General features: G+C 42.2%; 1 protein-coding gene across 1 annotated transcript; it reads left to right on the top strand.

The window, feature by feature from the left end:
- Window positions 1-70,059: 70,059 nt before the first annotated feature.
- Window positions 70,060-136,114, top strand: THEMIS (thymocyte selection associated). Its single transcript, XM_075863714.1, has 6 exons — window positions 70,060-70,153; window positions 92,129-92,275; window positions 93,150-93,611; window positions 99,061-100,073; window positions 107,121-107,235; window positions 136,092-136,114. Exons 1-6 carry the CDS (start codon window positions 70,060-70,062, stop codon window positions 136,112-136,114), a joined length of 1,854 nt encoding a protein of 617 aa, XP_075719829.1.
- The last annotated feature ends 8,065 nt before the right edge of the window (window positions 136,115-144,179 follow it).

Raw genomic sequence — 144,179 nt, 5'->3', positions numbered from 1 at the left:
AAAACGGCCATGTCCGTAATTACGAGCCTTACACAGCTTTTTTGACTGAAAAATAAAAATGTTTTGCCTCTCAGAATATGACCACACAAACAATAAATAATTTTATAAAAAATTTGATTTTATTGAGCAATTGCTGCAAAACATAAAAAAAAACTATATACATATGGTATTGCCGTAATCGTACTGACTTGCAGAATAAAGTAAAACATAATTTATTTCGCACGGTGAATGCCGTAATAAAGAATTTAAAACGCCAAAATCGCTTTTGGTCAGCCTAGCTCTAAAAATAAGCCCTTACACCGCTCAATCGACCAAAAAATGTAAAAGTTATGGCTCTCAGAATGTGATGATATAAAACAATTTATTTTTTTTAACAAATAGTCTTTTCTTTGTAAAAGTAGTAAAATATAAAAAAAAAACAATATAAATTTGGTATCACCGTAATCGTATTGAGACGCAGAATAAAATTAAGTTGTCGTTTTTACCGCACGGTGAAAGACGTAAAAACAAAACCCCAAAAACAATGGAAGAATCCGTTTTTTTCCATTTTCAGGCCGCAAATAATTTTCCCAGTACATTATATGTTTAAATGGTGTCAATAGAAACTACAACTCCTCCCGCAAAAAAATAAGCCCTCACACTGCTCTATTGATGGAAAAATTAAAAAGTTATGGCTCTTGGAAGGCGGGGAGTGAAAAATGTAAATAAAAAAAGGATCAGTCCTGAAAGGGTTAATTAATTTCTAATTAAAAAAAAAACCCATTTATGACCACTTGTGGGGTATTGCCGTACTCGGGAGAAATTGCTTTTCAAATGTTGGTGTGGTTTTTCTCTTTTATCCCTTGTGAAAATGAAAAAATTCAACATTTTACTGGACAAAAATTATATTAAGTTTCACGGTCTAAATCCACTAAATTCTACAAAAAACCTGTAGGGTCAAAATGCTGACTATACCCCTAGAAAAATTCCTTGAAGGGTGGTTTCCAAAATGGGGACACTTTTGGGGGTTTCTCCTGTTTTGGTACCTCCTGGGCGTTGCAAACGCGACATGGCACCGAAAACCATTCCAGCAAAATCTGCGCTCCAAAATCCAAAAGGCGCTCCTTCCATTCTGAGCCCTGCTGTGAGTCCAAACATCAGTTCATGACCACATATGGGGTATTGCTGTAATCGGGAGAAATTGCTTTAAAAAAATGTTGAGGTGCTTTTTCTCCTTTATTTCTTGTAAAAATTCTATGTTTTAGCAGAAAGAAAGTATATTTACATCTTCACAGACTAATTCCACTAAATTCTGCAAAAAAAACTGTGGGGTCAAAATGCTAACTATACCCTTAGAAAAACGCCTTGAGGCATGCAGTTTCCAAAATAGGGTCACTTTGGGGGTTTCGTCTGTTCAGGCACCACAAGACCTCTTCAAACCAGGACATGGGGCCTAAAATATAGTCCTAAAAAAAGGAGGCCCCAAAATCCTCTAGGTGCTCCTTTGCTTCTGAGGCCTGGGCTTCAGTCCATTACCACACTAGAGCCACACGTGGGATATTTATAAAAACTTCAGAATCTGGGCAATAAATATTGAGTTGCGCTTCTCTGGTAAAACCTTCTGTGTTACAGAATTTTTTTTATTACAAAAGAATTTCAGCAAAAAAAAATGTAATTTGTAAATTTCACCTCTACTTTGCTTTAATTCCTTTGAAACGCCTAAAGGGTTAAAATACTTTTTGAATACTGTTTTGAATACTTTGAGGGGTGCAGTTTTCAAAATGGGGTGATTTATGGGGACTTTCTAATATATAAGGCCCTCAAAGCCACTTCACAACTGAACTGGTCCCTGAAAAAATAGCCTTTTGAAATTTTCTTGAAAATGTGAGAAATTGCTGCTAAAGTTCTAAGCCTTGTACCGTCCTAGAAAAATAAAAGGACGTGAAAAAAAAATGCAAACATAAAGTAGACATATGGGAAATGTTAACTACCAACTATTTTGTGTGTTATTACTATCTGCTTTAGGCCTGATTTACACGAGCGTGTGCGTTTTGCGCGCGCAAAAAACGCTGCGTTTTTGCCCGCGTTGGTCCTGCGTATGCACTGCGTATACGCAGCGTTGGTGCGTTTTAAACGCGCGCACGCCTAGCGTTTGTATCGCGCGTAAAAAACGCAGAGGGGATTAGTGGGACGGCCGCCTACAAATAGGCCAGCTGGCCCAACCCCTGCTTGCTGGTAGAAGTCTGTATCGAACCTTATTTCCGCCTCTGCAGAAACCACAGTGTGTGTTTTTCCCTTAATGTTGGAATCGCCTTAACACCCAACTATTATGGCTTCGCCAGCGCTGGCGCATGTGCTTCTTCTCTGGATGATCTCACGTCGGTTTGGCGAGCGCCGACACATGCTGCAGCACCAGACGCCTGGAAGAAGTCGCATTTGGGTTCATCCACTTGTGGCCCAACGTACAATAAAAGGCCATTTCCATACCCTGTATGAGGACTTACGCCGGCATCCAGACAAATTTCGAGCCTTCTGCCGCATGTCTGTGGCCACATTTGACCTTCTGCTTGAGCAAACTCGCTCTGGCCTCACCTACCAGAATACCAACATGAGACGCTGCATTTCGGCCGAGGTATGGCTGCTTGTGACCTTGAGGTATGTGTGAAGCTGCTAGAACTTAGTCCATGCCGCTGTCTGCTTCACCAGCCCCCCACTAACATGTGTTCTGCCTTTCTTTTTCTTTCTCGTTCTTTTCTAGATTTCTGGCCACAGGCAATAGTTATCATTCGTTGCATTTTGAATTTCTTTTGGGAGTCACCACCATTTCCTTAATTGTCATATCCACCTGTGTCGTGTTGTGGCAGAGGTTAAAGAGCACGGTCATGCCTCAGCCCACGACAGAACAGTGGCTAAGTATTTCAGAGGGATTTCTTAGAGCTACTGAATTTCCAAATTGCATTGGTGCCCTTGACGGCAAACACATTCATGTGAGAAAGCCTCCACGCAGTGGCTCGCAATACTATAACTACAAGCAGTATTTTTCTATGGTATTGTTAGCCTTGGCGGACACTAATTATTGTTTCACTATTGTTGACATTGGCTCGTATGGAAGCTCGGCAGATGCGCGCATATTCCATACATCAAGAATGGGGAAGCGACTCGTGAATAGGTGACTGGCGGTGCCGGAACCCTCCATCCTCCCGGGCTCCAGCGGGCCCCCAATCCCGTATGTAATCGTGGCGGATGAGGGGTTTGCACTCACAAGGCAAGTCATGCGTCCCTTTGCAAGAAGGGTTTGGATGACCGTCGGCGCATGTTCAATCTCCGCCTGGGCCGAGCTCGGCAATGTGTGGAATGTGCCTTTGGCATTATGTCGAACAGGTGGCGTGTCTTTCTGTCAACAATGCAATTGTCCATGCAGAATGTCACACGTGTTATACAAGCGGGTGTAGTTCTGCATAACTTCTGCCGCATTAATGATGCTAACTTTGATGCAGAATATATCCTAACACATGCAGGCACCACTGACAATGTCCCGGTGATTCCTCTCGGCTGATCTGTCTCCTCCGGCCTTCGAGTGCGTGATACTTTGGCGGCATATTTTGAGTGCCCATCTGGACCAGCACCGTGGGGGGCTGATGACCTTTGAAGGGGTGTATGTTGTTTGGCGGCTTCCCTACCCACGTCACATGTGACCATTTTTTAATTTTGTGTTTTTTTGGGGTTGGTGTTGGGTTAGGGACTCGCAAAACATGAGGACCCTTGACGCGGGTTGCGAGCTTACATCTCTCGGGGTTTGAGCAGGACTTTAGACAGTTGCCGACTTACTTTCCCCAGATATCCTGTTGTGCCGACTACAGTTAGGAAAGTCCAATTGGAAGTGTACTTAGTTTGCTTCGGGGCCCATGGCAGGACCTAAACTTTGCCATCGCTTGCAAGCCATGTCAAACCCCGAGAGATTAACTAAAACCTCATATCATGTGGGCATGCATTGGCCCAAAAGGCCAGAAGTGTGTGAGAGTGTAGGCAAAGGAAATGTGTTGCAAACCTTGTGTTGTGTGGTATAAATGAATAACAACACGAATTCAAACCATTAACCATGAAACAGTTTATTTATGTCTTAGGACCAAACACAAACTTTTAGTAGCAAAGCATAGACACCAACATGGTGTAAAGTAATCCAAATCAAAAACATGAGCCCACAACAAACGTGGCCAGGCCTGCACCACACATAACTGTGGCGTCCAAATCTATTGGCACCAACACACTCAGAGGTGTTGATATTGTTGTCCTGGGGAGGCATACGCCTGCATTTCAGCACCACTATGCTGGACCTGGAGCTGGGTAGGTTGTTCCTTGCCAGCATAGTGGTGCTGATGTTGGGGGTGCAATGTTGGCCCTGCGAAGTGGGGAGCCATAGGGCGCATGTACGGATGCGGCCGGCCCATCTGGGGGACAGGGTGGAATTGGGCAGGCACCTGGGGCATGGATGGCGGCATGTATGCACTGCGCCATTGCTCTATCGCCGTGAAACAGATGTTTGGATTGTGGGGCGGTCTGCAAGCGTCGATCAATGTGACTATCGACGCCTGCAGACGGCCCATACGATCCATGGGCACCAGGCGTAGGAGGGTGACTATGCTGCGGCCGAAGGCATCATTCCCGTCCTCTTCTGCTGCTCGCCTAAGATAGTCGAGGACCCGAGTATCGACCTGGGCAGCTGTGGAGGGCTGTGGTGCACGAACACGGTGACTGCGGGCACGCACGGGGCGCTCCTGTGCTGGAGAGGTGACGGGCCCTGCAGACTGGCCAGGTGCGGGCTCCTGGGGTGTCGGCTCGGGGCTGGGCGGCAGGACATTGGGAGCAGGAGGTTCGCGCAGAGACTCCCCCACGTCAGTCTCCTCTGCGGTGTCCTCCAAATTGTCGGTGGTTCTACAAGGAGAAAAAAACGTAAGAATACAATATAGAACATTGCCCACACCAACACGTTGGCAAACAGGACATTGCCAAACACACATTAGACACATGCAAAGGCATAAACTCTTACGTGCGCATATCCATGATGTCCTTCAAGAACATGAGCTGCTTGGTGTAAATGTATGGGCGTTTGCGAGATGCCCCATCTCCGCTGCGACCCTTGTCACCCATCTCTCGCCTAAATTAATCGCGGCAGCTCCGCCACCGTGTCTTGATATCTTGGACTGTTGGATGTAACAAAAACATAACACTCCATCAGAACTATCACCTCTCACTTCTAAATGAAGGGCCCTGCAGTGGCAATGACGTGGGACACGGGGATGCACCTGCTCCACCTAAGTTTCTCGTGCTAATGAGCGGACTACACATACAGGGCCCCAGGCTTCTATAGGGATGACAGGCATTGACAGAAAATGCGTGGTACTCACCCAACCGAGTGCGGTCCCGGGTTCGGCCAGTCTCCCACTCTTGCTCAAACAGGTTCTGGGCGACCAACTCCCATGCGTCCTCCTTTACCGTCCTGTTGTGGTACTCCTCTGATCGGGTGTCCCATATTGCAGGATGGTCCTGGACAAACAGGATGAGGCGCTCGACATCCATCCCGCGCGGCATGGCAGTAGAATCGATGACACGCTGAAAGCAACCTTGACAGAGTCTCCAGGCACTGGCTAGGCTTGCCCCCTCGCACTGGAAACGCAGGCACTTCCTGGTTTGGGTTTGCTTTGTCTAGCTTTATAGACTCTTTTGCATGGACATAACAGCTCTTGCGTGATTTTCGCGCATGCAACGCAGAAGCGTCCGTGTGTCATGCGTTGTTTTCACGCACCCATTGACTTCAATGGGTGCGTGTTGCGTGAAAAACGCACGATTATAGAACATGTCGTGAGTTTTACGCAACGCACTCACGCTGCGCAAAATTCACGCATCGTCTAAACTGCCCCATAGAGTAATATAGGTGCGTACGACACGCGTGAAAAGCACGCGCGGCGCACGCGCGTATATTACGCTCGTGTAAATGAGGCCTTACAAGTAGATATATTTAAATTTAGAAAAATGCTAACTTTTGCAAATTTTCTCAAAAAGTTTTTCACAAATAAATATTGAATTTATTGACCAAATTCTTTCACTAACAAAGTACGATATGTCATGAGAAAACAATCTCTGAATCGCTTAGATAGGTTAAAGCATTCCAAAGTTATTACCACATAAAGCGACACATGTCAGATTTGAAAAAAAATCATCTGTGTCCACAAGGGCAAAACAGGCTGTGTCCTAAAGGGGTTAAGTAACACTAAGGGTATGTTCACACGCAGAGTCAAAAATGTCTCAAAATACGGAGCTGTTTTCAAGAGAAAACAGCTCCTGATTTTCAGATGTTTTTTGTGCCATTCGCGATTTTTGCTGCGTTTTTCGAGCTTTTTTCAAAAGAGTCTATGGAAAACGGCTCCAAAAATGTCCCAAGAAGTGTCCTGCACTTCTTTTTCGGAAAAAACACTCCGTTTTCCCATTGAAATCAATGGGCAGATGTTTGAAGGCGTTCTGCTTCCGATTTTTCGGGTGTTTACGGCATGAAAAATGGCCAAAAATAGGCCATGTGAATATACCCTAACAATGACAGTTAGTACGTTCATGTCGCTTCAATACTCTGCAAGCAACAAAAGGGAGCGTTAAATTCCAATAAAGTGTAAAGAAAATAATAGTGTGGCAGACCAGTTGTTTTAAGGCTTTTACACAGGCCAATGAACGCTCTTTCGCGATCATTGCCCTGTGTAAACATTGTCTAGTTTATGCAGCATGAAATATCGTTGTCGGCAGCACATCTCTCTCGCGCACTGCCGACATGATAATGTATGGGGACGAGTAATCGGACTACTGAGCGCTCATCCCCATACTAGATCATAAGAGCTGTCTTGTTGATCGGCACTCATTTACACGGCCCAGGACATGCCGTGTAAGAGGACCTTTACTCTTAAGGGCCTTTCTACACCTGCCGATATTCGGCCGGTCCATGGAGTCCCGATCAACGAGACATCGTTTGCTACTGTCACACGGAGCTATGTATGGAGACGAACGGTCGTTACTCCGATCACTCGTCCCCATACGTTATTATCATGTTGGCAGCGTGTCTCCCTGTTTAAACTGGGAGATGTGCTGCCAACAACGATAATATTTAACTTTTTAAAACGATACAATCAGCAATTGATCTAGTGTTTGCTCGTTCATCTGCTGATCGCTGCCCTGTTTACACAGGGAAAGTACTGATATTTTCAATATGTAAGGATGCACTCCTAAAATTAGCGCTGTGTTGGTGCTATAAAGGTTCGGGCTGGAAACCCACGATGAAGAATCAAAATAACCTGAAAGCACTCCAATGATCCTTTAGGAATGGTTTTCAAAATAATTTTATTATGTATACTTCTTGAAATCGTCATATAAATTTGAAGCGATTTTTGAAGCGATTTTTTGTTAACGTTTCGACCTAACCTAGGTCTTTATCACAATCGCTATAAATAGAAAATAATAATCATATAATGTATGCATCATATACAGTAACACGAAACACAGTAGATCGCAGAAAATAACGAAAATAAACATAAAATAAAATTCCATGTCTAGAAATGATATAGGATATGCAAATCGAACATTATCGATAATAAACATGCATACAATTCTGTAATATGTCATATAAAGTTAAAGTAATAATGCAGTGCGTCCACCTCCAAGTATTATAACAATGCATATGTCATTATGGGTAGGAATCTATATGTCACGTAATATGTTAATACTGTCGCTAAATAATGAAAATAGACGAAGTGGGACTTCCTCCAAAGGAGTAAAGGTATCAAGGCACTCAAGAAAACATTAAGTCATGATGGTAAGTAATCAAAGAAAATAGTTAGTTATAAAAAAGGGGGGGAGGGGGGGGAATTTGCTACGATGTCCCCTCTGACCATACCATAAAGACCGGTAATTGAATGCTGTGCACAGAATAAAGCAAAGAGAAAAAGTACCATTGAAATGAATCTAAGGGTATGTGCACACACACTAATTACGTCCGTAATTGACGGACGTATTTCGGCCGCAAGTACCGGACCGAACACAGTGCAGGGAGCCGGGCTCCTAGCATCATACTTATGTACGGACCTAGGAGTCCCTGCCTCGCTGCCGGACAACTCTCCCGTACTGAAAACATGATTACAGTACGGGACAGTTGTCCTGCAGCGAGGCAGGGACTCCTAGCATCGTACATAACTATGATGCTAGGAGCCCGGCTCCCTGCACTGTGTTCGGTCCGGGACTTGCGGCCGAAATACGTCCGTCAATTACGGACGTAATTAGTGTGTGTGCACATACCCTAAGAATCAGCTTACCTGCTGGTAGTGTACATGTAAAAACGTAACGGCGTCTGCCAGACGCTCTAGTCCCGATTATGGTCTGAAATACATGTCCCCGAGAAGATGTTTAAATATAGCGCGCCAACACCGGATATCCGGCGCGTGGAACGCACACGGCATCCGGCGCAGGCGCACTATGCACAGCAACGCTGTGTTTGGAACGAAAGCGGAAACGAATCAAGGTATCGCCGTGGACGTGATCCCGAGTACACACAAGAAAAGAACGATAATGCTAAAATAATATTACTGTATTGGTAAGTAGCTACTCAATTCCAGGAGTAAAGACTATCACTAATAAATGGACTAAGTATGATCTGTCGTTTATAAAAAATTTTTATAACTAACTATTTTCTTTGATTACTTACCATCATGACTTAATGTTTTCTTGAGTGCCTTGATACCTTTACTCCTTTGGAGGAAGTCCCACTTCGTCTATTTTCATTATTTAGCGACAGTATTAACATATTACGTGACATATAGATTCCTACCCATAATGACATATGCATTGTTATAATACTTGGAGGTGGACGTACTGCATTATTACTTTAACTTTATATGACATATTACAGAATTGTATGCATGTTTATTATCGATAATGTTCGATTTGCATATCCTATATCATTTCTAGACATGGAATTTTATTTTATGTTTATTTTCGTTATTTTCTGCGATCTACTGTGTTTCATGTTACTGTATATGATGCATACATTATATGATTATTATTTTCTATTTATAGCGATTGTGATAAAGACCTAGGTTAGGTCGAAACGTTAACAAAAAATCGCTTCAAATTTATATGACGATTTCAAGAAGTATACATAATAAAATTATTTTGAAAACCATTCCTAAAGGATCATTGGAGTGCTTTCAGGTTACACAGGGAAAGTATCGGGAACGAGCGTTCTATGTTCGATAATTGCGCACGTGAATCGGGTCTGTGTGTGTTGCATTATGCATCAGGTTGCTTTGTGAGGGGCGTATGTTATTCACGCACTTGCAAAGCACATTTTTTTAAATAATTTTCAACTGAATTGAAGCGCTAATCACGCACCGCACACGCATGTGCACGCATGTGCGGTGCGTGGTTTTCACGCACCCATGATAACGCACCAAAATAGGACATGCAGTGAGTTTCACGCATGCGTGAACGGCACCATTGAAATCAATGGGTCCGTGTGCTGTACGTTGGTCAACGCAAGGCACACGGACGTGATTCACGCTCGTGTGAATGGGGCCTAAAAGGGCCTTTATGCACTGTGCACATTGTGAATATCCTTTTCATTTGTGTACCATATCTTTGAGTCCTGAATTAAAATGTTTACTTTCATATTGAACAATACACTTTGCTTAGTTGTGTTCTCATTAGTGCTGGGAACAGTTTGCAGTGTTCTACATAAGATAAGATTAAAGTGCCAGTAAAATCCCATCTGTTAGTTCAGTTATTCTGGGAACTCTGGAAAAAGCCACAGACTTCATCATGGGTAAGTTTTCTTCCTGAATTGTGAAACTAGTTGTTCATACATACTTTTACCAAACTTCTGCCCAGAACATTTCTCATGTTTGTCATTGGCGCCGCAGCTATTTTTTGTTTCATTTCTTTTCTCCCTGCCTTCTAAAAGCCATAACTTTATTTTTTGATCGACAAAGCCATATGAGGGCTTGTTTTTTGCCAGACTAGATTTAGTTTTTATTGGCACCATTTAATGTATCATATAATGTACTGGGAAACTGAAATAAAAATGTTTTGTGAGGTGGAATGGGAAAAAACAGCGATTTCTCCATTGTTTTTTTGGGTTCTGTTTGTTATGGTGTTTACGGTGCAGTAAAAAAAATTATATGTTAACCTAATTTTATTTGTTAGAAAAAAAATTCGTTTTTTGTCGCCATATTCTGGGAGCCATACATTTTTTTTCCTGTTAATTGATTGGGGGCCAATGGGCTGTTGGAGGGGACCAGCGCCTCTTTCTAACAGCTGAGATGCCCCAATCTCATGGGTCTGCTTCATACTCCCCCCTTCGTGGCTGTTACTTACAGATACGTTGCATGTCGCCAAGGAGTTAAAGTTGCCTAACAAGTAACCCATGATAACAGTGACACACAGTGAATCCTTTATGATTCCTCCGTATAGTCCTGCATTACAGAGGTATTCTCCTTAGAAGCAATGCTTCTAGAGTAGTATATCTCCATAATACGTCATCCAATGATGCCTCTATTTTTTTGTCAGATCCTGTAGGAATCTGAGTGGAAAAACCTACATGTGAAATTAGGGGCCTGCAGAGGTATTGGCCTATAGACTTATATTGTATGGTGTTGCATTACAACTCAATATAACTAGGCACTTGTGCGAAGTTGTGTGGATCTGTAATACTACTTTTTGGTAGTGTATATAAACATTGAACTTTTCTTGATTCCTTTATAAAGGAACGTATGTTTTTTTTTGTTCTAGCATATTCTTTTATTACATAAACTACCTAGGTTATAGCATACTGTATGTATGTCTCAGTTGTGTCTTAGTTGTGTGGGGACTTTTGTAAAGCAGCGTGTTGTTGCCACAGAGGTCCTACCTCCTGTTCTGTGTTTTTTATTTCATTTTGCTCCTTACAATATTTTGAGCTGGTTTTAGAAGAAAAAAAAAATTCACCCTTGACAGAAATCAAGGTGGGTCCTTTAATTTGAAGACTTTACTGCAGAGTCCATTATATTTTTTTCATATATTTTTTAGACGCAAAATACCATACAAAAATATTGGGACACACCACTTAATCTTCTAATTCAGGCGTTTCATTCAGTCCGACAGGTGTATATACTCAAGCACCTAGCCATGCAGTCTGCCTTTACAAACATTTGTGGAAAAAATGAGTCATTCTAAATAGCTCACTGAATTCCAGCGTAGTACTGTAATAGGATGCCACCATTGTAACAAGGCAGTTTGCGAAATGTCTTCACTCCTAGATATTCCACGATCAACTGTGGGGTATTATTGGAAAGTGGAAACATTTAGGAACCACAGTAGCCACATAAACTTATAGAGCAGGGTTATTGAATGCTGCGGCGCATAGTGCATCAAAAGTAGCCAACACTCTGCTGACTCAAAAACTGCAGAGTTCCAAACCTCCTCTGGCCTTAACATCAGCACAACATATGTGCTCTGGGAGCTTCCTGGCATGGATTTCCATGATTGAGCACAAAGTAAGGTCCATAAAGGTATGGTTGGATGAGGTTGGTGTTAAAGAACTTATAATGTGGTGACAGAGTCTCTTTAAGTGCCCTATCTCCTAAATAATGTGACCGTTGCTGTTATGCACAATTTTAGATTTATGCTAATTAGTTTCTTAATAGACAACTGGGCGTGTTTTTACTTTTTTACCAACTGGGCATTGTAAAGAGAAGTGTATGACGCTGAGCAATGAGCGTCATACACTTCTCTCCATTCATTTTTAGCAACACAGCGTGATCTCGCAAGAGCACGCTGTTCTGTCACATACTCCCATATTAACTTTACCGAGGTGTCTTGAGAGTGAATAGACATTGCCTCCAGCCAGGTCGCGATGTCTATTCACACTCCCGACACTTCAATAAAGTTTCTTGGGGACTTACTCACACAGCACAGTGTGATCTCGCGAGATCACGTGTGCTGTCTTTCACAGAAACTTTACCGAAGTGTCTGGAGTGATGAATAGACATCGCATCCTGGCTGGAGGTGATGTCTATTCACTCCCAAGACACTTTGGTAAAGTTAATATGGGAGTATGTGACTGCACAGCGTGATCTCGCGAGATGTTGCCTCTGTGTTGCGAGTACTGTTAAAAATGAACGGAGAGAAGTGTATAACGCTGATTGGTCAGCGTCATACACTTCTCTTTACAATGCCCAGTTGGTAAAAATTTAAAAACACGCCGGGAAGGTTGGCTAAAGTAATCTCTACTGTAGTACATAGTGATCAGCAGGGATTTATTTCTGGTAGAACGGTCAACCAGTGTGTCCGTCGGGTATTTGGGAATATTCAAGTTACACCAGGAGAGGCCCCCTGCTTCATTCTGTCTCTCGATGCAGTTAAAGCATTTGACAGAGTGGAATGGGGCTATTTATGGGCAGTCATGAGAAAACAAGGTTTTGGAGAATCTTTTATAGGAATGGTTAAATTATTATATAATGGTCCTAGAGTAAACATTAACATAAATGGTGAGAACTCAGAATTTTTCAATTTAAGTAGGGGCACAAGACAGGGTTTTCCTCTCCCCTACTCTTTGCATTGGCAATGGAACCTCTCACCTGTTTGATCAGAGAGGATGGAAATATTGTGGGTTTTGGAGCTAGGGGGGAAGAGGATAAAATTATTTTATATGCTGACGACCTTTTATTTTTTTTTACGAACCCGGAAGAAAAATTGGATTATGTTATATCTATTATTCAAAGATTTGGATTCTATTCTGGTCTAAATATCAATTGCGTAAAATCCATATTAATGCCACTAGATAAAAGTGATTTAGTATTACAAACAAAAATTCTAATCATATATCCAGGAGAAAGCTTTAGATATTTGGGTATAGAAATTTCAAATAATATAAAAGAATTTTTGGATTATAATTTGTTCCCCCTTATAAAAGAAATGGAAAAAAAAATAAGAATATGGAACGAATTGCCAATATCAAAAGCCGATAAAATTGTCTTGATTAAAACAGTGTTGATCCCCAAACTTTTATGTGTTTTTGGGGTTACCCCGGTGTGGATACAAGATAAATATTTTAAGAAAACCATAACTATCTTTATTAACCTGATTTGGGGACGGTAGAGAGTTCGGATTAAGCTAGATTACTTATGTCCTTCAAGAGAACAAGGAGGACTAGCATTTCCAGATATTAGAGTATAATACCTAGCAGCACAATTACAATACATATAAGAATGGGATAAGGTCGAGTTCTTACAATTGTTGATCACTAACATTAAAGGCCGCTTTTCAGATATTTATGAGGTGTTAGAATCTGGTCAATTAAAATCTGGAGTTATGGAAAACGTGTTGACGGCACAACTCCTGCATGACTGCTGGAACAGTTTCACAAATATGACTGGTCGAAATGGTTTTTTATCCTTTTCCCCGTTATGGCATAATCTTAATATAGAAGAATGTAAGGCTATCCCAGTGTTATTATTGTTAAAACTTAGAGGGATTAGATATGTACTAGATATAATGGAAGAAGGAAAAATCAAAACATGGGAAAAATTATCAGTTGATTTTGACTTGACGGAGAATGAAAGATTCCCCTATATTCAATTAAAGCACGCCTTTGATCAATTTAAAGATAGCAATTCTCTCAATAAAGACCATATGGATGACTTTTACAAAAAACGGAGAAAATACAAATGTGAAAAAAACCTCTCTCTAGGTTATATAAATCCCTGATGGAAATAAAGTCAAGGAAAATAAAATTCAATTGTGTTATAAAATGGGAGAAGGAATTGAATAACGATTGTGTTCTTGATTGGAACATAATATTTAAAAATAATTGTAATGTATCAATAAGCATGAACCATCAGCTTATTCAGTTCAATTTGAAACATAGGCTTTACTATACGCCAGCCATTTTGAGTAAGTTCTCTATTAATAAAGCTTCTAACTGCCCCAGATGTGGTGCAGCGGAAGCAAACTATTTGCACATGCTATTGGAATTAAGATTGCTGATTACTGGGATAGAATTTTTAAAAACATTTTGGAAAAAAATAGATCCAGATATAGTGTTTCAACCTCAACTGGTATTGCTGGGTGATGATTCCGAATTAAATATTTCTAAGAAAAAAAATGTGGATTAATAAAACTATTATTTATTGCAAAATTACTAATAGATAGTAAGTGGATATCTAGCTCCCCACCGGAGGTTAATGCTTGGGTAAATAATGTGAAAATTATAATGAAATATGAGAAAATCTATAATCAAGGCAAACACTGTAAAACCTATTGGGGGGGACTGGTAAGAATTTTTGTTCTTTTTGTTTTTCTCTTTAACCAAGATCGGTCTTGAGTGGGTGGGGGATGGGAGTAGGAGGAAAATGTAAAAATATGTGTATAGTTTTATTTTCTTTATTCCTTACTTGTATGGAATTTTATATTGTATTGAATAAACATAAATAAATAAAAATAAAAAAACAAACACGCCCAGTTGTCTATTAACCCCTTAAGGACACGGCCAATTTTAGCCTTGAGGACAGAGCAATTTTTTTTAAATTTCCCTCTTTGCATCCCGACGCTCATAACGCTTTTATTTTTTGTACGACGTAGTTGTTTGAGACTTTGTTTTTTGCGGGACGAGTTGTACTTTATGTACGTACCATTTTTTGGTACAAATACATTATCGTTTAATTTCTATAAATTTTTAATTAGATTAAAATGCAGAAAAAAAGCAGTTGTGCAGCAGTTTTAATATTTTTTTTTTTACACCATACACCGATCATCATAAATAATGTTATACATTTGTTGTACAGGCTGTTACGGTTGTGGCGATACCAAATATGTCTATATTATTTTATGTTTTGGGACTTGTATTTTAAAAAGTTGATTTATTATAAAAAATGTATGTTTCTCTGTATTTTATTTACTTTTTATTTATTTATTTACCATTATTTTTTTTTTACATTCATTTAACTTTTTTTTTTAATCCCATGAAGGGATTTATCATTTTTATTTTTATTTTGTAACTGCAATGTACTGGCATAGATCTATATGCCAGTACATTAGCCTGTTACTGATCGTACACAGGCAGTTGTTAGGGCATACCTCAGTATGCCCTAACAACAGGAAATATGTTCAGACAGCCCTGGGGTCCTTCACTGGACCCTGGGCTGTCTGGCCATACGAGTTGTGGGCTTTGATCGCGTCACAGTTATTTTCTGTGACGCGATCAATGTGCAGTCCCCTCTCCTTGAACGCCGCGATCAGCTGTCATCGCGGCGTTCAAAGGGTTAACAGCGGAGAGAAGATGTTTCTCTCCTCTCCGCTGTCAGAGCGGGGCCGTGGCTGTGTATTACAGCCGTTGCCCCGCTCTCGATCGCACACACAGAGACGGCACAGACGGCTGTCACACAGGACGAGTATGCTCGTCCTAATGCGCGAAGTGCTCGCTGCTCAGGACGAGCATACTCGTCCTGTGTCGGCAACCAGTTAAGAAACAAATTAGCATACATCTAAAATTGCACATAACTTGCTCAAAATTGATCGTTTTTCAAAATAAAAAACACTGTTGTTATTTACATTACAGCGCCGATCACATTATGTAGGAGACAGGGCACTTATAATCTGGTGACAGAGCCTCTTTAAGTTCTTTAACACCAAACTCATCCAACCATACCTTTATCGACCTTACTTTGTGCTCAGTCATGGAATCCCATGGCATGAAGCTCCCGATGCACATATTTTGTGCTGATGTTATGGCCAGAGGAGGTTTGGAACTCTGCAGTTATTGAGTCAGCAGAGTGTTGGCTACTTTTGATGCACTATGCGCCGCAGCATTCAATAACCCTGCTCTATAAGTTTATGTGGCTACTGTGGTTCCTAAATGCTTCCACTTTACAATAATACCACTTATAATCTGGTGACAGAGCCTCTTTAACTGGCACGCATAGAGCAATGACCTCAAACCCCATCAAATACCTTCGGGATGAACTAGAACAGAGATTGCGAGCCATGCCCTCTTGTCCAACATCAGTGTCTGACCTCACAAATTCTCTTCTGGATGAATGGACAAAAATTCCATCAGAGACGCTCCAAAATCTTGTAGAAAGCCCTCCCAGAAGAGTGGAACCTGACTTAGTTGCAAAGGGACGACTGTCTCCATATTAATGCCTATAGATTTAGAATGGGATATCATAAAATCTTCTTCTATAGGTGTAATGGGTTGGTGTCCCGACATTTTTGTCCATATAAGTGTATATTAACCCCTGCAGGACTGAACCATTTTTTTTAAATTTCACTTTCGTTTTCCACTCCCCGCGAAGAGTTGTAGTTTCTATTGGTAGCATTTAAAGAGGCTCTATCACCACATTATAAGTGCCCTATTATCTACATGATGTGATTGACACTGTAATGTAGATTACAGTTTTTATTTTTTGACCAAGTTATCACCTATTTTAGATTTATGCTAATGACTTTCTTAATGCCCAACTGGGCATTTTTTAGGTTTTGACTAAGTGGGCGTTGTAAAGAGAAGTGTATGACGCTGACAAATCAGCATCATACACTTCTCTCCATTCATGTACTCAGCACATAGTGATCTTGCGTTATTCATGATGTACTGTCGCTTACTCAAACATTAACGTTACTGAAGTGTTTTAAGAGTGAATAGTCATCGCCTCCAGCCAGGACGCAATGTCTATTCACAATCCCGACACTTCGGTAACGTTTGTGTTTGATTTACAGCACAGCAAGGGTAATCTCGCGGCATCACGCTGTAAGCTGTCATTTACAGCATTATCTCGCGAGATCACGCTTGCTGTCATTAAGTCCCACACAAACGTTACCGAAGTGTCGGGATTGTGAACAGACATCGCGTCCTGGCTGGAGGCAATGTCTATTCACTGTCAAGACACTTCAGTAACGTTAATGTGTAAGTAAGTGACAGCACATCATGATCTAGCAAGATCACTATGCGCTGGGTACATGAATGGAGAGAAGTGTAGGACGCTGATTGGTCAGCGTCATACACTTCTCTTTACAATGCCCACTTGGTCAAAAGCTAAAAAACGCCCAGTTGGGCATTAAGAAAGTCATTAGCATAAAACTAAAATAGGTCATAACTTGGTCAAAATTGATTGTTTTTTCTAAATAAAAAACACTGCTGTAATCTACATTACAGCACCGATCACATTATGTAGAAGATAGGGCACGTGCGGTAGAAAAGACAACTTAATTTTATTCTGTGGCTCAATACGATTACGGTGATACGACATTTTAGTTTTTTTTAATATTTTACTATTTTTAAAGTATAAAAAGTTTGTTAAAAAAAATTTGTGTCGCCACATTCTGAGTGTCATAGCTTTTTTTTTCATCAATCGTGGGCTTAGTTTTTGCGGGACGAGCGGTACTTTTTTATTGGTACCATTTTTTGGTACATACAACTTTTTGATCACTTCATTTGTTTAAAAGTGAAGTTTACCAAAAAACAGCGGTTATGGCGGTTTTATTTTTTTACGGTGTTCACCATGTGCATTAACCCTTTCAAGACCGAGCTCATTTTGACCTTCATGACCAGCCCCATTTTCTCAAATCTGACATGTGTCAATTTATGTGTTAATAACTCTGGAATGCTTTTGCTTATCCAAGCGATTCTGAGATTGTTTTCTCGTGACATATTGTACTTTATGTTAGTGGAAAAATTTGGTCAATAAATTCATTGCTTATTTGTGAAAAACACCAAAATTTAGAGAAAATTTGCAAAAATTATGATTTTTCTCATTTTAAATGTATCTGCTTGTAAAACAGATAGTAATACCACACAAAATAGTTACTATTTTATATATTACATATGTCTACTTTATATTTGCATAGTTTTTTGAACATTATTTTATTTTTCTAGGACGTTACAACGTTTAGAACTTTAGCAGCAATTTCTCAAATTTTCAAGAAAATTTCAAAAGGCTATTTTTACAGGGACCAGTTCAGTTCTGAAGTGGCTTTGAGGGCCTTATGTACAGATAGACCCCATAAATCACCCCATATTAAAAACTGCACCCCTCAAAGTATTCAAAATAGCATTCAGAAAGTTTCTTAACCCATTAGGCGCTTCACAGGAATTAAAGCAAAGTAGAGGTGAAATTGACAAATTTTTTTTTTTTTGCTGAAATTCATTTGTAATACATTTTTTTCTGTAACACAGAAGATTTTACCCGAGAAACGCAACTCAATATTTATTGCCCAGATTCTGCAATTTTTAGAAATATCCCACACGTGGCTCTAGTGTGATAATGGACTGAAATACCGGCCTCAGAAGCAAAGTAGCACCTAGTGGATTTTGGGGCCTCCTTTTTTTTGAATATATTTTAGGCACCATGTCAGGTTTGAAGAGGTGTTGTGGTACCTAAACAGTGGAAATCCCCCAAAAGTGAGACTGTTTTGGAAACTACACACCTCAAGGAATTTATCTAGGGGTACAGTTAGCATCTTGACCCCACAGGTCTTCTGCTATATTTATTGGAGTTTGTCTGTGAAAGTGAAAATCTACTTTTTTTCTGAAAAAATATTTAAAAAAAATAATATTTGCAAGGAATAAAGATTAAAAAGCACCCCAGAACTTGTAAAGCTACTTCTCCCGATTACGCCAATACCCCATATGTGGTACTAAACTGCTGTTTGGACCCACGGCAGAGCTCAGAAGGGTTGGAGCGCCATTTGGATTTTGAAGCGCAGATTTTGCTGGATTGGTTTTCAGTGCCATGTCGCATTTGCAACGCCCTGGAGTAAGCAAAACAGTGGAATCCCCCCAAAACTGACCCTATTTTGAAGACTACACCCGTCAAGGAATTGTTCTAGGGGTATAGTTAGCATTTTGACCCCAAAGTTTTTTTGCTGAATTTAGTGGAATTAGGCCGTGAAAATGAAAATCTACTTTTTTCTGAAAAAACATAGAAATGTTTAATTTTTACAATGAATAAAGAAGAAAAATTACCCCAAAATTTGTAAAGCAATTTGTCCTGATTACAGCAATACCCCATATGTGGTAATAAACTGCTGTTTGGACCCACGGCAGGACTCAGGAGGGAAGGAACAATATTTGGCTTTTGGAGCTCAAATTTAGCTGGACTGGTTTTCGGGTGTCATGTCGCATATGCAAAGCCCCTGAGGTACCAAAACAGTGGAAACCTCCCAAAAGACCCTTTAGGGGACTGGAACGAGCGATCATTAGGTCGCTGGTACAATACACTGCAATACTAATGTATTGCAGTATAATGTCATTTTACAGGCTCCTGTAACAGAGCGATCGCTGTTCCTGTCCGTTAGTCCCGGGTGTCAGATGTAATACACAGCTGCAGAATATGGAGCGGGCGCAGCGCATGAGCCCGCTCCATAAATAACCCCTCGCACCACGACATGCTATTAAGTCGTGGTGCGCCAAGGCGTTAATGCGCAGCGGATGGTGCAAAGTGAAAATTAAAATTTTCCACTGATATGCCATTTTAATGCACAATATATTGTGCCCAGTTTGTGCCACTGAAGACAAATACCTCATACAATGTTGAGTGGGTTCTCCCGGATATAAAATGTCATATATGTGGACGTAAGCTGGTGTTTGGGCACGCTGTGGGGCTCAGAAGGGAGGGAACACCATTTGGCTTTTGGAGCGCAGATTTTGCTTGGTAACTGTTCTGTTTGGGGTTTTGCTGGTATTTCAGTTTATGATGTGGGGGCATATGTAATCTGTGCGGGGTACATCAGGGCATAATAAGAGGGTATAATAATGGGGTACATAAATAATAATTCGCAGATATGTGGCCGGTGTCACACTGATAAATGGTCGCCCGATCTCATCTGCTTTTGGAACACTCTGCACATTTTGCATCGCCATATTCTGAGAGCCAGAACTTTTTTATTTTTTCTCCAACGGAGCTGTGTGAGGGCTTATTTGTTGCGGGACAATCTGTACTTTTCATTAGTATCATTTTAGGGTACATGTGATTTTTTTTTATCACTTTTTATTAGATTTTTTTGGAAGCAAAGTGACAAAGAAACATAAATTCTGACAATGTTTTTTGTATTTTTTTTTTACAGTATTCACCGTGCGGTATAAATGACATTTTACTTTATTCTGCGGGTCGGTACGATTACGGCGATACCATATGTATATATGTTTTTTATGTTTCGCTGCGTTTGCGCAATAAAATCACTTTGATAAAATTATTTTATTTTTTGTGTCACCATATTCTGAGAGCCATCATTTTATATTTTTCCGTCAAAAAAGCGGTGTAAGGGCTTGTTTTTTGCGGGACGGGTTGTAGTTTTTATTGGTACTATTTTGGGGTACATGCGACTTTTTGATCACTTTTTATTCTATATTTTGGGAGGGTTGATGACCAAAAAAAAGTGATTCTGACATAGTTTTTTAATTATTTTTTTTGCGGTGTTCACCGTGCGGGAAAAATAATATTATAGTTTTATAGTTTGGGTCGTTACGAACGCGGTGATACCAAATATGTGTACTTTTTTTTAACATTTTCATTTTTTTCCTATAATAAAAGACTTATTATTGTTTTTGTAACTTTCATAATTTGTTTTTACACTTTTCTAAAACTTTTTTATTACTTTATTTTTTACTTTTTACTTGTTTTACTTGAAGCCTGGCAGCACTGATCGCTGCTATAATACATTACACTACCTAGGTAGTGTAACGTATTATAAACTGTCAGTGTGACGCTGAGAGTCACACTGACAGGAAGCTTATGAGGACCGGCCTCCGGCTGGTTCTCATAGGCTGCTGTGCATGGCAGACCCGGGGGCTGTTGTATGGCCTCTGGTTCTGCCTTGTAACCGACTGCAGCACCAGCAATCGGTCCCCGGGAAAGTTTGTTGTAGCAACAAACTTTCCAGTTTGTTATAGCAACAAACTTTCCAGTTCGTTGCTACAACACACTTTCCCTGCGATCACATGACCGGGACCTGAACTAATCAGGTCCCGATCATATCTCCGGGAACAGAGGTAGGTGATAACAGCGCGATCCGGGTGTCAGCGCTACTCTGAGACACCCGGATCGCGCTTTTAACACCCACCGTGAATTCACGTCGGCACTTCACAGAGCCCAGCAAGTGCCGACGTGAATATACAGTGGGCGGTCGGGAAGCGGTTAAATAACGCTATATTGTAATAGTTCAGACTTTTATGGATGCAGCGATACTAATTTTGTTTTTATTTTTTACATTGGAGGAAAAATGGGAAAAGGGGGTTTTTGAACTTCTAATATATATATATATTTTTTTTTCATCGATCGTTGGTATATTGTCGTTAGTATATTGTCATTTTTACAGGCTTCTGTTAAGCCACAGGCAGGACTTAGAGGCAGAGTGAAGGCAGTCCTGGTGACCTTCATTAGGCCCCTGGGCTGCCATGACCATGACAACCATCATCACCCCCTGATCTCATTGCAGGGGGGCGATGAGCTGTCGGACGGGACTGCCCCCCTCTTTTCAACGCCTCAGATGCTGCGATTGTGATTGATCGCAGCATTTGAGGGGTTAAACCGCCAGGAACAGTGCGATTACTATTCCTGGCTGTTACTCCCAGGTGACAGCTGTAAAACACAGCTGACACCCGCAGCATCACCCGCAACGCTCAGTGCGTGGACATGCTCCATATATCACCCTCTGCGCCAGGACGTAATAGCACGTCAGGGTGCGCGAAGAGGTTAAGCTCTTTAAGGAGGCTATGTCACCACATTACAAGTGGCCTATATTGTACATGATGTGATCGGCGCTGAAATGTAGATCACAGCCGTGTTTTTATTTAGAAAAACGATCATTTTTGACGGAGTTATAACCTATATTAGCTTTATGCTAATGAGTTTTTCAATGGACAACTGGGCGTGTTTTACTATATGACCAAGTGGGCATTGTGGAGAGAAGTGTATGACGCTGACCAATTAGTGTCCAATCAGCGTCATACACTTCCCTCCATTCATTTACTCTGCAGATAGCGATATAGCTATATCGACACACACACACACGCCCATGCGCACGCACACGCACACTCCTGACAATGAATATACATTACCTCCAGCCAGGACGTGATGTGTATTCAGAATCCTGACCACTTCTGTAGCGTCTCTGTGATTTACAGCATAGCAGGCGTAGTCTCGCGAGATCGCGCTTGCATTATGTTTTTCGTTAACAGAAACCACAACCCATTGCCAGATCCGTTGTGCAACAGAAATCCAACCTGCCCCATTAATTTATAATGGGTTTTGTCATGGTGTCTGTAGTTTTGACAAGAAGAAAAGCACAGTTTGCAGTGCTATTTTTTTCGTCAAATATGACGGAGTTTCCAATGCAGATGGGAGCAGAGCCTTCTTTTTTTATTTTATATAGTATTATATTATTTTACATAAGAAAATATAGAATTACAGCTCACATTGTCAAGTCCGTATTTCACACCGAATAACCACCTCTGTAAATTGAAAGCTGAAGGCATGCCTGGAAAGAAGTACACCACACAGACAAATGTCGGTAGACATCTTTCCCTCTGTCAGCCAGGAGGAAGACTGAAAAACTTTTATTCACAAAGAAACACAGAAAAAGACACATGCCTCCAGAGAGATGTGGGAGTGCCCAAGCCCCCACCGGTTTCTCAGCTGTAAGTTCTCAGACTTACTCTTCTTGCATTCCAGGGGGCGGTGTCTTCCATAGGTGTGTCCGACATGAACAAAGAACTTATTATATATCAGTATATTACACAAAGAACTGAAATGTATATACATATGTGTGAGGATAATATTTTTCAAACAATATACATAGTAATGATCCCTGACAGTCCCCCCTAAAAATTTTATTACTCTATCCCTGAGTCTTGCCTAGCAACCTACCACTGACCACTCGAACCCGGTGGGTAGGGGTTTTGGATTTGTTCACCAGCTTGAGACGAGCTACTCCTGATGAGTAACCCCCCTTTGTTCCTGGACTTCCAAGTTGTCGGAGTGGTCCTAACTTTCCCTATTCTCCTCTGGATACAGGATGGTTGTCTTGATATAATCTATAAACCGCTGCTGGTTGTAATATATATATAATTAATCCGGTCTACATTTTATTAACAGTAATAATTGTCACACTGTCACTTACTGTCCTAATGGGACTTTACCCCTGCAGATATGACAGGTCATGGGCAGCACAGTGACCTTCACCTCACACCTTCACATAAAACTCCTCAGATTGTAATTTGCAGCACCGTGTCATATTTACACACATTATAATTATAAACCTCAGACATTATAAATAATAGGGCCTCAACTAATAACATAATGCTATCACCAATCTCATGCTATCACCCTCAGGTTTCGGGTCCCATCAGTTCATTGCCAGTCCTGTACACCATCGTCCCCTTCTTCTCCTGTCTTCTGCTCTTCACTGACTGTCACCCTCAGGGTAACCCACACAATTGTGGAGTCAGACTACGTTGGTGTCCAGTGGGGGAGTTATTATTACCCCCTCCTAGCCACTTACTTATCAAAACACTTGATCCTGCTGACGGATTCACTCAGGTCTTTGGTCTTTACTTTGATCTTTGCTGATGTCATCAGGACTTGGTTTGGTCCTTCTCATCTGTCAGACACCGTCTCCTTTAGTTTACGTCACCGGGCTGTACATAGCACCTCATGCTGTGAGCCTGGGGTGAGATCCCACGTAGGCGTATTAGTTGAGTTGTATTGTGACTATCACAAACCCTCTGCATCTGTACTCTTCCTCTGGCAAGTTACTTGTCTGGGCAGCTGCTTAGAATTGTGACAGTGCCGTCAGTTCATGATAAACGCGTTGTAGTGGCTCAGGCTGTGCCTGCCGCATCTCAGTGATGGAGTTCATCGTGTTAAAAGTCTTTTAGTTCATATTTACTGGCACTTGCTGGGGACCCCCAACCCTTGTCAATTGTTAAAATAAATACTAATCTTGTGATAACATCATCCGCATACATTATAAACGTTGTTCTAAGTACATACAATAATGTCAGGCCCTTAAATGACATCAAACACCTTTATATAAGGAAAAACAACTCCTTTGTTACAATGGACAGGGCACCTAGAAGATGTGTAATTATTGGGTACATTTCATTTGCACTTTGTGATACTCTTTCAGCAGGATTTGTACCTTGATCTCAGCTGATTGCCTAGAACATCTCCACCTCACAGAAATATACACAGATTCCACATGTTTATCTGACAAGTGTCTTAAACCAATTTTTCTTACTCTAATCTGGTTCGTTCTACCTGGGAAGGCCTCTCAAGGTCTGTTCTCTTTGTGGGAGGCGGGTATGATAAGGTTGGCACCGGTCTGCCAGGACTGTTCTGTAGGCAAATCAAACAGCTCTAACAGAATTTAGCAGCAACAGCTGTAAAGCCTGGGACATACCAATTAGATCTTACCACATCGATCCTTGCAGTCTTGGGGATTATGTGAGGTCATACACCATCAATACAAGTGCTATCAAGAATGCATTGGGCGCTACCGGTTTACCTTCCTTTATCCGTCCACATTCTGTTAGAATCTGGTTCTCACGCCTTCCGCTCCCAGTTGGACTCTTCCTGTGAAGAACAAGCTTTTCATAGCCTAATCAGTAATTGATCTTAATCAGATAATTAACTTGAAGAAAAACATTAAGGCTGGGTTCACACGAGCACATTAACGTCCGTAATGGACGGACGTATTTCGGCCGGAAGTCCCGGACCGAACTCAGTGCAGGGAGCCGGGCTCCTAGCATCATAGTTATATACGACGCTAGGAGTCCCTGCCTCTCCGTGGAACTACTCTCCCGTACTGAAAACATGATAACAGTCTATATTATACACATAATTTATATAACAATTTTCGATCTGCAACTCTTTGTCTGGCCAGAAATATTATAATTTCACAGTCTGCAACGCTAAGTCTCGCCGAAATATTACAATTCCTAGTCTGCAATGTATTTATTACATCTCGCTAGGATATAACAAACTTATTTAGACTCTCTGGCTTCGCTGGAAATACTAAAATTCCGCAGTCTGCAGCTCTCCGGTCTGTTTATAATTTCTAGACTCTCCGGTCTGTTATATAATCTTTATCTAGTCCCTAATTACCCAGAGGATGGTTAGTCGGGCGCGACTAAGGTCTCACAGGTTTGCGACCTCACAGCGGAAAATATCGCCTCTGTTGCCTGAGATAATCCAGAAAATCAACAAAAGGGTTCTACAGATCGCCACAAGACTGTCCACTAACACAGATAAGACGAAGATTTATAAAATCAATTCGCTTACCGTGTTGCGGAGGTGATCAAATTCCTTATCAGTGGGCAATCTCGGGTCCTCTGTTTCACCCTGTGATTGTCGGTTATCCGGATTTCAATATTACCTCGAGTGAGGCCCCACGTTCGGGCGCCAAAAATGTCAAGTCCGTATTTCACACCGAATAACCACCTCTGTAAATTGAAAGCTGAAGGCATGATGGAAAGAATTACACCACACAGACAAATGTCGGTAGACATCTTTCCCTCTGTCAGCCAGGAGGAAGACTGAAAAACTTTTATTCAGAACAAAGAAACACAGAAAAAGACACATGCCTCCAGAGAGATGTGGGAGTGCCCAAGCCCCCACCGGTTTCTCAGCTCTAAGTTCTCAGACTCACTCTTCTTGCATTCCAGGGGGCGGTGTCTTCCATAGGTGTGTCCGACATGAACAAAGAACTTATTATATATCAGTATATTACACAAAGAACTGAAATGTATATACATATGTGTGAGGATAATATTTTTCAAACAATATAGTAATGATCCCTGACAACATGACGTTTCAGCTATGGTTTGCAAACAGGCATATGGGAGGCTATGCAATCAAGCTTAGAAAGGCTTTATAGTCTGAGGCCAAAAAGACGCAAAAGAAAATTTCTTTAGTGCAAGCTAACGCTGCCCACCATAAACACACTATTCCCACAGAAAAGTGTGGTAGAAGCCCCATGTAAGCTGTGGAGAAGCTTCCCCGCAGCAGTCTCTGTAAGGCGTATGAAGGTAGAAGATAAAATGAATTCATCAAAATGTAGATGGAAAACTGCTCCGTCTGTGACTTGGGTGAAGATAAAATATAAAGCATTGGCAAATGCACATAATTGGCTTAACACTATGTTAAAGGGGTTTTCCAGTCACTAAGAATTGATGGCCTATCCTCAGGATCAATAGCTTATGGGTCGGGGTCCGACTTTCAGGACCGCTGCCGATCATCTATTTAGAAGGGGCCACAGCGCTCGTCCGAGTGCTGCTTCCCCTTTATTTCTTCTTTCTCACTGTGAGTCGTCGACATGCATTTAGCGGCAGGTATTGCAGCCTTTTCTCACATCGAAGTGAAATGGGGAAAGAAGGCTGTACCTCAAAAAGTAGTTTTTAAAAGGTGTACGTAGCCTCTAACACATCAAATAAAAAATGTTAACGCCTGTCTTTGTGTATGGTCTCAATAAAAGGTTTATGAGTTGACTACGCTATTGATTCCGCTAAAAAAATGGAGACCTCACGTAATGGAGACATTACCATTAAAGTCAATGATAATGCAAATGGTAGCTATGGTTTCCGTTTGCGTTTTTGTTGATGAGTTCCTCCAACGGAAAGGTCTGACGGAACCCATCGATAGAACCCTGACGCAGATGTGAACTTACTGTATCATCAATGCAGTCAATTCAGAAGGCAGTGTGCAGAGAACTGCATCACTGATTTCTAGCGATCCAGGAGTGTTACAAGTCCCAAAGCATATGTCCCCCCTGACTGAATAATATCCCCATACTGTTACTGAATAATACCGCCACACAATAACCACATAGTGACTGAATAATACCACCACACTGTTACTGAATAAAAGCCATTATACAAAGACCAATACTACAAACAGTGACCATATAGTGGAAGCTGCCAGTTATACACAGGAGTTTTGCAGATGATATAAGTGATTACAGCACATTTATATCTAGTGGCTCACAGGTGCTGTCGTCTCTGATTAGTCATTCACTTTCCCTTTTTTTCTCCATCTGGCCAAGACCACTGTGACGACTTGTTCCAGCCACAACTCGTCTCTACAGAATTAGACACACAGACATGTTGTTTTTTTTTCTTTTCCAGCACCGCCCACACCTATACCCTATCCTCTAAACAAACATGTAATCGACGATGCCCCATATGGTAATAATGATCCCTCAGTGCTTTACATAACAAAAGTGCCCCATGAGTTACCATGCCCGTTTTGTGCCCCCACGCCACACACAGCCCCCCTGCAGATAGCTCCTTAGTAGAGTGCCACACAGCCCCCCTTGTATATAGTGCCACACAGCTCCCTCCTTGTGTATAGTGCCACACAGCCCCCTCCCTTGTATACAGTGTCACGTAGCCCCTCCTCCCTTGTATATAGTGCCACACAGCCCTCCCTCCCTTGTATATAGTGCCACACAGCCCTACCTCACTTGTATTTAGTGCCACACAGTGCTCCTCTACTTGTATATAGTGCTACACAGTGCTTCCCCCTTGTATATAGTGCAACACAGCACTTCCCCCCTTGTATATTGTGCCACACAGCGCTCCCCCACCTTGCATATAGTGCTACACAGCGCTCCCCTCTTTATATTGCCACACAGCCCGCCCCCAAAAAAATATTGGACTTACCTTACCCCTTTTTCCTCGATGGCCGCTTGGAGCGCTGTACAGGCTCCGGTCGGGACACATGTGCAGACCAGCATGATGCAGTGAAGTCATCACGCCGGCCTGCGCAGGGAACCTAACGTGGCCTGCAGTCTATAGTATTCATTTGTATCTACATCCTGGGGATGCAGATACAAGTGAATGTGGCTGTCGCTAGCACCGGGGCCCCCTTCGGTGCTAGCGATGCCACAGGTGCGGTTCGGGTGGTCATGGGCCCTGCCTGAACCGCCCTAATAATAATCCGCCACTGAACAAGTATTGTGCATATTGGATATTTCAATGCTCAATCCTTTGTTATTCCAGGAGATAAAGCACTGCTTGAGCAATGCATTTATAAAGTGGATGGGAGAGATAGCTATAGGCCAAACAAGTGATGCAGATAATAACTGATGCCTTAAGATGACAGATATAGCTTAAACGTCCTATTAACAGCAAGGAAAATCGTTGTACCTACATTGTGGATCGTTTTACAGGCTGATCTGGTAATTAATTTTCAGGCTATATACAATTATTCTTTACGTTACTTGCTATTTAATGGAACTAAAAGATGAGTAAAAATGTTGGCACATTTCTAGAATATTTACATTTATTCTATATAGTCGGATTATGTTAAAATGCAAAAACAATGCAAATATTATTTTTTATGCTTGTTTTATTCTCACAATGATGTTTAATTTTCTAGTCCATTAAATTGTTTTCTATGTTTAAGAAAAACTTGTTTAGTGTATGCCTACAATTTAAGCTAGTGCAGAAAGGTAATCAGTGTGAAGCAAAGATTACTCTGTTAGTCTGTAAACAAATGGATAAATCCTCGGGGATAATCTATATAGCATTACTTGCTGTCATTTCCAGAACATAGCTACAATATTTACTGTCAGAAAACTTTTTCCACCTAACTGCAATGTTTCTATCTCTTAGATGAAGAGAATATAAACCAGCGTTGTTACCGTCCTGTGCAGAAATCACAAAATGTTCTCAAACGTCAAACACATGTTGATGGGATATGTTGAAATAGAGACGGATCTTAGTGCTAAACCTCCCTGCTAAAGGAAAGCTTTTGCTGTCCTTATTATATGTCACATAGATATTGCAGAAAATGTCACGGATTACTTTTTAGGATGGAATATACATAATCCAACCAAAGAAGGAGGACAAGGGATGCAGTTGCCCTAACAGGCAATATGTCATAATGTGTAACGCGAGCCGTTTAAGAAAACCTACAGTAGCACCACTGAAACATTAGGTCTCAGCTACAGGCACTGTTCTTAAAAACACCAAGAAAATATAATAAAATCTGACTCTACTGCAGACCATGAAGATACAAAGATATTTCCGACTTTTAAAAGCGGACCTATCGTGTTCCCTGTCAACGCTCTATTACAAAGCAGTCACACAGAGAAGTACAGTGTGAGCTCTTCTGGTGCTGTTGGATTGTAGGGATGACTATGCCTATTCTTTTCATTGTGCTAATTGCCACCATTTTGTGCACACAACTGACCGCTTGTATTGGGGTTTTAGGCTGTTTGCTTATATAAGAGTGTGGCCTAATAATCTAATATCTAATAATACCTCAATATTGCTTTATACAGCAATAACACTTATATTGAAGTTTTAGGCTGTTGTCAATGGCGGATCATCATTGGGCGTTTTGGGCGGCCACCCGGGTCTGTATTTAGGTGGTAGGGTCTGGGGTCTGTATTAGTTTAATGGGTCTGTATTTAGGGGGTCTGTACTAGTTTAAGGAGTCTGGGGGTCTGTATTTAGGGGGTCTGTATTTTAGGAGCTCTGTATTAGTTTACTGGTTCTGGTCTGGGATTTGTATTAGTTTTAAGGGTCTGTATTTAGGGGGTTTGTATTAGTTTAAGTGGTCTGGGGTCTGTATTTATGGGGTCTGGTCTGGGGTCTGTTACCTTTAGGGGGTCTGTATTTATGGGGTCTGTGGTTCTGTATTAGTTTTAAGGGGTCTGGGGTCTGTATTTAGGGGGTCTGGTCTAGGGTCTGTATTAGTTTAGGGGGTCTGTATTAGTTTAAGGAGTCAAGTCTGGGGTCATTAGTTTAGGAGGTCAGGTCTAGGGTCTGTATTAGTTTATGGGGTCTGTATTTAGGGGTCTGGTCTGGGGTCTGTATTAGTTTATGGGGTCTGTATTGAAGGGGCCTGGTCTGGGGTCTGTATAAGTTTAGGCGGTCGGGTCTGGGGTCTCTATTTAGGGGTCTGGTCCGACGTCTGTATTTAGGGTGCTTGTTCTGGGGTCTGTATTTGTTTAGGGTGCGTGTTCTAGGGTCTGTATTTGCTTAGGGGCTCTGGTCTGGGGACAGCAATAGTTTAGAAGGTCTGGGGTCTGTATGCATTCTAATTTATTAGTCTGAGTAAAAGGGGTTGTCCGGGCACATTGATAGGTCATCAGTATAAAAAAAAAACCTTTAATGTATGGTCCTGGGCCTTGGTGTCTGAATTTTTGTGTTTCTATAGAGGCTGGTAATGACTGCAGAAGCGAGGAGCAAAGATGTCTCATCAGGAGAAGTCACCATACTGGTCTGTCAGATGGAGAAGAAAAGAGGACGACTCCCATCAGAGAAGACGTCACTTGTGAGTCACTGGGTCTGTAGAGGATCTGTCCCTTCTCCTGACATGTCTGTTGTAGGAAATCCTTTTATTCCACATAAAGTCTTTGTGTACCCAGGACTAATAGACAAATGCGTTTTACCATTCCCATTGTCAGGAGGATGTGTCCCTACACAGTGTTATACTGTCAGCAATGCAATGGTTGGAGACTGTAAGTATGTAGGGACACAGCCCTTTGACAAGAGGGATCATAACACCCATTTGTCAATGCTCGCACACAAAGGTGGTGTTTACTATAGACAAGGCTGAGCGGCAGTGGGGCCCAAGTTTGTAGAACAGCCCAGGGCCTATGGTTTACTTAATCCGCCACTGGCTGTTGTCATGGTGAAAGGTTTCTCTGAAGACGTGTAGATATATTGTATTTGTATGAAGACTTTAATAGCAACTGAAGACAACTCAAGGACTTATATTTGCAGGGGAGTTTTTGATTTTAGATGGAAATGTGAACATTTGTTCAGCACCCTGGAGGATAACGATGATCACATGATCAATCCGGTGACATAAACAGTCACTTCTACTTTTAGTCCTTTCGGTTATATTCAGCCCTCATTGCGCACTACATATGAGAAACTGAAAAGGCAGAAGTAATAATAATCTTCATTTAGCATCAACGTATACCGCAGCATTTTACAATTTAGAGGGTTCATGTACAGACAATATCAGTCACGACATAGTGATAAAACAAATTAACAATTCATATAAGAGAAGTGAGGACCCTGCTCACAAGAGCTTACAATCTATGAGGAAATAGGGGTGACACAAAATGTAAAATGTGCTTGTTTTGAACAATGGTTCAGTCATTTATTATAAACATAGGGTAGTACACATAAAGCTGAATCAGCAGGTATCTTTGTATGGCGGACATAAAGTGCATTAGGGTGCAAGGAGTGGGGAATACTGCTGAATGAATGAGATCAGGTTCTGATGACTAATGTAATAGAGGAGCAAAGGAAAGAGGTCAAAATACGGAATTTCATAGCCCTGTCTAAAACAATGTGTTTTTCAGGTCACGCTTAAAACTGTGAATGTTGGGAACTAATAGAATTGTCCTGGGTGGCGCATTCCAGAGGACTGGTGCAGTACGAGAAAAATCTTGGAGACGGGAAAAGAAAGTTCAGATTATGGAGCATGTTAATCTAAGGTCGTAGGAAGGAACGTAGAGCACGGGTAGGGTGGTAGACAAAGATGAGGGAGGAAATTTAAAAAGGTGCAGCACTGTGGAGATCTTTGTGGGTGAGAGTAATAAGTTTGAATTGTATTCTAAATTAAATGAGCAACCAGTGTAGTGAAGGGCACAGGGTAGAGGCGTTGGTGTTGCGGTTGGTTAGAAAGATGAGCCTGGCTGCTGAATTAAGGATAGATTGGAGAGGGGAGTGTTTAGTGAGGGGAAGACCGATTAGTAATGAGTTATAGTAATCAAGACGAGAATGAATCAGAGCAACAATGAGAGCTTTGACTGTTTCCAGAGCAAGAAAAGGGCGGATTCAGGAGATGGTTTTGAGGTGAAGGTGACAGGAGCGTGCAAGTGATTGAATATAAGTACTAAAGAAAACATCGGAGTCAAACATAACCCCATGATAGCGAGCGTGCTGGCTAGGAGTTATGGTAATGCCACACACTGAGATGGGGACATAAGGTTTAGGTAGGTTAGTAGATGAAGGAAGCACAAGGAGCTTTGTTTTTGAAAGATTTCATTTTAGATAGAGAGGACATGATGTTAGGGACAGCTGACAAACTATCACTGGTGTTTTGTATTAGAATGGGGGAGATGCAGGGCTGGCCTTAGGATAGATGGCGCCCCGTGCGAAATGATCTTTCGGCGACCCACCCCATCATTAAAAAAAATGCCCCATCAAAAAAGTATAATGCCCCTTTAGTGCCCCCATACAGTATAATAATAATATTTAATAATATAATATATTACAACCCTTTCAAGGACACAGTATTTTGTCCTCTATTTGTGCCCACAGTATTATGCCCCCTGTAGTACCCTGTTAGGGTATGTTCACTCGTAAGGCAAAAAAAATCTGCCTCAAATTTCCTTCAGGAATTTTGAAGCAGATTTTAAATTTACAGCATTGTTTGACCTTTTTTTTTTTTTGCGTTTTTTCTTAAGCTGTTGAAGCTAATGTAAAAGACGCAGGCAAAAAAGCTCCAAACGGGCGCCACATGTATTTTCAGCCTCCTATTAATTTCAATTGGAGCTCATTGCTGGAAACCACTGGAAGACCATCAGCCACTCACTCACAGTAAAATGACCGTCAGCCCCCCACTTTCAGTAATATGACCATCAGCCCCCTACTCACAGTAAAATGACCATCAGACCCCCACTCACAGATTACCCCTGTAGATAGTGCCACACAGCCCCCTTGTAGATAGTGCCACACAGCCCCCTTGTAGGTAGTGCCACACAGCCCCCTGGTAGGTAGTGCCACACAGCACCTTGTAGGTAGTGCCTCACAGCCCCTTGTAGGTAGGGCCATACAGCCCCTTGTAGATAGTGCCACACAGCCCCCTTGTAGATAGTGCCACACAGTCCCCATGTAGATAGCGCCACACAGCCCCCTTGTAGATGGCGCCACACAGCCTCCTTGTAGTTAGCGCCACACAGCCCCCTTGTAGTTAGCGCCACACAGCCCCCTTGTAGACAGCGCCACACAGCAACCTTGTAGATAGCGCCACACAGCCCCCTTGCAGATAGCACCATACAGCCCACTGTAGAGAGTGCCACACAGCCCCCTGTAGGGAGTGCCACACAGCCCCCTGTTAGGGAGTGCCACACAGCCCCCTGGTAGGGAGTGCCACACAGCCCCTAGGTAGGGAGTGCCACACAGCCCCCAGGCAGGTAGTGCCACACAGCCCCCTGGCAGGTAGTGCCACACAGCCCCTTTCTAGGTAGTGCTACACAGCCCACAGCTCCCTTTTTGGTATTGCCACACAGCCCACACCCCCCTTGTAGGTAGTGCCACACAGCCCACAGCCCCCTTGTAGATAGCACCCTCCCCCTTCCTGTAGATAGTGCCACTGTAGCAGAATGAAGGAGCGGAAACCTGGTGTGGCCAGGGATTCCACTCTTGGAGCGCTCCGCTTGATTTCTCTGTCCATATATGGACAGTGACATCAGGGGAAACTGCTGAAGTGGAATCCCCATCCACAGCGTTGCCGGCGCTGTGACCAGGGATTCCACTCCAGGAGAAGCTCCTGTCCATTTATGGACAGTGACATCACTGGCTTATCTATGAGTGGAATCCCTGGTCACAGTGTTGGCAATGCTGTGGACGGGGATTCCGCTTCAGGAGTTTCCCCTGATGTCACTGTCCATATATGGACAGAGAAATCAAGCGGAGCGCTCCAGGAGCGGAATCCCCGGCCACTCAGGGAGCTACAGTGGCGCTAGTAAATAGCAGAGCAGGGAGATACCTCCCTGCTCTGCTATAGTGCCGTTGCTACCGCTGTAGCAGCCGCAGCGGCTTCTAGCGGCACTGCCGCCAATGGGGGGGCCAGGCGTGGGCGCCCCCATGCCCGGTGCCGCCGCTAGCAGCTGCTATAGCTGCTACAGCGGTAGTGACGCCACTAAGTGAAGAAGTGCCCAGCCGGAAAGGCGACTGCTGAGTCGCCGGACCCGGGCGCTTCTGAAACAAGCAAGGGAAGGGAGCCAGCGCAGCGCCCCCTTCCACCTGCTGGAGTGATGTGCCCTTTGCGAAAGCGCAGGTTGCACACCCCTAAGGCCGGCTCTGGGGAGATATCATGGGAAGAGGTTTATAAGTGATTAAACACCACATTGCTTCTCTTTAGGATTCACGGTTCTCATAACTCTGATTGCGCACTTTTTTTTTTGCGGGGAGGGGGGGGGTGTTTTGTGCGCCATACCAACACTCTAGTCAAAAATTAAATATCAGCCATCATTATGTTTTATATGTGTTCCTTACCTATGTTGTTTATGCTTTGTGATTCTTGTTGTTTGCCTATTTTATTTTTATCATGTGATTTTTCCAGACCAATAATTAGGTCAGTCATATGTTAGTTACCTCTATCCATAAAGATGTCAGTTGGCCGGTGCACACAGTTAAGCTACTGTATTACACAGTGGTAAAAATATCAGTTAAGAATGTCACAGACTGAGTCAATACAAAAAAATCGAAAGTATTTATAGATCTTAACATTTCATAAGCCACACCACTGGTATCTTGCAAGGCTTTGGTAAAAAAAAAAAAAAAAAAACAACCCAACATACAGTATTAAGCACATAAATGTATAGAATTGACATCCTTCCACCAATCTAAAGTAAAGGTGTTGCTAGCATAACTTTTGCAGAATAGACTTTTGGATTTTTTTTTTTTATGGTCTGAAAACTGTACAGTATATTCATATCTTCTACGTTCTAAAAATAATCCAATCTAGGAAATGTGGTGCTTGACAAGTATCAACTGCATAAAGTTTACACAGTAGAAAATTCTGAACCATGAAAATATATCCATGTAGCTGTAATTTTCTGTTTATTAGTTTATCATCAAAGGTAAAATACTGTTTAAGAAAAAAAAAATGGAAACCCATAAATTCAAAGTCAAGCTACCTAAAATGTAGAAATAAGGTTTCTTTATACAACTTAGGCCCTATTCATATCACTGTTTTTCCATACATTTAGCATACTGTATATGCCGGGAAAAGCTCCTTAAGTTTACTTTACATGGAGGATGTCACCTAACAGTTGCATCCGTCAACCATAAGCAATTATAGCATCAGTTTAACATCTACACCATGAGCTTTTCATGACATATTAAACTGATGCCATAATAGCCTATTGGTGATGAATGTCACTGAAACGTATACAAAAACGGTGACAGTAGTTGCGAACATTAATGGCACCTAAACACTATAAATAAATATGCATTGCTGCTGAATCTACTTACAATAGTGAAGTTCTTAGTGCATATTTTGATCAAATTGTGTGAGTCCACCTGCCATGACAAGGCGACCTTTATAAGGTGGGTCCCTACACTGAACATACGCCCAGAACTGCCTACATATACTTGGGGATGGTAAGAACCGGCATTAAACTAATTTAAATCACCCAGGGCAGAATGGGGGGAGATCAAAAAATGGAGGCAGTCAACCCCACATATATGCAATACATAAGGGACAACAAAGTTTGATCAGCACATTCCAACAAAATGAAACAAAACTTATGGCATCTGTTTAACGTATGTGACAAAAAAAATCTCATGATACATATATTAAATGGATGTGTTTGATGGATGACATGGTGGCATTCGTCATCCAAAGGCTCCTATGTTGAAAAAAATACTGCACTGTATTTTTTACTTTGCTGGATTCAATTGTATGGAATGCTTTTTTTTTTCCGGTATACTGTCCCGATGGATGCCAAGAAGATACTCCTTTGGCCTCTGTTGGGCTAATGTAACCCTATGGACATGCTTAGCATGTATGTTGGTAGTTTTCCCTCATGCACATGCTAAGGGTATTTTCATACGCACTGTTATCAGGCGTAATTCGGGCGTTTTACGCCTTGAATTACACCTGAAAAAACGGCTTCATTACGCCTACAAACATCTGCCCATTGCTTGTTCTGTTCAGATGAGGTGTAATTTTACTCGTCGCTGTCAAAAGACGGCACGTAAAAAGACGCCCGTTTCAAATAGGTGCATGTCACTTCTTGGGACGTTTTTGGAGGCGTTTTTCATTGACTTCATTGAAAAACAGCTCCAAAAACGTCCGTAAAAGACGCCGCGACAAACGCGAGTACTTGCAAAAACGTCTGAAATTCAGGAAATGTTTTCGCCTGAAAACAGCTCCGTAATTTCAGACGTATTTTGCTACTGCATGTGAACATACCTTAAATGTACATTGTGATGTGAACAGGGCCTTACACTGTCATATTATTATCATTGTTATTATATTGCTCCAAAATGTGAATGTATGATACACTTTGAATGTATGGGTAGCATGACATTGTTCCCCTAAATTGAATAGGAGGACTTGTATTGTATACAGTACATCGGACAAATAGAACAGGCAGAGCTTGTTTATTATCATCTCTGCCTTTTAGATCGCTACTGTAACGTCCACAGCCGCGGTCCGTCGTTCCAACTTACCCCCCGACGGCCGCGGCCATGGACGAGTGAGTGGTGGGTGGCATCTCCCACCTGAGAGACACCGGCACTCACTTCCGCATCACTGTACTGGCTCCCATAGGGTGCGCGCGCACGCTCGCGCCTGGCCTTAAAGGACCAGTACACGCACATGTCAGAAATCTATAATTAACCCATAATTCCCCTGTACTATAAAAAGGGCACTGTCCTTTCACTAATTGCCTGAGCATTGTTGTGTTTACCCGTGTTAGTCTTGCAAATGGTCCCTTAGTGTTTTCCTGTTCCCAATGTTCCTGTGCCCTGCTACCTATGTCCTGTATCCCGTGCTATACCTGGTTTCCTGTCTTTGAAGAGTTGTAGCCGTGTGCTGCTTGCTGCTGTGTTGCACTGTGCCTGGTGTATGCTGCCAAGGTCCCATCTGAGCCTAGCCGTTACTACTGTCTGAACTACCAAAGGTACCCTTGTGCTCGGACTATAGCCTTTGTCGTGGTACCCAGTTTGGCCAGCTGCTATCCCGCTGGTATGGCCCAGTGGGTCCACAAACCCACAGATCATGACAGCTAGATACATACATCTGGGTACTAATGTGTCTGCAGCTCGAATGTGTCGTAAATTGCACCAAAATCTGGTGCAGTTTGGCACATTTCTTGTTATACCAGATGTTTGCACCCTACTAGGGGATGTTGCTGTAGATGGGTCCTTTTACGCCAAAAAACTGGCACAAAAATCTGTTGAAAACTAAGCCACATCATAGGTACAGTCCTGTCCAAAAGTTTTGAGACTGACACAAATTTTGGTTTTCACAAAGTTTCCTGCTTTTATATTGCCAATTTGCATTAAATCTAGATTATTATGAAGAGTGATAAGATGAATTGCAATTAATTGCAATGTCATTCCTTGCCATTGAAATTAACTTAATCACAAAAAAAAACATTTCCACAGAATTCAGCCCTGCCACAAAATGACCTGCTAACATCATTTCAGTGATCTTCTCAGACAATTGTGTTAACAAAGACAATGCAGCTGATATCACTCTGTTTGAATTATAAGAGCAGACTGACTGCTTTAAAAGGGGGATGATGTGTGAAATCATTGTCTTCTTCTGTTAACTATGATTACTTCCAAAGAAACACATGCAGTCATCATTGCTTTGCATCAAAAGGGCTTTACAGGCAAGGACATTGCTGCTTGTGGGATTGCTCCTAAATTAGCCATTTATCAGATCATCAAATACTTCAAGGAGTGAGGTTCAATTGCTGTGAAGAAGGCTTCAGGGTGCCCAAGAAAGTCCAGCAAGTGCTAGGACTATTCAGCTACAGGACCAATACAACACCAGTGCAGAGCTTTCTCAGGAATGGCAGAAGGCAGGTGTCAGTGAATCTGCACACACATTGAAGGCTTTTGAAAACTGGCCTTGTTTCAAGAAGGGCAGCAAAGAAGCCACTTCTCTCCAAGAAAAACATCAAGGACTGACTGAGATACTGAAGGAAGTATGGGGATTGGACTGGAGAGGACTGGGGTAAGCATCCTCAGACCATTTATGTGTGAGGTTGTTTTTCATCCAAGGGAGTGGGCTCACTCAAAATTTTGCCAAAGAGCATTTCCTCCAAAAGCAACTTTTCCCAACGATCCAGGAGCAATTTGGTGAAGAACAATGCTTTTTCCAGCATGATCGAGCACCATGTCACAAGGAAAAAGTCATAACTAAGTGACTCGTTGAACAAAACATTGAAATATTGCGTCCATGGCCAGGAGACTCCCCAAATCTCAATTCCATTGAGAACCTGTGGCCAATGCTCAAAAAACGGTTGGACAAATAAAAACACAGAAATTGTGATAAACTTGATACATGATAATTGATACGTGATAAAAGTGTCTAGGAGGTGAAGTAAAATGTGCCAAATTTATCATACAGCATTCACCACTGTGTTTAGTTTATTTCATCTTCTGACTGCCTGGTCAAAGTTTACACTGTCTAAATCTTTAACTGCATTAGTACATCTGCACCATTGTTTTTTCAAGACAAGCTTCTAACCTGCCAATAGGAGTACCAGACAAAGCTACCAGCAGAGAGAGGAATTGATGGTCTTCCTTATGGAACATCACCCAACTTCACTTTATCTGACTACGGTAGATAAACCTTCTTCTGCATGGGTGTCCCATCTCAGCACCTCCAAAGACGCATGCTTAACATGGAGCGCACCCAAGGCTTTGGCAAGTTAAGGTCCTGTAAATGAGATAGTATACAGACATTTCCATTACCCTCCCGTGATATGTCCTGCATGTGCAACAGTGAGTGCAAAGTTTATAACGCAATTAAAAGTATATATGTGTGTGTATATATATTTATATATATATATACACATATATATACATATATATACACATGTATATACAAATATATGTGTGTGTGTATACAGTGAAGGAAATAAGTATTTGATCCCTTGCTGATTTTGTAAGTTTGCCCACTGTCAAAGACATGAACAGTCTAGAATTTTTAGGCTAGGTTAATTTTACCAGTGAGAGATAGATTATATATATAAAAAAAAATAAAAAATCACGTTGTCAAAATTATATATATTTATTTGCATTGTGCCCAGAGAAATAAGTATTTGATCCCCTACCAAGTATTAAGAGTTCAGCCTCCTCCAGACCAGTTACACGCTCCAAATCAACTTGGTGCCTGCATTAAAGACAGGTGTCTTAAATGCTCACCTGTATAAAAGACTCCTGTCCACAGACTCAATTAATCAGTCTGACTCTAACCTCTACAACATGGGCAAGACCAAAGAGCTCTCTAAGGATGTCAGGGACAAGATCATGGACCTGCACAAGGCTGGAATGGGCTACAAAACCATAAGTAAGACGCTGGGTGAAAAGGAGACAACTGTTGGTGCAATAGTAAGAAAATGGAAGACATACAAAATTACATAGTTACATAGTTACATAGTTACATAGTTTGTACGGTTGAAAAAAGACACATGTCCATCAAGTTCAACCAAGGGATGGGAAAGGGGAAGTGGGATAGGAAAGGGGAAGTAAAAAATTTCTACACATAGCAGTTAATATTTTTTTGTTCTAGGAAATTATCTAAGCCTTTTTTAAAGCCATCTACTGTCCCTGCTGCGACCAGCTCCTGCGGTAGGCTATTCCATAGATTCACAGTTCTCACAGTAAAGAAGGCTTGTCGCCTCTGCAGGTTGAACCTTTTTTTCTCCAGACGGAGGGAGTGCCCCCTTGTTTTTTGAGGGGGTTTTACATGGAACAGGATTTCACCATATTTTTTGTATGCGCCATTCATATATTTATATAAGTTAATCATGTCCCCCCTTAGTCGTCTTTTCTCAAGGCTAAATAGGTTTAGTTCTTTTAATCTTTCCTCATAACTTAGATTCTCCATGCCCCTTATTAGCTTCGTTGCTCTTCTTTGTATTTTTTCCAACTCCAGGGCATCCTTTCTATGAACTGGAGCCCAGAACTGGACTGCATATTCTAGATGAGGCCTCACTAATGCTTTGTAAAGTGCTAATATTACCTCCCTGTCCCGCGAGTCCATGCCTCTTTTGATACACGACAATATTTTGCTGGCCTTTGAAGCAGCTGATTGACACTGCATGCTGAAATTTAGTTTATGATTTACAAGTACACCCAGATCCTTCTCAACAATTGACTCCCCCAGTGTAGCTCCCCCTAGGACATATGATGCTTGCAGGTTTTTCGTACCCAGATGCATAACTTTACATTTATCTACATTAAACTTCATTTGCCAAGTGGACGCCCAAACACTTAGTTTGTTTAAATCTGCCTGCAATTCACAAACATCTTCCATAGTCTGAACTATATTGCATAGCTTGGTGTCATCTGCAAAAATAGAAATAGTGCTATTAATCCCATCCTCTATATCATTAATAAATAAGTTGAATAATAGTGGTCCCAGCACTGAACCCTGGGGTACACCACTTATTACCGGGGACCATTCAGAGAAGGAATCATTGACCACAACTCTCTGGATACGGTCCTTGAGCCAATTCTCAATCCAATTACAAACTATACTTTCTAAACCTATAGTCCTTAACCCCTTAAGGACGCAGCCTAGTTTGGGCCTTAAGGCTCAGAGCCCATTTTTCAAATCTGACATATTTCACTTTATGTGGTAATAACGTCGGAATGCTTAAACCTATCCAAGCGATTCTGAGATTGTTTTCTCGTGACACTTTGGGCTTCATGTTCGTGGTAAAATTTGGTCGATATATTCAGTCTTTATTTGTGAAAAATTGCAAAATTTAGAGAAAATTTAGAAAAAATAGCATTTTTCAGAATTTAAATGCATCTGCTTGAAAAACAGACGGTTATATCACCCAAAATAGTTACTAGTTCACATTTCCCATATGTCTACTTTAGATTGGCATCGTTTTTTGAACATTATTTTATTTTTCTTGGACGTTACAAGGCTTAGAACATAAACAGCAATTTCTCATATTTTTAAGAAAATTTCAAAAGCCTTTTTTTTAAGGTACCTCTTCAGTTCTGAAGTGGATTTGTGGGGCCTATGTATTAGAAACCCCCATAAAACACCCCATTTTAAAAACTAGACCCCTCAAAGTATTCAAAACAGCATATAGAAAGTTTTTTAACCCTTCAGGTATTTCACAGGAATTAAAGCAAAGTGGAGGTGAAATTTGCAAATTTCATTTTTTCTGCTGAATTTCAATTTTATTAAATTTTTTTCTGTAACAGAGAAGGTTTTACCAGAGAAACACTACTAAATATGTATTGTCCAGATTCTGCAGTTTTTAGAAATGTCCCACATGTGTCTCTAGTGCGCTCGTGGAATAAAACACAAGCCCCAGAATCAAAGAAGCACCTAGTGCATTTTGAGGCCTCTTTTTTGTTAGAATATATTTTAGGCAGCATGCCAGGTTTGAAGAGGTGTTGAGGTATCAAAGCAATGGAAACCCACCAGAAGTGACCCCATTTTGGAAACTACACCCCCTCAAGGAATTCATTTATGGTTTTTGTTATCATTTTGACCGCATAGTTTTTTCACAGCATCTATTTGAATTGGGCTGTGAAATGAAAAAAATGATATTTTTTCCAATAAGATGTCATTTTTGATCACAATTTCTTATTTTCACAGGGAACAACATACCCCATTTGGTTGCCCAATTTGTCCTGAGTGCGGCAATACCCCATTTGTGGGGATAAACTGCTGTTTGGGCCCATGGGAGGGCTCAGAAGGAAAGGAGTGCTATGTGTTTGTTGGAGTCCAGATTTTGCTGGATTGGTTTTCGGTTGCCATGTCGCATTTGCAGAGCCCCAGAGGTATCAAAGCAATGGAAACCCACCAGAAGTGACCCCATTTTGGAAACTACACCCCTCAAGGAATTCATTTATGGTTTTTGTTATCATTTTGACCGCACAGTTTTTTCACAGCACCTATTTGAATTGGGCTGTGAAATGAAAAAAATTATATTTTTTCCAATAAGATGTCATTTTTTATCACAATTTCTTATTTTCACAGGGAATAACATACCCCATTTGGTTGCCCAATTTGTCCTGAGTGCGGCAATACCCCATTTGTGGTGATAAACTGCTGTTTGGGCCCATGGGAGGGCTCAGAAGGAAAGGAGTGCTATGTGTTTGTTGGAGTCCAGATTTTGCTGGATTGGTTTTCGGTTGCCATGTCGCATTTGCAGAGCCCCAGAGGTATCAAAGCAATAGAAACCCACCAGAAGTGACCCCATTTTGGAAACTACACCCCTCAAGGAATTCATTTATGGTTTTTGTTATCATTTTGACCGCACAGTTTTTTCACAGCACCTATTTGAATTGGGCTGTGAAATGAAAAAAATGATATTTTTTCCAATAAGATGTCATTTTTGATCACAATTTCTTATTTTCACAGGGAACAACATACCCCATTTGGTTGCCCAATTTGTCCTGAGTGCGGCAATACCCCATTTGTGGTGATAAACTGCTGTTTGGGCCCATGGGAGGGCTCAGAAGGAAAGGAGTGCTATGTGTTTGTTGGAGTCCAGATTTTGCTGGATTGGTTTTCGGTTGCCATGTCGCATTTGCAGAGCCCCAGAGGTATCAAAGCAATGGAAACCCACCAGAAGTGACCCCATTTTGGAAACTACACCCCTCAAGGAATTCATTTATGGTTTTTGTTATCATTTTGACCGCACAGTTTTTTCACAACACCTATTTGAATTGGGCTGTGAAATGAAAAAAATGATATTTTTTCCAATAAGATGTCATTTTTGATCACAATTTCTTATTTTCACAGGGAACAACATACCCTATTTGGTTGCCCAATTTGTCCTGAGTGCGGCAATACCCCATTTGTGGTGATAAACTATTGTTTGGGCCCATGGGAGGGCTCAGAAGGAAAGGACCACCATTTGGCCTACAGGAGCTTTTCTGGTGCTAAGTCATGTATGCAGAAGCCCCTGAGGTACCAGTAGAGTTGAAACCCCCGAGAAGTGACCCCATTTTAAAAACTATACCCCTTAAGACATTCATCTAGAGGTGTAGTGAGCATTTTGACGCCACAAGTACTGTGTAAAAGATAATGCGCAGCAGATGGTGCAGAGTGAGATTTGCAATTTTATATATATATATGCCATTTCAGTGTCCAATATAGTGTGCCCAGCATGCGCCACCGGAGATATACACCCCTTAAATTGTAATGTGGGTTCTCCTGGGTACGGCAATACCCTACATGTGGCTGTTATCAGCTGCCTGGGCACACGGCAGGGCTTAGAAGGGAAGGACCACCATTTGGCCTACTGGAGCTTTTCTGGTGCTAAGTCATGTATGCAGAAGCCCCTGAGGTACCAGTACAGTTGAAACCCCCGAGAAGTGACCCCATTTTAAAAACTACACCCCTTAAGACATTCATCTAGAGGTGTAGTGAGCATTTTGACCCCACAGGTACTGTGTAAAAGATAATGCGCAGCAGATGGTGCAGAGTGAGATTTGCAATTTTATATATATATATGCCATTTCAGTGTCCAATATAGTGTGCCCAGCATGCGCCACCGGAGATATACACCCCTTAAATTGTAATGTGGGTTCTCCTGGGTACGGCAATACCCTACATGTGGCTGTTATCAGCTGCCTGGGCACACGGCAGGGCTTAAAAGGGAAGGACCACCATTTGGCCTACTGGAGCTTTTCTGGTGCTAAGTCATGTATGCAGAAGCCCCTGAGGTACCAGTACAGTTGAAACCCCCGAGAAGTGACCCCATTTTAAAAACTACACCCCTTAAGACATTCATCTAGAGGTGTAGTGAGCATTTTGACCCCACAGGTACTGTGTAAAAGATAATGCGCAGCAGATGGTGCAGAGTGAGATTTGCAATTTTATATATATATATGCCATTTCAGTGTCCAATATAGTGTGCCCAGCATGCGCCACCGGAGATATACACCCCTTAAATTGTAATGTGGGTTCTCCTGGGTACGGCAATACCCTACATGTGGCTGTTATCAGCTGCCTGGGCACACGGCAGGGCTCAGAAGGGAAAGATGAGGGGGATAAGCTGTGCGGAGTGCATCAGGGTAATAAAACTGGTGTAAATTAAAAATCAAGGGATGTATGATAAATTCTAAAACAATCTTTCATACAGAGCCCTGGTTTTTCAGGACACGTGTCACATTGGTATGTTGTGTCCTTCCTTATCCCCCTCTTAGTGCAGACTCTGCACCTCTTTTGATTCTTTCCCTTCTTGGCAGTTTGGGGAACTTCTCCTGGAAAGTGTTGCCCTGGTACGATGCGTGTGGCCTCGCCTCCAGAAGTACTGGGTGCCCCCCCTTCCTGGTCCCTAAATATTAGGTTTTTGATAACCACCTCTTGAAATTCCAGGAAAGTTCCCCTCTGACCTGCACATCGATGTAGCACGTACGCATTGTACAATGCCATCTGTATGATGTGCACGGCCAGCTTCTTATACCACACCCTCGATTTCCGCATGGCGCTGTAGGGTTTCAGGACTTGATCTGCCAAGTCCACCCCTCCCATGTACCTATTGTATTCCAGGATGCAGTCTGGTTTGAGGGTCTCTGTACTGGTACCTCGTACAGGTACATGGGTACTGGTGTGGCCATGTATTGTTGTCAATACAAGGACATCTCTCTTGTCCTTGTACTTGACACACAATATGTTGGTGCTAGAATGTGCCCTGCTCTCACCCCTTCTGAGTGTTTGCCCAAGCAGAGTCTTAGGGAGGCCTCTTATATTTCTTCTAGCAGTGCCGCATGCCGCAGTACTTCTGGAAGCAAGGCACTTGAAGAGTGGGACGCTAGTATAAAAATTATCCAGGTAGAGGTGGTAACCCTGGTCCAGCAGTGGGTGCACCAAATCCCACACAATTTTTGCATTAATTCCCAGTAAGGGGGGGCATTCTGGGGGCTGAATACTGCTGTCCTTCCCTTCATATATCCTAAACTTGTAGGTATACCCTGATGCACTCTCGCACAGCTTATAGATCTTCACGCCATACCTTGCCCTCTTACTTGGCAGGTACTGGCGGAATTGAAGCCTCCCTTTAAAATGTACCAAGGACTCATCAATGGAAATACACTTCTCGGGGGTGTATGCTTGGGCAAACCGGGCACTGAAATGGTCTAATAGGGGTCTCAGTTTATATAAACGGTCATAACTGGGGTCATCTCGGGGTGGGCACTGCTCATTATCAGCATAATGCAAGAAGCGAAGTATTGCCTCATAACGCATCCTGGACATGGCCATACGGTACATCGGGGTGTGGTACAAGATGTCCGTGCTCCAGTAGGTCCTAATGGACGGCTTTTTCAGAAGCCCCATGTTCAGGTGAAGTCCCCAGAACTTGCCCAACTCTGCTGCATCTACAGGGGTCCACCTGTTGGATTGGGCATAAAATGATGTGGGGTTCTTACTAATATATTGTTGGGCATATAAATTTGTCTGGGAGACCATTAGTTCTATAAATTCATCAGTGAAGAACTTCTTGAAAAAGTCCATCTCACTGAGCCCTGCCGTGTTAAATTTGATCCCCGAACTGCCCGTATACTCGGGGATTTGGGGCTCATAATTTTCTGGTGTGGGGATCCATATGGGGTCACTTCGCTCTGGGGCTTCAACTGCGACGGGGTCACTTCTCTCGGGGGTTTCAAGTGTGGTGGATGTCCTGGGACGTCTCCTAGGTGGTCCCTCCTCTTCATCACTAGATGAGGAGGTTGACAAATAAAAAAGAGTCTCACCATCCGACGAGTCTGTGTCGGAGGCAAGGAATGCATAGGCCTCTTCAGCAGAAAATGACCTTTGGGACATCTTTTTTTATTATTTGTGCGACACGTGTAATTTGTGTGATGAGACACGTGTATAACGTATACAGGAAAAAAAAACAAAAAACCCTAACTCAAAGCAATAAGATGCTACTTTTTTTTTTGTATTTTTTGTTTTTTTTTGAGAACAAGTGGCCTTCCCTAACACTAAAGCTAACTAGGGCGAGGGTTCCTAACACTAAAGCTAACTAGATTTTTTTTAACTTCCCTAACGCTAAACCTATCTACGGCGACGATTCCCTGACACTAAAGCTAACTAGATAATTCCGAAATTCCCTGACACTAAGCCTAACTACGGTGACGGGTTCCTGACACTAAACCTAAACTAGAGTATTCTGAGCTTCCCTGACACTAAAGCTAACTACAGTGATAGATCCCTAACGCTAAAACTAACTACGGTGACGGATTCCTGACGCTAAATTCCCTGACACTAAACCTCACTACGCTTTTTGACTGTTCCCTGACACTAACTAACCCTAATACTAAACTAGCTAGATGATAACTTTCTAAAAAAATTTTTACAATTTTAATACATTTTTATATATTTTTTTTTTATTTTTGTATTTTATAAAGAAGAAAAAAAAATAAAATAATCCACAGGGACCAAAAAATGTGGCCCTGAAGACTAAGCAATGGTCAGTTATAGATCACTGACCAAAAAACGGGGGTGACAAGGGGAACACAAGGAGGAGGAGGAGGACAGGTGTGGGAAGTGGATGGAGCAAGTGGGAAGTACAAAAAAGTAAGTTTTTGAAACTTTTTTCGTTTTTTTTTTAGCACAATTCTCCTACACAGCCGCTCTGAACAAATCTCCTACGCCAACAGAGAAGTTCAGGGCGGGTGCGGCAGGATGTGGAGTCTGGGGCAGGAAATGATGTATGCGATCGCCGCTATTGGTTAGTAGTCACTAACTAACCAATAGCAGCGATCGCCGGGGCGGGACCACTTCAATTGGTCCCGGAGTATTGAGCTGTGATAGCGTGCTGTCAGAAACAGCAGTTATCACAGCTCAAGCACGCGCCGGGATTAAATGGCGCCGTGTTTACTCAGGTCAGTAATAGTACTGACCTGAGCGCAAACGTTCTACTTAGCAGGACGTACTATTACTGACCTGAGCGCGAAGGGGTTAATTTACCCATTAGATGTCTATGAAGGACAGTGTCAAATGCCTTTGCAAAGTCCAAAAACACTATATCCACAGCGGCCCCTCTATCTAGGCTTCTGCTTACCTCTTCATAAAAACAAATCAGGTTGGTTTGACAGCTTCTGTCCTTTGTAAAACCATGCTAGCTGTCACTTATAATACTATTTATTGTCACATAATTCTGTATATAGTCCCTCAATAGCCCCTCAAACATTTTCCCCACAATTGATGTTAAGCTTACTGGTCTATAATTACCCGGCGAAGACCTAGTGCCCTTTTTGAAAATAGGCACCACATTTGCCCTGCGCCAATCCCTTGGCACTATACCACTCATGAGAGACTCTCTAAATATTATGAAGAGGGGGACAGAAATAACTGAACTAAGCTCTTTAAGAACTCTAGGGTGTAACCCATCTGGTCCCGGGGCCTTGTGTACATTTATTTTATTTAATTTAGCTTGGACCATATCTACATTCATCCAATTCAGTATATCAACTGATATATTAACAGCACTGGCACCGGCTACATCAGCTGCTCCTTCTTCTGTTGTATATACAGAGCGGAAGAACCCATTTAGTAACTCTGCCTTCTCTTGATCCCCTGTGACCAACTCCCCATTACCATTATCTAGGGGTCCTACATGTTCAGACCTTGGCTTTTTTGCATTTATATGCTTGAAGAATTTTTTAGGATTTGTTTTACTATCCTTGGCCACCTGCCTTTCATTTTGTATTTTTGCTGATTTTATTACATTTTTACAGATTTTATTAAGCTCTTTATATTTTACAAAGGCTGCAGATGTACCCTCAGATTTGTATTTTTTAAATGCCCTTTTTTTGTCATGTATTGCCCCTTTCACAGAAGGTGTAAGCCATGTGGGGTTTAATTTTAGTCGTTTATACTTGTTACCTGTAGGAATACATTTTGCACTATAATTACCCAAGGTAGATTTGAAAATCTCCCATTTATCATTTGTCCCATTATTTGACATTAGTTCTTCCCAGTCTATATCCTGAATTGCCGCCCTCATCCTGGGGAAATTGGCTTTCTTAAAATGAAATGTTTTTGCCCTCCCAGCCTGCGTTTGTTTTTTACAGTATAGGTAAAATATAACTATATTATGATCACTGTTACCGAGGTTTTCACGAACATTGACATTCCCAACAAGCTCTGCATTATTAGAAATGATCAGATCCAACAGAGCTTCACTTCTAGTCGGGTCTTCCACAAACTGGCCCATAAAATTTTCCTGCAACAGGTTGAGGAAATGTCTCCCCTTTGCAGTTGAAGCCGAACCATGACACCAATTAATATCCCGGAAATTAAAATCTCCCATTATCACTACAGTACCCGCCTGTGCAGCCCGCTCCATCTGTTTATATATTTGACCTTCTATCTCTTCAGTTATATTGGGGGGTCTATAGACTACACCAAAAGTAATTTTTTCAGTGTTTACTTCCCTCTGTAATTCCACCCACAAGGTTTCAACCTCCTCACAGTCTTCACCCTCTAATGTCTCATTTACACTCACCTTCATATCGCTTCTCACATACAGACATACACCACCACCTTTCCTATTTGCCCTGTCTTTCCGAAACAGTGTAAAACCCTGTAGATTTACAGCCCAGTCATGTGAAGAGTCCAGCCATGTTTCAGCAACACCAACTATATCTATATCTTCTTCCAGTATCAAGGCCTCCAGCTCCCCCATTTTGCTTGCTAGACTTCTGGCATTTGTGAACATACACTTTAACTTGCCTTTAAATGTTTCAATTTCACTATCAGAAATGTGATTATTTGACATTTGGGCCTTTTTATTTTCACTGCTGTTTTGTAACGAAAGGATCTCCTTATCTTGTTGCCTAGTCTTCTCCCCACCGTCTGTTTCTCCCCCCACCAATATAGTCTGACCCCTCTCTAACCTAACTACCCCTTTATTTCCTACATTGGCCTCCCTCCTCAGCCCTAGTTTAAACACTCCGCCACCCCAGCTAGAATTCTCTCCCCCAGCACAGCAGACCCCCTTCCATTTAGGTGCAAATCATCTGCAGAATACAGTTTGTACCCCAATGAAAAGTCAGCCCAGTGCTCTAGGAACCCAAATCCTTCTCCTCTACACCAAGACTTCAGCCATGCATTTAACTCCGTGAGCTCCCGCTGTCTTTCCTGTGATGCGCATGACTGTCAATCGACATCGATCTGGGGCTCCATGCAAAATCTCACCTCGTGGGGTATCCTTGATCCTGAGGAAGGTGAAAGCTCAGCCGAAAACTATACGGGGGGAACTTGTTAATGATCTCAAGGCAGCTGGGACCACAGTCACCAAGAAAACCATTGGTAACACATTACGCCGTAATGGATTAAAATCCTGCAGTGCCCGTAAGGTCCCCCTGCTCAAGAAGGCACATGTACAGGCCCGTCTGAAGTTTGCAAATGAACATCTGGATGATTCTGAGAGTGATTGGGAGAAGGTGCTGTGGTCAGATGAGACTAAAATTGAGCTCTTTGGCATTAACTCAACTCGCCGTGTTTGGAGGAAGAGAAATGCTGCCTATGACCCAAAGAACACCGTCCCCACTGTCAAGCATGGAGGTGGAAACATTATGTTTTGGGGGTGTTTCTCTGCTAAGGGCACAGGACTACTTCACCGCATCAATGGGAGAATGGATGGAGCCATGTAACCTCAAATCCTGAGTGACAACCTCCTTCCCTCCACCAGGACATTAAAAATGGCTCGTGGCTGGGTCTTCCAGCACGACAATGACCCGAAACATACAGCCAAGGCAACAAAGGAGTGGCTCAAAAAGAAGCACATTAAGGTCATGGAGTGGCCTAGCCGGTCTCCAGACCTTAATCCCATCGAAAACTTATGGAGGGAGCTGAAGATCCGAGTTGCCAAGCGACAGCATTGAAATCTTAATGATTTACAGATGATCTGCAAAGAGGAGTGGGCCAAAATTCCATCTAATATGTATGCAAACCTCATCATCAACTACAAAAAACGTCTGACTGCTGTGCTTGCCAACAAGGGTTTTGCCACCAAGTATTAAGTCTTGTTTGCCAAAGGGATCGAATACTTATTTCTCTGTGCACAATGCAAATAAATATATATAATTTTGACAATGTGATTTTCTTTTTTTTTTAAATATAATCTATCTCTCACTGGTAAAATTAACCTAACCTAAAAATTATAGACTGTTCATGTCTTTGACAGTGGGCAAACTAACAAAATCAGCAAGGGATCAAATACTTATTTCCTTCACTGTATATGTATATATATATATATATATATATATATATATATATATATATATATATACATATATTTTACTATATATAAGTTTTTTTAATTTTGTTTTAAGCCGCTTGTACTACATTGCACAGCAGTCATCCAATGTGACATAACATTTTTTTTTTCCTCTTATAAGAAAGTGGTTGCTTCGGTTTCCAAAACCCCCTTCAGTCTAATTGTTTATAACTTAGATGTGATAGTTTACAGGTGGATTCTATGTGTCTCTGACTCACCCACATGACCCGCCGACACTGAACCCGTCAGGTCCGCGGGACTGACTAATTCAGTGTAAAACAAGTGATACAGCTGTTCTGTATAGAGAACATAGAGCAGCTGTATCTCCAAAAGTAAAATGAATTAAAAAAAACAAAAACAAAACAATTTACAAAGTTACACAAATCACACTGACATCTATTTATAAAAAAATAGAAAAAAAGCCCTCAAAGATGTACATAGCCTTTAAGGAACAGCCTATCACCAGAAACTACCAGAACTCCCTGTAAGGGTGCTGTCACACTTGGCATATTTGCCTTGTAATTTCGCAGCGTAAAATTCCGCAAAACTTGACAATGTAAGCCAATGGTAAAAAAAACGCAAGAAAATTAGAAATCAATCTAAGTTGTGGAATATTTTTTCCACATGACATGAGACCGTTTTCTGCAGAATATTTTCATGCTGCAAAATTACAAGGCAAATACAACACGTGTGACTGCACCTTTAACCCCTTAGTGACCACCAATATGCCTTTTCACGGTGGTCACTAAGGGGCCTTAGGCTAGGCTGCCGCTTTTTTGCGGTGGCCCAATCTATGCCCTGCACTGGTGTCCCGTGCAGGCTGGAGCCAGGGCTAGGCTGTCTGATGACAGCTGGGCTCCTGCTCCAACACTCGCAATTGAAGTTTACTTAGATCGCGGTCGTTTAACCTGTTAAATGCCGCCGTCAATAGCGACCGCGGCATTTAACTTGTTTACAGAGGGAGGGAGCTCCCTCTGTCACAAATCGGTGGCCTGCAAATGCTATCGCGGGTCTCCGATGGGGTGTCATGACAACCAGGGGCCTGATAAAGGCCCCAAGGTCTGCCCTGGGCATATGCCTATTAGGATGCGCCAGAGGCACGTCCTAATAGATTGCCTGTCAGTTTTACACTGACAGGCAATAATGCTCTGGTATACTAAGTGTACCAAAGCATTATAGCAGCGATCTAAAGATCGCATAGTAAAGTCCCCTAGTGGGACTAAATAAATAAGTAATTAATGGGAAATAAAGATTATTAATAAAAATGACAGTAAAAAAATAAATAAAACCATTTTTTTTTCTATAAAAAGTGGTTTTATTTAGTAAAAGTGTAAAAAATAAATAAAAGTACACATATATGGTATCGCCGCAACCGTAATGACTCAATTAATAAAGTTAATATGTAATTTAAACCGCAAAGTGAACACCATAAAAAAAAGCGCAAAAAAACAATGGCGAAATTGCTATTTTTTCCATTGCCCCCGCAAGAAGTCATAATAAAAATGAATCAATAAGTCACATGTACCCCAAAACAGTACCAACCAAAACTACGTCTCATCTCGCAAAAAACAAGCCCAATAAATCACTACATTGATGGTAAAATAAAAAAATGACGCCTCTTGGAAAGCGACGATGCAAAAACATATAATTTTAGTTCAAAAGTGTTTTTATTGTGCAAAAGTCGTAAAACATAAAAAATCTCTACATATTTGGTATCGCCGTAATCGTACCGACCCATAGAATAAAGGTAATGTGTTATTAACGCCGCACAGTGAACAGCATGAATTTAAAACGCATAGAACAATGGTGGAATTTCAGGTTTTTTTTTCTAATCCCCCCCAAAAAAGTTAATAAAAGTTAATAAAAAAATTATATGTACCCTAAAATGATGCTATTAAAAAGTACAACTAATCCCGCAAAAAAACAAGTCTTCATACAGCTATGTCGACGGAAAAATAAAAAAAGTTATAGCTTTTTCAACGACGTGTGTATGATCTATTTCTGTAGCAGCATCTCCTTTTGCCTGCTGGGTATTCCCTTGTCACTTTCTCAATCTTTACAAAGCTCAGCTTAAAATACCTTGATTTTGATACCCCCATGAGACAAATAAAAGTGGTATCTTTCTGGAAAAATGATACTCCACAAACGAAAAATTATCCATGGAGGAGCGAGTCATGTGAGAGAATGTTTATTATTGGGACAAGCATCAGCTATTGCCAGGAGTGATAATGTGTAATTATATTCAGGTGAAAATCTTGAGGCTGGATTCACACATGCAGATTTGATTAAGTTTTTGGTTCAGTTAAAATCAGGAGTGGATCGAAGAGAAACTAAAAGTATAAAGAAAGAATTTGCACATCTCCTTTGTGGTTCAAGAAAATTTGCAGCAAACCCTGCACGTAAGATTTGAGAGCATGAAGGAGGTTTGGATTGTGAAACATTACTTTTCTGGTGCAGCTAATACATTTGAAGCAAGACTTTTTAAGTTGTTTCAAATTGTCAGTTACTATTGTGACTGACAATAGTCAAGATTAATGTGCACTGTTGTCACCACCGTCTAGTGTTGTATTAGTGTCTATCTTCTTAATTGTAAGCCTATAGGTTTACACGAATGCAGTAAGCCACATCAATGTTTTATATTCTATGAAAAAAAACTAAACAAAATAAGAGTATTGCAGTGAAAGGACTCTTCGATGCGCTGATTATGGGGGTCGGTCTCCCGCCAATCATACATTGGTGGCTTATCCTAATGATAGACCATCAATGTACAATCCTGTAAAATGCCTTTAATCTAACGTGTACTGTGCATAGCAAAATGCCGACCCGGCTGGGGATTGTACATACACCAGTTAGCCATAATTTTAAAGCCAAGTTAAAACATTGATTATCTCATTACAATGGCACTTGTTTGTGGGTGGGATATATTAAGCAGCAAGTAAACAGTCCGTTCTGGAAATTGATGTGTTGGAAGCAGGAAAAATTATGAATTTTTGGCATCTGAGCTTCTTTCACAAGGATCAATGGTGATGGCTAGACTCATGGATTAGGGCATCTCCAAATGGCAGATCTTGTGTGGTGTTCCCAGTATGCAGTGGTTAGTACCTACCAAAAGTGGTCCAAGGAAGGGCCAGCAAGTGAGCTGGGACAGGGTTATGGGTGCCCAAGGCTTATTGAGGGTGCATAGGCTAGTACATCTGTACCGAACCAGCAGAAGAGCTACTGTAGCAAAAAATGGTTAAAAAATTAATGCTGGTTATGACAGAAAGATATCAGAACATACAGTGCATCACAGCTTCCTACGTTTGCGGCTGCATAGCTGTAGACCAGTCAGAGTGGCCATGCTGATCCCTGTGGCACGTGACCATCAGAACTGGGCCATGGAGCAATGGAAGAAGATAGTCTGGTCTGATGAATCACGGTTTCTTTTACATCATTTAGACTAAAAGGCTAAGTGAATGTGCGTTGCCTCTCTGAGGAAAAGAATGGCACCAAGACGCACTATGGGAAGTAGGCAAGCTGGCGGAGGCAGTGTGATACTTAGTTCAATGTTCTGCTGGGAAACTTTGGGTCGTGGCTAGAGATGAGCGAACTTATGATAAGTTCGGTTCGGCTGGTTCGCCGAATTTCTTGAAAAAGTTCGATTCGGACTGAACCTGTAATTCAAGAAAGCCCATAAAAATCGTGTATGGAGCTCCCGTAATGACGGGTGGCTACATGTGTGCACCCGGCATTATGGCAGCGTTGTTAGGTGACGTCAGTAAATAGTCACTGTCCAGGGTGCTGAAAGAGTTAACTGATCGGCAGTAACTCTTTCAGCACCCTGGACAGTGAATTCCGATCACAATATTTACCAAGAACTTCCTGCTTCTTCCTCCAGTCCGGCCTCCCGGCCGTTGCCTTGGTGACGCGTCCCTCTCGACATCCCTGGATGACGTTTCAGCCAATGTGACCGCTGCAGCCAATCACAGGCCAATCACATGCTGCAGCGGTCACATGGACTGTCGCGTCATCCAGGGATGTCGGGCTGGATGTCAAGAGAGGGACGCGTCACCGTTGCCTTGGTGACGCGTCCCTCTTTCGGCATCCAGCCTGACCTCCCTGGATGACGCGGCAGTCCATGTGATGGCTGCAGCCTGTGATTGGCTGCAACGGTCACTTGGACTGAATCGTCATCCCGGGAGGTCGGACTGGAGAAAGAAGCAGGGAGTTATCGGTAAGTAGGAACTTCTATTTTTTTTTACACGTTAATGTATATTGTGATCGGAAGTCACTGTCCAGGGCGCTGAAAAAGTTACTGCCGATCGCTTAACTCTTTCAGCACCCTGGACAGTGACTATCTCCTGACGTCGCGTACCGGAAAATCAGTGACTCATAAGCCGGGTTCGGTCAAAACGTGTTCGGCCGAACCCGGTGAAGTTCGGATTCGCTGCGAACCGAACTTTTCACGATGTTCGGACCGAAACTGGGTTCGGTTGTCCCGGTTCGCTCATCCCTAGTCGTGGCATTCATATGACCCATACCACCTATCTAAATATTGTTCCAGATCAAGCACACTTCTTCATGGCAAAAGTACTCCTTTGTGGCAGTGGCCTCTTTTTGCAGGATAATGTACCCTGCCACACTGAAAAAATTGTTCAGGAATGGTTTCAGGAACATGACAAACAGTTCAAGGTGTTTGGTGGCACGAGAGAGTCTTACACATATTAACCCCTTGGAGATGTCACGTACATGTGACTGCTGTCAAGGGGAAGAACGGAGTGGCTTAGGCGCTGAGCGTGCTCCATACTGAGCGTGTGTCGGCTGCATGTTACAGTCGACACCTCACTGCAATGGGCAGAATTGGAGATCGCCCATTTAACCACTTAGATGCCGTGGTCAATAGCGACTGCGGCATCTAAACCATTAGAAAAATGAGGGCAGCCCCCTCCGGCAACAACACGATTGTGGTGTGCCGATTGTTGTCATGGCAGCCTGAGGGCTTAATGGTCATCTTTGTGGTCCTATTAAGCCTTGCCAGAGGAAGCGTTAATAGGAGACAGTATAAAACACAATATACTGCAATACATTAGTATTACAGTATATTGTCCAAGCAATCCAATGATAGCTGGTATAAGTTCCCTAGGGGCACTAATAAAAAAAAAAGTAAAATACAGTTTATTTTAATGTACAAAGTACAAAAAAATTAAACGTTCAAAAAAAAAAAAACCCTTACCCCATTTTCCCCCTGAAGTAATGTGAAAAAGTTAAATTAACATGGTTTCGCCATGTCCATAAAGGTTCAAACTATTCTAATATATTGTTATATACCCTGCACAGAGAATGCTGTAAAAAAAATTAGAACTCCAAAATTGCTGTTTTTTTTGGTGACCTTAGCGCCCAAAAAAATGAAAAAGTGATCAAAAATTAGCATGTACCCCAAAATAGTACCCATAAAAACTACTCGGCTGCAAAAAAAAAATAGTTGTCACACCAAAAAAATAATAATTATGCCGACATGGCGACACAGGAATTTTTTTTAACAAATAGTTTTTTGTTGGAAAAGCGGTAAAACATAAAAAAAACTATATAAAGTTGTCATTTCCATAATCATATCGACCCATAGCACAAAGTCGTCGTTATGCATGGTGAACGCCATAAAAACTAAACTCATAAAACAATGGCGGAATTGTTGTATTTTGCCCATCTGACCCCACAAAAAAATTAAAATTAGTTGCATCTCTAAAGGGTTAAGCATATGTTTTATTATGTTATGGCTTAGCGGTATATATAGTTTAACCCCTTCAGGACGCAGCCTGTTTTGGCCTTCAGGACACAGCCGATTTTTTCAAATCTGACATGTGTCACTTTATGTGGTAATAACTCCGGAACGCTTTTACCTATCCAAGCGATTCTGAGATTGTTTTCTCGTGACATATTGTACTTTATGTTAGTGAAAAAATTTGGTCGATAAATGCAATATTTATTTGTGAAAAACGGCAAATTTTAGCAAAAATTTGCAAACATTAGCATTTTTCTCAATTTAAATGTATTTGCTTGTGAAACAGATAGTAATACCACACAAAATAGTTACTAGTTAACATCCCCCATATGTCTACTTTATGTTTGCACCATTTGTTTTCACGTACTTTTATTTTTCTAGGACGTTACGAGGCTTAGAACTTTAGCAGCAATTTCTCATATTTTCAATAAAATTTCAAAAGGCTATTTTTTCAGGGACCAGTTCAGTTCTGAAGTGGCTTTGAGGGCCTTATATATTAGAAAGTCCCCATAAATCACCCCATTTTGAAAACGGCACCCCTCAAGGTATTCAAAACCACATTCAGAAAGTATTTTATCCCTTTAGGCGTTTCACGGGAATTAAGGCAATGTAGAGGTGAAATTTACAAATATAATTTTTTTTGCCGAAATTCATTTGTAATAAAAAAAAATCTGTAACACAGAAGGTTTTACCAGGGAAATGCAACTCAATATTTATTGCCCAGATTCTGCAGATTTTATAAATATCCCACATGTGGCCCTAGTGTCCTAATGGACTGAAGCACCGGCCTCAGAAGCAAAGATGCACCTAGTGGATTTTAGGCCCCATGTCCTGGTTTGAAGAGGTCTTGTGGTACCTAAACAGTCGAAACCCCCAAAAAGTGACCCCATTTTGGAAACTACACCCCTCAAGGCATTTTTCTAGGTGTATTGTTAGCATTTTGACCCCACAGTTTTTTTGCAGAATTTAGTGGAATTAGTCTGTGAAGAAGAAAATCACCTATTTTTCTGTGGAAACATAGAATTTTTTTCATTTTTACAAGGAATAAAGGAGAAAAAGCCACCCAACATTTGTAAAGCAATTTCTCCCGATTACGGCAATACCCCATATGTGGTCGTAAACTGATGTTTGGACCCACAGCAGGGCTCAGAAGGGAGGGAGCGCCTTTTGGATTTTGGAGCGCAGATTTTGCTGGATTGGTTTTCAGTGCCATGTCAGGTTTGCAACGCCCTTGAGGGACCTAAACAGTGGAAACCCCCCAAAAGTGACAATATTTTGGAATCTACACCCCTCAAGGAATTTTTCTAGGGGTATAGTGAGCATTTTGGCCCCTCAGGATCTTTTTTAGAGCTAAGGTGACCAAAAACAGCAATTTTGGCGCTTTAAATTCTTTATTTATTACAGCGTTCACCGTGCGCAATAAATTACGTTTTAATTTATTCTGCCGGTCGGTACGATTACACCGATACCATATGTGTATAGTTTTTTTTACGTTTTGCAGCGTTTGCACAATAAAGTTAAGTTTCTATAAAATTTAATTTAATATAATTTATTTTCTGAGACACGCTATTCTGAGTCGTAACTTTTTTATTTTTTCGTCAAAAAAGCTGTGGGAGGTCTTGTTTTTTGCGGGACGGGTTGTAGTTTTTATTGGTACCATTTTGGGGTAAATGCGAGTTTTTGATCACTTTTTATTCTATATCTTGGGAGGGGTGGTGACCAAAAAATAGCCATGCTGATAGTTTTCAGTTTATTTAGTTTGCTGCGTTCACCGTGCGGAAAAATTTACATTATAGTTTCATAGTTTGGGCCGTTACGAACGCGGCGATACCAAATATGTGTACTTTTTTTTAACGTTTTCATTTTTTCCCTATAATAAATGACTTATTATAGGAAAACAAAACCTTTTATTTTTACACTTTTATAAAACATTTTTATTAACTTTTTTTTACACTTTATATTTTTGTTTATTAACTTTTTTTTAACTTTTTACACTTTCTTTTTTTGACCTGCAGCTTTGATCGCTGCTAGAATACATTACACTACCTAGGTAGTGAAACGTATTCCAACTGTCAGTGTGACGTCACAGTCACTCTGACAGTTGGTCTACGAGGATCAGCAGAGGCTGATCCTCATAGGCTGACATACATGGCAGACTTGGGGGCCGTTGTCTGGCCCCCTGGTGCCATCACAAGCATCAGAAGCCCCCACGATTGCATGGGGGCTGCTGATGCGCTACAAACCCGCTACATGCGGAGATCGCAAACGGGTTAATTGCCGAAATCAGCGGCGATGAGCCGCTGATCGGCAACACTGGAGAGTGTCAGCTGTCGGGGACAGCTGATCTCCAAGTTCCAGATGCACACTGTCGCCGACAGTGTGCATCGGGAACGGCACAGTGACTTTCTGTCACTCTGTCACTTTCTGTCACTCTGACAGGAAGCCTATCAGGACCAGCCGAAGGTTGGTCCTGATGGGCTTCCGTCCATGGCAGACCCGGAAGCCATTGTTTGGCTTCCGTTTGCCATACTAACTATCGGCAGACCCCGCGATTTCGGACGGGGGTCTGCCGATATGCTAGAAACCCCTAAAATTTGCCGAATTTAAGGGGTTAATTCGCCAAAATCAGCGGCAAAGGACTGCTAGCCGGCAAGAGGGGAGTGTCAGCTGTCGGCGACAGCTGACCTCCCGGTTCCCGGTGCACACTGTCGCCAACAGTGTGCACCGGGAAAAACTCAGTAACTATACGCCCTCGTGTGGGAAGTAACCTCCCGCAACGACGGACAGTTACGTCCTGGTGCGGGTAGGGGTTAAGAGAGCTACTTCAAAAAAGAAAAATACATAAGCAAAAAGTTTAATAAACAATGTATTTTTATGTTTCCTGGCACCAAAATCAGGTCCCTAAATTGCTTTGCTTTTCTAAGCCAAAGAAATAGAGTTTTATGAAAACGTTCATTTGTCAGAATAATATCTTCCAAGCAGATTAAAGGTGTATTTTCCCTTAAAAGCAGTTATTCGGTAAAGCACCTCTTCTGCTTTTTAAACATGAATTACACCAAGGAGAGCTAGACAAACCACCAAGGAGTCAGTGGTATTTAAAATTAATTTAAAAGTTCTTCATTGTACCTCCAGCTGTCAGAAATGCACTTTAGATATGTCAAACATATTTCAGTCCGCTTTCGCTGCCTTTTCATGATATATTAAGCAATTTTCCTTTCCACAGTAAATCTTTAATAGACAAGTGCCATTTAATGAAAGGCTTGGAGACAGTTCAGTTAAAACAGTTGTAAAGAATTGAATGTTTTTTAATGTGTTATATGGAGGAGAAAATGGTTTCATTTATCCTTGCAGAGCAGAGTAATTTCAAGCCAATTAAAAATATTACAAATGTAGCGCTATCAGTTTTATGCCTTTCTAGTATCTGTTTGAGATAAGACTTTTTTGCCCATAATAAAAGAGCCCCTGTGTAGAGAGATTTTATTTTAAGTAACTATCTTGCTGTTTTCCCAGAATGTAAGATTTCAGATGGGGTTTTATGCATTCGTTTTATATGTTCTGTATTTAGTTAAAGTTTTCTAGGATTTCTTCTTACACTTAGTCCTCATGCTCTTATGCATTAGTGAAAAATAAAAAAAATAATTCTTCAAGTAAGGTCAAATTTTTTGATCTTGGAACCACCAAAAAGCATTACTAAATGATATTTTAATCCAGCTCTGGCCAATAGCTTGGAAAAATGTAATGAGTGAAGTACTTATAGCGGCAGCAAGGAATTTATACAGATCATTCATATGTTCCATGTGGCTTTTGCGGGGAATGCTGCTTCGCCGTGCTGTGTCTGTAAAAGCATGTTGACCACTTCCAAAGTGGCTAAGCTAAGCCTGATAACATTGGTTCCGTTGCACTGCTCCCTCTGTAGGTGCTGTACTGTGGCGGTCAGGCGCGTTGCTAGGGTCTAAAAAGATTAGAAGCACCGAAGCATGTGTCCCCCCCATAATAACAAATAAATATTGAAAACAGCATAGCTGTAGAACGACTTTCAGAAGAGTCTGTTGTTACACCGGCTCAGCAGTACACTGTCCCTGAATATTGCTCTAAAATGAAAATCAGTACTGTAGGGCCTTAAATCTGTACCCATAGCTACATTGCACCATCATAAGCACTAATGTACAGTATATATAATAGTATATCTCTGAATAATACCAATATCCAAGGGCCAAGTAATACCTCCATACAATCATACTGTCACTACAATCACTAAACAGTGACTTAATAATAGTCATACAGTTACCAAATAATTCTATACAGGTTTAAAAAATACCTTTACACCATTACCAACCACATATTACCACCACAAAGATCACTATTCCCAATAATATCACCATACAGTGAACAAATAATGGTCCGATACCAATGGTGCTCTACAGAGTATAATCCTGTTGTGAATACAGTACAGTCAAATCCAGTGACTCACATGTGACGTCTTCTCTGATTAGAGTAATTTCCTTTTGTTCCTGATCTGGCCCAGACTGCCATTACAACTTTTCCCAGCTGCAACTTGTCTCTACAGAGTTTTCTGCCCAGACGTCTTTATATGTTCATTTTTACGGCACATCCCCACCCTCTACACAAACTTCCTCACCTACTGCAAACGTAATAGTGCCACACAGTGCCTTAAAAAAATAATAGTGCCAAACAGTAACCCAGAGGTCAGTGGCGTAACTATAGGGGTCACAGATGTCGCAATTGCGACTGGGCCCCGAAACCAGGGGGCCCGCGGCCCATCGCACCACATCAATGAAAAGTTACTATAGTAACTGGGGCCTAGGAGACCCAGCGATGCAGCTGAAAGCTGCGGGCCATCGGCCATGAGAAGTCTGGGGAGTGGCCCAAGAAGACCTTTGCGTCAGGGCCCATGAGCCTTTAGCTACGCCCCTGCCAGAGGTAGTAGTGCTCCACACAGTAATAGTGACTCCAAGGTGCCCCCCAGAATAGTAGAGCCCCATTTGTGTCTAACACAGTAATAGAGCCTGCTTAGGGCCCCCTACACAGTAATGGAATCCCCTGTGTGCTTTTCACACACTTATGGTGCCCCCTTAGTACTCCCCCACAGTAATAGTGCCCTCCACACAGTAATAGCTCCCCCTTTGTCACCCACACATAATAATGGTGCCCCTTAGTTTTTAGCTCTCTCCACAGTAATTGTGCCCCCATACATAGTGCTTTAGTTCTCCTACACTTGTAATAATGCCCCCCTTGTAGTAGTGGTCCAATAAATAATAAAAATAATACTCACCTAGTCCCATTCGCACGATAAATGGAGCTGCTATGTCAGGCTTCAGCCCTCGTTGGCCATCTTAGGCCTGCAGCTTATGAGATGCTGGGACCCCTGTTGAGGTTGGCATGATGCAATGACATGAGGACACCTGCCTGCATTGAGCCTAGGGCACAGGTGGGCGCGATGAAGTCATGAGCATCGCGCAGATCTATGCAGTGGTCCCATCCAGGTCTCTCATAGTCTGTGGGAGTAAAATGGCCTGTAGTCTATGAGAGTGAATGGCGGAGGAGGAAGTTGACCGCTTTCTGCCCTGTCATATTATTCAACTGTTTCTGGGTCCTGAGGAAGCAGATACAGTGAAAGTGACAGTCACCCTTGTGGCAGTACATTGGTTGTTGTACGGTACTGCGCGTCATAGAGACCCACTAGAGACCGCATGACAAACTTTTTGAAAAACTTTTCTCAGGATCAATAGATCACAGTAAAAGTTACTCAAGTAATACATTAAACAGACCCTTAATTACTCTGACCACGCCTTCGCAATAACAGCCATAGTGCCACCACTATAGCAATGCAATATGAGCTGGACAACTTTCCTGCTTCGCCAGGAGTCTCAGAGGTGTACACTATTTTCAGGAAGCTCATGGACAATTCAGTAGAATAGGCAACCATTTCTCTAGATTATAGATGGCTGATGACTACATGCCTTATCGTATTACAGTCTCCAGGGATAATATGCACTTTCTGGAGCAGTAAAGTACATCTAGGCACAGCACTAGTTCACCATGAATTGCCATGTGTGCCTCTTGGTGACCAAATTGTGACGTATTTTAATACAAAATTAAGTATCATCCATATCAAGTCCACATCAAGTGAGCATGTTGGCTAATTGCTGCCAGAGGATGTCACGTCACTATGTATGGAAACTCACTGTGGATGGAACCTCACTGTGGATGGAACAATAGGCCACCACCACATTTAGATAACTTGTGTTTGCCACCTTTGCATGGGGACCAGTACAGGTTGTCACACTACAGTTTGTCACACAATTATACCGTTACATTCCACCACTAGGCTACTGAGTTAATAGGGTTTTCACGCAGGAAAATCCCTGTCTGTATTTTCTATTAGTTTTCCCTTCTGGAACCATGGAATCTACCGGATGAAGTTTGTTCAGTACTAACATACTTTTCTATCAGACCCTATTATGTGCCCACTTGACTTTCAGCACAAAACCTTTTGATAATTGAACTTTTGTTTGTGAGTGTCAAACATTCTTATTCTGCTTAGTGAAATAAACTGTCCCTATTAATTTGACAGTTTGCAGCAAAGGATTGAAAATGTGAATGATGGACATATTTAAAGAAAGTCTCTGCTTTTACAGCATTTCACAATATAAATCTTGTATTAAGGGCTAGCACAGCATTGCATGATAACCTTAACCAGTTCAGGACCGGGCTATTTTGAGCCTTCAGGACCAGACACCGTTTAGCCATTTTTAGCACGCGTTAGTTAAATGGCTATAACTTTTTTATTTGTTGAGCTAACGATGTGATTTTTGCGATGTTTTTTTCCGTAGACAAAGCAGGTTTCTTTTTTTATCGTTTTTATACACACCTTTTTGCTATTTTAGAATTTTTATTCATAAAGTTTGAAAATAATAGTAAAGAAATAAGCTTTTTTACGTTTCAGCTATTTTTTTTGGTAATAACATAGTTTTACCCTAAAATAGACCTTTTATTTGTGATCGTCATTGTCTACCATAAATTTTAATATATTACATGTCTATATTAGGGTAATTGGGTCAGCACTAGAGTTACAACAATGATTGGCGGGGGAACGTTTTTTTTTGGCGTGGGTATTTTATGTGTATTTATTATTACTTTTTTTTTGCACTTTACTTTACTTTTATTTTATTACTATGGTCTGTCCCTCAAAGGTCAAAAAAGACCTTTGGGGAACTTTATATATATATTTTCTTTCTTTTACACCATCTTTTCCACTGTAACTGGAGCTGCACAGTTAGACCCAGCAGCAGTCTGTCAGTAACGGCACCCGGCGATCATGTGACCAGTCATCAGAGAAGACAGAAGCAGCGACAGCTTTTTCCCGTCAGGTTCGCAGGACTGACAGGTTCAGTGATAGCGGGTCCTGCATGTCTCTGACTCGCAGGGTCCACCTGTTATCCATCACATCTAAGTTCATAACAAGCCCCCCTCAATGATTCAATTCCTCAAAATGAGCGGCATGCAGGTCCTAATTGTTGGCTCTGGTTTTTTTCTACTACACTTACAGGTAAATTATATGCTGTGTAGAAATATCACTTCTACCAAAAACATTGATTTATCAAGTTAATGATGTAGGACTGCTATTTTTTTTAACACTACTGTATATTATCAGTTTATATGATGAAATCAATCTACAATTTGAGACAATGATAGGAAAGTTTCAAATACACATTTTTCAGGGGAAAAAAATTCACTGCAGCAACTGCTATCTTTTTCTGTCTAATATACAAATGTTCACCACAAGCTGCTCCGTAATAACTATATCGACCTCTGGGGGAGACTGCTACTTTTCTTGGTTTTGGAGCAAAGGAATTACATGGTTCCAGCTTCTGGCATGTTTCATTACTGCGTGAACTGTGATGTCTGTCCTGCTATTCCTGTTCTTCATGTTGGCAACAATAACTAAAGGCATAAAAGCGTTTTATAGCTAATATATAAATTGATTTGTGCCTTTAAAAATGGATGCTCGGCTGTTTTATTGAGCTATGTTAGTAGACAGATAATAACTCTGTGCAGATAACAGCTTGTAACTTGAGGTTATTAGTAACCGCTATTACATTATATAGTTCACTGGCTGTATTCCATTTTGTAGACAGTACTGTAAGTATTGATGAAGGTTTCTAGGTTCTACATGCTTATTTGTGTTGTTCTATGGTAAAAAGTGGGACTACTTTTTATGTCTGACTTAGATCTTTTGATAGAATAAAAGATTAACATAAATACATAAATATTGTCTGGCACTATAAGAACCCTCACTCACAGCTCACGTGTTTTATTTTTTCCTCATCCTGGCAGGTGCGGATTGTTTTCTCACCTGCACAGTATGCCTTTGGTTTCTCATTTTGTTCTATGTTGGATTATGTCTGAGTTAGACCATACAGATCTGCCATGTGAGGTTCCATGGCATAACAGATATTGCATGCCATGGAGGTTGTCCCTGGCATCAAGAACGGCTCACACCCTGGCATTAAGCATATTACATACCATAGGGGGTGTCACGGGGATTATATACATTGCATGCTATGAGGGGTCTCCCTTTCATCAAATACTCTACACACCATGGGGGGGGGGGGGGTCCTTTGACATCAGGTATGGTTCACTCCTTGGGAGGAAAGTTCTATTCTTGCAAGACACATTTGTCTGATGTAATTATTAGAGAAGACTGCACCTTTCAGGTTTTCAGTTGAACTGTCAAAAAGATCTTCGTATCATAGATCTTCTGGAAGAATTCCTTATGAAAGGCTCATTAGAATCAGTTCCACTGAGACAGAGAAGTCAGGAAGTTTACTCCCGTGTGTTTCCAGTGTGTAAACCAGGAGGGAAGTAGAAGCCTCATTATACACCTGCGATATGTGAACAAGTGTATACAAAGATATAATTCAGGATGAATACCATAACGTCTGTCACCTCAATTCTTCTGAAACGGGAACTTTATGGCACCTCCAGATCTTACTAATGCATACCTGCATATTCCCATAATCTGTCTTTCAAAAAGTACTTAAGAGTCACATTTTTTCATCAAGGCAGTCTACATCATCTTTTCCTAACCCAGATATAATATTTTGAATTTATTTTTATTCTTTGGATGTCATGTGGGCAATCGAGATCTATTTGTCCAGACCTAAGGAGTTCACACAATCGAAAACTTTTTTGTCTTCTACGGCCCCAGAAGAGGTTTCAAAGCATCAAAGGATACTCTGGCAAGATGGGCAAGATCTACCGTCTCCAAAGCATATGCAGCAAAAGGAATTTCTACTTTTCAAGTAACAGACCATTCTATTCGTCCTGCTTCCACCTTATGGGTAGAGAGGGCTCAAGTATCTATTCAAGAAAATTTGCAATGCAGCCTCCTGGTACACGCCGACTACCTTAATGAAGCACTACAGGCTTGACATTGAGGCTTCTAAGTGCTGTTCAGCAAGATTTCCCCACATTCTTTGCTATTAAAATCCAATTTTGTGGCACCGGAGGATGATGAGCAAAGTGAAAATTTGTCTACGCTATTGTTTCCACAAAATAAACTGAAACTTTACGGAACGGAAACAAATGGAAACTAACTGCAACGGAAGTATTATCATTAAAATCAAAGGTAATGCAAACGGAAGCTATGGATATGTCGAATGGAAGCCCGACACTGATGTGGACAGGCAGGGGTGTAGCTAAAGGCTCATGGGCCTCGATGCAAAGGTTCTTCTTGGGACCCCCCAAAATTCTCATGGCCGATGGCCCGCAGCTTTCAGCTGCATCGCTGGGTCTCCTAAGTGATCCAACATTGCAGCACTAGCAGCCAGGGGCGTCACTAAGGACTTAAAACATCAGGGGAATAGCCCCAATACATATGTGCCCCCCCCAAAAAAAATGTGTGTGTGCATGTATATATGGGTGTATATATAAATGTGTGTGTGTGTGTGTGTGTGTGTGTGTGTGTGTGTGCATATATGTATCAGACAGTATCACACATGATAGGATTAGATACAGTGGCTCAGCAGACAGTATCACACATGTTAGGATTAGATAGGATTAGATATAGGGCATAGCTCTCTGACATTGCGGCTCCAGCACTGGACCTAGGAAAGGTAAGTATAAGAATTATTTTCCTTTTTATGTGTTACTAATTATTTTTGTGCGTTTGTGTTTTTTTACAAGTTCGGCTGTTGGACTACTTCGATAACTGCGTTTTTTTTATTCTCAATGAAATGGATAACGAGGGTTGTGTGGGATTTCTATTTCAATAAAATATTTTATCTATGTCTTTGTATTTGTTTAAACTTTATAACCACTGCCTTAGTAATAGCTGCTGGCTGATTGACAACGCCATTACATGAAGAGGCTAGCACTAATCCCCATTATTACCCCGGTATCCACCGCCACCAGGGGTAGCGGGAAGAGTCTGGTACGATCCAGTACCCGACCATCTGTAGTGACGGAGGGGCACTGGGGCGGCCGCAAGCTTGTATTACTAGGCTGGGAAAGCCCAAAAACAGTTGCCCTTCCCACCCTGGTAATGCTAGGCTGCTGCTGTGTTGTATCTGGCTGGTTATGAAAATGGGGGAATTGTGCTGTCCAATTATTTATAAAAAAAATGACGTGGGGTCCCCCCCATTTTTCATAACCAGCCAGATACAACGCAGCAGCAGCAGCCTAGCATTACCAGGGCGGGAATTTCCTCTGTGGAAAGCAGTATTAAAAAACGCTCATACTTACGTAGATCGTTGTTATGGCGACGTGTCCCTCCATCGCAGTATGGTCCGGCCTCCCTGGATGACACTGCAGCCCATGTGACATGTCATGTAAGGTCATCTCAGGAGGCCGGCCTCTGATGTCATCCAGGCCGGCCTCCTGGGATGACGTATCATCCATGTGACCACTGCTGCAGCCTGTGATTGGCTGCAGCGGTCAAATGGTATGCAATGTCATCCCAGGAGGCCGGACTGCAGGAAGGTGGAGAGCGTTCTGGGTAAGTACATTTTTTTTAATTTTCTGTAAATGCAAATTTTGCGGCGTAATCACTGCGAATACGCCGCAAAAGTCGCAACACTGGGCTTTCTGTTGCTGGTTTTACATCCCCATTGAATTAAAAAATCAACAAAAACGCAGCATAAATTTACATTTTGCGGAATTAAATTCCGCACCGCAGGTCAATTTATTAACGTGTACGCTGCGCTTTTTCCCAGCAGTGTGGGCATGAGATTTTCTGAATGTCATCCACTTTGCTGCTACTGTAAATGCTGCATAATTTTCGCACAGAATTCCTTTGCGGAAATTCCGCAGTGTTTATGTTACTTTGCAACCTGGGTCGGGTGAAGTGAAGGAATTTTGCGTAGGGGGCAGTGGCATTGTTGTGCATCTGTGCATTGGGAGATTCAGGCGCGGTAAACGCTGGCTCCTGTGTGTACGAGGGTCTAAACCACTGCTACACCAATGCTTAAACGCTGATTCCACAATTTGTTATCTTTGTTAATATACCCAGTCAATAAGGGTTCGCAAATGAACTAGGATTTGGAGTATTTTGTTTAATACATTTTTTAATACACGGTTGGGCTTTTCACAGTGGTGATTGTACCCCTGTTTTTAGATAGCTATGAATTAAAAGTTATATTTTACTCATTATCACTTCAGTGAATTTCCTTTTTACTTTGCAACCCGGCCTTATATGCCTCTGCTGATAGTGGAGGGTGTACATTTCTTTTGCAAGACTAGTCCACGAGAGCAGTGAGACAACCTCCATGGTTTAGTACCTTAGTTCCCAATGTCTGGTGTCCCTTAGATTATATTCACTGATGAAGCATTAAATTTCTGCGGTGATCTATGCATTAGAAAATATTACAGGAAAGAAACAGCGTAACAATTCTCCTCTGCTAGCAAGTCAATTTCCATGGTATTAGAAGCAGCAACTGTCATTGATGTGAGCAATCTTACCGCTACAGGCAAGGAACACAGGTGCATCCTCAACAGTGTCTCACTATTCTACCTCACCCTGACTCTGTATCCAGCTCCATAGATAATACATACTGCTCTATTTTTTTATGTAGGCACCTATTGCAACTTCAGCCCCCTTTAAATGGAAGAGGCACAGTCATATGTCATGTTATAGGTTAGAACACCAGCTATATTATTTGTTAGTAATATAAAATGTATTATAATTTATAAATATTCATGTGATTTATAATATAATGGCTGGCAATTATACAGATGCTACTTACTGTACATGCATAGATTTATGTAACACAAAATCAGATAGTAAGGGCACACCAGTCTCACTCAATGAATGATGGCTTTACCTTTAAGAGAATGAATATAGATATTGCTGTCAATCACTGAGTAGTACCGCCCAGTGGACTCATAAGCCCAGAATCAGCAGGGATTTCAGTAAATAAATTACAGGTCGTACTAAATCTATTCCCACAAAACTACATATTACTCAGTGCTTCTCCTCCTGCTGTATAACATGCTTTTTGTAGATTGGACAACACGTTGAGCGCGACAGAATCATGTAAAGGTGTTGTTTTATTTTGACAGTTCCTTTTGTTATGTTCTATTAAGGCATCTAGACATCATGATGGGCTCTATGGTCAAGACAATTCTCTATGAAGCAGAGCGTAGAGCCACTAACCAAGGAACAGCTCTTGCAGTTCCGCTACATCCACGTATTGTAATAGCCACATGTAATACTACATCTTTCCTATAGCGAGTGCTGCAGTAATGTATAGCAATGGACATCTTTCAAATCAGTTGTTTGCTGGGAGTCTTGGGAGCAGGATCCGTGACAATCAGCTGGTTGCTACGGGAGCTGTCATATTAAAGGGGATGTCTATGATGACACAACCCCTTTAAGTATGCCTCACCAACACATGACTGTTAGCACTGGCAGTAATAATTGGACACCACAAATAGAACTATCATTTGATTTTATGTTTTATGACAGTGAATCTATTATTTATTCAGGAGCAGTTTTTATACAGCACTCCGTATTTGTACCTTTTACTCAAGCAGGAACTCTATTTATATTTTGCCAGTTTTAGGAAACTAGAATAAAAATAATTTTGAAAGGTACAAATCGGAAAATAGTCAATAAGAACTGTGAAGGAATTTGTATTCTACAACGGATGCAGAAATATATTTCAAGCTGAACTTGGAAGTTAAAAAACATTGTTTTGATTTTGAACTCACCTTGTGTTGTACAATTGTTTTATGCCTTCTGATCTAAAACTATTTTTATTCTGATTGTTTTCTTCTAATGTCAGCATAAACTCTTTGAACCATCTGTCTTTTAGAATATGAACTTCTCAGGGTATCCTTGGCAGAATTATAAAACTTTTCTGCTTGCAGAATTCTAATGCACAATGTACTCAGCTTGTGGTTAGTTTTTCCACAATGTCAGTTTTTCGACATGTGAAAAATATTCTGCAAACACAAAAATTGACAGAGAAGAGCCTAGTATTAACAATTCATCTATATAGATTGTTAAAAAAAAAGAAGGATGGGTATGCACAACAAATATTTTCCTATCGACTTTATTCATGTACAATAATAATGGTAACTGAGTTATATGTGTATTTTCTCTTTCTATATTATGTAAAATTGATGGGGGCTGCATCCCATCTCTGGGGCTTGGATCCCACGTAACCCACTGTTGCATCCACATATAGGAGAAGTGGCCGGGCATGCCCGTGGCCCTCTCCGCTAAAAATGTGTTTTTGAATCACTATTGTGTGTCAGCTTCGACATTAAGATGTTATTGAGCGTCGCTTATTGTAGGAACTTAAAATGCCATTTAAATCACAAAGGCTTGTAAACCAGACATATGAGAAATGCTCACGATAATGTGCCGTTGGTTGTGAAGAACACTAGAACAGGAACTGTAGATAACTCAGTGACATATAAAGCCTCTTCCTGTCTGCAACTCTAAAAACCAAGCATTGTCTCTGTAGCTGGATATTGTGCATTTTATCAGTGCAAAAACCTCTAGCTGACTGTATGTCTTGCCTTAGATGATGACAACTACACTGCAGGCTTTCGTTCAGTCCCTGGATCCCAAAACTCTACCCAGGGTCCTGCAGATACAATCTGGATTTTATAATGGAGGTAATGCTGTGTACCTATTAATTGGACCTTTTACTTAACATAGTTATTTTTATACTTACATAACTTTCTATTGACATAACTCTTCTAGTCCTACATGCCTCCTTTATTACTATGTCTGAGGAGCTAGGGTTGGTACACTATCTGCATGGCATTGAACTGTCTATCTGGTAGAGATGAAGCATAGAGGGCATTAAACCTCGTTCTCCTTACCTTTTGAAATTTCTTTGGATTTTCATCATCTTCACCTGGCATTACAATGACAACGTTTGCTTATTTTTATTTGGGGTTTGCTCACGAGAGACATAGAAAATATTTGTTGACATTGAATTCATAACTGTCCACCATAAAGGATGGTATATTCAGTAATTAAAATACAGAAGTTTCATGGAGCATGGCAAACACAAACTTAATAATTGATTCTATATTATAAAGCACTAAACATATTCCGTATATGCAATTTGTAGAAGGCATTTGAAATATATATTTAAAGAAAAGAATAGTATAATATAACAGTATTTGTGCTAGTCTATTTTTTCAGGTATATATGCTAGTAAACCTATAGATGTAGCAGATCTGAACTGAAACATATGCTTTCATGATCTTCGTAATTTTGCTTGGGTTGTTTGCCCTGTGAGGCGCTTTCTTATCTGTGAACCACTTGGTCACTTTGCACCAACAAATTTTCCACAAAGGGTTTCCAATTTCATAATTCTGCTCATGTCCTGTAGATGTGTTCGAAGATTACATTGTTGGGGGGTGTCTATGTTTGGACAGCAGAATATCAATAGCTTATTATGTTGGGGAACTATAAATTAGAGTTGAAGGAGCTTGGTGGTTTGACATAGGTCAATATGGTAAGGGCGATGATACTAAACAGTCCTGGTGTGGAGGATAAGTATGATTGTGACAAGCCAGAATTCAGAAGATTGTCTAAAAAAGATAAAGGAATACAAATAATAGCAATTGTGCCAAGCAAGTTACAAAATCTTGTAGATCAACACATTTTTCAGTAGTCTGTTTGTGGTTTAATGGCATCCAGATGTATATTAAGTTAAAAGTCGTAATTTACGGTAAAAATATTATATAAATTTCTTTCTATATTCTTTTATGAATCTCGGTGCACAATGTGAATACTAACCTGGAAATATTAATTTCTGGTGGTAAATGTTTATTTATTAAAAAAGCGAGGAAATTATTGATGTGTCCATGAATGGCCCAGTTGATCTTTTTCAGATAAATATGGTAATTCTGATGCGTTATTCAACAATGTTTTATGATCGAGATTTGTGTCTTCCTCCATTCACATAGGATCCTCGCTCCTTCCATAGAACATGCTATTAATTAATGTGTTTTTTAAATGTGGAAAATGGATAGTGTACATTCACTTGGATTTTATTGGAGTTTACCATGTATAGAGAGATATTATAATCTGTGTTTTGGAATCAGAGTAGTTGCATTTTTGGGGGATTGTTCGTGAAAGATAGGACATTTTCATTGACTTTATTTGCTTTTCAAAGTGGGAGAATTCTTTCACAAACTCTCTGTTTGATGCCTGGGGATGCTACTGTCTCCTCTGTAAAGTAGATGCATGTTCCACCTGAAAGTTCAGGCTCAATGTAGTGATTTTTTTTTTACCAGACGGTTGCAGTACCATATGTGAAATGTAAAGCATAACCTGATAAACAGTTTTGAGGTATGCAGGGCCTGTGACAGAGCAATCTGTTTTTTTAGGTCAGTGAAGCAATGCATGCCGCCTTTAAGCATCATTACCTTTTACCTGGTACTTTCCTATTTTAAAAATAAAAATCACAACCCATGGCAAGGTAAAGAGCGATCATGAATTATTAAAACATAGCACGCAGTATTACAAATCATTCTGCTGAAAATGTATAAGTTACAAGTGTCTACAAAACCATTTACTCCTTAGATAGACATCATACATAGTATGGACAGTTCAGAGGCTTTATGGTAACAGATACATATATAGTATAATGTACTGAATGCATTATAATGGATGAGCTTATTCAACTTTATTATGTAGCAGGACTAACACATTCAGAAAAATTGCCTGGATTGAATATTACCTTAACTAATAAAACTGTAGGTGGTATTTGCTGTAAAAAAAAAAAGTATCTAAACTTCTTTTGAGCCTAGTTAATGAATATGTCCTCCGAAGGAAATTTCATTACTTATCTTCTATTAAAGGAAAAATCTCTTTCTGCGCTGCCGGTTTAAGCATCTGTCCCCCAGAACAATTAATGTCCCCTATCATCCTCTGTGAACGGTCTTCTCTGAAAAATATTTCTTGGAAAATCATTATATTATCTTTGAATATACATATTAATTACTTGCAAGTAGTTGATATTTCAAGGAAGTTTTACGAGATTCCACCTTTCATTTTCTTCTTCTTCTTTTCCCTTAATAGGTTATTTTTGAACCTATGTTTTTCCTATGTTATATTTTTCCTATTTCTGCACATATTCCACACTAAGGAGTATAAATATTTCATGGCATTAGCAATACATTCTATGCTACTGGATTTTTCCCCAAAAATATAATCGTATTTAGATAAGGAAATTTGACAGGCTATGTGTCATTTTTTTCTCCTTTTTATGTTGCTTATGTAGCGCCAACATATTCCACAGCGATGTACAGTCCCTCAATCTAATTTCCCTATCTCAGACATTCACTAGAGCCAATTTAATAGAGAAGCAAAACCAGAGTATCCAGAGGAAACTCACGCAAACTCATGGTCGGATTTTAATACAGGACCCCAGTGCTACAAGGCAAAAGTGCTAACCACTGCGCCAATACTTTACGCTGGTAGGAAAGGATATTCAAACAACAAAATATCAAAGGGTTTTTACCCCTTAAAGAGGCTCTGTCACCAGATTTTGCAACCCCTATCTGCTATTGCAGCAGATAGGCGCTGCAATGTAGATTACAGTAACGCTTTTATTTTAAAAAAACGAGCATTTTTGGCCAAGTTATGACCATTTTTGTAATTATGCAAATGAGGCTTGCAAAAGTCCAAGTGGGTGTGTTTAAAAGTAAAAGTCCAAGTGGGCGTGTATTATGTGCGTACATCGGGGCGTTATTAATACTTTTACTAGCTGGGCGTTATGATGAGAAGTATCATCCACTTCTCTTCAGAACGCCCAGCTTCTGCCAGATCACGCTGTGACGTCATTCACAGGTCCTGCATCGTGTCAGACGAGCGAGGACACATCGGCACCAGAGGCTACAGTTGATTCTGCAGCAGCATCAGCGTTTGCAGGTAAGTAGCTACATCGACTTACCTGCTAACGCCGATGCTGCTGCAGAATCAACTGAAGCCTCTGGTGCCGATGTGTCCTCGCTCGTCTGACACGATGCAGGACCTGTGAGTGACGTCACAGCGTGATCTGGCAGAAGCTGGGCGTTCTGAAGAGAAGTGGATGATACTTCTCATCAGAACGCCCAGCTAGTAAAAGTATTAAAAACGCCCGATGTACGCACATAATACACGCCCACTTGGACTTTTACTTTTAAACACACCCACTTGGACTTTTGCAAGCCTCATTTGCATAACTACAAAAATGGTCATAACTTGGCCAAAAATGCTCGTTTTTTTAAAATAAAAACGTTACTGTAATCTACATTGCAGCGCCTATCTGCTGCAATAGCAGATAGGGGTTGCAAAATCTGGTGACAGAGCCTCTTTAAGGACACTGCTTTTTTTCTTTTAGCTTTTTCAGCTTTTTCATCTTCACATTCTGAAAGCCATAACTGTATTATTTTTCCATAGACATAGCCATAAAAAGTCTTGTTGTTTTGCGGCAGTAAGTTGTATTTTTTTAATGGCACAATTTTGGTGTATATTGAATAACTTTTAAAAAATTTTTTGTATCTCTATACAGAGCAGCTGTATCTAGCGCTATTCACTGAATCCGTCTGTCCCGCAGACTTAACGGGTTCATTGTCAGCGGGTCCTGCGTTTTTCTTACACGCAGGATCCACCTGTAATCTATTACATCTAAATTCATAACGTAGATGATAGTTTACAGGTGGATCGACCTTGTCACAGATGCGCAGGACCCACGGTCACTGAGGCCGTCAGGTCCGCAGGACTGATGGATTCAGTGAATAGCGCTAGATACAGCTGCTCTGTATAGAGAATACAGAGCATCTGTTTCTAAAGAAGTAAAAATTATTTTTAATAAAAAGGATTTACAAAGTAAATGTGTAACGGCGCATACATGTGAAGCCGGCATCAGGACATTCTATGCACTGCTGCTCATAGATTCCTCAGGATACAGTGAAGCAGGACCCAGCGGTAGTTACTTTGGAGAAGGGAACGGGCCTACAATATAATGGAGCCAGTTCCATTCTTTAAACGAACTATCGGTGGGACTTGGAATATACGTTTTAAAATCATTTTATATGGGTAGCGCTGGGTACCATTTTTTTTATTTTTGTGACCAGGCCCCTGACTGTAGTTCCAACCCTACTGTAAACCACTTGCCACCGCAGCCAGTTGTGGCCTTACTGACACATTTTTCAAATCTGACATGTCACTTTATGTGAAAATATGTTTTTAATGCTTTTACACGTCCAAGTAATTCTTCTGATTACTTTGTGACACATTTGTATTTGACATATTTTAGTGGTGAATTTTGGTCGATATATTGTGTTTATTTATGAAAAACAGCAAAATTTATCCCATTTTTTTTTTTGTTTTAAAAAATGAGAATTTTTCTGCTTATAAGACTGCTCATACCACACAAAATAGTTAATAATTTCAATTTACCATATGTCTACTTTATGTTGATATCATTTTTTTAGGACATTAGAAAACATGTACTTTTGCCAGAAATGTTTCACAGGTTCAAGAACATTTCCAAAACCCATATTTTTAGGTACCAATTCAGTTCTGAAGTAGCTTTAAGGGGCCTATATATTAGAAAACCTTCATAAATCACCTTATTTTAAAAACGGCACCCATCTAAAGGGGTACATCTTTGAGGTCTAGCAAATGATCATATGGGGTTTTGGGCAAAAAACTGCTGGGCGTATAAATTAGTCTCAGTCACCATTTTGCATCGATGCGTTCCAAGAGCTAAAATGTTTTGCCATCATCATTGCCGTATTTGGAAAACAAGTTGTATTTTTTAATCTGATTTTTTTTAAGTATTGAAAAACTTTTGTTAATTTGATTTAGGACGGAATATTAAAAAAAACAGCAATTCCGCCATCTTTTTTTTGTTTAATTTTTATTGCGTTTACCGTGCAGTATAAAGAGCCTGGGCCAGTACAATTACAATAATGCTAAATTCATATGTTTTGTATTTATGTGATACTACTTTTACACAGTGGTGATGGATCGCATCCAGTACAGCAGAATGTGCCATCAAATACTAGGCAACCGTGATTGTTATAGATTACTTACGTGTGACCCTACCACAACATTCAGGAATAAACTAAAGTTTAATCCTGCCAAATCCCTTAATCTGATAAGTGATAAAGAAATTACATTTATGCTTATCGATCACCCACAATGTGTTAAATTTTATGGCCTTCCCAAAATACATAAGGGGCAAATTTGTTGAAATGCTGCCCGATTGTATCGGGAATAGACAGTTTATCACAAAATGTTAGTCTGTACCTTGATCAAATCCTCAGACCATTTGTAGTCTCCCTCCCATCCTATGTGAGGGACACTATGGATGCTCTGAGGAAACCTGAGGATATATGGTGTGATGCCGATGTATTATTGGCTTCACTTGACGTTAAGGCACTGTATAGCTCCATCCATCATGACCAGGGATGTAGAGCCATGGAATATTTTTTGAATGGGAAAGGAATACAATATCAGGCTCATAACGAATTTGTCGTCAATCTACTTAAATTTATCCTGGAGCACAACTTCTTCTTGTTTGATCAGAAGATTTTCCACCAGCTCAGGGGAGTGGCGATGGGAAGTCCATGTGCTCCCACTTATGGCAATCTATACCTGGGCTAGTGGGAAAAAGAAGTCGTCTTCAGTGCGATCATGGAAAAATGGACATCTTATATCCTCCTATGGATCAGATTCATAGACGATGTTCTGATCCTTTGGACAGGAACTAAGGGTGAATTTGATGAGTTTGTCAGCACTCTTAACCTTAATGAGTTGGGCCTGTTCCTTACATCCGAAATCCATGAAAATTAGATTACATTTCTGGATGTGATGATTTCTAAGACGGTTACAGGAGCTATTCAAACAAATATACATCGTAAAAAGACAGCAACTAACAGTCTGTTATGGTGGAAAAATAGGCATCCGATGGCTTTAAGGCAAGGTATTTCCAAGGATCAATACCTCAGGGCGTTTCGCAATTGCTCCACTTTCTCCGACTTTAAAACCTCTGCATGTGAACTGAGTGATAGATTAAAGCGGAGGGGATACCCTCAAGGGGTTCTGAAGATGGCATATCAGAATGCCCTCGGTTGCAACAGAAATGAACTACTGAGCCCAAAACCTAAGGAATCGGAAGATGACTGCATCCGGGTCATAGGGACCTATGACTCGACCAACAATGAGAATAGGGAAATCCTTTAACAATACTGGGGGATATTGAGAGCTGACCCAGATGTAGGGGGTTTGGTAGGGGAATATCCCATGATTACATATAGGAGGGGACGCAATATAAGAGACCGTCTGATACATAGCCATCTTAATCCACACGTTAAATCCATCATCTGGTTGAATAGCTTTCTTAAAGGAACCTTTAGATATGGCTCCTGTAGAACCTGTGAGTCTATTTCATGCAGTAAAAATGCTATAAGTTCAAACACTGGTAAGACCTTTGACAACAGGTCATACATAAACTGCAAAACCATGGTATTGTATACATTATCACATGTGGATGCCAGTTACAATATGTTGGGAAGACAAACAGGGAATTTAGGAAAAGGATCCGGGAACATATAGGAGACATAAGAAGAAAAGATGACACCTCGGTGTCACGGCATGTATGGAAATGTCATAAGGGGAATGCTATGACCCTCAAATTTCAAGGAATTGAACAAATTAGACCATCAGTGAGAGGCGGAAATTTGGATAAGAAAATTCTGCAGAAAGAAGCACAATGGATCTTTCGGTTGCAGACCATTAATCCATTTGGCCTGAATGAACAAATTTCATATAATTGTTTCCACTGATCCAACATGAGAGCATTTACCCGCACTATTCTGATGGTATAGGCATCAGTTATACTGTAGTATCCTTCTCAACTTTGTATATATTTTTCGATACTGATATCTATTTCTAGATCTAATCCCGTCTTGGACTTCTCCATGTCCGACCGTATGTGTTTAGTGTCGAGATTTACAAGTATATGTACCCATTTTTTTACATGCTCCGTGGCTATTATGGAATATAGGACATGCACGGAGCTGTAATCGACATCTTCAATGTTTATCTTTTGTGCTGTGCTGAGTACAATGTGGGTTTGTAACTGCCTGGAGATCCACAGGGTTACTAGGGACGCCTCGGTGTCCGGGTGCGCTGATTGGCTGCTATATTTGGAGGCTCGCCACCATCTGGGACGTCAGCAATGACGTACTGAATGCGGATTGGCTGGCGGCTGAACTGATGTCAATCGGTAGGAGGGCTGAAGCCTTTAAATATCTGGAGTCTCCTCGGCGTGTGTGCGGCCAGTATATTAGAGTCATGCACACACCGGGAGACTTAATAAGCACAGAAACAATGCTAACCGGCCTAAATATAATCCCTGATGACGTACCCAGAAATTAGGGGATACTGAAACCCATAGGATTGGTTTACTATTGGCAAGGGTTCAGAGAATTTGTATACTATAAGGCGAGTTGCGATCTGCGGGTGGATGCAATTCCTATCACCTGCTGACGCTCATCACCTCTCTGGCCACTTGCTTTTGCTTGTGTTTAGTTGTGTATAGTTGGGCTCAAGAGCCAGTTTGAGTATTAAGGAATCAATAAATATTTATTATTTTTAATCATTCTTTCAGGCTGTGACAGAATATAGACTTTAATTGAACGTAACACCTTATCCTTGATACAGTGAATAAAGGTCTAGCAAATGATCATATGGGGTTTTGGGCAAAAAACTACTGGGCGTATAAATTAGTCTTGGCCACCATTTTGCATCACTGCATTCCAAGAGCTAAAATGCTTTGCCATCGTCATTGCCGTATTTGGAAAACAAGTTGTATTTTATGATGGCACCATTTTAGAGTACTTCTAAAGTATTGAAAAACTTTTATTAATTTGTTTTAGGACAGAATAAAAAAAAAACAGCAATTCCGCCATCTTTTTTTGGTTTCATTTTTATAGCGTTTACCGTGCAGTATAAATAGCCTGGGCCAGTACAATTACAATAATGCAGAATTCATATGCTTTGTTTTTATGTGATACTACTTTTTTTTTTTTGTATTTCAAATTTTTATTTTCAAGAAAGGAAATGGGGATACAGAAAAAAGAAAAGGGTGACATGGGTACAGAAAATGCCTATAAGGGCAGATCATTTCAACCTTTATTTCAACAAAAATAAGTAAATATGCAATTAAGGTCCTCCCAACATAATACCAACGATACATAGCAAACATTAGTATAGAGAGATATGAATACCAGCATTACGCCCTCATCCGACCCTCCATCACCCACATCTCAATCAATTATTAGTAAACGATTGGTCCAAAGAGTGAAGTGAACGAAAGGTAGACAGAGTAAAAGGAAAAAGGAAGGGGGGTAGTAGAGAAAGTATTAAGAGGGAGAAAGGGAGATGCTCTCCCATCACTCTCCCCCCCCCACAGCCCATCAAAGACAAGAGAACTCAGGAGCTCTCCGGTCCCCCACTAATCAGTTCACCCATGACCCTCTTGTATCTGTCCGATTTGCAGAAGGCAAACCAATAGAACTAGGTTTTCTGAAACTGCGTTGCCCGTTCGGGTGCGGAATGAAGCAACTCCTCCATTCTTCGAATTTCGTGAATTCGCTCCAGCCATTGTCTAGTCACAGGAGGCTCAGAGGATCTCCAACCCACCGGAATACAAGCCTTGGCTGCATTCAACAAAATGTCTCACTAACATCTTCCTGTAGCACCCCACGGACATGTCGTGGTGGTGCAGCAAAATCCATGCCGGATCATCTCCCAGCGTGATTCCCGTGATCTCAAGTATGATATCTTGAACCTCTGACCAATAGGGGCGAAGGCTCTCACAGCTCCAGAATATATGTAAAAGCGTTCCTTCTTCCCTGCCACATCTCCAAAATAGAGTAGAAACATCCGGGAACATTTTATGTAGCACATCTGGGACTCTGTACCAACGGGATAGTATTTTAAAACTTGTTTCTTGATAAGCGTTACTAATAGACGCTTTATGAGTGAGGAGCATGATCTTTTCCCTCTGCTCTTGTGTTAGAGTAATCTGAAGATCTCTTTCCCATTTCGTAATATATGGTGGGATGAAATCCTCAGCAGGAGTGAGTAGCACGCAGTAAAGACTGGACAGGGCCCGTCTCACATGCACCGTTTGAGAGCATAAAGTTTCAAAGGGGGTTAGTGCGCGGTCATAAGAAGCCGGTGTAGGCAGTCGTGCTAAGTAATGAGTCAATTGTAACGTCTGCCATTGGGACGCTTCCGGGAGACCCTCTGGCTGGGAAAGCTCTCCTCCGCGCAGCCAAGTGTTGCCACTATAAAAATGACTTACTCTAAAATGCCCCTACTGTACCCAAATCTTGAAGGTCTGATCAGACAGGCCTGGGCCAAACTCCGGGTTACCCAAAACTGGTGTGAGGGGTGATAACTTTCGTGAAATTCCCTCTCTACTCCGCACCTTTCGAAACACCTGTAAAGTTGGATATATGGTAGGATGATCACTTAGTGACCTCCAATGAACCACAGCCATCCAAGGTAGGCATTTCAATGGGAGGTCTGTAAAACCTTGTTCCACCGCTATCCAATCCTTAAAGGGTTCATGGCGGCACCAATCCACCAATCTAGCCAAATGAATGGCATGGTAATATTGCTCCACATCAGGCAGCCCAATCCCCCCATGACGCTTGGCCCGGACCAGGATTCTCCTCTGAAGTCTAGGGTGTTTGTTGGCCCACACAAATGAAGTAAGATATTGATATACCGTTTAAAAAAAGGAAGAGGGTATCTTAATTGGCAGTGCCTGCAGCGGATATAAGAACATTCATCTTGATGATGCCTACTCGGCCAAACCACGAGAAAGTTCCCTTTGTCCACCGGGCCAAATCACCCCTCAACGCCTGCAGTAGCGGAGGAAAGTTAAGTTGAAATGTCCGTTCTACACAACTCAGTAGTCTGATACCCAGATATTTAATCGAGTCACATGTCCACCTAAAAGGAAAATTGTCACCCAAAGCCCTCCCTTGATCCTGTGGAATATTTAACGTCATCGCCTCCGACTTCTGAAAGTTAATTTTAAAATTGGACAATGATCCATATATCCGAAATTCCTTCATAAGGTTGGGCATAGAAATATGGGGAGAGGTCACAAAAAATAATAGATCATCGGCATATGCGGCCACTTTTACAGTTTTATCCCCCAGCCTCAAGCCTTGCACATTAACATTACCCCTGATCTTGCATAAAAAGGGTTCTAGCACAAGAGCAAAAAGCAGATGTGACAATGGGCAGCCCTGTCTCGTACCGTTATGAATCCGAAAAGGAGAAGAATAGGTACCATTTACCCTTACAGAAGCCGAAGGCGAGGAATACAGAGCGCCAACCCAAGTTCGCATGTTGGGTCCCAGACCCATATATTCCAAAGTGCCAAACAGAAAAGGCCACCCGACCCGATCAAAGGCCTTCTCCGCATCTGTAGCCAAAACGATCGCAGGAGTTTTCTGCGAGTTGGCCCAGTGGACAAGATTAAGAGCCTTAGTCGTGTTGTCTCTCGCTTCCCTAGATGGAATGAAACCTGTTTGGTCTCTATGGACCACTGTGGTCATCAATTGGGCCTACCGATTTGCCAATATCTTAGAAAATAATTTCAGATCCACGTTGAGCAGGGATATTGGTCCGTAACTAGAACAAGAGGAGGGATCCTTGCCGTCCTTTGGAATAACCACTATAGTAGCATTCAAGGAATCTGAAGGGACAGAATTGCCCGATGATATTGCATTGAGAGCCCCCAGAAACCTGTCCGCTAGTTGAACCATAAACATTTTAGAATAGCCAACCGTCAGTCCATCCGGACCCGGGGGCCTTCCCTGGTTTGGTGTCTTGCAATGCCCTTGAAAGCTCTTCGAGAGTTATTTGGTGGTCTAATGCGGCGCAATCGTCGGAGGACAGCTGTGGGAGACCCGAAAAAGATATGTATTCCTGGATAGCCACACGAGTGGGTGGAGAATGCGGCTGTAGCTGGTAAAGAGACTAATAAAACTCCCTTAAGGAGCGTGCAATATCCCTCGGGGAGGTAGCCTTCACACCCGTATTTGAAGCAATCTTGGGGACATACGTGGAAGCTCTCTGGACCCTCAAGGCATTTGCCAGAAATTTCCCTGGCTTTATGTGATACTACTTTTACACAGTAAAAACATTTATTTGTTTTTGGTGTTCTTTTGGGAGCAGGATTTACAAAAAAACATTTCTGGCATTTTTTTTACCATACGGATTAAATATAATGATTGTATAGTTCAGTACATTATGGATGCGACAATATCAATTGTGTACGTCTTTTTTATTATTTTTTTACGTAATACAAGAAAAAGATTTTTTGTCTTTATTTTTAATATTTTTATACATTTGTTTTTTTATTCTTATAGTCCAGGTTAATCATGGGCTAATTGCTGATGTTTTACATGTGCGCGCACTAGCCTTTTAAGGCCGGGCGCGAGCTTGCGCGCAGCCCCTACGGGACACAGAAGAGTGGAGCGGAAGTGAGCGCTGGCGTCTCCTGGGGAGGAGATGCGGGCCAGCGCTCACCAGACCATGACTGCGGCCATCGAGGGGTGAGTAATCCCCCCGGTCCGCGACCATGGATGTTACAATATAGATTCATTATACACAGAGTGATCTATTTCCAGCATTTTTTCTTTTAATTTTGATGATTATGGTTACAGTTAATGAAAACCCAAAATTTAGTCTCTCAGAAAATTAAAATATTAAATAAGCCCAAATTCCAAAATGATTATTAATACAGAAATGTTGGCCTACTGAAAAGTATGTACAGTATATGCAGTCAATACTTGGTTGCGGCTCCTTTTGCATGAATTACTGCATCAATGCGGCGTGGCATGGAGGCGATCAGCCTGTGGCACTACTGAGGTGTTCTGGAAGCCCAGGTTGCTTTGATAGCGGCCTTCAGCTCATCTGCATTGTTTGGTCTAGTGTCTCATCTTCCTCTTAACAATACCCCATAGATTCTCTTTGGGGTTTAGGACAGGCGAGTTTTCTGGCCAATCAGGCATAGTGATACTGTGGTTATTAAATCAGGTATTGGTACTTTTGGCAGTGTGGGCAGGTGCCAAGTCCTGCTTGAAAATGAAATCAGCATCTCCATAAAGCTTGTCAGCAGAGGGAAGCATGAAGTGCTCTAAAATTTCCTGGTAGATGGCTGCGCTGACTCTGGACTTGATATAACACAGTGGACCAACACCAGCAGATGACATGGCTCCCCAAACCATCACTGACTGTGGAAACTTCATACTGGCCCGCAAGCAACTTGGATTGATGCCTCTCTGCTCTTCCTCCAGACTCTGGGACCTTGATTTCCAAATTGAATGCAAAATTTACTTTCATCCGAAAACAGGACTTTGGACCACTGAGCAACAGACCAGTCCTTTTTCTCCAGGTAAGACGCTTCTGACGTTGTCTCAAGGAATGCGACAGTTGTAGCCCATGTCCTGGATACGTGTATGTGTGTGGTGGCTCTTGAAGCTCTGACTCCAGCCGCAGTCCACTCCTTGTGAATCTCCCCCATATTCTTGAATGGCCTTTTCTTGACAATCCTTTCAAGGCTGCGGTTATCCCTGTTGCTTGTGCCCCTTTTTTCTACCACACTTTTTCCTTCCTCTCAACCATCCATTAATATGCTTGGATACCGCAATCTGTGAACAGCCAGCTTCTTTAGCAATGTCCTTTTGTGGCTTACCCTCATTGTGGAGGGTGTCAATAACTGTCTTCTGGACAACTGTCAAGTCAGCAGTCTTCCCCATGAATGTGTAGACTACTGAACCAGACCGTTGGACCATTAAAAGGCGTAGGAAACCTTTGCACGTGTTATGTGTTGATTAGCTGATTAGAGTGTGACACCATGAGTCTAGAATCTTGAACTTTTAACCAATATTCTAATATTTTGAGAGACTAAATTTAGGGTTTTCATTAACTGTTAGCCATAATCATCAACATTAAAAGAAAAAAATGCTGGAAATAGATCACTCTCTGTGAATCTATATAATATATGAGTTTCAGTTTTTGAATTGAATTACTGAAATAAATTTACTTTTTGATGATATTCTAATTCATTGAGAAGGACTAGTATATTGCATATAAATATATGTGTGTGTGTGTGTAAAATGACTAGAAAATATAGTCAAGACATTGACAAAGTTAGAAATAATGATTTTTATTTGAAATAATAATTTTCTCCTTCAAACTTTGCTTTCGTCAAAGAATGCTCCATTTGTAGCAATTACAGAATTGCAGACCTTTGGCATTCTAGCTGTTAATTTGCTGAGGTAATTGGGAGAAATTTCACCCCATGCTTCCAGAAGCCCCTCCCACAAGTTGGATTGGCTTGATGGGCACTTCTTGCAGTCAAGCTGCTCCCACAACAGCTCTATGGGGTTGAGATCTGGTGACTGCGCTGGCCACTCCATTACAGATAGAATACCAGCTGCCTGCTTCTTCCCTAAATAGTTCTTGCATAATTTGGAGGTGTGCTTTTGGTCATTGTCCTGTTGTAGGATGAAATTGGCTCCAATCAAGCGCTGTCCACAGGGTATGGCATGGCGTTACAAAATGGAGTGATAGCCTTCCTTATTCAAAATCCCTTTTACCTTGTACAAATCTCCCACTTTTTTTTAAAAAACTCGTTTTATTGAAAATAAATTGTCAGAGTCAAACTGTCATATACAGCAGTATAACAGAATACAGCTATCCATCCAAATACAATAACAATAGATACACATATACAGGTGAGCAGGCAAGAGCACATTTAACCTGTCCGTGGTGCGCAGACCACGTATTCACAATACAAATGAATCAAAACAGTATTATTAAATGTACATTCAAATACAAGAAATAAAGACCTGCACTCCAGTAGCATTCAGATAAGAACCAAACATCTCGTATACTAAAACATCTGGAAGTGCTCCATCCACCCGAGTCCCTCAACCATGTCCACCCCCGGCGAGTGACAAAGCAACCGACAACCCTTGAACCGTACAGTGAGTGAGATTCGATGATCACCAACCACTCCAGATCAGGTCAAATTTAGCCGGTCTTCCCCGATGTTTATACACCACTTTTTCAAATGGAAGAATGTCATTAATCAATTTACGCCACTGTGCCACCGTATGTGCCCTATCCGCGATCTACCGTATAGCCAGCGCCTTCCTTGCCATAAAGAGTGCTTCCCTAAGAAAGGTCCTCTCGTGCACCGACCACTGTTCCTCAGAGATCAGTCCAAGCAAACACACCTCTGGCCTACGATGTACCGTCTTCCCCATCACTACCGACCCGCAGAATAAAGTAAAATGTAATTTATTGCGCACGGTGAACGCTGTAAGAAATAAAGAATTTAAAACGCCAAAAAAAGCAAAAAAGGATCAGTCCTGAAAGGGTTAATTAATTTCTAATAATAAAAAACATTTATGACCACATATAGGGTATTGCCGTAATCGGGAGAAATTGCTTTACAATTGTTGGGGTGCTTTTCCTTTTTTATCCCTTGTGAAAATTAAAAAATTCAACATTTTAGTGGACAAAAATGTTGATATTCATTTTCACGGCCTAATTCCACTAAATTCTACAAAAACCTGTGTGGTCAAAATGCTCACTAAACCCCTAGAAAAATTCCTTGACGGGTGTAGTTTTCAAAATAGGCTCACTTTTGGGGGGTTTCCACTGTTTTGGTCCCTCCGGGGCGTTGCAAACCCGACATGGCACTGAAAACCAATCCAGCAAAATCTGCGCTCCAAAATCCAAAAGGTGCTCCTTCCCTTCTGAGCCCTGCAGTGGGACCAAACAGCAGTTTATTACCAGATATGGGGTATTGCCATAATCGGGAACAATTGCTTTACAAATGTTGGGGTGCTTTTTCTCCTTTATTCCTTGTAAAAATGAAAAAATACCACATAAATAAAGGTGATTTTCATCTTCACCGACTAATTCCACTAAAATCTGCAAAAAAAACTGTGGGATCAAAATACTAACTATACCCCTAGAAAAATGTCTTGAGGGGTGTAGTTTCCAAAATGGGGTCACTTTTGGGGGGTTTCGACTGTTTAGGCCCCAAAATCCACTAGGTGCTCCTTTGCTTCTGAGGCCAGTGCTTCAGCCCATTAGGACACTAGGGCCACATGTTGGATATTTCTAAAAACTGCAGAATCTGGGCAATAAATATTGAGTTGCGTTTCTCTGGTAAAACCTTCTGTGTTACAGAATATTTTTTATTACAAATTAATTTCGGCCAAAAAAAATGAAATTTGTAAATTTCACCTCTATTTTGCCTTAATTCCTGTGAAACGCCTAAAGGGTTAAAATACTTTCTGAATGTGGTTTTGAATACTTTGAGGAGTGCAGTTTTCAAAATGGGGTGATAACTCATAATTATCTCAGAGCTCTTCAACAGGATTCATGGGGCCAAGATTTTCACAAAGCTGGATCTACCCGGGGCTTATAACCTGATCCGTATCCGCAAGGGTGACAAATGCAAAACCGTATTCTACACCCAAGACGGTCAAGACGAGTATCTCGTAATGCCCTTTGGACTGTGTAACGCTTCAGCGGTGTTTCAGGAATTTGTGAATGACATCTTCCGTGAACTTCTGTATGTCTGTGTGGTGGTTTATCTGGATGACATCTTGATCTACTCAGATCGGACGACGCATCAGAAACATGTCTGCCAAGTCCTGTAGCAGTTAAGGGTGGAGTAACTTATACACTAAACTTGAGAAGTGCGTATTTGAAAAAAAAATCCTTGCACTTCCAGAGCTATATTATCTCTGATTGTGGACTTCAGATAGATCTGGAGAAAGTGGAGTCCGTCTTCGAGTGGCCACTTCCTCAAGGTCTCTGAGCCATACAGAGATTTCTATGATTCGCAAATTTCTATTATCAGTTCATCCCAAATTTCTAGTCTCTTACTGCTCCCATCTCAGCTTTTAAAAAGAAGGGAGTGAATGCTAAGGACTGTACCCCTGATGCAGAGTCGACATTCTCCATCCTCAAGAACACCTTTTCTTCTGCTTCCGTTCTTCATCATCCTGATGTGACTCGGCAGTTTTCATTGGAGGTTGATGCTTCTTCCATTGGAGCTGGAGCACTCCTTTTTCAAAAGAATTCCAAGGGTAAGGCAGTATCCTGTGAATTTTTCTCCAAATTCTTCTCTCCTGCAGATAGCAACTATTCCATTGGGGACCAAGAATTACTTGCTGTCAAGTGGAGACACCTGCTGGAGGGAGCCGCTCATCCCATCATCATCTTCATGGATCACAAAAACTCACATATTTACAGTCTCCACAATGACTGAACCCTCGTCAAGCCAGATCATCACTGTTCTTCACCAGATTTCGATTCCTGCTTCATTTCCGCCCTGCAGACAAAAACATTAAGGCTGATGTCCTGTCCCATTCGTTTGAGACTGATGACTCTGAAGAAATTCCTCCACATATTATTGATCCTTCGAGGATTATTACTGTTAATCCTCTGCAGATCAAAGATATTCCTCCTGCGAAAACTTTTGTCCGTCCTGCTGACAGGAAAATAATTATCCGCTGGGGACATAATTCCAAGCTGGCTGGGCACTCTGGTGTCCATAAGACTCGGGACTTTATTGCTCATCACTACTTGTGGCCCATTCTACCTAAAGATATATTGGACAATGTTTCTTCCTGTACAAAATGTGCCCTAAACAAGTCTACTCATTCCAGACCTGCTGGTTTTCACCAACCTCTGCCAATTCCTGATGCTCCCTGGCAACACATCTCTGGATTTTGTTACTGACCTTCCTCCTTCTGCTGGATGTACAACTGTCTTAGTCTGTCTGGGTCGTGGTGGACCGCTTCTCCAAGATGGCACATTTCGTCCCTTTAACTGGCCTTCCCTCAGCTTCCTGTCTGGCAAGTTTGTTTATTCAGCACATCTTTCATCTGCACGGACTATCCCTACATATTGTGTCTGACCAGGGTGTACAATTCACATCTAAATTCTGGAGAGCCCTATGTAAACTTGGACTTTTCTTCTGTTTATAACCCTCAGTCTAATGGCCAAGTTGAAAGGATCAACCAAGTTCTTGAAATTATCTTCGTCATTTACATCGTACAGCTTCTGCCATCGGCCGAATTCTCATAGAATAATAATAAAAGTGCATCTACTGCTTCTTCTCCATTCATAATTGTGTACAGTCAACATCCATGTGTTCTTCTTCCTGTGCCAGCTATGTCTCAAGTGCCTTCAGCCAATTCTTCTTTCAGAAGTTTCCTTCACATCTGGCAGCAAACTAAGTCCGCGATCCTTCAAGTAGTTGATCGCATGAAGAGATATGCCGATAGGAAAAGAAAAGTTCTCCTCAGTTTACTCCCGGAGTCAAGGTCTGTCTGTCCTCAAAAAAAATATTTGTCTAAAGATCCCTTCCCACAAATTCGCTCCCAGATTCCTCAGTCTCTTTGAAGTTTTGCAACAAATTAACCCTGTGTCCTAAAAGCTTCGGCTACCTCCTACCCTCAAAATTTCCTACGCGTTCCATGTGTCCCTCCTAAAGCCTGAACTGATACAGAAAATACCCTGTTTCTGCAGATGCTCCCTGCGGTTCTTCTGACATCTTTGAAGTAAAAGAGATTCTGGACTACAAGAAGGTAGGAGGTAAGACCTTCTACTTTGTGGACTGGAAAGTGTTTGGTCCTGAGGAGAGGTCTTGGAAGCCTGAAGAAAATGTTGATGCCCCAACTCTCATCGGGAAGTTCCTCCTACAATCTGGACCTAACAAGAGGGGGCTTAAGGGGGGGTACTGTAATGGCCGCGGTCACAGACCACCGGCATCCTATACGCACCAGTGACCGTGACCACAGACCGTCGAGCTCCTGCCGGCGTCTCCTCCCACAGAGACGCTGGCGCACACTGCTATCCACTCCCTGCTCATGCCCATTCATTCTTTGCCTGAGCAATGTTGTGTCTTCCCTACGTTTGTCTTACAAATGGTTCCTTAGCTGTATCCTGTTTCCCGTATCCAGTATCTGTATTTAGTTTCAGTCGAGTGTCTGAGATGATTTCACCATCTGTGTCCGGTCCCATGGCAAACCGAGTGCCCGAGACGACTGCACTACTCCAGTCCAGAGCCCTAGCCTCACGTCATCATCCTGCACAGGTCTGCTTCCCCCTTACTGTCTGGCATCTACCCACTTCTGACCTTCCAGGTACTTTTGCATTACCGACTCTCACAGACTCTGTTGATCAACAGCTGCTCCGGCAGAGTGTCCCAGTGGGTCCACATACCTGCAACTCGTTACAATGTGATTGACTCAGTACTCTGAGCCAGGAATTGACGATAGAACATGCAAAAGGGGAAAAATGGTTAAACTCATAATTTTATGTAGATTGCATGATGGCCCCTGACATTGCATGGATAGCACATTGATTTCAACGGGTATCATACAGATTGGGTGTTCTTCAAACAAGCAAAGGCAATAAACATGAGATTACAGAGTGGCAGACTGGTACAGAAGGTAAGGGGAAAAAGACAGTAAGTGAGGGTAGAAGATGCTCATACAGTTGTCTAGTGGAGACCAGGTTATAGCAGGTTATAAGCTTTTTTGAGTAGGTCGGTTTTCAAGTTGCAAGGAGGTCCTTACAGGTCCACATTAATAGAGAAAAATGCCTCATGAAGGACACACTTCCTTTATAGTTTGATTTATAGTAGCATATGAAATTATATTTTCAATACAATCCTTCATTTCCACTGTGTCTGTGTTACAACAAAAAATAATGAGGGAAATGAATGATTTTAAATTGCATCTATTCTGTTTCTCTTGCAACATAATTTTCTTTGTTATCTTGTTTTTGGTTTGTGATGCTGCTATACATATAGCTGCCAGGATTTTTCTATATTTCTCATCCTTCAAGATTCACCTGAGAGTTTCTATAACACAAACTCATCAAGTGAGGTAATGCGATTCTCGGATTCTAGAAAAGGTTGATAAATAAAAATAGGGCACTGAGAGCAAAGTTTCTCAACCTGTGTATCTTTAACTGTTGCAAAACTACAACATCCAGCATGCCCTTACCACTGTAGTAGTAGTTATGCAACAGCTTGGGGAGCTATAATGTAAGGAGTACTGCCTTAGAGAATGATAACGTACAGGTTTGCCTTTTACTGCTAAACTAATAGTATTAACATAAGTTCAAATATGGATTGTGTCAAGCTAAAAGTGAAGTTCAATTTACTATGTTCTTATATATATGTTTAATGTCAGTCACCTCACACCAAGCATAAACTTTACTTGACACATTTTGATGATTCATCATCATTAATACCATGTCTATGACTAGTGTCCTCCCACAACAAAACAATGCACTTTCATTTTGATACATCAGAGTGTATAAAACACTTGTCACAATATCCTATATTAACCCCTTCAGGACACAGCCTGTTTTGGCCTCGTGGACACAGATGATTTTTTAAAATCTGACGTGTCACTTTATGTGGTAATAACTCTGGAATGCTTTTACCTATCCAAGCGATTCTGAGATTGTTTTCTCGTAACATATTGTACTTTATGTTAGTGAAAAAATGTGGTCAATATATTCAATATTTATTAGTGAAAAACGTCACATTTTAGCGAAAATTAGCAAAAATTAGCATTTTTCTAAATTGAAATGTATTTGCTTGTAAAACAGATAGTAATACCACACAAAATAGTTACTAGTTAACATCCCCCATATGTCTACTTTATGTTGCCATCATTTTTTTCCACGTCCTTTTATTTTTCTAAGGCTTAGAACTTTAGCAGCAATTTCTCATATTTTCAAGAAAGTTTCAAAAGGCTATTTTTTCAGGGACCAGTTCAGTTCTGAAGTGGTTTTGAAGCTCTGAGTTATAGTACAGAGTCTATATTCCAGAAAGGGTACCTGTGGCAACTCGGACAGTAGCAAGGCAGGCTCGGCTGAGACCAGGCAGCAGGTAGACATCAGGCATGGAGCAGCAGAACACGACAACAGCTTCGGCATGGCACTTGACCAGGACAGCACGGGATACAGGACACAGGATACAGGAAACACAGGAACTGGAAGACACTAGGAGAACATTTGCAAGACAAACTTTGGGTAACGAACAACGCACAGGCAAAGAACAAGAGGGCAGAGCCCTTTTTTATAGTCCAGTAGCATTCTGGGCTTAATGCAGGCTTCGTGCAATTATGTGCGCACTGGCTTTTTAAGATCGTGCACGTGTGGGCGTGCGCCCTCTGGAGACAGTCTCGATTCCAGGAACTGAGTGCCGGTGGCTCACAGGAGGACGATGCTGCAGGGAACTCACATGTCCATGGCCGCGGCCGTCGTGGCGTAAGTCAGAACGACGGACCGCGGCCATAGACGTTACACACAGGATGTTGTGATGGTTGATTCTTTGAAGTTTAAGAAGGGCCTTGATGCCTTTCTTGTAAAATATAATATTACAGGTTATGAGTACTAGATTCTGGAGATGAGCCATTGATCCACACCATAATCCCGGTAGTAGAACCAGGGTGACTTTCCCTTGTGAAGGCCCCTTCATGGTGTTGCCCACATGGTCTCCAAACTAATCTCCGGCTATCTCTTGCATCAGAGACAAAAGTGAGACTCATCACTGAAGAGGATAAACCTCCATTCCAGCCTCCATTGCCATCTCGCTGTGCACTATGATAGCCTTTGAGAGCGGTGGCATGTGGTCAATGGAACACCTGCAGCTCCAGCTGGACAGCGAAATTGCTGTTCCTGGCCATTAGAGCAGCATGTATGCTGTAAAAGACAGCTGACACCTGCAGTGTATAGAGTGTGTTCAGCGTGTTAGCCCGCTCCATACATCATCCCCACCCTGTTCCATGATATGCCGGCACGTCATGGGTCGGGAAGGGGTTAAGTAATGAAGCAGTCATGGGGCCGGGCGATGTTGGGTCCCTTGACTGCGGACTATAAGATGCAGGGACTTTTTAGCAAGATTTATTCTTGCTAAAATCTGCGTCTTATAGTCCGAAAAATACGGTATATATATTCAACTATTTCCCTTGGTGGTGCGTCAGATAATCTGTGCTGCTAGAAGAGGGGCTCTGAGCTTAATTACTCTCTTTTCCCCTCTAGCAGCTGACAGTATATTCTCATCTTACCTTCCCTGCAGATGGGTACTGTAACTTGGAATCCAGACAAGTGAAGATACATACTGTGTGACAGCCATAGAATGCACTCCCTTAGAAAGCAATGGAAATATAATGAAATAAAACACTGAAGATTGTGTGGGCTGTGTATGATTCATGTTTGCTGTCAGAATGCAAGTCTTTACAGTCCTGATAAGCTGAGAAAAATAATTCTCCTCAGCTTTATTCCTATGCTACTTCAGAAGCTCTGTTCCTTCCCTGACAAGCAGGGAAGAAAGTAATTTCCATAAATCTTCACGGGATAATTTTATAACAGCATGTAAATAGCAAACATTGTTTATCTATGAAATTAATATGATATCTAATGGTGGGGCAACCCCATTAAATGCAATTTTCAACATTGAACTTAACTATGTTCCACTTGCAATTATCCAGGTTCCCATTATGAACTCACTGGAAATGAATGCTCCCTTTCAACAGGAGATCTTATCAAAATCACTGAGTTAAAAGTGAAGAAAGTTATAGCAACTTACAATGAATGCAACAGGTTGCCTGCAGCCGAGTTTCCTCCTAATTTCCCAGGTATTGCACAATAGTCATTTGATACAGTATAATATCAGAACTACATGTTTGTATATGTCACATGAAGTATTCTGTTATATTGGCTGCACTGATAACATGATGAACTAAGCTCCCTTATGAGAATCACCTCTTATGAACCACCAAGAATGAAGAGAATTAATATACAAATTTCATGTTTATTATATCCTACCAAAGCATGATGCAACTAAAATACACTTTAAAGGAATTATTTGGACATAGTAAATAAATCTGATTGTAGGGAGTAATGTATGTGCACACATTTTGTAAAATACCTTCTGTAGTAATTTAGTCTCCAAGAGCAGATCTTGGGGATGTTATTGTACATTCTGCTGCATTTGTTTGCATACAGACTGTCCAAGGAGGGAAAATGTATACGTAGATCTGAAGCAAATGGAAAAAAAAACTCACTGGAAAGGAGCTATTTGAAAAATTCATACATAACGGAGAATTTTGAGGGGTTATTTTAATCATCTCAATGCTGTAACTGTAATGGGAATAACCCTTCTCTTTTCATATATAAATCCAATTTAGAGGTAAATGCTCTTTAAGAGGTTGTATGAGATTTGAAAAACATGGCTGCTTTCTTACAGGAAAAAGTTCTACTCTTGTCCGCTGTCTGTGTCTACTATTGCATCTCAGCAACAAGCACCTTAATAGGGCTGAACTGCAATACCCGACATAGACTGGCACTGTTCCTGGAAAAAAGCAGCAATTTTTCCAAACATTATGCAACCCCTTTAGAACGTCTATTTGGATGAGCCCTTATTAAAAATAAAGTTTTAATGACTGATATATTGTGAAAACAGTTTTGGCATATATAAATGTCCAGTATCTATTTTTTTTTACCTTGTAGGCTTGTTTACAATTGTTCCCGATAAAAATCCATATCACTCCATTGAAGAAATCGTACAGACACTACGTATTGGATCTTTACAGTTTGGCAAGCCAAACCTTTATAGCCATTCCAATCTTCATGTAGGAGACTTAATCATAGAAAAAGGCATAAACCTCATATTCAACTCTGTAGAAGACATAAATGGAGTCAAGTCTGTAGAATGTAAGGTGACCATAAAGGGAACAAGTCACTCATTTACTTTACCTCTGTCCCATACTGGAGAATTTTATGAGTGTCTGGATGAAAGAATTTATACGCTCAAAGAGATTGTGGACTGGAAAATTCCAAAGAACAGGACTAGAACTGTGATACTTAAAGATATTGTGGGCAATTGCACAAGTCAAAAACTTTTCTACAGTGCTTTTATTAAAGTAATGATGGTTCTAAACCCTGTCTATGAAGTAAAGACGCTGACACAATGTAAGTATAATGGACAGGGAATCAATAGTTACAGATTAATGAAGATGGCTGCAGCAAATTCTACTAATTAATTAAGGTTCTATTACACGACCTGACATGGGCCGTGAAAACGTTCGCCGGTCAACGAGGCAGCTTGTTGATCAGCGCTTGTTTTCTCCTTTCACAAGGAGCAATGCTTGGTTATGTATGGGGACAAGCGATCATTACTACAATCGTTCGTCCCCATAGATTTCAATCATGTCGGCAGCACATCTCCCTGTTTACACATGGGGATGTGCTGCCGACAACGATAATATTTATTGCCGCATAAACTATACAATCAGCCTATCTATCGGCTGATTGTTGCCCTGTTTACACAGTGCAGTGATCGGGGATGAACATTCATATGAACGTTCGTTTGCCTGATCATTAGCCCTTGTAAAAGGGCCTTTAGTCTTCTGAACACACATTTTTCTTACCTTTGTCTAAAATATATTTGTCCCTTTCAGCTTCAATATTTAAACTATTGATACCCAACTATAACCTTGTGCCAGAGGAGGATGCAAACTGCAGAGTCTCCCTTGTGCAAAATTATTTGAGCCTCTTGCTCCTCAACTACTAATCTGATTTAAAAAAATCCCTCACTGGTAAGCCAATTTACCAGTATTTAGGAGCCACTGAAATCATTGGCACAGTCCATTGCATTCAATCTAGTAGACAGTAAAGAGTGTTTCTATGTTGTTAAAATGCCAGTTTGACCCTTGTCTACAGGGTTTCTGAACACCTGCACAATTTGCACATATGCTACACTATGTGGACAAAAGTACTGAGACACACCTCATTATCAATGAATTCAGGTGTGTCATTCAGTCCCATTGCCACAGGTGTATAAAATACAGCACCTAGTCATGCAGTCTGCCTATACAAACATTTGTGAAAGAATGAAGCGTTCTAAATAGCTCACTGAATTCCAGCGTAGTACTGTAATAGGATGCCACCATTATAACAAGTCAGTCTGTGAACAGCATTTCAGCCACAACGTGGAAGACCACGTGAAGTTACAGAGCAGGGTTGCCAAATGCTGAGGGACATAGTGCATAAAAGTCACCAACGCTCTGCTGACTCAATAGCTGCAGAGTTTTAAACCTCCTCTGGCGTTAACCTCCATACAAAAACTGTGCCCTGGGAGATTCATGACATGGGTTTCCATGGCCGAGGAGCTGCATGCAAGTTCCTCATCACAAAGCACAATGCCGAGCCTCGAATGGAGTGGTGTAAAGCACACAACCACTGGACTCTGGAGGAGTGGGAATGTGTTCTGTGGAGTGATGAATCTGGCAGTTTAATGGATGAGTCTGGGTTTGATGAATGTCAGGAGAACTTTACCTGCATGACTGCCAACTGTAAAGTTTGGTGAATGAGGGATAATGCTATTAGATTACTATTCAGGGGTTGGCCTAGGCCCAGTAGAGTAGCTAGCGGGGGTGCAGGGGGCAGTGGCTCCGGGCCCACTGAGATGGTGGGGCCCACCCAATGCGATGGTGGGGCCCTTTGCTCCGCTCCAGCCTTTCTGCTCTTCCCCGCCACTCTGCTCTTCCCCGCCACTCCGCACTTCTCTTGCCGCTCCCATCGCCCTCACCTTGACTGTGCACGATCAGACAGTCATTCAAGCTAGCAGACGTGCGCGAACGCTAGGCACGTCTGCTAGTGCACGCTTCTAATGCTGCCCGCCAGAAACAGAAGAAGCCTGCCTGCGTGTGAGGAGAGGGTGAGCAAGATGTATCCCTGATCTATCCCGTTCTGAAATTATACAGGGATAATGGCTGCTTTAAACAGGGATAATTGTTGATATATACAGGGATGATGGGGGTTATATACAGTTATAATCAGGAATGATGGCTGGTATATTCAGGGGTGATGGTTGATATATACAGGGATGATGGGGGTTATAAATGGGGATGATAGCTGGAGCAGCCATCATCCATGTATATAACCCCATCATCTCTGTACACAACCCCCTATCATCCCTGTATATACCAGCCATCATCCCTGTATATAACCCCCATAATAATTGTACACAACCCCCTATCATCCCTGTATATACCAACCATCATCCCTGTATATAACTGTATATAACCCCCATTATCACTTTATATAACCCCCATCAGCCCTGTATATACCAGCCTTGCTGGTATATACAGGGATGATGGAGGTTATATACAGGAATTATGGCTTGTATATACAGGGATGATGGTTGATATATACAGGGATGATGGGGGTTATATACGGGGAAGATGGCTAAAGCACCCATAATCCATGTATATAACCCCCATCCTCCCTGTACACACCCCTATCATCCCTGTATATACCGAGTAGCATGTTTTTTTAAATGTATTTTCTATGAGTATATTAAAGTGTTTTTCTCTCTGAATTATAATAGTTGCATGCTGTAGGCCTAATTGTGAATGTACTTCTAGCCGCTCACCTGCTCTTCTTCTGGGATTTGTGTATGATAAGTTTTGTGTGATGGATTAGAGCCGATGTTCTCCTTGCTTATTTTTGGCTAGTCTACTACTTTCAAGTATCAAGTTGGTTTGGATGTGTATCTCCTTTTGATATATCACTGACCTGGTATTATAGTCTGCTATTAAACTTCTATAGATTAGGATGTGTCTGTGATATTGAGACGGCTGCCGTGTCTTCTTCTGTTAATCATTCTTAATATAATAGTCCCCTTCTTTTCTACTGTTTTGCATAATGTAGTAGATAGAATTTAAACTAGGCTATCCATGTGTAATGTACTTAAAGAGGTTCTGTCACCAGATTATAAGTGCCCTATCTCCTACATAATCTGGTGGTCAGTGCTGTAATGTAGATAACAACACTGGCTTTTATTTTGAAAAACGATAATTTTTGATAAAGTTTTGAACAATTTTAGATTTATACTAATTAGTTTCTTAATAGACAACTGGGCGTGTTTTTACTTTTTACCAACTGGGCGTTGTACAGAGAAGTGTATGACGCTGATCAATCAGTGACCAATCAGCGTCATACACTTCTCATTGTTCCAGGCCAGCTTCTTTCATTGCATAATCACAAGTGTATGACGATGATTGGTCACTGGTTGGTCAGCATCATATACTTCTTTTTACAACTCCCAGTTGGTAAAAAGTAAAAACACGCCCAGTTGTCCATTAAGAAACAAATTAGCATAAATCTAAAATTGTTTATAAGTTGGTCAAAAATGATAGTTTTTCAAAATAAAAACCACTGCTTTTATCTACATTACAGCGCCGATCACATTATGTAGGAGACAGGGCACTTATATTGTGGTGACAGAGCCTCTTTAAGACAGCCTTTTATACTGCTCTCAAACGTTTAATTATCATGGATAATATAGCAGCGTATATAGTACAGCACTCCTGCTCATTCACAATGATAACCACTATGATTAGGTTGCACCTCTGCAGTTGTAAAAATGCATTGGGGGAGCCTACTGGGTTAGGGCCCACTCAGATATGTTTTGCCACACCCTGTGCTGAACCCCTAGCTATGCCTCTGCCTAGGCCCCATAGTTCCAGTGATGTTTCAGCATACCAAGAGATTTTGGACAATTGCATACTTCCAACTTTGTGGGAATAGTTTGGGGAAGGCCCTCATTTGTTCTAGCATTACTGTGCCCTAGTGCATTAAGCAAGGTCGATAAAGGCATGGTTGGGTAAGTTTGATTGGGAAAAAATTGACTGTCCCGCACAGTGCCCTGACCTCAACCCCATCGAATACCTTTGGGTGGAAAAAGTGCGGAGATTGCAAGCCAGGCCTTTCGTCCAACATCACTGTGTGACCTCATAAATACTTTTCTGGATGAATGGGCAAAAATTCCCACAGATACACTATGAAATCATGTATTAAACCTTCCCAGAAGAGTGGAGGCTGTTTTAGCTGGAAAGGGGGACCAACTCCATATTAATGCCTATGGATTTAGAATAGGATGTCATAAAAGCTCCTGTAGTTGTAATGTGTGGGTGTCCCAACACTTTTTGTCCATATAGTATATGTCTATGCATGCCTTGTGCATATTGTATGTGACTCTGTATTAAAAATACCATTAAAATGTCAACTACTCTATTATTTAAAGAAGGCTAACAAATTTAAGAAGTTAAACAATCATATTTGGGGGTTTTTATGAAGAGGTGAGTAGAATCCTAGACAGTGGGGTTGCTGTGGATATAGTGTTTTTGGACTTTGCAAAGGCATTTGATACTGTTCCTCATAGACATTGTCCCTCATAGACGTCTAATGGGTAAATTAAGGACTATAGGCTTACAACGTATTTTTTTGTAACTGTATTGAAAATTGGCTTAAGGACCGTATTCAGAGAGTTGTGGTCAATGATTCCTACTATAAATGGTCCCCGGTTATAAGTGGTGTACCCCATGGTTCCGTGCTGGGACCACTATTATTCAACTTTTTTCTTAATGATATAGAGGATGGGATTAATAACACTATTTCTATTTTTGTAGATGACACCAAGCTATGTAGTATTATTCAGTCTATGGAAGATGTTCGGAAATTACAGGCTGATTTGGACACATTAAGTGTTTGGGCATCTACTTGGTAAATGAGGTTTAATGTAGAGAAATGTAAAGTTATGCACCTGGGTACCAACAACCTGCATGCATCATATGTCCTAGGGGGAGCTACACTGGGGGAGTCACTTGTTGAGAAGGATCTGGGTGTACTTGTATATCATAGACTAAATAACAGCATGCAATGTCAATCAGCTGCTTCTAAGGCCAGCAAGGTATTGTCGTGTATTAGAAGAGGCATGGACTCGTGGGACAGGAATATAATATTACCACTATACAAAGCATTAGTACGGCCTCATCTAGAATATGCAGTTCAGTTCTAGGCTCCAGTTCTCCAGTTCACAGAAAGGATGACCTGGAGTTGGACAAAATACAAAGAAGAGCAACTAAACTAATAAAGGACATGGAGAATCTAAGTTATGAGGATACATTAAAAGAATTAAACCTATTTTGCATTGAAAAGAGATGACTATGGGGAGATATGATGAACTTCTATAAATATATGATGGCACATACAAAAAAATATGGTAAAATCCTGTTCTATGTAAAATACCCTAAAAAAACAAGGGGGCACTCCCTCCGTCTTGAGAAAAAAGGTTCAATCTGCAGAGGCGACAAGCCTTCTTTACTATAAGAACTGTGAATCTATGGAATAGTGTACCGCAGGAGCTGGTCACAGCAGGGACAGTAGATGGCTTTAAAAAAGGGTTGGATAATTTCCTAGAACAAAAAAATATCAGCTCCTGTGTGATGTGTAGAATTTTAGTTTTGTCCTTTCTCTTTTTCCCATCCCTTGGTTGAACTTGATGGACATTTGTCTTTTTTCAACCATACTAACTATGTAACTCCGTGATATGGGTTTTCCCTCTCTTTTTTTTCAGATGGAGGTTTCTTTAATCTTTTATCAGATCTGGATGTAGAAGTATTGGATATTACCCCAAACTGTGATTTATTACACTTCGCCCAAATATTAAACACTCAGGATATCTTTGAAAAAACTACCAATGAATTCCCATTAGTTGCAGAAATTCTGGAAGGGCCATTAAAACATTGTAATGCTTACAAAGTATTAAGATGTGGAAAAAGGATCATTGTTCACAAAAAGTATCAAGCTGATAGAATTATTGCCTCAGAGTCCAGAAGTGATAATCCAAAGAGACATTTCCTTATTCCGTCCAGCTACAAGGGAAAATTTAAACGGCGGCCCCGATTCTTTCCAACTGTCTATGACATAAATATCGCAAAGAGAGAAATGTTCGATCTGCATGTGGTAGCAACAAAATCGTTCCATTCAGTACATAAGGAATTTTCCTCACTAAATGTCGGAGACATGTTGCAGGTGAAAGAGTGTAAGCCCTATGAAGTCATATGTGAAGGAACAAAAACTGTTATAGATACTCTTGAATGTACAAAAACAATAGAGGGGACCTTTATGAAAGTCAGTCTTCCACTGTATGTAGAAGGGGGCTTTATAGAGATCGTGCATGATAGCAAAATGTACTCCTTATCAGAACTTTGCAAAAATTTTCAGCTGCCTTTGAATGTAAAGGTGTCAGTGAGGGACTTGTTTACAGTGGGAGAGGACATTTTAGCCAACACATCAGTATTGAAATTGGAAGAGCAAATTACAGACTCATACTTGCTTGTTAGTTTATATGATAGACCTGAAGATGTTTGGGAACTTCCAGTGTTCCGCCTAAGCATTTCTTTTCTGGTCGTTGGTCATTATCAAGGCACAGTATTTTCATTACCAACAAAAACTAACACAGAAGAAATTAATGAAGAGGAGTATTATATGGTGAGAAGATATGAAAACCATGCTCAGCTCCCACCACCACGACCTCCAAAGACTCCTTTGCATATGAATACATCCAAGCCAATAATCATGCAAAAGGTAATTTTTTCTTTTTGATTTTCCTTTCCTTTTAATAATTAACAGGTCATCATGGTTGCGTCTTTCTAATAGACAGTATATATTCAGTCATCATATAGGACCTAGGCTTTGACTATCACTGAGAGTGGCAATGGTAGAAACATTGAACAGACAGCATCATAAATGAGTTTAATGCTAATATTTCTTTGGCACAATATTTTTTTTTTTTTACAATCTTAATAAGTAAAAGGAGAAGAATGGAAAACAGACACAGAACGTTGTAGGCTTGAAGAGAGCAGAATAAACTTAGTTAATGACACTTTATACTATAGTGACCAATAATATTCATATAGGTGAGAAGGACAACTTGGGAGTACCGTATTTATACAGCAGGAAAATTCAGGGGGAAAGGAAATGGGACAAATGGGTCCTGGACCCAAAAAAGGTCTTGTAGGGTTGGGAAACTAAAATAACACTTGTCCACTTCTAACCAATTCATGGTCATAGAATTTTTTTTTTTGTAAAGAATATTGGTGGCAATAAACTTAGAAGCCAGAATTAACTGTGATTATTATTTTTGCAGTATTGACAGGAATGTTAATTAATTTTCTAGAACTAGAGCCGTTGAAACATTATTGCAAGTTGTTCACCAAACCGCAAGAGATTCATTTGTCTTTCTTGCTCATAATAAAAATAATGTTGTGAGACATACTATGGATTGTAAAAGAAGGCAACCATGACAATTACAGATCCAGCACAACGATTCTATTTATGAGCTTATTTTTACATTTCACTTGTATCTGCTCTGCTTTGTTTCCTTTATATGTTGTTATTTGACGCTCATTTTCTATCTACATTTTTCTCTCAATTACTTGGCTATTAACAACATTAATCAAAATATTTGCTGTTATATATTCCCCACTGCAATAACAGTATCCTTACTCTCTGTATTCATCATGGCAAAGCTATATTTCTCATTTTATCAGCCCTCTTTCTAGGCTTCACTGGTTACAACACATATGAGGATAATATCGAGCATTTCTTTATTGCTGTACAATGGCAATACGTTTGTAGAGGTTTGCACATTCTCCAAATCATTTTGATTGATTGTTGTTAAAAATAAAAAAATAAATACAACTGACATTCAAGTTACTTGAAGAAAATGAGAATTTCGACAAGCAGAAATGTAATAAAATGGAATATTGGTTTTAGGTGTTTTTCAAAATGATACAGAACTTTTTGATGTGGCTGAATGTGATGTATATAAAGCACTGAATTACTTAAAAGGGAGATTTATATTTATATAGGGTTTCCAAGCGACCGGATGTAGTAGGTTGCTGATCCCAAAATCAAAACAAATGGGGAGATTTCTAAATACTGTCAGCCTTAGGCTATGTTCACACGGAGTATTTTGCAGGCAGAATTTCTGCCTCAAAATTCTGTTTGGAAGTTTGAGGCAGATTTTCCTCTCCCTGCACGCCGATTTTCGCGGCGTTTTTCGCCTGCGACCATTGGCCGCTGCGGGCATAAAACGCCGCTAAATATGCTTCCTCTGCCTCCCATTGAAGTCAATGGGAGGTCAGAGGCGGAAACGCCTGAAGATAGGGTATGTCGCTTCTTTATCCCGCGAGCCGGTTTTACCGCTCACGGGAGAAAACCGCCCCCGCCTCCCATTGAAATCGATGGGAGGCATTTTCGGGCCGTTTTTGACGAGTTTTTGGCGCGGTTTCCGCGTCAAAAAACTAATCAAAAAAACTCTGTGTGTACTTAGCCTTACAGGTTCATCCATACAGTATTGCTTTTGTAAAACAGCAGTGTTTACAGTCATTACATAACTCTTTTTCAAAGATAACTCCGTAGTTCGTTATGCTGCTGCAAAAAATCTTTCATGCAGAAACTGGCAAAATTGCGTGTAACGTTTTGGCCTACAAATACGGCCTTTCTCAAACACTGCAATAAATGCAGAAGAAACATCAGTGATGCATGCAATGAATCATATATATATATATATATATATATATATATATATATATATATATCCATAGAAAATATACGTATACAGTATATACACAAGTGTGAAGCATAATAGCAGTATATAGATGTCCTGTTAATAGGTGTATATTCCATAGGACTCTAGAATAATGGACATAAACTGGAATTGGACCTAAAGTGGTCTCAGATGAAGCTTCAAATCAACAAATGGAGGCTCAAATAAGACCAGAGAAATCCATGATAGTATATACCCACAGCATCGTAAATGGGTGGGGGTGAAACAACAGAAATAGGCCGCAAAAGTGAAGTGGTTCCAAGGTATGCAGATCAGAGAGGGAGAGTCTGTCAGAATTTTTTTTTTTCTGTTTGCAGTACAGAACGCTATGAACACCATGTTACATATTTGTACTGCATGGATCTGTAATACAACCATGTGCATGATACCTTAGATTACCCATTTGTATACATATTTTTTCTTTTACAGTAGTTTTTGACGGATCAAATTAATTTCTATTGAATGCAAACTGATGCAGAAATACATTTGTAATTTTTTTTAGTCAGGGCTTATTTTTATACAAGTTGCAAAAAGCAGTGAGTTTAGGTCTTAAAATAAGAACCAGGTCCAAAAATAGGACCGGATTAAAACATAATTACAAAAAGAAAAACAAACAGCAAAAAAACTCTAGTGGAGATGTTTTGTATTCATAATAATGCAATCAATAAATGCATAAAAAAAACTTCTCCAAATAAAAATAGAAAATAACAGTTCATGTGTTACCGAGAGCCGTGTATCATCATATTAAACTATATGATAAAGACAGCCAATGCTAATTCTAATATGAAGCCAATCGATTGTTCATGCAACCTCACCACAACATTTTATGTGTATGTATTCCTTGTAATGTAACTGAGTGCAAGTATACATACACGTAACCTGCCCTTATCCCTGTGTTAGCAGAGCAGTGGTCCTCCGGACTGTACTGAGAATTAGTCCAGCATTTAACTACAAGTAGCCTAATCATAAGAGAACTAAAGCATCATCCAGGAAGTGGGTGAGCAGTAAACTGGGGCGTATACTGTTTCTTTGGATAGCTTAAACCTTTTGTGGTAGCTCAGTAATCTACCTGTGGTTTTCCCTTGCAACAGAACTGCAAAAAGAAAAAAAAAATGGTACTTTGCGAATATGTTGATAAAATCTATTGTTTGTTATAAAAATACATTGTGATACAAATAAGAATTCCCCCTTTAAATGGATTTTCATAGCTTTATATAAAGTAACTCCTTAAGGACACGGCCACATTTTGCCTTGAGGACAGATTAATTTTTTTATATTTCCCTCTTTGCATCCCGGCGCTCATAACTTTTTTATTTTTTTTGTGCAGCGTCGCTGTATGAGAGTGTACTTTATGTAGGTGCCGTTTATGTAAGTGCCTTATCGTTTAATTTATATAAATTTTATTTTGGCAAAAATGCAGAAAAAAAGCAATTCCGCTGCAGTTTTAATTTAATACTTTTTTTTACACCATACACTGATCATCATAACTAATGTTAAAGATTTGTTGCACAGTTTGTTACGGTCATGTTGATACCAAATTTTTCATGTTTTAGGACTTATGTAAAGTTTATTAATTGTAAAATAATTTCATTTCTGTGTATTTTTTTTACAGATTGTTTTTATTTATTTAACATTACTCTTGTTTTCTTTATTAATTTAACTATTTTTATTAATCCCATAGGAAGATTTCTAATTTTTATTTTTTAATTTTAATGTACTGGCATATATCTATATGCCAGCATATTAGCCTTTGCACGGATTGTACAAAGGCAGTTGTTAGGGCAAACCTCAGTATGCCTTAAAAACAGAAAATATGGTCAGACAGCCATGGGGTCCTTCAATGGACCACAAGGTATGACCTTGATCGCCTCACAGGGATTTCCTGTGATGCGATCAATGGGGAGTCCCCCCTTCTCATTTTCATTGTGGCATGCTAGGGGTTAACAGTGGAGAGAAGAGGTTTCTCTTCTCTCCACCGTTAGGGTATGTTCACATGCCCTATTTATGGACGTAATTCAGGCGTTTTCTCTCACTTTTCTACAATAAGTCTAGGGTGTTTAGCTCACACAGCATTGTCTAGATCAGGGGTCTCAAGCACGCGGCCCGTGTGATACTGTCAACGATGGTTGGAGACTGTCAGTATGTAGGGACACAGCCCTTTGACAAGGAGAATCGTAACACCCATTTGTTAATGTTTGCCCAAACGTAGTGTTAACAATAGTTACGGCGGCAGGGCGCCAGTGGAGAACGGGTGCCCAAATTTGGGTAACAGCCCTGGGCCTATTGTCTACTTAATCCGCCACTGATTGTATCCACTTCTCAGCTGAGAGCAGGACTAGACATATACAGGGTTTTGACTCTGTGTATGAATGAGAACACTCTTGTTTATATTCAAAGAATATTTGAAAGTTGTAGAACTTTTCATTTCTACAGTGATTAAGCATTATTAACCTAAAACTCCTAAAGACCAGACATAAAATGCAATAGTTTGGTAATCCCACAAACTGCTATCTGCTGAACACTGCTTTACTAGTCTCCATGTTGCTAATGACTGGCATTTAAGATGCAGAGATCGAGAGTTCATAACTCAGGGTATATTCACACGCAGAGTCAAAAGCATCTCAAAATACGGAGCTGTTTTCAAGAGAAAACAGCTCATGATTTTCAGATGTTTTTTGTGCCACTCGCGTGTTTCATGGCCGTTTTTGGAGCTTTTTTCAATAGAGTCTATGAAAAACGGCTCCAAAAACGTCCCAAGAAGTGACCTGCACTTCTTTTTCACGGCCGGTTTTTTACGCGTAAAAAAACGCAGCGAAAAACTCTCTGTCGGAACAGAACGCCGTTTTCCTATTGAAATCAATGGGCAGATGTTTGGAGGAGTTCTGTTTCTGATTTTTCGGCCGTTTTTCAGGGCGTTTACGTCTACGGCTCTTCAAATATGGAGACAAAAACAAATAATTTTGACAAAAAAAGTGTTTTCACTGTGTAAAAGTAGTAAAACATACAAAAACGATTCAAATTGAATAAAGGTATTGTGTTATTTATACCACACGGTAAACGGCGTAGATTTAGGAAGCGAAAATGAGTGGCGAAATTTCAGTTTTTTTTCTATTCCCCCCCAAAAAAGTAAATAAAAGTTAATTAATAAATAATATGTACTCCAAAATGGTGCTATTAAAAAATACAACTTGTCCCGCAAAAAACAAGACCTTATATGGCTATGTCGACGCAAAAATAAAAAAGTTATAGCTCTTGGAATGCGACGATGGAAAAACGTAAAAAATGGCTTGGTCATTAAGGTTTAAAATAGGCTGGTCATTAAGGGTCATTAATTAGTGTCTTTAGAAAGCCGCGGGCAAGAACAAACTTTGAAAGCGTCACTATTGGCTGTGAATTTACATGACCAGATGTGAGCAGATAAATGCGCATCTTGAGACTAAACATCTATTGTATATGTATTGTTGATAAAAAATGGAAAACTGGATTCAGACGGATAGCGTTATATAATCACTATTCTCCAAATTGTCTGGTACTTGTTCATGCATTGGTAAAACAATGTGTGTGCTAATTTGTTCATTAGCAATAGAACTTGCTCCCTGTGAAAATATGATTCAAATATGGCTGGAAAATCATCTTTACTTTATTGCTAACCTCTGTGTTATACTGAGCATAAATCACTGTATGTAATGACCTAATAAAATCAAATTGCTAACATTATTTATACCTAATATAATTTTGTGCAAATTGCTATTATGCATCATATGTAACAAATAATGTAATGGGAGGTATACTTTAAGCATACGGACCTAACACCAAGCTGTTTTGCTCACAATCAGTTCAGACAGTGCTTCCTTTTGCAATGCTTTTTTGTTCTTTTATTCTGAATAATAATAATAATAATAATAATAATAATAATTAATAATAAAAAAAAAAAACAAGCCTTGCAAGACTGAACAAAGTGCTAGAGGGTTTACCCTGGTCAGAGACATTCCTATCAGTGTTTCTTTAACCCCTTCAGGGACAAGTTTATTTTGGCCTTGAGGACCACTGGATTTTCTTTTCGTTTTTCACTGCATTCTGAGGGCCAACACTTTTTTTTTTTCCCATCGACATAGTGGTATTGTTTTTTTTTTTTGTGGATAACTAAAAATTCTTAAATGGTACAATTTTGGGGTTGCTATAACTTATTGATTAAATTTTATTAACTCTTACTTGGGGAATGGAAAAAAATGCAATACCGCCATTGTTTCTTTGCATTATAAATTTTGCACCGTTCCCATTCTAGGGGTTGGTATGATTATGAATTTACGGCAATACCAAACATGTACAGTTTTTATCAAAATATTTTTGTAATTTTGCACATTTAAAAGGGTTGTCTACGCAAAAGATGTCCAACATACAGAATTAACGCCTATGGGTGACACAGGGAGCCACCTCCCTGTCTAACCATCATGATATTGCAGTTGCTATTGATTGCTGCTTCGAAGGGTTGAACATCTGGGACCGAAGGTAACTCCGATCTCGGCTGTTGCAGTGAGATGTCGGAAGGCACTGCTAAAATGGGCATACAGTTACAGGATGCATACAAATGCAGGAAGGGGTTAAAAGGGCTGCATGATACAGCACCACTCAGTCACTGAGTCTGGTATTGCAGCTCAGCCTCATGCAATACCAGACATGGCCCGTGAACTAGAGAAGCACTGTTCCTGAAAAAAAAATTTTTTATTAGAACTTGTAGCTATATAACAATTATTATGTGGAAGCAGCAGTCTCAAGATTCCCTTGCCTCTTCTGATAGTCCGGTTAGAATCGAGAACTCAAGTTCCATTTACACATTGGAGAACAGAGATGTTGGAAATTTTGCCTTACCATTTGTACGCTCACAGGCAGTAATTATAGTTTCCGTTTTTATCTCCAGTTGTGCCTACTCTTACACCACTACAAAATTTGTGATATTCTGGGTAATTATATTATGGATTTGATGACATGGCATTGAGTGTGTTATGTTGCGCTTTTTATAGATGCTCTCAAAAAATGAAAATGCTGAAGAAACGTTACAAATAGAAAGTAGCCAGGAAGACTGTTTGCAAACATGCAATGAAATTGGTTCGAACATCACAGCAAAGCCCAGCATAGGTGAGTTAATCTTAAAATGCTTGTTTCTGTATGTAACGCATTAGTAATTTGTGATTTTTTTGTTGACTTGTAAATATGTATCCTGTAGCAAACATATTTATCAATACAATTATTATTGCTTCTTTTCGGTGCGTATTTCATACAATGCTAGTGAATAGGTTTTTTATAAAACTCTACAACAAGTTGGCGGTAGTGGTTGTGGATTTTTTAATTTACAGCATGCCTAATACGTTGTAAATTTTGCAAGAGATTGCTACTCATATGGTGAAACCCACAATAAATTCTTCTGCAAAATCCGCAATCAAAACATTCACGGTGGATTTGTGGCAAATTCTATAGTGTAAAAAGTCTGCTACATCTGAATATAGCCAAAAGTATGTGATTTTAAGGAAAGTGTGACATCCTTAGGCCCCATGCACACGACCGTATTTTTGTCCACCCGTAAATACTGGCGTAAATACGGGTCCTTGGTCACACGTATTCGACCCGTATTGCACCAGTATTTACGTACCCGTGCCCGTAAATATGGGTCCGGTGTCACCCGTATTCCTCCCGTATTTACGGGCACGTTTTCACTGCAAAATTACACTGCAGTAATCGGCAGCCCTTCTCTCTATCAGTGCAGGATAGAGAGAAGGGACAGCCCTTTCTGCAGAAAAAGTAAAATAAATTCATACTTACACGGCCATTGTCTTGGTGACGCGTCCCTCTCTTGACATCCAGTCCGACCTCCCTGGATGACGCGGCAGTCCATGTGACTGCTGCAGCCTGTGATTGGCCTGTGATTGGCTGCAGTGGTCACATGGGCTGAAACGTCATCCCAGGAGGTCGGACTGGAGGAAGAAGCAAGGAGTTCTGGGTAAGTATGAACTTCTATTTTTTTTTACAGGTTGATCTATATTGTGATCGGAAGTCACTGTCCAGGGTGCTGAAACAATTACTGCCGATCGTTTAACTCTTTCAGCACCCTGGACAGTGACTATTTACTGACGTCGCCTAGCAACGCTCCCGTAATTACGGGGGCACACACGTAGCCACCCGTAATTACGGTAGCCCCATAGACTTCTGTGAGCCTGCCCGTGCCCTAATTACGGCCTGAAATAGGACATGTTCTATATTTTTCAACGGCACGGGCACCTTCCCGTAAGCATACGAGGAGGTACCCGTGGCCAATAGAAGTCCATGGGCCCATAAAATTGTGGCGTAATTACGGCCCGTAATTACGGGCGTTTTTACGTTCGTGTGCATGGGGCCTTAAAGCATACCTAACTTTTCAGATTACTTTTCAAAATAGCTGTTAAATATGTGTACAAACAAATAACAGTCTCTCTGGCCATTATATGACTTATATTGCACATTTTTTAAAAACTGTTTTTCCCTGTGTATGCTCTATCTATCTCTGTCTCTGAGCTAGTTGTAATAAAATTGTAAAAAACGGGATGAAACGGCGCTGCTGAGTAGGTTGGACAATAATTTATTGTAAATGATACAAAGGATGCTACGCGTTTCGACGCCGGACCGGCGTCTTCATCAGGTATGTCACAAAGATAGTAAATAGGCACATATATATACACACACACACACACACACACAAAATTGATGACAGCCTAATTGGGCCAATTCAGACCAGCTTCCTGGTCCAAAAACCGCCAAAACAGCAGGTCAGAGTTCAACAGCATCACATTGATAAATAGTATAAAACAACTTAATAAATAGAATGCTGTTGTAATGTCAATATCAATTTTATACTATTTATCAATGTGATGATATGCCCGATGAAGACGTGTAGCATCCTTTGTATCATTTACAATAAATTATTATCCAACCTACTCAGCAGCGCCGTTTCATCCCGTTTTTTACAATTTTATTATTACTGTTTGGCATCTCCATGAGAGTTTTGCGTTGGGATTGGCAGCAGCTTCGTATTGCAATTACATGCCAGTTATTTGCAGCCTCTAAGGCAGGGGTCTCAAGCACGCGGCCAGCGGGCCGCATGCGGCCCCTGGGGCTGTCATCTGCGGCCCGCGGGACACAGAGCCGCTAGTATCGGCTCTGTTTCGAGACTCTGGAATTCCCTGACATCGCTGTCCACATATGAACAGCGATGTCTGAGGCTTCCCCAGAGCCGGAGTCCCGAGCAGAGCGCTGGTGTCGGCTCTGCTCCGGGACTCTGTGGAATTCCCTGACATCGCTGTCCACATATGAACAGCGATGTCTGGGGCTTCCCCAGAGCCGGAGTCCCGAGCAGAGCGCTGGTGTCGGCTCTGCTCCCGGACTCTGTGGAATTCCCTGACATCGCTGTCCACATATGAACAGCGATGTCTGGGGCTTCCCCAGAGCCGGAATCCCGAGCAGAGTGCTGGTGTCGGCTCTGCTCCCGGACTCTGTGGAATTCCCTGACACCGCTGTCCACATATGAACAGCGATGTCTGGGGCTTCCCCAGAGCCGGAGTCCCGGGCAGAGCGCTAGTACAGGCTCTGCTCCGGGACTCTGTGGAATTCCCTGACATCGCTGCCCATATATGGACAGTATGTCAGGGTCTTCCCCAGAGCGGAGTCCTGGGCAGAGCGCTATTATCGGCTCTGCTTCGGGACTCTGGGGAAGCCTCTGACATCGCGGTCCATACATCGACAATGATGTCAGGGGCTTCCCCAGAGCAGGAGTCCCAGTGATGTCAGAAGCACAGCTGGAGTCCCAGGAAGAGCCTACTAGCGCTCTGCCTGGGACTCCAGCTCTGGGCAAGCCCCTGACATCACTGGGGCAGCCTCTACAGAGGGCACTGGGGCAGCCTCTACAGAGGGCACTGGGGCAGCCTCTACAGAGGGCACTGGGGCAGCCTCTACAGAGGGCACTGGGGTAGCCTCTACAGAGGGCACTTGGGCAGCCTCTACAGAGGGCACTGTGGCAGCCTCTACAGAAGGCACTGTGGCAGCCTCTACAGAGGGCACTGTGGCAGCTTCTACAGAGGGCACTGTGGCAGCTTCTACAGAGGGCACTGTGGCAGCCTCTACAGAGGGCACTGTGGCAGCCTCTACAGAGGGCACTGTGGCAGCCTCTACAGAGGGCACTGTGGCAGCCTCTACAGAGGGCACTGTGGTAGCCTCTACAGAGGGTACTGTGGCAGCCTCTACAGAGGGTACTGTGGCAGCCTCTACAGAGGTTACTGTGGCAGCCTCTACAGAGGGTACTGTGGCAGCCTCTACAGAGGGCACTGTGGCAGCCTCTACAGAGGGCACTGTGGCAGCCTCTACAGAGGGTACTGTGGCAGCCTCTACAGAGGGTACTGTGGCAGCCTCTACAGAGGGTACTGTGGCAGCCTCTACAGAGGGTACTGTGGCAGCCTCTACAGAGGGTACTGTGGCAGCCTCTACAGAGGTTACTGTGGCAGCCTCTACAGAGGGTACTGTGGCAGCCTCTACAGAGGGCACTGTGGCAGCCTCTACAGAGGGCACTGTGGCAGCCTCTACAGAGGGCACTGTGGCAGCCTCTACAGAGGGCACTGCGGCCTTATCTACAGAGGGCACTGGGGCCTTATCTACAGAGGGCATTGCGGCCTTATCTACAGAGGGCACTGGGGCCTTATCTACAGAGGGCACTGCGGCCTTATCTACAGAGGGCACAGCGGCCTTATCTACAGAGGGCACTGCGGCAGCATCCACAGAGGGCACTGCGGCACTATCTAAAAAGGGGCTGCCCAATCTTGACATGTGTGCTAACTGAGCCGCCGGACTGCATTTAGCGACACTTAAACTGGAAAGCTGGATTGTTGAAATAAGCACGTGGAGAAATATCTCAAATTTTAAACCTAGCGCTATTATTATAGTAATGTAGTATTATTATTATTATTATTATTATTATTATTCTAGTAATATAGTGTTATAGTAGTTCAAATAACTAATTGATTAACAATAATTTTGTATTGTATCAAATTTGAAAGTAATGCGGCCCGTCAACTTCCCATTTTTTCTATATGCGGCCCACTTACCCGGCCGAGTTTGAGACCCCTGCTCTAAGGTGAACATTTATGTGCATTTTTGCTCATTTTTTACGCATTGATCCGCACAATTGGCGCCGTGTCCTTTTTTGCTTTGTTCTGAGCTAGTGGGGAAGCGGGGGGGCTCAATTGTGCAGAAAGAGGAATTTTTCTGTAATAATATATAGTACAAAGTTTTTCATATGCACTTGTCCTATTAATTTATGTAACGTTGAAAAGTTAGTGACCATTTACAGAGTTAAAGCAGTGGGGTTTTCTGTATGCTCCCCACACTGCTTCTCAAACATGAGTTCCCGTGGCTTCACACAGCTTCTGCCTGCTCCCTGGTCACCTGGTCAGAACAGGGTTAGCAAATTTCTACCTATGTACCTGTTTTAGGCCAATAAATATTACAGTGAATTCCACTTTCTTTTGTGTGATTTGCCCTCGGTAAGCTGATTTTAATAGACTATCAATCGTGTTTATTAGCAAACCGAAAGATATCCCAATTATGTCGAAGACCAGCTTAAAGAGGCTCTGTCACCAGATTGTGCAACCCCTATCTGCTATTGCAGCAGATAGGCGCTGCAATGTAGATTACAGTAACGTTTTTATTTTTGAAAAACGAGCATTTTTGGCCAAGTTATGACCATTTTTGTATTTATGCAAATGAGGCTTGCAAAAGTACAACTGGGCGTGTTGAAAAGTAAAAGTACAACTGGGCGTGTATTAGGTGCGTACATCGGGGCGTGTTTACTACTTTTACTAGCTGGGCTTTCTGAAGAGAAGTATCATCCACTTCTCTTCAGAACGCCCAGCTTCTGGCAGTGCAGATCTGTGACGTCACTCACAGGTCCTGCATCGTGTCGGCACCAGAGACTACATTTGATTCTGCAGCAGCATCAGCGTTTGCAGGTAAGTAGCTACATAGACTTACCTGCAAACGCCGATGCTGCTGCAGAATCATCTGTAGCCTCTGGTGCCGACACGATGCAGGACCTGTGAGTGACGTCACAGATCTGCACTGCCAGAAGCTGGGCGTTCTGAAGAGAAGTGGATGATACTTCTCTTCAGAAAGCCCAGCTAGTAAAAGTAGTAAACACGCCCCGATGTACGCACATAATACACGCCCAGTTGTACTTTTACTTTTCAACACGCCCAGTTGTACTTTTGCAAGCCTCATTTGCATAAATACAAAAATGGTCATAACTTGGCCAAAAATGCTCGTTTTTTTAAAATAAAAACGTTACTGTAATCTACATTGCAGCGCCTATCTGCTGCAATAGCAGATAGGGGTTGCACAATCTGGTGACAGAGCCTCTTTAAGGGTGTATTCACATGTGCAGGTTGATCAGGTTGTGCTATGTCGTTTTTGGAGCCAAAACCAGGTGTGGCTCATAAAGTGAGGGAAAGTACATAGGACAGACCATACTCTGCATATTTAAATCCACTCCTGGTTTCAGTTTTTTTAAAATTAAAATAAAGGCTTCCGTAATTCGGCACTTATTATCGATTGACGACAGCAGGGTGGCATCTACATAAAGCTTGAAATCCCTTGATCGAACAAATGAAAAGGACGTTCCACTTATTGAGCCTTTTTGTTCGGTACCTACACAAATTCACATTTAGAAGGCCACAGTGATATGTTTATAGAGCATGTTATCCTTGAATAGTAAACTATGCAGCGACTGTTTAAAATTCACAGAAAAAAAAAGACTCGTTTTTTGTTAGTTATTTTATTTAAAGTATTCTACTTGCTTTTGACACATTTTGACACATTTTAAACATCAACCTAAAGTACTGTACATCATTGCATGGATATGTATAACTTGAGCTGATATTTTATGTACTGTAATATATTCCAAAACTTTTCACTTACAGTCATCTAAACTGTTTAATGCCATTCTCATAAGTGGTTCAGAAATTAGTCATGAAAAAATAGTACAATGAAATGACATTGAGTATCAGACTATGTTACATTTCTGGTGCATCCATTGAATGATTTTATTACATTGAAAGTCCAGGACAAATAAATTTACTTTAAATTGAGTTTTTATTACTGCAACTTCAACATAGTCATGTATACATCTACAATAAGCTAGCATTTAATTGTTAGACTCTCATGTATTAGCCTTGACCTTACCATTGCATAAACTCAGTTGCAATACATTAAAAAACGAAAATCAACTTTATTATAACTACACTAAACAGTGGCGTAACTACCGCGGTAACAGCAGTAGCAGCTGCTACGGGGCCCGGGGCTTGAGGGGGCCCGTGCCGCCAGCCGACACGCCCACTCAAATGCCCCGTGGCGCCGCTAGCAGCCGTTATGGCTGCTACTGTGGGGCCCGCGACGCCGAGCCTTACACAGGCCCTCTCATGCCTGTAGGTGTCGCTAGCACCGGAGGGGGCCCCAGTGCTAGCGGCAGCCAAATACATGTATTAGCACTGAATGGCCGGGCATGTTCCGTGCCTGACCATCCAGTGCCTTACAATGACACTGATTGGCTAGCGGCGCGATGACATTATCGCGCCGCTTCCATGCTTGGAAGGTGCTGATTGGCGAGGCAAGTCATTCTGCCCCGCCAATCAGCGTCATTGGAGGACACTCGTTCAGCTCCTGCAGACATGCTCAGAAGAGAGCATGTCTGCATCGCCAGTGAATAGCGTGGGAACGGGATCATGTGAGTATGTTAAGTTTTTTGTTTTTTTTCCCTCATAAAAATGTGAATGGCATTATCTATAGTGGGGGGGGGGGGGTCATCTTTATGTGGGCTATTATATATAGGGGGTCTATATGTGGGGCAGTAGCTACAGGGGGGTCTATATGTGGGGCAGTAGCTACAGGGGGGTCTATATGTGGGGGTGTGGGCCACTATATACAGGGGGCTCTATATGTGGGCCATTATATACAGGGGGCTCTATATGTTGCCCATTATATACAGGGGGTTCTATATGTGGGCCATTATATACAGGGGGGTCTATATGTGGGCCACTATATACAGGGGGGGTCTATATGTGGGCCATTATATACAGGGGGGTCTATATGTGGGGCACTATATACAGGGGGGTCTATATGTGGGCCACTATATACAGGGGGGTCTATATGTGGGCCATTATATACAGGGGGCTCTATATGTTGGCCATTATATACAGGGGGTTCTATATGTGGGCCATTATATACAGGGGGGTCTATATGTGGGCCACTATATACAGGGGGGTCTATATGTGGGCCACTATATACAGGGGGGGTCTATATGTGGGGCACTATATACAGGGGTGGGTTACCTGTGGGGCACTAGCAACAGGGTGGTTATATGTAGTGCAGTCTACAGGGGTGGGCTATATGTGGGACACTATATACAGGGGGAGCTATATGTGAGACACTATCTACAGAGGTGGGCTATACGTGGAACACTAACTATAGGGGAAGCTATATGTAGGGCAGCACGGTGGCTCAGTGGTTAGCACTATTACCTTGCAGCTCTCGAGTCCATATGTGGGCACTATCTACATGGGCTTCTATGTAGGTCACTATCTACAGGGGGCACGGTGTGTGTGTGTGTGTGTGTGTGTGTGTGTGTGTGTGTGTGTGTGTGACAGTTATATTTAGATGTGTTGAGAATTTTAACTTTGTTTATAGGTGCAGAAATGTTTTAAAAGTGAGAAGCTGAAGACATCTGAGCGGAAAACTGCAGAAATGGGTCATGGCCGGGAGAAATCCATCATAGATGTCTGAACCGGAGGGAGGAGAAAAGAACTAGAATCTGAGACGTCACCGGTGAGTCACTTAATGTAAATGTTTATTCTGCCTCTAATCAGTATTGTAGTCACTGTATGATCTGCAGCGAGATGATGGTGATAGGATTTTTTTTGTGAAACCGCATCTCCCAGCATATCCTTACCATTGTTCCGGCCATGCTGGGAGCTGTAGTTTTACGCCGTACAAACCTATACGCAGTGGCGTAACTACCGCTATAGCAGCTGTAGCGACTTCTACGGGGCCTGCAGCATGAGGGGGCCCGTGGCACCCGCCGGCAAGGCCCCCTCCCATGGCCACAGGCTCCGCTAGCAGCCGCTATGGCTGCTACAGCGCGACGCCGCTGAAGGGGTTGTTCCTACAAAAGACATGCATCCCCTATCCACAGGATAGGGGATACATGTGGGATCGCTGGTAGCGATGAGGAGAACGGGGGACCGAAAGTCCCCCCTAAGTTCTCCATGACAAACCTCGGACTTCCGGGGTCTGTGTCGGCAGCTCCGTAGAAATGAATGGAGCGCCGGTCGTGCTTGTGCGCATGCGTGACCAGCGCTCCTTTCATTTTTATTGAACGCCGGAAGTCCGAGGTTAGTCATGGAGAACTTCGGGGGACTTTCGGTCCCCCATTCTCCTTATCGCTGCCAGCAATCACACATGTATCCCCTATCCTGTGGATAGGGGATGCATGTCTTTTGTAGGACAAACTCTAGGCCGTTTTTTTTTTGGGGGGGGGGGGGCTATATGATGTTATCTACAGAGGGGTTCTGTATGGCGTTATCTACAGAGGGGGTCTGTATGGCGTTATCTACAGAGGGGGTCTGTATGGCATTATCTACAGGGTGGACTGTATGGCGTTATCTACAGGTGGGGCTGTATGGCGTTATCTACAGGGGGCTGTGTATGGTGCTATCTATAGGGGGGCGCTGTGTGGTGGAATCTATAGGGAGGCACTATCTACAATGGGGGGGTTGTGTAATACCCAGCAGAGGGGGGGCCCCAGTCAAAAGTTTGCTATGGGGCCCAGTCTTTCCTAGTTACGCCCCTGACACTAAAGTTATTATATTGGCAAAGTTTATTAGCAATCCATACTGAGATATTCTCTATAACCCTTTACAATTCAGCCGCCATTTTTGCACGAGTGTGTACACACAGCCTCCCCAGACTTATTAATATTTATCTATTCAATGCATGAACAGACTTCTTCGTATACTTCTATCAAGTAAGGCCCTGTTCACACTGAGTTATTTGACACGTTTTTTTGACACGGAAACCGCGTTGGAAAACACGCCCAAAAACTTCTGAAAATGCCTCCCATTGATTTCAAAGGGAGGCGGAGGCGGGAAAAAGAAACGACATGCCCTATCTTCGGGTGTTTACGTCTCTGACCTCCCATTGACTTCAATGGGAGGCAGAGAAAGTGTATTTCGCTGCGTTTATGCCCATGGTGCTCCATAGGCACGAGCAAAAAACACCACGAAAAATGCGGCAAACGGCGTGCAGGCAGATCAAAATCTGCCTCAAAATTACAACCGTAAACGCCTGAAAAATGGCCGAAAAATCTGAAGCAGAACGCATCCAAACATCTGCCCATTGATTTCAATGGGAAAACGGCATTCTGTTCCGACGGAGTGCAGGTCCCTTCTTGGGACGTTTTTGGAGCCGTTTTTTATTTACTCTATCGAAAAAAGCTCCAAAAATGGCCGTAAAAATCTCTGCGAAAATCGCGTGTGGCTTAAAAAACGTCTGAAAATCAGGAGCTGTTTTCCCTTGAAAACAGCTCCGTATTTTGAGACGTTTTTGAGTTTGCATGTAAACATACCCTAAGGGTATGTTCACACGCAAACGCAAAATACATCAGACGTTTTTGCAAGTACTCGCGTTTTTCGCCGGGTCTTTTACGGACGTAATTGGAGCTGTTTTTCAATGGAGTCAATGAAAAATGGCTCCAAAAACGTCCCAAGAAGTGACATGCACTTCTTTGACGCGGGCGTCTTTTTACGCACTGTCTTTTGACCTCGTCTGAACAGAACATCGTAAAACCCATTGCAAGCAATGGGCAGATATTTGAAGACGTAATGGAGCCGTCTTTTCAGGCGTAATTCGAGGCGTAAATTACGTCTGAAAATAGGTCGTGTGAACATACCCTAACAGTAATCAGCTGAATCTAAATATATGAGACAACGCTAGTGTTGAATGTTTTGCTACGAATAGAAAAATATACCATTAGATAGCATATAGGTTTATTAGCAGCCACAGATTTAGTGTGTCATACAATTACATTTATGGGACCATTCTCACAAAAATATTCTCTATAGCTTCCAAACTACATGCCTTCCAATATTCAATCGGTATTCTCTGCCCCCCTCTGCTGTTACCACAAAAATGTGAAGTCTCAGTACTCATTGAGGATGCTTGAATCGAAGCACTTCATGCACAATAAGGGCGGATTCAGACGAACGTGTTTTGCGTCCGTGCCGGCCGCGTGGTTTTCACGCGGCTCGCGCGGACCTAGAGAAGTCTATGGGGCAGTGCAGACAGTCCGTGAGTTTTGCGCAGCGTTAGTGCGCTGAGTAAAACTCGCGACATGTTCTATGTGTCGCCGTTTTTCGCGCATCACGCACCCATTGAAATTAATGCGTGCGTGAAAATCACGTATGCCCCACGGAAGCACTTCCGTGGGACAAGCGTTATTCGCGCAATAACAGTAAAAGAATGAATGTAAACAGAAAAGCACCACGTGCTTTTCTGTTTACAAACATCCAAACGGAGTGTCATAAAGATGGCGGCTGCGCGAAAAGCATTCGATGGTAAGTAACATATAGGTAGTACGTAACCTAATCTGTATATACGAATAGGATGCATCAACTAGTACAGTATATAATTTGTACTCGTATACCCCCTAGAACTGAGCAGTACATTGCTTGAGTAATGTTAAAGCCTTAAAGGGTTATTCCCAAGTTGAGTAATTTTTTTTTTTTTAACACCTCTTTAACATAAATAAAAATATAAATATATTGCTCTAATTTTTTTTTTTACTAATCACATCCTAACTTCCTTTTTCCTCAACTAGATAATGCAGCTAGCGCTGGTTATATTTTCTAAAAGAGGGCGTGAGCGGCCAGATGTCAATCAAGTCGTTCTGCTCTGTTAGGGTATGTTCACACGAGGGCGTCCGTAACGGCTGAAATTACGGGGATGTTTCAGCCTGAAAACATCCCCGTAATTTCAGCCGTAACGGCATGTGCAGGCGCTTGAACGCCGAGTCAATTACGGACATAATTGGCGCTGCTATTCATTGGAGTCAATGAATAACGGCTCCAATTACGGCCAAAGAAGTGACAGGTCACTTCTTTGATGCGGGCGTCTATTTACGCGCCGTCATTTGACAGCGGCGCGTAAATTACGCCTCGTGTGAACAGACAAACGTCTGCCCATTGCTTTCAATGGGAAGATGTTTGTCAGCGCTATTGAGGCGCTATTTTCGGAGTAATTCGGGGCAAAAACGCCCCGAATTACGAACGGAATTAGTGCGTGTGAACATACCCTTAGGCCTCATTCACACGGCAGGGTTTCCCAGCCGGGTGCCGGCCGTTCATAAATCGGCCGGCACCCGTCTGCATTAGGAATAATAGACCCCTAATGGGGCTATTCACACGACCGATTTTTTGACGGCCGGAAAAACCGGCCGTCAAAAAATAGGACGTGCTCTATCTTCGCCCGGGTACCCAGCCCCCATAGAAGTCTATGGGGCCGGGTAATACACGGCCATCACCGGGATGTGTCCCGAGTGATGGCCGGGTTTTCCGGAGCCTGCGCTCTATCTCCTCCTCCTCACAGCGCAGAGTGCATGTGAGGAGGAGGAGTTGATGCCATTCTGACGAATGGCATCGCTGTACACGGTGTGGCAGGGCCGGGGTGTACAGCTGCGCTGGCTCCCTTCCCCTGCTTGAAAAGCACCCTGGCCCGGCGACACCTTTGATGGCGCCGCTAGCAGCTGCAGCTGCTGCTGCTGCGGCTGCTACTACTGCAGCGACGCCACTATAGCAGAGCAGGGAGGTATCTCCCCGCTCTGCTATGTGCTAGTCGCACTTTAGCTCCTGGACAGAGCGCTTGATGTCTCTGTCCATATCTGGGCAGTGACATCAGGGGAAACTCCTGAAGCGGAATCCCCGAACACATGGGGATTCCCCTTCAGGAGTTGCCGCTGATGTCACTGTCCGGATCTGCCCGGCCCGGCACGGATGCAAAACTTAATGCAAACCGGCCGGGCAAAATGGCCAATTTTACCGGCCGACACTCGGGCTCGGGAACGACCCGGCCGTGTGAATCCCGCCTTAGGCCTCATTCACACGACAGGGTCCGAGTGTCGGCCGGGAAAATCGGCCGTTTTTGGCCGATTTTCCCGGCCGGTTTGCATCCGATTTGCATCCGTTCCGATTCCATTCCGGGCCGAGTTGCCGTTTTTACCGGCCGATTTGGACCCGATTTGCATCCGTTTTTTTCCCTGTCCGTTTTAAAATCGGATGAATTTCATTTAAATTTGTTGCCACACACAGCCCTTTGTAGATAATGACACAGCCCCCCTGGTAGGTAATGCCACCCAGCCCCCTGTTGGTGATGCCACACAGCCCCCTGTTGGTGATGCCACCCTGCCCCCTGTAGGTAATGCCACCCAGCCCCCTGTAGGTGATGCCACCCAGCCCCCTGTAGGTGATGCCACACAGCCCCCTGTTGGTGATGCCACCCTGCCCCCTGTAGGCGATGCCACCCAGCCCCCTGTAGGAATACCACCCTGTCCCCTGTAGGTAATGCCACCCAGCTCCCTGTAGGTAATGCCACCCAGCCCCCTGTAGGCGATGCCACCCTGCCCCCTGTAGGTGATGCCACCCTGCCCCTGTAGGTGATGCCACCCACCAGCCCCCTGTAGGTGATGCCACCCACCCTGCCCCCTGTAGGTGATGCCACCCTGCCCCCTGTAGTTGATTCCACCCTGCCCCCTGTAGGTGACGCCACCTAGCCCCCTGTAGGTGATGCCACCAAGTCCCCTGTAGGTGATCCCACACAGCCCCCTGTAGGTTGCACCCATCCCCCCCCCCCTTCAAGGAGAAGTCACTGACTTCAATGTCCATATATGGCCAGTGTAGTCACTGACTTCTCCTGTAGAGGAATTCCCTGCAACAGGTCGGGAATTCCGCTTCAGAAGTGAGTGACGTCACTGTGTCCATATATGGACAGTGTAGTCACTCACTTCTCCTGTAGCGGAATCCCCGGCCATAGAGTCGGGGATTCTGCTGCAGAAGTACGTGACTTTGCTGTGTCCATATATGGACAGTGTAGTCATGCACTTCTCCTGTAGCGGCATCCCCGGCCATAGAGTCGGGGATTCCGCTGCAGAAGTGCGTGACTTCGCTGTGTCCATATATGGACAGTGTAGTCACTCACTTCTCCTGTAGCGGAATCCCCGGCCATAGAGTCGGGGATTCCGCTGCAGAAGTACGTGACTTTGCTGTGTCCATATATGGACAGTGTAGTCACTCACTTTTCCTGTAGCGGAATCCCCGGCCATAGAGTCGGGGATTCCGCTGCAGAAGTACGTGACTTTGCTGTGTCCATATATGGACAGTGTAGTCATGCACTTCTCCTGTAGCGGCATCCCCGGCCATAGAGTCGGGGATTCCGCTGCAGAAGTGCGTGACTTCGCTGTGTCCATATATGGACAGTGTAGTCACTCACTTCTCCTGTAGCGGCATCCCCGGCCATAGAGTCGGGGATTCCGCTGCAAAAGTGCGTGACTTCGCTGTGTCCATATATGGACAGTGTAGTCACTCACTTCTCCTGTAGCGGCATCCCCGGCCATAGAGTCGGGGATTCCGCTGCAGAAGTGCGTGACTTCGCTGTGTCCATATATGGACAGTGTAGTCACGCACTTCTCCTGTAGCGGCATCCCCGGCCATAGAGTCGGGGATTCCGCTGCAGAAGTGAGTGACTTCGCTGTGTCCATATCTGGACAGTGTAGTCACGCACTTCTCCTGTAGCGGAATCCCCAATCCCCGGCCGGGGATTGGGGATTCCGACTCCTACAGCGAGCAATAAAAGACCCTCCTCCTCCTCCTCACATGCACTCTGCACTGTGAGGAGGAGGAGAGAGAGTGCGCGAGCGACGGTAGACCCGGCCATCACTCGGGACACATTCCGGTGATGGCCGGGTATTACCCGGCCCCATAGACTTCTATGGGAGCCGGGCGGCCGGGCACCCGGCCGAAAATAGAGCATGTCCTATTTTTTGACGGCCGGTTTTCCCGGCCGTCAAAAAATCGGTCGTGTGAATAGCCCCATTAGGGGTCTATTATTCCTAATGCAGCCGGGTGCCGGCCGATTTATGAACGGCCGGCACCCGGCCGGGAAACCCTGTCGTGTGAATCCCGCCTTCGGCCTCATTCACACGACAGGGTCCGAGTGTCGGCCGGGAAAATCGGCCGTTTTTGGCCGATTTTCCCGGCCGGTTTGCATCCGATTTGCATCCGTTCCGATTCCATTCCGGGCCGAGTTGCCGTTTTTACCGGCCGATTTGGACCCGATTTGTATCCGTTTTTTTCCCTGTCCGTTTTAAAATCGGATGAATTTCATTTAAATTTGTTGCCACACACAGCCCTTTGTAGATAATGCCACAGCCCCCCTGGTAGGTAATGCCACCCAGCCCCCTGTTGGTGATGCCACACAGCCCCCTGTTGGTGATGCCACCCTGCCCCCTGTAGGTAATGCCACCCAGCCCCCTGTAGGTGATGCCACCCAGCCCCCTGTAGGTGATGCCACACAGCCCCCTGTTGGTGATGCCACCCTGCCCCCTGTAGGCGATGCCACCCAGCCCCCTGTAGGAATACCACCCTGTCCCCTGTAGGTAATGCCACCCAGCTCCCTGTAGGTAATGCCACCCAGCCCCCTGTAGGCGATGCCACCCTGCCCCCTGTAGGCGATGCCACCCTGCCCCTGTAGGTGATGCCACCCACCAGCCCCCTGTAGGTGATGCCACCCACCCTGCCCCCTGTAGGTGATGCCACCCTGCCCCCTGTAGTTGATTCCACCCTGCCCCCTGTAGGTGACGCCACCCAGCCCCCTGTAGGTGATGCCACCAAGTCCCCTGTAGGTGATCCCACACAGCCCCCTGTAGGTTGCACCCATCCCCCCCCCCCTTCCAGGAGAAGTCACTGACTTCAATGTCCATATATGGCCAGTGTAGTCACTGACTTCTCCTGAAGAGGAATTCCCTGCAACAGGTCGGGAATTCCGCTTCAGAAGTGAGTGACGTCACTGTGTCCATATATGGACAGTGTAGTCACTCACTTCTCCTGTAGCGGAATCCCCGGCCATAGAGTCGGGGATTCTGCTGCAGAAGTACGTGACTTTGCTGTGTCCATATATGGACAGTGTAGTCATGCACTTCTCCTGTAGCGGCATCCCCGGCCATAGAGTCGGGGATTCCGCTGCAGAAGTGCGTGACTTCGCTGTGTCCATATATGGACAGTGTAGTCACTCACTTCTCCTGTAGCGCAATCCCCGGCCATAGAGTCGGGGATTCCGCTGCAGAAGTACGTGACTTTGCTGTGTCCATATATGGACAGTGTAGTCACTCACTTTTCCTGTAGCGGAATCCCCGGCCATAGAGTCGGGGATTCCGCTGCAGAAGTACGTGACTTTGCTGTGTCCATATATGGACAGTGTAGTCATGCACTTCTCCTGTAGCGGCATCCCCGGCCATAGAGTCGGGGATTCCGCTGCAGAAGTGCGTGACTTCGCTGTGTCCATATATGGACAGTGTAGTCACTCACTTCTCCTGTAGCGGAATCCCCGGCCATAGAGTCGGGGATTCCGCTGCAGAAGTACGTGACTTTGCTGTGTCCATATATGGACAGTGTAGTCATGCACTTCTCCTGTAGCGGCATCCCCGGCCATAGAGTCGGGGATTCCGCTGCAAAAGTGCGTGACTTCGCTGTGTCCATATATGGACAGTGTAGTCACGCACTTCTCCTGTAGCGGCATCCCCGGCCATAGAGTCGGGGATTCCGCTGCAGAAGTGAGTGACTTCGCTGTGTCCATATCTGGACAGTGTAGTCACGCACTTCTCCTGTAGCGGAATCCCCAATCCCCGGCCGGGGATTGGGGATTCCGACTCCTACAGCGAGCAATAAAAGACCCTCCTCCTCCTCCTCACATGCACTCTGCACTGTGAGGAGGAGGAGAGAGAGTGCGCGAGCGACGGTAGACCCGGCCATCACTCGGGACACATTCCGGTGATGGCCGGGTATTACCCGGCCCCATAGACTTCTATGGGAGCCGGGCGGCCGGGCACCCGGCCGAAAATAGAGCATGTCCTATTTTTTGACGGCCGGTTTTCCCGGCCGTCAAAAAATCGGTCGTGTGAATAGCCCCATTAGGGGTCTATTATTCCTAATGCAGCCGGGTGCCGGCCGATTTATGAACGGCCGGCACCCGGCCGGGAAACCCTGTCGTGTGAATCCCGCCTTCGGCCTCATTCACACGACAGGGTCCGAGTGTCGGCCGGGAAAATCGGCCGTTTTTGGCCGATTTTCCCGGCCGGTTTGCATCCGATTTGCATCCGTTCCGATTCCATTCCGGGCCGAGTTGCCGTTTTTACCGGCCGATTTGGACCCGATTTGCATCCGTTTTTTTCCCTGTCCGTTTTAAAATCGGATGAATTTCATTTAAATTTGTTGCCACACACAGCCCTTTGTAGATAATGCCACAGCCCCCCTGGTAGGTAATGCCACCCAGCCCCCTGTTGGTGATGCCACACAGCCCCCTGTTGGTGATGCCACCCTGCCCCCTGTAGGTAATGCCACCCAGCCCCCTGTAGGTGATGCCACCCAGCCCCCTGTAGGTGATGCCACACAGCCCCCTGTTGGTGATGCCACCCTGCCCCCTGTAGGCGATGCCACCCAGCCCCCTGTAGGAATACCACCCTGTCCCCTGTAGGTAATGCCACCCAGCTCCCTGTAGGTAATGCCACCCAGCCCCCTGTAGGCGATGCCACCCTGCCCCCTGTAGGCGATGCCACCCTGCCCCTGTAGGTGATGCCACCCACCAGCCCCCTGTAGGTGATGCCACCCACCCTGCCCCCTGTAGGTGATGCCACCCTGCCCCCTGTAGTTGATTCCACCCTGCCCCCTGTAGGTGACGCCACCCAGCCCCCTGTAGGTGATGCCACCAAGTCCCCTGTAGGTGATCCCACACAGCCCCCTGTAGGTTGCACCCATCCCCCCCCCCTTCCAGGAGAAGTCACTGACTTCAATGTCCATATATGGCCAGTGTAGTCACTGACTTCTCCTGAAGAGGAATTCCCTGCAACAGGTCGGGAATTCCGCTTCAGAAGTGAGTGACGTCACTGTGTCCATATATGGACAGTGTAGTCACTCACTTCTCCTGTAGCGGAATCCCCGGCCATAGAGTCGGGGATTCTGCTGCAGAAGTACGTGACTTTGCTGTGTCCATATATGGACAGTGTAGTCATGCACTTCTCCTGTAGCGGCATCCCCGGCCATAGAGTCGGGGATTCCGCTGCAGAAGTGCGTGACTTCGCTGTGTCCATATATGGACAGTGTAGTCACTCACTTCTCCTGTAGCGCAATCCCCGGCCATAGAGTCGGGGATTCCGCTGCAGAAGTACGTGACTTTGCTGTGTCCATATATGGACAGTGTAGTCACTCACTTTTCCTGTAGCGGAATCCCCGGCCATAGAGTCGGGGATTCCGCTGCAGAAGTACGTGACTTTGCTGTGTCCATATATGGACAGTGTAGTCATGCACTTCTCCTGTAGCGGCATCCCCGGCCATAGAGTCGGGGATTCCGCTGCAGAAGTGCGTGACTTCGCTGTGTCCATATATGGACAGTGTAGTCACTCACTTCTCCTGTAGCGGAATCCCCGGCCATAGAGTCGGGGATTCCGCTGCAGAAGTACGTGACTTTGCTGTGTCCATATATGGACAGTGTAGTCATGCACTTCTCCTGTAGCGGCATCCCCGGCCATAGAGTCGGGGATTCCGCTGCAGAAGTGCGTGACTTCGCTGTGTCCATATATGGACAGTGTAGTCACTCACTTCTCCTGTAGCGGCATCCCCGGCCATAGAGTCGGGGATTCCGCTGCAAAAGTGCGTGACTTCGCTGTGTCCATATATGGACAGTGTAGTCACGCACTTCTCCTGTAGCGGCATCCCCGGCCATAGAGTCGGGGATTCCGCTGCAGAAGTGAGTGACTTCGCTGTGTCCATATCTGGACAGTGTAGTCACGCACTTCTCCTGTAGCGGAATCCCCAATCCCCGGCCGGGGATTGGGGATTCCGACTCCTACAGCAAGCAATAAAAGACCCTCCTCCTCCTCCTCACATGCACTCTGCACTGTGAGGAGGAGGAGAGAGAGTGCGCGAGCGACGGTAGACCCGGCCATCACTCGGGACACATTCCGTTGATGGCCGGGTATTACCCGGCCCCATAGACTTCTATGGGAGCCGGGCGGCCGGGCACCCGGCCGAAAATAGAGCATGTCCTATTTTTTGACGGCCGGTTTTCCCGGCCGTCAAAAAATCGGTCGTGTGAATAGCCCCATTAGGGGTCTATTATTCCTAATGCAGCCGGGTGCCGGCCGATTTATGAACGGCCGGCACTCGGCCGGGAAACCCTGTCGTGTGAATCCCGCCTTATCATGTTTTCAGTACGAGACAGTTGTCCGGCAGCGACTCCTTGCATCGTACATAACTATGATGCTAGGAGCCCGGCTCCCTGCACTGTGTTCGGTCCGGAAGTTGCGGCCGAAATACGTCCGTCAATTACGGACGTAATGACCTCGGGTGAACATACCCTCAGTGCGCGCTCCCGACGTCGTTAGATGCTACCCCACCTCCCTGTAGCTAACTCCATTGGGACTCCTTGTATGAGTGTAGTTTCCAACACTCTAGCCAGGAATTCCTGTCCTGGGGGAGCCCCTGACTGTAGGGTCCGTGGTGTAAGCTGCACATAAATCAACTGTGCGAGACAGCGTCCTGCTCTGTCTGAAGTACAGTAGCCCGCACTGATACACTGATATGCTGACACACTGATACAGGGCTGGCTTCCTTACAGCAGACGAGAGCACAGAAGACCGAGCAGGACGCTGTTTCATACAGCTGATTTATGTGCAGTTTACACCATCAACAGCGGCCAGTCCATGCTGCTGTGTAGCATAAGTATGTAACAGACAATGTTACATACCTAGTCCTGATAAGGGCTCAGCTAACTCGGCTGGCCTTTACTGATGTGACGAGTACAGGACGGCTCCCTGGGCTACCGCGCATGCCTGGGGACCGTCATATAGACTTGAATAGAACCCGAGAGGTGGTCGGGCAGGGAGCTACTGCGCATGCTCTAGCATGCTCGTTCCCGAGATCCCGGCCACCTTCACTGCAAAATAAAGAGGTAGAACAGCGCAAGCGCGGCAACCGCTAGAGGAAAGCAGTGGTGGCCGGATCCCTAGGTAACGAGCAATAAACAAAGAGGGTCTGTCAGTAAGATGGAACCAGGATATCTCGCAAAGTACAGCATTTAAAAAAAGAAGGTATTTACAAAAATGCCCAATTTTAGGTTGTTAATCTTTATAGGTATATTTGTCAAGATGGGAACACCCCTTTAAATAAAGATGTGATAGTTTACATGTGTGCCATCATCAGCATTGCATTATAGTTAATTATATAATGTAACATATAATGCCTGTCTTCGAGTATATGCATAAAGTGCTTCTACTTTCTTGTTCATAAATTTAAATTGATAATGCAACAAAAGGCAAAAAGTTCTTAAAAAGTACAGAACAAAGTTATCCCTGACTCATACAGCCACATCTATTATGTATCTAATTCATATATTCGAATAGGTCATATATATAAATTTCAATTAGAATTTTGTAATAAAATGTGTCATGTCGCTTAAAATAAAAATGACATTTTATGTCTAGAATTATATTTTTGGTATCCGTATTAAATTGTTAAATGACATACAATTTAGTCATTTATTTTTAAAATTCGCCTTACACAATGTACAATATTCTATCTATCTATCTATCTATCTATCTATCTATCTATCTATCTATCTATCTATCTATCTATCTATCTATCTATCTATCTATCTATCTATCTATCTGTCTGTCTGTCTGTCTGTCTGTCTGTCTGTCTGTCTGTCTGTCTGTCTGTCTGTCTCAAATAAATCCCTGGGTTTTCCTTTACATTCACAATAAGTTTGAAGAAAATGGTCCAAGAAAATGTAACTTTTTTAAAATCATGTCTAAGGCCTCACACAAACGTATTTTTTTCCTCCCGTAAATACTGGCGTAAATACGAGTCCTTTGTCACATGTATTCGACCCGTATTCCACCAGTATTTACGGACCCGTGCCCGTAAATACGGATCCGGTGTCACCAGTATTCCACCCGTATTTACGGACCTGTTTTCTCTGCACTAATCGGCAGCCCCTTCTCTCTATCAGTGCTGGAAAGAGAGAAGGGGTAACCCTTTCAGGCAGAGTTTCCGCAGCGATTGAAAGTAAAAGAAGTTCATACGTACCGTTGTCTTGGTGACGCGTCCCTCTTTTGACATCCAGTCCGACCTCCCTTGATGACGCAGCAGTCCATGTGACCGCTGCAGCCTGTGATTGGCCTGTGATTGGCTGCAGCGATCACATGGGATGAAACGTCATCCCGGGCGGCCGGACTGGAGGAAGAAGCGTAAGTATAGGGGTCGCAGCGGTCGCAATAAAAAGTTACTATAGTAACTGAGGCCTATGTAATAAACTACATGGGCCTCTGTTACTATAGTAACTGACAGCACTTACCCTCCTCGTTTCGGAGCGCAGCAGAGGTCCTGACGTCACTACGCTGTGCGTAGCGCATTGCGTCACGACACTGTGCGCTGCACACAGCATCCCGATGTTGAATGGAGTGAGGACCTCTGCTGTGGCCGAAGAGGAGGGTAAGTTTAATATTACTGTCTGTTGGAGCTGATAGGTCAGAGTCCGACACCTGGGACCCCAACCAATCAGCTGGTTTGAAGGGGGAGCAGCACTCGTACGAGTGCTACTTCTCCTTCATACATTGTGTGATCCTGTATGCTGGGCCCTGTATCCAACCACATGGTAGGCTTCGATACATGGCCCACGTGTGATCCTGTCTGCTGGGCCCTGTATCTAAGCCTACCACAGGGTAGGCTTAGATATAGGGCGCCAGCAGACAGTAATCTTATACTGTATAATATTACTGTTTGGCGGGGCCCTGTATCTAAGCATCTTATCATGACCACATGGTAAGCTTAGATACATGACGCATGTGTGATCCTGTCTGACAGGCCCCGTATTTAAGCCTACCACAAGGTAGGCTTAGATACAAGGCTCCAGCAGACCGAAATCTTATACTTTATAAGATTACTGTCTGCTGGACCCTGTATCTAATCCTACCTTGTGGTAGGCTTAGATACAGGGTTCAACAGACAGTATCACACATGGGCCCTGTATCTAAGCCTACCACATGTGTTAGGGGAGATACAGACGGACGTTGCGTTTTTGCGCGCGCAAACAACGCTGCGTTTTGCGCGCGCAAAAACCATTTGACAGCTGCGTGTGTCATCCGTGTCTGATGCGCGGCTGCGTGATTTTCGCGCAGCCGCCATCATAGAGATGAGGCTAGTCGACGCCCGTCACTGTCCAAGGTGCTGAAAGAGCTAACTCTTTCAGCACCCTCGACAGTGAATGCCGAACACAATATCGAAAAACCTGTTGAAAAAAAAGAAAAAGTTCGTACTTACCGAGAACTTCCCGGCCGTTGCCTTGGTGACGCGTCCTTGGTGACGCGTCCTTGGTGACGCGCCTCTCGACATCGGGCCCCACCTCCCTGGATGACGCGCCAGTCCATGTGACCGCTGCAGCCTGTGCTTGGCCTGTGATTGGCTGGAGCTGTCACTTGGACTGAATTGTCATCCCGGGAGGTCAGACTGGAGGAAGAAGCCGGGAGTTAACGGTAAGTCAGAACTTCGTTTTTTTTTCGACAAGTTCATGTATATTGGGATCGGAAGTCACTGTCCATGGTGCTGAAACAGTTTAACTCTTTCAGCACCATGGACAGTGACTATCTCCTGACGTCGCGTACCGATAATTTTTTTGCCGGGTTCGGCCAAAACAAGTTCGGCCGAACCCGGTGAAGTTCGGTTCGCTTGTCCGGCTTCGCTCATCGCAAAGACACTCCGTTTGGATGTTCGGAAACAGAAAAGCACGTGGTGCTTTTCTGTTTACATTCATCCTTTTGACAGCTGGTGCGCTGTTTCAGTCGGTTCGCACGGAAGTGCTTCCGTGCAACCTGCGTGGTTTTCACGCACCCATTGACTTCAATGGGTGCGTGATGCGCGAAATACGGAGAGTTATTCAACCTGTCGCGCTTTTTGCGCAGCAGACAAACGCTGCGCAAAAAGCACGGACTGTCTGTACTGCCCCATAGACTTGTATTGGTCCATGCGTGCCGCGTGAAAACCACGTGGCCCGCACGGACCGAATACACGCTCGTGTGAATCCCCCCTTACTAATGGGTCTTTTTTGTGTATTTTTTTTTTTTTTACTACGTTGGATTTCAGAACTACTTCGATGACAGCATTTTTTTTATTATCAATAAAATTGTTAACGAGGGATGTGTGGGTTTTTTATTTCAATAAAATATTTTTTCTAAGTCTGTTTTTTTTTAAACCTTATTACTATCGCCTTAGTAATGGTGGCAGTCTGATTCGCTTAGTGTTAGCCAGTGTAGAGGCTTACACTAACCCCCATTATTACCACGTATCCACCGCCACCAAGCGTGCCGGGAAGAGCCATGTACGATCCAGTACCAGACCATCCTTAGTGATGACTGGGCACTGGGGTGGCCGCAGGCTGGTATTATTTGGCTGGGAAAGGCCAAACACAGTGGCATTTCCCACCCTGGTAATGCTAGGCTGCTGCAGTGTTGTATCTGCTGGTTATGAAAATTGGGGGGACCCCACGTCATTTAAAAAAATAAATAAATAATAATCAGAAAGGACGATGTGGGGTTCCCCCATTTTTCATAACCAGCTAGATACAATATAGCAGCAGGATAGCATTACCAGGGTGGGAAAGGCCACTGTGTTTGGTCTTTCCCAGCCTAATAATACCAGCCTGCAGTCGCCCCAGTGCCCATCCATCACTACAGATGGTCGGGTACTGGATCGTACCCGGCTCTTCCCAGTACCCCTAGTGGCGGTGGGTACCAGGTTAATGATGGGGGTTAGTGTTAGTGTTTTACCGGCTAACATTAAGCCCCGCCTTAGTAATGGACGCTGTCAATCAGCCAGCGGCCATTACTAAAGAGGTAGTAATAAAGTTTAAAAGAATACAAGGACATAGAAGAAATATTTTATTGAAATAAAAAACCCCCACACAATCCTCGTTATCCATTTTATTGAGAATAAAAAAAACGCCGTCATCAAAGTAGTCCAACAACTGAATCTGTAAAAATACACAAACACAACAAAAATTAGTAACACATAAAAAAGCTAAATAATTATTATTTTACCTTTCCTGGGTCCAGCGCTGGAGCCGCAATGTCAGCGAGCTGGGCCCTATATCTAAGCCTATCATGTGTATTACAGTCTGCTGAGCCCATGTATCTAATTCTATCCATAGCTATAGGGTTGTAGTACTAAAGATATGCTGTCTCCTTAATACACATACACACACACACACACACACATAATTTTTTTGGGGGGGGAACATATGTATTGGGGCTATTTCCCCTGATGTTATAAGACCTTAGTGACGCCTTTGGCTGCTAGTGCTGCATCGTTGGGTCACTTAGGAGACCGAGCGATGCAGCTGAAAGCTGCGGGCTGTCGGCAAGAAGAACTTTTGCATCGGGGCCCATGAGCCTTTAGCTATGCTCCTGCATCTGGTGCTCATCAGTTGTACAGTAGTGGACAACTTCTTTAAGCCCTTCCTGTGGCAGGGCTTAACAGAAGCCTGTAAAAATTATACTACACTGCAATACATTAGTGTTACAGTGTATTGTACCAGTGATCCAATGATCGCTGGTTCATGTCCCCTATCGGGACTAATAGATTGTGTAAAAAAAAATTTTTAGTAATGAAAAAAAAATATATATTATATTTTCCTCTAAAGTAATGTAAAAAATAAAAAAGTAAACAAAATTGATATTGCTGCGTCTGTAAAAATCCGAACTATTACAATATATCATTATTTAAATTGTGCGGTAAATGCCGAAAAAAATAAAAAATGCCAGAATCGCTGTTTTTTGGGTCATCTTAGCGCTGGAAAAAATGTAGTAAAAAGTGATCAAATAGTTTTATGTACCAAAGAATGGTACCAATAAAAACACAATTTTTTCGCAAAAATAAGGCCTCACACCGCTTAATCGACGGAAAAATATAAAAGTTATGGCTCTCAGAAATAAAAAAAAAACCTATATAAATTTGGTATCACTGTAATCGTATTGAGCCGCAGAATAAAATTAAGTTGTCGTTTTTACCGCATGCTGAACACCGTAAAAACGAAACCCAAAAAAACAATAGAGGAATCGCAGTTTTTCCCAATTTCAGCCCGCAAAGAATTTTTATTCAGTTTCCCAGTACATTATATGGCATTTTAAATGATGCCAATAGAAAGTAAAACTACTTCCGCAAAAAATAAACCCTCACACCACTTTATTGACAAAAAAATGTAAATGTTATGGCTCTTGGAAGACGGGAAGTGAAAAACAAAAATAAAAAAAATAAAAAACGTCTCAGTCTTGAAGGGGTTAAATTATATTGGATGTAGTACAGGTAGCACAGAAGAAATCAATCTGGCACCAGTTTTAATTTTTTTTAGAGCAGTTTAGACCAGTGTTTCTTAATGTTTGTGAGCCAAGTACCTCTTAGGCCACTTTCATATAAGGTGTGTTTTATTCAGTATTTTGCATCAGTATTTGTAGGCCAAAATTGGGAGTGGAACATAAAAAGAGATATAATGGAAAGATTTGCACCTCTTTAGTGTTTCAAAACTAAATACTGGTTTTGGCTTACAAATTGTAATGCCCATGGCCGTGGGCCGCCAGGTTTAGTTACTTCCTGACGGCCGCAGACATGGATCAGTGAGCGCTGGTCCCCATCTCCTCCTCAGGAGACGCCAGCGCTCACTTCCGCTCACTTCCGCTTCACTCGGCCGGGTCCCATAAAGCAGCAAATTAGCCCATGAGCACCCTGGACTATAAGAAGGGCCCAGCCCCTTCCTACATTGCCTGAGCGTTGTTGTCATTACCTATGTTTGTCTCTGCAAATGGTCCCTTAGTGTTTCTTCATTCCCAGTGTTCCCGTTCCCGCTTCCTGTATCCTGTGTCCCGTGCTATTCAGAACAAAGTGCCGTATAGAGTTGGAGCCGTGCTGCGCTAAGTAATACACCTGTCCTGTTACACCACGCCTGTTGTCTGCCTGCTGCCAAAGACTCATCTTATCCTGTCTTGCTGCTGTCCGAAGTTGCCATAGGTACACCTATTGAAATATAGACTTTGACCTGTGTCCTGTTGGCCAGCTCCCATACCATTAAGGCGGTACGGCCTAGTGGGTCCACGCACCCAACGTGACACAAATACTAATGAAAAACATCAGTAATCCAAGACTAATGGGAAGAAATAGGTTCAAATCTTTCCATTATATTTTTTCTGTTTAGGTTCCTCTCCTGGTTTTGGCTTCCAAATACTGAAGCAAAATACTGACTAAAATACTGCCATGTGAAAGTGGCATTACTCAAATAAATTACCTCAAAGTACACTGAAGGCTATGATCCTACACTATGCCGCACCTGTTAAAAGCACAACAGGAAGATCGTGTGGGTACTATTTAGATACATAATGTGTACCCCACAGGTTGAGAACCTAAAGGTTAGACAATGAAAGAAATTATCTACTGTTGCGGCATCTCAATATTTGTTTCCATTTTCATAAAGGAAGTCCAATAGTCATAATCTAGACTTATTGATGTCTATCTTCTATTTCCTTTAGGGTATGTGCACACGCTAGCTTGCTTTTACGTCTGAACAGACAGACTGTTTTCAGGAGAAAACAGCTGCCTCGTTTCAGACGTAAATGCTCCTCCTCGCATTTTGCGAGGCTTCTCTGACAGCCGTAAATTTTGAGCTGTGCTTCATTGAGTTCAATGAAGAACGGCTCAAATTACGTCTGAAAGAAGTGTCCTGCACTTCTTTTGACGAGGCTATATTTTTACGTGTCGTCGTTTGACAGCTGTCAAACGACGACGCGTAAATGACAGGTTGTCTGCACAGTACGTCGGCAAACCCATTCAAATGAATGGGCAGATGTTTGCCGACGTATTGTAGCCTTATTTTCAGACGTAAAACGAGGCATAATACGCCTCGTTTACGTCTGAAAATAGGTCGTGTGAACCCAGCCTAATAGTGAAAAGTGTATACTTTGTAAATGTCTTGTTTTGTAGGTTCTAATATTTTCCCTGTTCCTATAATTGAGAAAAATACGTCTCATTTCCATTAGAATTTAACTTTTGTTTATGAATTAATTACATTTTCAAGGCTTGTTGAGAAGCAGGGTCTGAAAAGTGCAGACCTTGGACTATACTATTAAGGATAATTTTTAATTGTGAAAATAAAAACACATCAAATTAATTAATGTGATTAAAATCCTGTCTGCACAAGTTAATTCAGCAGTCCCTAAGAATAGATAGAATTGTTAATTAGTGTAAGAACTCTACACAGAGCTGAAATAACCTTCAGATTTACAATGAATCTCACAACGTTCCAAGTCATAAGACGCATGCACTCACTAAACAAATAAAATTATCAGAATAACAGCAATAATCACATGGATTTTAGCATGGGAAATAAACATCCCTGGGGAAATTACAGGTGGTGTGATTGATTTGTGTATTTTAGCATAATATAACATGTTTTTACAGAGCCTGATATTTAACTGGGGAATTAAGTACCAGATCTTCTCTAGAGAAAACCACTTTATATAGCTACTAATGGTCATATCAGATGTGTAGTACATATTCATTCTTCAGTTTGTGGCTAATATACCATAACCTCATAACTCAACTCATATTAACTAAATTGTTTGATAAAAATTCTTCCCTTTCTCTATACCGTAGACACAAGTAGCATGCAACTGTTGCTGATCAATTAAAGGAATACTAAACATAGAAAATATATGGAAAATTATTTTCTTAAACTCCTTCTCTCCATTAATCCTATTTTGGATCATATTAAAATTAAAACTAAAAAAAATATATAAATAAATCGTCTCTATGTGTCCCAGGAGATCAGGCTGTAAGATAAAAGGCTGCAGCAGGAGCCCTTACCGCCCCCTCCCACTGCTCCGTCTATAACAGAAGATAAAGAATGTTAAACCCTCCCCTTTGGCTAAGCCCTGCCCTTGCCGCCATCTGCCAGACAAAAATGTAAGAGATCAAAAGTAAATGAATCCCTGTGTTCTCTGTAAGATTTCTACAAGACTATTTGCTTCATGCACAGGAAATCTTCCAAACTGACAAACAATTGGGGCAAGTTTATCTCCTGTTTACTTTTGTCATTCATTACTATGTTTAGGTTCAGTTCACACAGAGTTTTTAGGCGCTGATTTTGAAGCGGAAACCACGTCGAAAATCAGTGCCAAAAAATGGCGTATATTGTCCCGTGCGGCTTTTGGCTGCTCGCGACAAAAAAAAGCGGCATTAACTTTCTTGCCACGGTTTCCACCTCTGACCTCTTATTGAATCAATGGAAGGCAGAAAAAAGACCGCAACGTTTTCGAGTGTTTTTTGCGGTGTTTTTTTGCCCTCACATTACCTTCAATGGCTGAAGGCGAAAAACTGTTCAAAATCTGTCTCAAAATTCCTTAAGGAATTCTGTGGCAAATTATTTTCTGCCTGCAAAAAACTCTTTGTGAACCCACAAATGACACTATTTGTTATTTTTTATTTTCTATAGGAGATCTAAAGACCATAAATATAATCAGGTTTGATCCTGCAGTACACTAGGGGTTACACAGGGTGAAAAAAACAAACAAAAGTCAAGTCACACCACTGTTCCTAAAAGTGACTTTATATATAATGTTAGGGCTGAATATGGCCATTTAGCCCTGACATTCTTTCTGGGAACTTACTGGGAATGTATTGTTTGGCTAAAAGCTGCCAATGGGTTTGTGGAGGAAGTCACGTTGACGGTATATCACCATGATTTCATACTACAACTTCCCCATGTGGGCAGTGTGTGTAAAGTTGTACCTCTAAAATTTTTAAAAGCATTGTTCATGGTACCATTGCTTTGTAGCAATTAAATTATCCTAGCATGGATGGGTCTTCCACCTAGGCTTGAGGAACTGACACTATTATTTTTAGGTCCAACATTCTGATCAGAGTTGTTTTTCTGATAAAGACACACAAATCCTCTGCATAGTCATAGAGGTAAATGAAAAATTCTGGCTGCCTGCAGCAGCCAAAAGGGGGCAGCTTGGGAGTGTATGGCATACTGATTTATTATGGAGTTCAATATATTAACAGTATACAATAAGCTCCTAAACACCACTAGTGGATCTATTTAGACTAAAACCAAAAGACAATAGTCTTCACGGTCAGTCATTTAATAAATATTTATTGTGTATATTTCTCAATTTAAGTAAAGATACTCTTTGAAGCCCAGCCATTCATGATAAAAATATAACCCATACAGAACATATTTTTACTAAACCTTTTTTCTAGCCCTTTATTTTCTTTTAATAATCTTGTAATTACACAGAAATCAATCTTTTGGCTATTATGGTGTTTTATGCAAGATGTGCTGTTATGTCCATATTTTAGACTAATACTTCATAATCCACTATGACAAGTCTATACACAGACTAAAAAAGAACGCATGCAGCTCGATCATTGTGGCTTTTCTGAATAGATGTCTTAATAAATTGAAAGTGATTAGCCTATAATTGCTATGTACCAATCTTGTCTGCCTGTCATCACCAATAATTGTACAGAGAAAAATTATACATTTTATGTTTGTTATTTCTCTTCCAGACAAAGTTCCAGAGCAACGTTGAGACAACTTAACTTCCTAAGGGAAAACAGACATTTTTTTGGGGAGCTATGCTGGTGGAGGGGCTTTGCAAATATATTATCAAATATATTATCACCTGAGCAGAGATATAGCTTGTGCCATTGGTACATCTTTATAATGTATGTATTGCCTGGACAAGTTATTTTTGTGCCCTAGGCATATTAGGCTAATTGCACCACCCACACAAACTGTGCCCCCTGAATACAATCGTGTCACACAGCTTACCCCTGAATACAATCATGTCACACAGTGTACCCCTGAATACAATCATGTCACAGTGCCCCTGAATACAATCATGTCACACAGAGCCCCTGAATACAATTATGTCACACAATGCCACTGAATACAATCATGTCACACACAGAGTGCTCCAAAAAATAGTGCCACACACTGTGCCACATGAAAATAAAGTGCCAAACATAGTGTCTACTAAAAAAGAGTGCTACATGCTGTGCCCGTGGAAAGAGTGTCACTAGCAAGGTGCTCCCTGTAGTTAGTGCCACATAGGACCCTCTGTAGATAATGTTACACAGTGTCCACAGTAGGCCCCTACATTCAGACCTCAGACCAGACTTATCAGTTTACTCACCTCTCCTTGCTCCTTTTCTGCCATGGACGCCATCTCAACAACACTGTGTCCTCATAGTGTGCTTCAGGGCACCAATCTGGGTGCTGATGCCGCCACCTGGAGGAAAACAGGACCGGGGCATTATGAGTTAACCACACTCCCCGGACCTCCTGTAGCAATGAAAGGCCTCCCGTAGCACTGAGCGCCTCCATCACTGATGGAAGTGGTCATTTCTCCACCTACACAGTGCCTACCTTCACCTACTCCTTGTCCTAGCCCTGAATGTATGTCTCCTAGCATGCGCTATTAATCATTTTTTTTATAATTTTGAATGTTTATAAATAATGACGCACATATTGACAGTGACAGTGATTTACTAAACATGTGTTTTGTAGTAAGGTTGTGTGCTTTGAACCATTAGAGGCTATTAATAGAAAAAAAATATAATGGGCTTTGGCTATTGCTCCAAATCTTTTTACTATGATATGGGCGTTATATGCTTTAAGAGGAAAACCTCTCTAAAGGAGTTTTCTCAAGTCTAACAATTCATTTCTATAGCCATAAATGTAATGCATTTTTCAATGTACTTATCTTGGGTACTTATCTTGGGTGGTGTGGGATTGGGTGAGAATAAGTAAGGCAAGCAAATTGAAGGGTTTATTAAGTTATATTTTTGGGCTATGCAAATCAGTTGTTATATCTCTGAAATATTTTCTGATTTTGTATAAATAAATCTGCAACACAAGTTTTACCGCTTCCTTATGTACTTTGGGGAGTATGTCTGTGCGCCACAAACTGAAATCGACACCAGCTATGAGTTAGCTTAGATTTCCGCTATGATTACGTCAATATTTGGAGTAACTTATAGTAAATCTAGGAGGCTGCAAGTCTCCCTGTCCCATCCTGTTAAGCACTGCACACTTTTTTAAAAAGTGGCGAGAGCAATGCAGAATCAGAAAAATCCCACATTTCCGTGCAATACAGGCATGCACCAAAACTTTGCAGATTTTTTCCACCAGAAAACTGGAGCAAATCGCATAATAAATCTCCCCTTTTGTGCTTCAATTCTTCCCAATTTTCAAGATATTTTCTTATTGTCTGATTGGCAAGCACCATTCTATGACCAACTTGAAAATTTGAAAGCAAAAGCTCCAAGTTGAACATAGTTCCTTACCAAGAACCTTCAGTTTCCTTGATATGAGATGTAAAATAGCAAAGAGTGATATCAATGTTTGTGCCGTATTAATGTCAGCTAGTGAAAATTTGCATTGTGAGCCTAGATCCATCTTACTGTTTTGTAAATAATTGCAGAATCAAGATAAAAACAGTGACACAAAGTGCCATTATGGCTTCGTTCACACATGCGTCAAAGTTTAGTTCTGGCGTTCCGTCTGAGCTTTCTGTCAGAACGGAACCCTAATTGAAACCGTAGTCGACTACTGTATTTATTCCGTCAAAACTACGGAACCCTTGCACAACTGAGACAAACGGAAACCATTTGTACCGGATACGTCACCGTTGAAATCAACCTATGGTTTGCGTTTGTTTCAGTCAGGGTTCCGTTCTGACGGAAAGCTGAGATGGAACGCCAGAACGGAACCCTGACGCAGATTTGAACGAAGCCTAATTGTGACATCTTTCCCCATTGTCACCTCTAAGATGAACTGATTCTGGACTGGAGGAAGAAAGCGAATGTTAATTACAGACTGAAGGTGGTTAATGTCCTCGTAAATTTTGTATGCAGTTAATCTCTACTGATAATGTGCACAGGAAATAAATTACACAGAGCTGAACAGCTTTTCCTCCCGGCCCAAGCCTGCATGAGTTTCCAAAGGGGAGAGGGGAATAAGTGCGGCAGCCCAGACGGGGAGTGTGGAGAGGATGGGAGTAGTGTTAAAACACTGTGTTTACAGTGACTAAGGTCGTCTCACGAATCTTCTCTCACTCCCAGGGCTGGGACACTGTAGATGGGGTGCACTATAGGATGGTAGTCGTAGTAGTAGTCCCAGTGGCACACCATTGGATATTTGTCTCCCAGCCTGGTGTATGTTGGGGTTCCCTTGATGTTATAGAGCAATAAGGCCAGGAAACTGCAACACAGCCTTAACTAGAGCTTTCATTCTAAAGATTCATAGGGGCTCTAAGCAGTCGGATCCCCACCAATCAGTAAGTGATGGCATATCCCACTATGGTGTGAAAACTCTTTAAGACATTAATGGATTATTTTTAGATATGTATGCCCACAGACATGACTGAGATATATGGTAACTTCGTATTGTTTTATTTGTTGCCACTGTATCATAATTTAAAAAAAACTAACTTTATTCTAAATAAATTTTTTTAATAAATGTTCTCTTTATGAGCTTTACTATGTCTACTGGCTACAGTGTTAATTATTTACTAATTACCATTACTTCTATGAGTTGAAATGTAATTTAATCTTGTTTATCTGTATGTATTTCTCTCATTTGACTTGACACGTATCGTCTTCCCTACGTATATTGCCAATGTGGGCCAAGATTCTCCTCCGAAACTCCCTAATTGTTATGTCTATGTAGTTCTGTTGATGACCACAAGTAGCCAAATAGATCACTTCCTTGGATCTACAGTTTGCAAATTCTCTATTCTCGTAGATTGGTCCAGTAGCGGCACTCGTAAATGTATTAGTTTTGGCAATGTATCTACATGCCTTGCACAATCCACATCTAAACGTGCCTACTGGCTTATTGGGGAGCCATGTTGTTGGAGATGCCGGTTCACTAAAGTGGTTATGTACCAATTGATCTTGGAGGTTTTTTCCCTTCTAAAGGTATTCAGTGGGTGGGGGGCTACTACCTTATTTAGATCTTTATCGGCACTTAGAATCCCCCAGAATTTACAGAAAATGTTTCTGATCTCCCTTTGTCTATTGTCAAAGGTACCCACTGTTTTGATTGGCAAGAGTGTTTCCACCTCCCTTGATTCGGGGACCAATAAACTGGTTCTGTTCGCATTTTGGTATGCATCCCTCAAGGCTTTGTCTGGATAACCTCTACTCCAAAATGTTGACACAGTTGTTTGGATTTATCCACAAAGTCCCCCAAATCAGAACAGTTGCGCCTAAGCCTTAAATACTATCCCTTGGGGATCCCCCTCTTTAGAGGTACTGGGTGATGGCTGTCCCATACAAGTCAGTCATTGGTAACTGTAGGTTTACGGAATAGGCTTGTGGTTAGATTGCCTAATAAGGAAGAATGAACAATTGTTTAATTTTCATATTATTCTATGTGTAATTCCAATATCTTTTTATGCCTATGTGTCAAGATGATGTTTATCTCACCTTACGTGAGTTGTGCTTAGCTTATCTTGTGTGGTCAAACATCTCAGACAGATCATGCCTTTATTCTGTACATTTCAGCAAATAGCTTGACCACATCTTGCTGAGTAATTGTGGTTTTGTCCTATATATATGTGTTATACTTGCCAGTAAAAACAGAGAGATATTCTGACAGACAATCATGACTGCTGTGCCTGATTTGATGTATAGAGGGCCCGTATATACTCCTCAAAGCTGACATTAATTTGAACACCACTCAATAAAGTAGGGGAGTCCATTTTGCTTCTGACAAACATGGTCTACCTGCAGGGGGCTTCCATGACATTGCCCCTCATCGTCTTCGTGATTGTGATATCTAGGAAAATTATTGCTGTTTCTTCTATCTCTGAAGTGAAATAAAGGCCTAGTTCGATTTGATTCAAGATATTGACAAATTGGTTGAATCACTCAACGGAGTTCCCCCACAGTATCAAAATGTAATCTATATACCTCGCCCATAGAATAATAGTCGAGGTATATGACGTCAGATTTTCAGAGACCATCTGATTCTCCTACCAGCCCATATATTGGTTAGCATAACTGGGGGCGGAGGGGCTGCCCATGGCAGTTCCTCTGAGCTGGTGGAAGAATTGTTCCCCAATCAAAAAAAACATTCTTGGTAAGAATACAATTTAGTAGGGTCAGAACCAGCTCATTGTGTGCCTTACACTGAACGCCTAAAGGAAGTTCCGCACAGCCACACACCCCTGTTCATTGGGTATGGAGCTGTACAGTGCCTCAACATCCAGACTTGCCAGTAGTGCTCCAGAGATATAAACACACAACAATGGCTAACTGATGCAAGGGAGGTTTTCTCTGATAAAGCGAATCTGACGGTCACCAGTACCCCAACCTTAAAAACAGCATTCAACACTTTATGAAATACATATAAGGACAATATTAGATCCTGGTTGGAGGTTCAGAGCCTAGAGAACTACATACAACACTTTGTAGTGAATCCGCCACATCTAACGTCACCCTAAGTCCCAGTTCACACAGCGTTTTTTGGCACTGATTTTGACGGGGAAACTGTGTCTAAATTAACACCAATATACGGCCGAAATTGTTGTTTTTTCCCGGGTGGCTGGGAGGCAGAAAAAGCGTTTTACGCCCGCGGTCCTCAAAAACGCCCGCGGCTCGTGAAAAACACGGCAAAAATTTGCAGGCAGGTCAAAATCTGCCTCAAAATTCCTGAAGTACACACACTACTTCCCAGATTGTCTGCATCCTGCTGGGAAGTGGTGTGTGTACCTGCCCTTGTGAGTAAATATGGCCTGTTCAGTGATTTTAAATTAATATAGTTGTTTTTCTGTGATTTGTTTGTACAGCAAAGTACATTTATTTTTGTATATAAATGTGTACAGCAAAGCATTTACACTGTAATCAAATGCTGTGTTACTTTTACATTAAAGGGGCACTCTGGCCAAAACTAAACTTTCCCATGTGTATCATTATGGTATTCCATGTGTCAGTCTCACACGTGTTATTTTTCTTGCTGCTTCTCTCTCTCTATATATATCAGACTGGGATGGTTGCTTAGCAGCAGCGTGAATCAGGGTCGGTGACACGCTTTCTCTAATTGATTCTATGGAGATTTATGTGTCACCCATCACAGGCTTCAGCAGTTCCTGTACCACACTAGTTTTGCACAGGGAGGGTGAGAAACTTCTGTCTTTAGCTACCACTGATACTTAGATATCTTCCTGTCACACAGGTATAATGTAGAAGAATATAGGGCAGCCTCCCTGTCTGTACACTTATGGTTTCTCAGCCTATTTAGGAGAATATAGAGAGAATTATAATCAGTGTCCCCCAGCATGCAGAAGTGGTATGTTCTTTAGCTGGTCATGTGGTGCTGTGCTGAAGAATCATGGGATTGATAGCAGATCAGAAAGGAAGAGAAAGCTGGGGAAATCTAACAATCAAGATGGAGGCTTTTTTTAAAGCACAGACAAGTCTAGTATACACAAAAGAAGTGTAGAGTGTGGTATACAGTCAGGTGGGGGATGCAGACATGGAAAGTTGTGTTTCCACTGGAGGTCTTCTTTAAAGTGGAAATAAGTGTAGAAAACTGGAGACTTAGTTGTACAAGTAGACAGTAAACTAATAATGGTCAGGGAAAAACAACTGCTGCAAGAGCTAACAATATTCTGGGATTTACTCCATAAAATGATAAAACCGAGTTGCAATAGAGTTTAGGCTGATGTACTATACCGTATTCCAAAGCTATAATCCGGCACTCATAAAGTGTATGGGCCAAACTGTATCCATTGGATGCCACATTATGGGAGGTGTCAGTAAATCAGTGCCACAGATGGCTTCACCTTTATGTGATTTTAAATTCCCGTTTTGCTTTTAAAGCTTGTGAATATAAATAAATACTTATTTTGCTAAAAACACTAGTTCTTCAGTGCTTCTCTATGTATTCCTCCTGAGGGAAGTACCACTGAACTCAGCCAGACCATCGTAGACAAGCACACACAGTGTTCTTAACTTACCACATGGCGTAAAGGAAATTGATGTTTCCCAAGGAAGAAAATTTGTTAACGACTATATATAGACCATCAGAGCGGTACAGTAAACTGACTACATTTTTATCAAAGAGTACATGGATTGTCTTACTATTTTACATGCTCCGGTATAAAAGAAATGTGCATTGTTACTTTCTCTTTTCGTGACTCTATGTATAAGGCTTACTTCACACGGCTTATTTCTGGCCATTTTTTGGGCCATAAATGTCCAAAAAACGGCTGAAAATCTGAAGCAGAACACCTCCAAACATCTGGCCATTGATTTAAATGGGAAAAACGGCGTTCAGTTGCGACGCCGTGTTAAAAATCTCCCGCAAATAAGAAGTGCATGTCGCTTCTTGAGCCATTTTTGGAGCTGTTTTTCATTGACTCAATAGAAAAACAGCTCCAAAAATGGCTGTAAAAAATGCAGCGAAAAACGCGAGTTTGATTAAAAAACAGCTGAAAATCAGGAGCTGCTTTCCCTTGAAAACAGCTCTGCATGTTCAGACGTTTTTTGTTTAGCTTGTGAACATACCCTTTTGAATTTGTAATATGGTGTGGGTTTGCAGTATGGAGCATATAGGCTACATGTTAAAAAAATATTTGAATTCATTATTTTACATGAACTACCACCTATGAGAAAGGGGCTTGTACTAGTTCCAAAAAGAAAAACAGGTGCTGTGTAAATATTAAATACCTCATACTAAATGACAGCAACACTCACAAAATAATTTTAAATTTAACGAAAACCTTATTTTTACATATAAATAGATAAAAATACATGAAAATGTAAACATGCCCACAATGAAGGATTAACCCCAAGTCAATCAGATACAGTACATATAGAAAATGGAAAGTGCAAATGCTACAATCAATGTAAGCCACATAAGTCTAGGACTGGAGTGAAGTATAAAGTGCAAAATGCATACAAAAAGCCAATCAAATACCTAGATACAGGAGAAGTGGAACATACAGACCAAATAGTAACACACCCCGACACGTGTTTCGCCCTGCTTCTTCTGGGGCGTCTCCAGTCCTAGTATTCTTATGTGGCTTACACTGATTGTAGCATTTGCACTTTCCATTTTCTATATGTACTGTATCTGATTGACTATAGACCTTGGGCTTTATCCTTCATCGTGGGTATGTTTAAGTTTTCCTGTATTTTTATCTATTTATATGAAACAAAAAAAGTTTCTATTGAATTTATAATTATTTTGTGAGCGTTGCTGTCATTTAGTAGGAGGTATTTAATTATTTTACATGAAATTATCATGCAAAAAATCGAATTGAAAAGCGGCATGAATGATCTTGGGGTTCATGTTATTACCATATTTGGAATCAATGGAGATATTACCTAAATGATGATTTAGAAAGCATTTTTACCAAATCTGTATTACGTTTTTCAAGTTTCAAGAACTTTATTGATTTTGTTTATGATCCAGCTGTGGCCAAATGACACCCCCCAGCCTCTTACCATGTAGCCATTCCAATACCTACAAGTCTATGTACTAATTAATCTGTATTGGATGCTGCACTGTCCTTCTAATCTGCCTGTATATATGTTGTTCATGATATAAACATTGCTTATGGCAAAACATTTGTTCGGTGA

Source organism: Rhinoderma darwinii, chromosome 4, assembly GCF_050947455.1.
Source record: "Rhinoderma darwinii isolate aRhiDar2 chromosome 4, aRhiDar2.hap1, whole genome shotgun sequence".
NCBI lineage: Eukaryota > Metazoa > Chordata > Amphibia > Anura > Rhinodermatidae > Rhinoderma > Rhinoderma darwinii.
The sequence above is the reverse complement of the archived record's forward strand: the minus strand, read 5'-3'. Positions and strand labels throughout refer to the sequence as shown.

Excerpts from the sequence above, each read along its gene's own strand:
- THEMIS (XM_075863714.1), top strand. The coding sequence starts at position 70,060 with ATGATGACAACTACACTGCAGGCTTTCGTTCAGTCCCTGGATCCCAAA. Across the intron at positions 92,276-93,149 it reads GTTTCCTCCTAATTTCCCAG|GCTTGTTTACAATTGTTCCC; the intron begins GTATTGCACAAT and ends TTTACCTTGTAG. Across the intron at positions 93,612-99,060 it reads AGTAAAGACGCTGACACAAT|ATGGAGGTTTCTTTAATCTT; the intron begins GTAAGTATAATG and ends CTTTTTTTTCAG.